The 116,590-nt window shown below is 45.6% G+C and overlaps 1 protein-coding gene across 1 annotated transcript; it reads right to left on the bottom strand.

Annotated features, from left to right (window-relative positions):
* Positions 1-28,339: 28,339 nt before the first annotated feature.
* HCN2 (hyperpolarization activated cyclic nucleotide gated potassium and sodium channel 2) lies at positions 28,340-108,934 on the bottom strand. Its single transcript, XM_087704964.1, has 8 exons — positions 108,360-108,934; positions 54,813-55,236; positions 40,408-40,569; positions 37,616-37,834; positions 35,604-35,750; positions 34,138-34,378; positions 32,678-32,842; positions 28,340-30,235 (listed from the first exon to the last, which is right to left on the bottom strand). The coding sequence occupies exons 1-8, from the start codon at positions 108,932-108,934 to the stop codon at positions 29,199-29,201; spliced, it is 2,970 nt and encodes a 989-aa protein (XP_087561090.1). The 3' UTR covers positions 28,340-29,198.
* Between the last annotated feature and the right edge of the window lie 7,656 nt (positions 108,935-116,590).

Raw genomic sequence — 116,590 nt, 5'->3', positions numbered from 1 at the left:
GTCGACCCATTTCATTTCTAAGCTGCCTCTCTTAACACCATCGGAATCTTTCCTCTCTCCTTGTGGATTTTGACGATATTCTGAATTGACCCAGGTCTCTGCAAAGCCAGGATCCTGCAGGCCAACACCTGTTGTAACCATTGTTTACCCCAGTAGTAACTTTGTCCGTCACTTGCTGCGGATGAACGAGACTGGCGCTGAACCTGTTGGGAGTGTCAGAAAATGAGCGACCGATACATGGAAACACGGCAGTGTCTGAATATAGATTGGGGGGAGTCTTCACCCCCTCTTCTTTAAGGAGAGGCAGGTATTCTGGAACAAGCCATTGTTCTGCTTGAGTCCAGAGAAAAGGCAGCCACTGGGAGCGCTAGGCAATCTATTAAAAGGTAAAGCTTCCCCTCGCACATATGTGCTAGTTGTTCCTGACTCTAGGGGGCCATGCTCATCTCTGTTTCAAAGCCGAAGAGCCAGCGCTGTCCGAGGACGTCTCCGTGGTCATGTGGCCGGCATGATGAAACGTCGAAGGTGCACGGAACGCTGTTACCTTCCCACCAAAGGTGGTTCCTATTTTTCTACTTGCATTTTTTACCTGCTTTCAAACTGCTAGGTTGGCAGAATAGCAATAGCAGTTAGACTTATATACCGCTTCATAGGGCTTTCAGCCCTCTCTAAGCGGTTTACAGAGTCAGCATATCGCCCCCACAGTCTGGGTCCTCATTTTACCCACCTCGGAAGGCTGAGTCAACCTTGAGCCGGTGAGATTAAAACAGCTGAACTGCAGATAACAGTCAGCTGAAGTGGCCTGCAGTGCTGCACCCTAACCATTGCGCCACCTTGAGACAAGTAATGGGAGCTCACTCTGTTATGTGGCGCTAGGGATTCGAACTGCTGACCCTTCTGATCGCCAAGCTCAGCGTCTTAGCCACTGAGCCACCACACAATCTACATTTAATGAATTCCAAACAATACCCACAATTATTACCTTCTTCCCCATCTTAGGAAAAATATCCCTAGAACAAACGCATCCGAGAATACACCTAGTCCTCAAATTTCAACCACCATTGGAACTAGAACTCCCATTGCTATGCAAGGCAGCCGAGTGAGTCATGCCCAGTTTTACGACCTTGTTTTGTCCACAGTTAAGTGAGTCACTCAGTTGTTAAATGAAATCTGGCTTTCCCTACTGACTTTGTCAGGAATTTGCATCGCATGACCATGGGGGCACCACAACCGTCTTAAATGGAAAACGATCGTGTCACTTTTTTCTACTGCCATTGTAACTTGGAACGGTCTCTAACTCAGTGTTTCTCAACCTTGGTGATTTTAAGTCCTGGGGACTTCAACTCCCAGAATTCCCCAGCCAGCTGTGCTGGCTGGGGGATTCTGGGAGTTGAAGTCCCCAGGACTTAAAGTCGCCAAGGTTGAGAAACACTGCTCTAACTGTTGTGAATTGGGGACTACCTTGGCGATTGTATTTACAATCCCACATAAACACACTACATGCCCCACCTTTTCTTTAAAGGGATTTTTGTATTTTATACTGCCTGAGAGATATATTTCTGCACCCCGAGAAATGCTGGTTGCTTGAATGCCTTGAAGCTGTTATTCAGTTTTATCTGATTTATTCAGATTAAATGAGCCACCCGAGAGGCCATTTCTCCCTTCATAAGAGATGGAGAAACAAAACATCCCAGGTTTCTTGTGATCAAAACGAGTTCAGAAGACCGACGGCTTCCCTTTGCATGGTTTATTACCCTCGGGCGAGCCTCCCGGGGTTCAACAGTTGCTTAATGTTTTCTGTAACACAATGACAGCGCCTGGGTGCTTTCGAAGGGAGAGCAAAACAAACCAGGAAAAACCAGGTCAAAGGACAAACTTGGCTTATTCTATGCAGCGCTGCCCCCTGCAGTCAAGTTGTAAAACCTGCCAAAGTTGAACACGGCTCTTGTTGGCCCAAAACACACGGAGAATGCGGAGACAATATTCGTTTTGTTAAATCTCTGTGTCTTGTTTAACTTACTGGTGGACTTTTAGTTTGATACTTCGAAGACATTCCGCTTCTCATCCAAGAAGCTTCTTCAGCTCTGACTGGATGGTGGGGAATGAAAGGATTTATATTCCTTGCAGACAAAACACTAGATGCAAACCCGGGGTGTGTGTGTGTGTGTAACTTTGTCAACCCTGTAGCTGACCTGACCGAAGCCATTTTTAGAAGCTTCGTTGTTATCACACTGGAGCAGAGGGATAGGGAAGGGCGGGGATTTTAGATAGCTGGGATTTTGTAGCCAAAGCAAAATACTTTCTCTTGGGAACCAAGGACATTCTCACATCTGGTCAGAGGAAGGAGGAGTGAGAGCCAAGGTGGCGCAGTGGTTAAATGCAGCACTGCAGGCTACTTCAGCTGACAGCAGTTCTGCAGTTCGGCTGTTCAAATCTCACCGGCTCAAGGTTGACTCAGCCTTCCATCCTTCCAAGGTGGGTAAAATGAGGACCCGGATTGTTGTTGGGGGCAATATGCTGACTCTGTAAACCGCTTAGAGAGGGCTGAAAGCCCTATGAAGCGGTATATAAGTCTAACTGCTATTGCTATTGCTATGTCCCCAGGCAACCAGACCGCTGTGATTGGATAATGCGACTGATTGTTTTGAGAAAGTGGCAAACTTTTTAATTAGGTAAAAACCGTGGGAACCATCAGAGTTGATTTTCACCAGATCAGTGCCAGTATGATATATCCAAAAAGGCAATTCTTTGAAGCATCTACCTGCCAAAAGAGTTTTGCTTGCTCTGGGTATATTATTGGAACCCTGACATTGGCAAAGTGTTGCTGGCTGGGGACTTCAACTCCCAGAATTCCGCTAACTGGGGGATTCTGGGAGTTGAAGTCCACTAGTCTTAAAGTTGACATCTCTGATGCAGACTTTGGGATTTATCTCTATCTCAGCCTAGTGTCAAACAGCTTTGGGTAAATTTTAAGATTTGATGACAGCATAGTCCAAAGCATTTCCTTGGGCATTTTTTCCCCTCTGCATCTAGCAAATATCTGTGAAGATTCTCAGTCATCGAGGCCATGTTTGTCCCAAAGGTGCTTTCTTCAGGAGGCAAACTGGACTTTCTTTTTTTATTCCTTTGAAGACATTTCACTTCTCATCCAAGAAGCTTCTTCGGGCTCTGACTGGATGTTGGGGAATGGAAGGATTATTTATATTCCTTGCAGACAGCTGGTCATTTGCATCCTTTTAGAGGGCCGTTGAGGCTACTTGGAGGTTTATCTAAAATTGCAGACGGCAGGAACCATTTGCGATTCAGTTTGAGAGGCAGATAACACAGACTCGTCCCCAACAGCCTGTGTCCATCTTCAACAGGGAAGAGAGAGGGCAGAAAACATCCTACACACACATTTGCACCATTCAGGTAACCTCCTAGGGACACCGATAAACCTCCAAGTGGCCTCAACAACTCTCTAAAACGGGGGTGGTCCAAACTTGGGAACTTTAAGACTTGTGGACTTCAACTCCCAGAATTCCCCAGCCAGCTATGCTGGCTGGGGAATTCTGGGAGTTGAAGTCCACAAGTCTTAAAGCTCCCAAGTTTGGACACCCCTGCTCTAAAAGAATGCAAATGACCAGCCGTCTGCAAGGAATATAAATCCTTCCATTCCCCTCCATCAGAGCTAAAGAAGCTTCTTGGATGAGAAGTGAAATGTCTTCAAAAGAAAAACACAGTCTAGTGGCCTCATGAAAAAAACGCCTTTGGGTTCTGCCGTGTCTCCCCGAAAATACGGCCTACGCCAAAAGTAAGTCCCAGCTTGATTTTTTACGTGCGCCCAATATAAGCCCTACCCCACCCCCAAAAAATAAGCCCTAATTAAGACCTCCACCCACTCCAAGGTGCACAGGTAAAACTTAAGCTAGGGTGGGGATGGAGAGGTGCAACTTCCCTACAACTTACTTTCAGACAGCTGGACCCAGGTCTCCCACACAGGTGATTGCCATCTGCGGTCTTCCCAGCCACCTTCCAACAAGCAAAAGCCCATAAGGGAAGCCAGATTCACTTAATGACCTGGTACACTTAACAACCGTGCAAAAAATGGTAGCAAAATTGGCAGCGGGTCAATAACCGCCTTCCTTATCACCTGAAATCCTGGTCCCAATTATGGAGATAAGCCGAGGCCTACCTCTAGTTCTATAAACCGTAACATCCAGATGTGGACAGCGTCAGGCCTGCCGCCATCTTTTCTTTTGGATCTTTGGCCTGCCACACTTCCTATTATTCTGCCATGCATTTCTCTATTGTGGGAAAATGGGAGGGGGGATTGGAAGGAGTGAGATGCGATGTAGCCATAACAGCATTCTTTCTAGAAAGCCAAGGTCATCCTTTGTCTCTGCACCTCTGCACCTGACCGGAACTGGATGGGGGGAAGCTGCCAGCACGGCAGTGGGAGATTGGACCATGGGATGGTGTTGTGGGTGTGGGGGCAAGATCTTGAACTTTCAACTGGGTGGGGAAAACCGAGAAGCTTTCAGATTCGGGTTTTCCCAGATGTGCCAACATGGCTCTCTTAATCAATTGGAACTTTGAGCAACACTTTGCCTTGGACTCTGATTTATTTTTGGGTGCTATTTGGAACCCTGACAAACAATTATCAGAATCAAATAATTAATTCACACAAAGTAGCACTTAAATTCCATAAGCATAACTCCCTTTCGTTGGGTCCTAGTTATCCGGGAAGAATTCCTAAGGTTCTCCTTAGCTTTCTAGAGGAAGCTGTTGTGTAGGACCCTGAAACTGGGGTGTTTCCAAATTTCAGGCTGGTGAAAATAAGGTGACTTATTTTTTGAAAGCTGTAAAGACTGCAAACAAGACCAATTGTGGCCTCACTGAACTGGAACAGTTTGCGTAAAATAAAATGGCATTGATCTGCCAACTCTTTGCAACCCAGTGCATCAGTTACTAAGTGTCAATGTTGATACAGCATCGGTTTTTCCATGGCGGGAACAAGCTTTATTGACTGTCCCTGATCAATAGCAGCCACTAAGGAATTAGTATTCCTACTTGGGTCGTTTGGAAGCGTTGGCGATCTATTTCCAAAATTGCACACGCACACAGACACACACACAAACACACACACACACCTCTCCCTTTCCCCCTCTTTTTCACTCTAGTCTTCATTTCCATCAGGCAAATGGTATGCAGGACAAGTATTTTTTCTCGATCCAAAACCCTATGAGTCTGCTATGGAAAATGTGGAGGACCCTGGGCAGGGTTCAGACTCAGAGCAGGGACCAGAGAGGCTGGTTGGCCACCAGGAGGTGTCTGAGGCATGGAGCAGTGGGGAAGATCAAAGGGAGTTTGTCCCTGACGCCAGGCAACGGAGAGCGGAGAAACGGAGGCAGCAGTTACGGAGACAGACTCATAAGAGATAATCAAGCCCAGGTGGTTGTGGCTTGGCCCCTCCCAAGAGAGTATATAAGAAGAGACTTTAGGAGGAGTCTTTTTTGCAGGACACCACCATTCATAATAATCTGGAGAATTCCTTGTCTGGTCTGCCTTGTGTTCCCGTGTCTGTTGGAGTCTGGGTTGCTGCCAACTTCTTGCCAGTGAGTCGTGTCTGGGCTTTCAGCCAACAGGATTATAATTGCTGTGAATAAAGAATGGCAAACAGCTAAGCCTGTGTCTGCATTCATTACCGGACGGAGCGGGGGGCAGAACACTTCCCCAAAGGAGAAATGGAGAAACATGTTCTTAAAGGCAGAAAGCAGCCCCAGTCTTCCTGCCCTAGGAAAACAGCCTCAAGCAGAAGAAACTTTTGGTCTTTTGGAGAATTGGTATCTCTTCGGAAAGACCGGGCCAATCTATTCATAAACAAAAACACCCAGAAGGTTGGATCTGATGGGATTAAAATCTACCTTCACCCACCCAAATCCTAAGGACAGGGCATGATCTTTAGCCCCCCCCCATAGGATTTACCCACTACCATTACAATAGCAAAAGGCACAAGGCTGACTACATTGCACAACCCCCTGGAGCATCTCAAACAGAAAACCCCAGAAGCCTATCAAAATCCATTCACTCACTCAGCCATTTTGTCAGCCACCCCAGAAACATGTTGCTATCACTGAAGATGGACAGTTTGGTCTGGTGATTTAAGGCATCAGGCCAGAAACCAGGAGTCCCAGTTCGAATCCCATCTTAGCCACAAAAACCAGCTCGGTGATCTTGGGTCAGTCGCTCTCAGCTCAACCCATGTCAAAAAGTGTTTTGTTGCGAGGAAAATAGGAAATGGGCCTGTTGGATATGTTTACAACCTTAAAGGTAAAGGTCAAGGTTCCTCTCGCACATATGTGCTAGTCGTTCCCGACTCTAGGGGGCAGTGCTCATCTCTGTTTCAAAGCCAAAGAGCCAGCGCTGTCCAAAGACGTCTCCGTGGTCATGTGGCCGGCATGACTCAACGCCGAAGATGCACAGAATACTGTTCCCTTCCCACCAAAGGTGGTTCCTATTTTTCTACTTGCATTTTTTTACGTGCTTTCGAACTGCTAGGTTGGCAGAAGCTGGGACAAGTAATGGGAGCTCGCTCCGTTACGTGGTGCTAGGGATTTGAACCATCGAACTGCTGACCTTTCTGATCGACAACCTCAGTGTCTTAGCCACTTCGTCCCTCTTGCCATCTTAGGTTATTTGTAATATTTGGGCAAGGAAAAGGCAGGAACCTCGAGATGGCAGCAGAGAGTCAGGATAGGTTTCAGCTTTTGTTACATACTTTGTTTTTCTTCTCTCTTTTTTAATTTATTTTTTGTCCTTTCCCTCATTTGCAAAGCAACATCTGGGATTTTTAACAGCGGCACATGCCAGAAGAGGCTGGTGTTTCGTGGCTTCCTAAATGTATCCCCCTTTCCACATCGTGTTTGTTGCTTGGTAATATAACTCCCCATCAGCTAAGCCCAATCCTCCTCTAGTTCTAGCATCTTGTAACAATTTGAGTTTTATTCTTGCTTTTTTCCCTTGCCAAGTAAACTTCAAAACTATTTTATTTAGATCTTGAAAAAAAAGTCCTTACCCAATCTGATTGGGATTGTCCGGAACAGGTATAAGATTCTGGGTAAAATGTTCATTTTAATTGTAGAGATTCTTCCTATCATTGATAGTTGTAGATTTCCCCATTTCATCAAGTCAGTCTCAATTTGTGGTTTTAGTCTAGTATAAAACAGACTACCCACCCACTCGCATTTGGGATAAGTCTTTTTCCCCAAGCAATCGGGGGGCGCATCTTCCCCAATGCACTACTTTTTCATTCCAGAAGGTCATTTTATTGAAACTGGGTAGCCCCATGCACAGCTGTCCATAGGAGAGGAACAAGCATTGAGTCAAGCAGCAGAACATCAGAGCAATAGTGTAGACTTATAGCAATAGCACTTAGACTTATATACCGCTTCACAGTGCTTTACAGCCCTCTCTAAGCTGTTATACAGAGTCAGCCTCTTGCCTCCAACAATCTGGGTCCTCATTTTACCCACCTCGGAAGGAGGGAAGGCTGAGTCAACCTTGAACCTGGTGAGATTTGAACTGCTGACTGAGGCTATCAGTCAGCTGAAGTAGCCTGCAGTACTGCACTCTAACCACTGCACCACCACAGCTCGTACCCCTCCATAGTGCTTTACAGCCCTCTCTAAGTGGTTTACAGGGTCAGCAGATTGCCCCAGCCCCCAACAATCTGGGTCCTCATTTTAACCACCTCGGAAGGATGGAAGGCTGAGTCAACCTTGAGAAAATTGGGATCGAACTCCTGGCTGTGGGCAGTGAGCCTGTAATGCTGCATTCTAGCCACTGCGCCACCAGGGCTCTTAACATCAACATGCAAACGGCTGGAATTTGGAAGCTGTCAACATTTGTGCGATGGCATCTTGAGGCACATCAGGGATGGTTCAGAAGTCTCAGGACAGCAAGTGCTTCAAAGCACAAAGGAACAACGTGGAGGATTCTCTTGGACCTTTCTAAATGCTCTGATCCTGCAAACCCATCAAGATCCAAGTCCATTTGATGGGACCAAGAGAGAACCAGTTTTGCCTACTAGCGAAGGCTCCAGGCTAGACACCGGGCGACAGTAAATTCTAACCCTCTTTAGACATGGAAGCCAGCTGGGTGACCAGGACGCTGTGAGTTCTAGTTCCATGTTAGATATGAAAACTGGCTGGATGACTTTGAGCCAATCACCAAGTGGTGGTAAGTTCTAGTCCCACTTTAGGCATGAAAGCCAGGTGGGACACTTTGGGCCAATCACCCGGAGACTGGGAGTTCTAGTCCCACTTTAGGCATGAAAGCCAGCTGGATCCCCTCAAGTGGTCTGTTTGTTGTCACCAACAAGGGGGTGGCTGGCTGTGGAACTATTGGGTTTTCTATTTGGGGTATGTTGTGGCCCGCCAGCGGCCAGCAGAGCTGGCAGCAGAGCTGGACAGTGAGGAGGTTGGGGAGGAACATGGGTCAGTCCTGGAGGCTGGAGAAGGCTCGGTCGAGGGCTCTGAGTTGGAGGCAGAAATGGGCCCGAGGCCGTCTGGCAGTGATCAGGTGCCTTACGGAGCTAGACAGCAGTGAGGCGGAGGAACAGCTGGAGCCTGTTCCCAGTGTGCGCATGCGCAGAGCTGCCAGAAGACAAGAACAGCTAAGAAATCAGGGTCGACTTGGGAGTAAAGCCACAGGTGGACGGTGAATGGCCCCTCCCATAGGACATAAAACAGGACCGAGAGGGGAGTGGACTTTTGCAAGAAACAATTCAGTCATTCGTTCGTTAAGATTCCTTTCAGGAGTGTGAAGATCTGTCCGTGAATCTCCGAGACTCTGTGCCCAGTCTCCTTCCTTGCACAGCACCTCATCTGGAAATTATCAGCTTTCCAAGATAGATAAGGTCTGTGGTCATAAATATTCCTTTGAAAGACTGTTTGCCAGGCCTTGGCTGAATGTGAATGAGAGGAATTCACGTTCATTTAATAAAAGGGGTTTTGTCGGGACCAGGACTCTGCCTCGTGCTTTTTGGGGAAGCCTCGATCAGAACAGAGTATCATTCATGTAAGCCACCCAGAGTTGGCCTGCCATATACATTTTTTAAATAAATAACGAATTAACGTAAGGTGTCTCGCTGCCCTTAGCATAACAGTCCTGCCTTGCAAATTCCTGGGCTCTCTCTCTCTCTCTCTCTCAAGCCCCCTTCTCTAATTCTTGGTTCCCACTGGAGCACCGCTGAACAACGTGGGCGAAATGTGGGCATTGCTGAGCTAGGAAGAAGCTGTTGCTTCTCAAAGCACATTCACCAGGTGACTCAAAGAAATGCAGCACACCGGTGCCATCACACAAAAGGAAGGGCTGACTCAGTGTCGAGAGTCCACATGTTGGAGCAGTGTTTCTCAACCTTGGCAACTTGAAGATGTCCGGACTTCAACTCCCAGAATTCCCCAGCCAGCGAATGCTGGCTGGGGAATTCTGGGAGTTGAAGTCCAGACATCTTCAAGTTGCCATGGTTGAGAAACACTGTGTTGGAGTGTCCTTACCCAGCTTAGCTGCCACTTTCCCCCAGGAAATTAGATCCCCAATTGGGAGGGCAACACGATTTTCACCTCCTCCCGGCCTCCCTCTTTTCCGCCCCCAAGAAATGGAAATCATCCATTCACACGTGCTTGATAGTTTTAAGGATATTATGATTCACTGCACAGTCAGCCGGGGGTTTAGACTGGATTTGGCATTTTCACCCACCCGGGTCCTTCCCCGGGATAAGCAGATAAGTTGTCGTTTGATGGAGTTAAAAGGTTTTGTCGCAGGATGTCAGCTGTGGTGATCAAAGCTGCCTTTTGCAATTCCAGGATTTGGTCAATGCCGAGATCCAGACAGTCCACCATTGGGGGTAGTCTTGAGCACTGGCGATTGTTCTGACCGAGGCTTCCTGAGAGCATGAAGCCGACTCCTTGTCCGGACAAAAATCCCTTTTATTAATTGACTGTGAATTCCGCTCATTCACATTCAACAAAGTCTTTCAAGGGAGGATTTACAGTCACAGACCTTATCTGGCTTGGAGAGCTGCCAGGCCGATATCTGCAAAACTTGGCAAGGAGTCTCCGGAGAGTCACGAACCAATTAAGGAAACTAATTATCTCCTGCAAACTCCACTTTCCTGTCGTTCCTCTTTTATTTAATCTGGGAGGGGCCATTCACCCTCTACCTGTGGCCTTACTCCCAGGTCGACCCCTGTTCTTTAGCTTCCTCTGGCAACTCTGCACATGCGCACACTGGGAACAGGCTCCAGCTGTTCTTCTGCCTCACTGATGTCTGACTCTGAAGGTAGCTGATAACTGTCAGACGGCCCTGGCCCCCTCTCTGCCTCCGACACAGAGCCCTCATCAGAGCCTTCCCCAGACTCCAGGACTGGCCCATCTTCCTCCCCAACCTCCTCACTCTCCGAATCTGCTGCCAGCTCTTCTGAACGCTGGCGGGCCACAACATTGATCAGAAATAGGTTTTTCTTTTTTTCTTCCCCCCCCCCCCTCTCCATCTGATACAAACAGAGTGCAGAGAAGAACAACAGATATGATTAGGGGCCTGGAGACTAAAACATATGAAGAATGGTTGCAGGAACTGGGTATGTCTAGTTTAATGAAAAAGAGGACTAGGGGAGACATGATAGCAGTCTTCCAATATTTCTGCCACAAAGAAGAAAGGGTCAACTTATTTTCCAAAGCACCTGAAGGCAGAACAAGGAACAATGAATGGGAACTAATCAAGGAGAGAAGCAACTTAGAACTAAGGAGAAATTACCTAGTGGTGAGAACAATTAATCAGTGGATCAACTTGCCTCCAGAAATTGTGAATTCTTCAACACTGGAGATTTTTAAGAAGAGACTGGACAGCCACTAGTCTGAAATGGTATAAGTTCTCCTTGAGCAGGGGGTTGGACTAGAAGACCTCCAAGGTCCCTTCCATCTCTGTTATTCTATGGTGATTCGTCACTGAGTGACTGTGGGACCTACCTGGGGAGTATTTACAACCCAGATTCAAAGTTACAACAGTTGGAGCCCTATACTAATGGCCGCATTTACCACCATTTGTATTCATATTGTCATATTTTACAATGTCTTCTGGTTACCATCATTATTTTTATTCATCATATGGCACATTCACATCACATTTCGATTTAAAAAAACCACAAGGGACAAAAAATATAAAATATTAAAACTAAAATATTATAAACCTACGTCTAAATTACAAATATATTTTTTGTTTCAGGAAACCAGCAAAATCTCCATTATAGGCTCCAATTTTGGCGCTCTGGTTTTTAGCAAACTGGCCCATAGCGAACCGTGGTTCGCTGAATGACCACAACATTCACTTAATGGCCGTCACAAAAAAGATCTCGAATTGGGTTGGTCACATGATCAAACTGTCTTGACCATCACGGGCAGGTTCCCTTGCGGTCGTTAACTCAAGGACTTCCTCTATCATCATCATCATCATCATCATCATCATCATCATCATCATCATCATCATCATCATCTTTGTCCTGGTTCAAAATGCTTGCTGGAAGCATCATCCAAGCTGGGGGATTCTGGGAATTGAAGTCCACCCATCTTAAAAGCGGCCATGTTTGAGAAAAAATAGAATTAAATCCTTCCCCACCTCTTTCATCAGCTATTCTCTTTGGCTTGGAACAGCTGGAAGGCTTCGGAAGGAATAACAGAACAAGAGAGTTGGAAGGGAACTTTAGAGTGGTGTGGTGGCCTAGAGGTGGAGCTCTCGCCTCACAATCAGGAGGCTGTGAGTTCGATCCCAGGTAGAGGCAGGTATCTCTCTGGACACAATGGGAATATGTCTGCTGAACAAAACTCTGCATTGGTGACAGGAAGGGCATCGGGCCATTAAAACACTCAGCTCCATTCATTTGCTCAAGACAATCCCGGCAAGGGATTATGGCAGTGGTGGAAGTCCAAATTTGTTACTACTGGTTCTGTGGGCGTGGCTTGGTGGTTGTGGCAGGGGAAGGATACTGCAAAATCCCCATTCCCTCCCCACTCCAGGGGAAGGATACTGCAAAATTTCCATTCCCTCCCCACTCCAGGGGAAGGATACTGCAAATTCCCCATTCCCTCCTCACTCCAGGGGAAGGTTATTGCAAAATCTCCATTCCCTCCCCACTTCAGGGGAAGGATACTGCAAAATCCCCATTCCCTCCCTACTCTGGGGCCAGCCAGAGGTGGTATTTTCTAGTTCTCTGAACTACTCAAAATTTCCGCTAACGGTTCTCCAGAACCTGCCAGAACCTGCTGAATTTCACCCCTGGATTATGGGTTTGATAAATGATGATGATGAGAGTTGGAGGGGAACCTTGGAGGTCTTCTAGTCAACCCCCCCTCCTCCCCCCTGAGGCAGGAAATCCTATACATTTCAGACCTGTCCTAAAAACCTAAAACTTCCAGTGTTGAAGGATCCACAAAGGACTAAAACTTGGAGGCCGAGGACATCTTTGGCATGCCAAACGAGGGCCTGGCACAAAGCCCCCCCCCCCCCCCCGTCACAGCTGTTCGGAGACCAGCTGGGACAATCTGCTCCTTGAAGTGATCGCAGCTTTCCGGTCTCCAAGCCAGATGGCCCATTTGGAGAGTCCATAACTCAGCCAAGTCTGGATTGCTTACTTTGCAAATGGAAAGAACAAGGGCCATTCCCCAGAGATGCATTTTCCTTCAGCTATTAGGGTTTGGTCAGGTACATGTTGATAATTAAAGGGCTGCTTGTATTTATAATGAAGCAAGCAAGGTTCTTCCCCGATAGGCCTGGGTTTCTGCCTCCCCCCCCCCAGCCCCCTTTTCTCACTTAATGCATCAAACAGCAGGTATGCAAGATAATGCAGGAGACCAGGGAGGAAATCTGGCTCAGTTAGATTCGTTTCCTTGTAAAAGTAAAGGTTCCCCTTGCACATATGTGCTAGTCGTTCCCAACTCTAGGGGGCGGTGCTCTGCTCCGTTTCAAAGCCGAAGAGCCAGCGCTGTCCGAAGATGTCTCCGTGGTCATGTGGCCAGCATGACTAAACGCCGAAGGCTCACAGAACGCTGTTACCTTCCCACCAAAGGTGGTCTCTATTTTTCTACTTGCATTTTTACATGCTTTCAAACTGCTAGGTTGGCAGAAGCTGGGACAAGGAATGGGAGCTCACTCCATTACGCCGCGCTAGGGATTCGAACCGCCGAACTGCCGACCTTTCTGATCGACAAGCTCAGCCACCGTGTCCCTTATTTCCTTGTATCCCATCTTTATTATTTTACAAATAACTCTGAGCAGAGAATGTGTCCAATGCAACTTCCTCCGTTATTTTCTATGCAGCAAAAACCTTGTGAGACGAGTTGAGTTTTGGCTGTGCAAGTAGCATTCCTCAACTTATGACAATGGAGTCCCACATTTCCCTTGCTTAGGTAGACAGTTGTTAAGTGAGTTTTCTGCTCCATTGCACACCACCTTCCTTGCCACAATTGGTAAATGAATCCCTGCGGTTGAAGTTAGTTCCGCAGTTAGAGTAAATCTGGCTTCCCCGTTGACTTCCGAGCTTGTTCGAAGATTGCAAAGTTGATCACGTGACCCCCCCCCCCCCCCGGGACAGTGCAACCGTCATAAATACACACCAGTCGCCAATTTGGATCACGTGACGATGGGAGGGCTACAACGGTTGCGTGAAAAAACATGTCACAAGTCGCCATTAGTGCTCTGGTAACTTCAGATGTTCAATAAATGAATGGTTGTAAGTTGAGGTACCTGTTCATACCGGTAGCCCTCAACGTGCTGCCACAATTGAGCCCATACGTTGCTAAGTGAGAAATGTGTTAAGTGGGTTTTGCCCTATTTTGCGAGTCTTCTTGCCACGTTTGTTAAGTGAATCGCGGCCGTTTTTAAATTAGTCACCCAGTTGCAAAGTGAATCTTGTTTCCCCCATGGACTTTGCTCATCGGAAGGTCGTGAAAGGGGATTTGCGTGGCCCCGGGACATAGCAATAGCAGTTAGACTTATATACCGCTTCATAGGGCTTTCAGCCCTCTCTAAGCGGTTTACAGAGTCGGCATATCGCCCCCACAATCTGGGTCCTCATTTCACCCACCTCGGAAGGATGGAAGGCTGAGTCAACCCTGAGCTGGTGAGATTTGAACCGCCGAGCTGCAGAACTAGCAGTCAGCTGAAGTGGCTGCAGCACTGCACCCCAACCACTGCGCCACCTCGGCTCTGACATAGCAACCGTCATAAATGTGAGTCCATTATCAAGCACCCGAATGGAAATCAAGTGAGCCCTAGGGATTGCTACTGTGGTCCCGTGTGAAAAATAGCCCTAAGTCCCTTTTTTCATTTCCGTTGTAACTCTGAATGTTCCCGAAGTGAACTGGTGTTAAATCGAGGATTGTCTGTACCTTGTAGACCCGTGATGGCAAACCAATGGCATGTATGCCACAGGTGGCACGCAGAGTCATCTCTGCGGGCAATCAAGTGGTCACCCCTGCCGAGCTCCACCGTGCACGCGTGTGCACCTCCTGCCAGCCAACTAATTTTCGGGCCTCTGCTGCGCAGGTCCAGGGGGTGGGGTGCATGCGCGGGGTGGGACACACGTGCATAGGTGGGGGGACATGCGTGGGGGGACGGGGAGTGCAGGGGGGTTGTGCACGTATGCACAGGGGGCGAGGTGCATGTGGGTGGGGGTGTCGCGCGCGCATTGAATGATGGGTTTTGGCACGCAGCCCTCCCTGTTGTAGATTAGAGAGGGAGCCTTTTTTCTCTCTCTTGGTTAGGAAGAAGGAAAGATCACGCCATCGTGCATCATTCAGCTTGGTCATATTTATTACGTAAGATGGTTCCAGATGAACAAATTGTTCCGGGACAGAAAGCAGCCGGTTTGGGGGGCGGCAGGGGAAGTCGGAGCCCCACTGCTCCACATTTGGTCACTTAAAAGTCCTCATCCCTTATCGGTTGTACATTCAACATCACAATGGACACAATTGCACAGGAGGGGCTGCCGAAGACGAGGGATTTCCATTGGGTTTCCCATAGAAGAGATCGGATCGGCTGGTCTGCAACTCTCCGCCCCGCCCCTTTCCACGGGGCAAGAAAAAAATATATCGAGGAGAGAGAAATACGATCCCTTTCCCCAGCAGGCTGGAAGGCCCAATGGGCAGAGCATATAACACCGGGATGAACACGAGGAGAGGGGTGGATGGGAAGTGGGGGGGCACACGGCCACATTCGAAATCCAATCCCATTAGAAAGAGAAACCACAGAATTGAAACGTTTCCGAAATAAGCCTCCTTTTGTGGTGGGTTTTGAAAGCTGAACCTCTTTGTTTTTGAAATCCGTTATTCCCGCACACAAACTCGGGCTGTTGGCGCGAAAACCACCATTGCTCCCCAAAAGCAAACCCAGCTTCGCGCGAAACCAGCCTGATGCGTGCAGAGAGATTCAACCCGTTCTCCAGATTTGTAAATGGTTTCCAGTCGCTACCCCACTTCTCCCCTCTTTCCCTCCTCCTGCCCATCTCCAGAAGTTGGCCAAGGTCTCAACTCTGATTTTGCGCGCCCCAAAAAGTTGATCGTACAAGAAAGTGTCTCTTCCAGGCTCTGTAAATCTTACCTTCTATGAAAGGATGAGATTCAGGCTGGCCATCCGTTACAATTTATTATGATTTTTTCCCCCCCAGGCGTGATTAGAAGTGGGAAGACCCGAGTTCAAATCCACCCTCGGCCACCAAAGGTTCAGGGAGGTGAGTTTGGCCTGGCGCCTCTCTCTCTCTCTCTCTCTCTGCCCAGCCTACCTCACAGAGTTGTCGTAGGGGGGAGGGGGAAGAGGAGAAAGCCAATGAACGCTGCCTGGAGCCCCGGTAGAAAAGTTAGAATACAAATCTATTCCATAAATATAATTTTAAATACGTTTCTTTAGGCCCTTTTTTCGGGCTCTGCTTTTGTCCTGCCTGGTCCTTGCGTTACAAAAGTCCCGCAGTTGTGCAAAAATCTGCGTTTCCCGCACAAACGCAGTGTCACGTGAGGTTTGTCCAATATACTTAACTCAGGTTATTAACCTAACCCCATTTTGAGGGTGCAGCATTCACAGAACCATAAGCTCCACTCCCAGATTTACACTGGGACATTGTGTGTGTCCTCACATCACAATCACGCACACCCCCCCCCCCAATTTCAAAAGTGGGCTTCCAGCACATCCCCTTCTTTAGCCGCCACCCTGGTTTATTTCACTCTGCAAAATACAGGTGGTCCTCGACTTACAAACACCATTGAGCTCAACGTTTCCGTTGCAAAGCGAGACAGCTGTTAAATTGAGTTTTGCCTCTATTTTTTTTTTTTGCGACAGCCATTAAGCGAATCGCTGCAGTTGTTTTAAGTTAGTAGCATGGTCATTAAGTGGATCTGGATTCCCCCTAGACTCTGCCGGTCAGAAAGTCGCAAAAGAGGATCACGTGACCCCCGGGACACTGAGACCGTCATAAAGATGAGTCAGTTGCTAAACGGTTGAATTTTGATCACGTGATGGGGATCTTGTAGCAGCCGTCATAAATATGAGCTGAGAGTCTGGATTGTGATCACACAACCACGGGGATGCCGCAACGGTTGGGTGAAAACCAGTCGTAAGTTGCTTTTTTCAGTGCTGTCATAACTCTGAATGGTCACTAAATGAATGGTTATAAGCCGAGGACTATCTGTAAGAAGATGAATGAACAAATGGATCCACCTCTTCCTTTTTCCTTGTTCCCATCCATGTACCTTTGCCAACTCTTGTTCCTTCGTTTCAGGTTGTGGCTTTGTTGCACTGTTTCTGGTTTTTAAACCTTTTCAACAATTCCTAAACCACTCAGAGTGGCTGGCAGCCAGGCGACATATGAATTAAATAAATTATTATTATTATTACAATTATTATTATCAGCTGGAAGATGGAAGCACTTGGGCTCTCAAGGATGGGGGGGAGAATTGGAGTCAGGCAGATCAGCTTCATCCGCTGAGATCCAGATTTGAATCATTTTTCCGGTGTTTGCAAAGTGCTAAATGCATGCAAAGTGACGAAATTTTTATGAATAGCAAGAAAATAACGTCCCGCTAAGACAGGAAAACCCAGAATCTGAGGCTTGAGGCCATTGGGCATTTGAGGGCAGCTTTTGAGGGCAGAGTCCTCAGCAAAAAAAAAGTTGTGCCTGAATCCCCACATAAAATAAAAACGTATCAAAGAATAAACACACCGGATGACACCACTCAAAAAAAGCAAAGCAGAAAATCGGACTTCATGGACTAGACTAAGATTTGGGGGGGGGGAATCTTGGTTAGGGGCAATGACAAATCACTTCTGGCTTGTTGCGGAGAAAACTTGGATGGATTCACAGAACGTAGAAGAATCATAGGCTGGAAGGGACCGTGGAGGTCATCCAGTCCAACCCCCGGCTAAAAGTCCATACACCATCCCAGTGAAATGGTTATCCAATTTATTTTTTAAAATCTCCAGTAAGCCTTTGCGTACAGGTAGTCCTCGACTTAACGGCCACAACAGACCCTAAAATTTCTGTGGCTAAGCGAGACGTTGGCTAAGCGAGTTTTGCCCCGTTTTACGAACCTTTCTTGGCACAAGCCGTTAAGCGAATCACCCCAGTGGTTAAGTTAGTCACACGGTTGTTAAGTGAATCTGGCTTCCCCACTGACCTGGCTTGTCAGAAGGTCGCAAAACGGGATCACGGGAATCCTGCCAAGCGTCATAAAGAGGAGTCGGTTGCCAAGGAAGCCGAATTTTGACCATGGGGCCACGGGAATCCCGCAACGTTTGTAAATCCCTTTTTTTCAGTGCCATTGTAACTTTGAACGGTCACTAAGCCAACTGTTGAAAGCCGAGGACTAGCTGCGTTTCCCAGTTTGCCTCAACTCCAAGCCCGTCTACACAAAATGTAATGACATTTAAAATTCAAAGGAAATCTTTTTTTCCCCCTTAGCCCCAGGCATTTCTATGCCCCAACTGGGGGAGGGTTCCGGCAGGCGTGGCACGACAAAACCGCGGTCCACTAAAGCGCGCCCGATTAAAGCGCGTCGCTGACGTCATCAGCAGCACGACAACAGCGACCGTGGAGAAAAAAGGGCGCTTTAAAAAGCGCTTTGAAAGCAAGCCGATTCACGTTAAGGTAAGGGTTAGGGTTAGGGTTAGGTTTAGGGTTAGGTTTAGGGTTAGGTTTAGGGTTAGGTTAAGCGTTAGGGTTAGGGTTAGGGTTAGGTTAAGGGTTAGGTTAAGGGTTAGGTTAAGGGTTAGGTTTAGGTTTAGGGTTAGGTTAAGGGTTAGGGTTAGGTTTAGGGTTAAGCGTTAGGGTTAGGGTTAGGTTTAGGGTTAGGTTTAGGGTTAGGTTAAGCGTTAGGGTTAGGGTTAGGTTTAGGGTTAGGGTTTAGGGTTAGGGTTAAGGGTTAGGTTTAGGGTTAGGTTTAGGGTTAGGTTTAGGGTTAGGTTAAGCGTTAGGGTTAGGGTTAGGTTTAGGGTTAGGTTTAGGGTTAGGTTTAGGGTTAGGGTTTAGGGTTAGAGCCAAGGTGGCGCAGTGGTTAAATGCAGCACTGCAGGCTACTGCTAGATCAGCAGGTCAGCGGTTCAAATCTCACCGGCTCAGGGTTGACTCAGCCTTCCATCCTTCCGAGGTGGGTAAAATGAGGACCCAGATTGTTGGGGGCAATATGCTGACTCTCTGTAAACCGCTTAGAGAGGCCTGAAAGGCCTATGAAGCGGTATATAAGTCTACTGCTATTGCTATTGCTATTGCTATATTAAGGGTTAGGGTTAGGGTTAGGTTTAGGGTTAGGTTAAGGGTTAGCGTTAGGTTTAGCATTAGGTTAAGGATTAGGTTTAGGGTTAGGTTTAGGGTTAGGTTTAGGGTTAGGTTAAGGGTTAGGTTTAGGGTTGGTGTTAGGTTTAGCGTTAGGTTAAGGATTAGGTTTAGGGTTAGGTTTCGGGGGGTTAGGTTTAGGGGTTAATTTTAGCTTTAGCGCTCACAGCGTGCTTTTTTCGTCGCGCTGTGATGACGTCAGGTACGCGGTTTCGTCGAGCGCGCTTTAGTCGACCGCGGTTTTGTGGTGGAACCCCGGCAGGCACCACTGCTGGTTCACTCCCATGCACATGTGCTTGATGTGCGCTGCGGGGACATGCGCAGAGCAATTAAAATTGTTCTGCGCATGCGCAGAACTGAAAAACAAGATGGTGGTGCCCGGAGAACCGGTTCAGGGGGGGGGAGCGTGGCAGGCCTGGGTTGCTGCCAGTACCAGTTCGGCTGAACCAGTCCGAACCAGTAGAAACCCACCAGGGGTCCCAACCCATCATTTTGGGCACTGTGGCCAGCACAGCCCAATGGTCCATCAAAGGCCCAGCCAAAAACATCAGGGAAAAGTCCAGTTCTCTTTGCTCAGCCCTGAACAAGCCGTGTCTCCACTCTTAACTTTTAAGGTTTGGATGGATTGATAATTGTGCTTTTATGACGTTGCAAGCCTCCCAGAGAGTCAGTGGACAGTGAGATGGGGGTGTGTCTGTGTGGAGGCTTATAAATTTAATAAATAAATAAGTTCCATCCATTATAAATCTTCTCTCACATCTTGGATAATATAGGCACAACCCACCCACCCAACTTCCACTTAAAAAAACCACATCCTGCGATTCCAAAGCTGCAGAATAGTAGAACACAGCGAAGATACATTTGCACACCAAATGCACACCCAGAGGAATCATACAGGCACACGGGATTCGGAGAGCAAAGGGCAAGGCCCGAAGGGATGGTCAAAAGCACACGGGGGGGGGGTGTGTGTCTTGCACGAGGCAGCCACGGCACGACTACAACTCCGAGGTGGGGGTGGGGGGGGAATCCGACAGAACCGCCATTTTGCTTCCTCCCTGGCTGGTGTCTGCTTGTGCGTATGTTTGTAATGTGTGCAAGGGATGTGGGTGCTGCCACACAACTGCCCCAATGGCCTGTTTCCTCAAGAAGAATCACGCAAGGGGATACTATGTGGATACTACAGAGTGTTTCTCAACCCTTGTGCACTCTTAAGGTGTAGACCTCAACTCCCAGAATTCCCTAGTCAGCCATGCTGGGAATTGACTTCTGGGAATTGAAGTCTACCCATCTTAAAGTGCTCAAGGTTAAGAAACACTGAATTTATTGCACTATAGAACTCCCAAATTCAGGAAAACCTGGGAAAGGAGCTCTTCCCTCAGCTAAGCCCACCTCTAGACCAGTGTTTCTCAACCTTGGCTACTTAAAGATGTCTGGACTTCAACTCCCAGAATTCCCCAGCCAGCAAATGCTGGCTGGGGAATTCTGGGAGTTGAAGTCCAGACATCTTCAAGTGGCCAAGGTTGAGAAACACTGCTCTAGACTTCTTGGGAGAATAAAGTAGAAACAATTATATCTATATATTTAAAGTCACAACCCCTGGTATGCCCAGATATGGGAGGAAGATCACTACTTCCATTCTCTGTCCTTCGGCTCGATTCCCAGTAAGGGTATGGCTAGCTGATGAGAGCTAAATAGCTTGAAATAGATCTATACTAGTCTCCCTTTATTTATTTATCAGCACAAATATAACAAATTATATCTATCTATCTGTCTATCTGTCTATCTGTCTATCTGTCTATCTATCTATCTATCTATCTATCTATCTATCTATCTATCTATCTATCTATCTATCTATCTATCTATCTATCTATCTATCTATCATCTTTTTTAAAGGGAAAGCCATTGGAAAAATAGAACCCTTTCATAAATAAATAGATCTCTTTTTTCCCCTCCTGAACTTATAGATGCATCCTGAAAAGACGTTTACCAATGAGACTCCGTTTTCTTCAGGGAAGATGGAGGGGTGGGGGGGTGGGGAGATAAAACAAGAGAAGCAGGAAGTTGGTTTAATTGTGGCTTCTTTGCCATTTCTGCTACAATCCTGCCAATGTAAGACTGGTATCAAATGGACTCAGAGTACGGAATGAATAGCGAAGAGGGGATTTGGACCGTCGCAAGGCATGTGGCAAAAGATAGCAAGGGTCTCCAATCTTGGCTACTTTTAAGACTTGCGGACTTCAACTCCCAGAATTCCTCAGCTAAAACCTTGGCTACTTTTAAGACTTGAGGACTTCAACTCCCAGAATTCCTCAGCCAGCTTCAGCTTGAAGTTGAAGTCCGTAAGTCTTAAAGTGGCCAAGGTTGGAGACCCTTGCCCCTGAGGAAACCCTGATTTGCATTCCTCACGAGCCCCCACCCCACCCCCACCCCTGGGGAGGAGAGTGAAAACGAGGAGACCTGGAACAGAAACGGAGAAGAATATGCAAAGTGTAATGGAGAGTCTGGAAACTACCAGTTGTACTGGCAATTTTCCTGCAGGTATGTTCTGTTTGGCTACCTGGAGGTGAATGGACAGCCATTGTAAATCTAAATAAATAAATAAGTGAATAAATGACTCTCCGCTTTGACTACTGTAATGCACTCTATAGGGGGCGGCCCTTGGAGACTGTGCGAGTTGCAATTGTACCAAAATTCAGCGGCACAAGTACTTCTGATGTTCCATGATATCCCGGGGGTAATTCAAGGTGCTGATTACCACCTGGATGGGGCAGGTTATTTGAGGAGCCCACTTGCCCCCGCCCCCAATTGTTTCACCCCTCCGGAACTCAGGGGCTAGGCCCACTCCAGGACCCCTTTGTTAAGTGACATCATCTTATGGGACCCAGGAGATGTGCCTTCTCTGTGGAGCCCTTGAGCTTGGTTGTTTGCTTGGAGACGTTTCATAACCCAACTAGGTAACATCATCAGTGCTAGAAGGGGGTTTGCTCCTTATATACTGTAGCTTGCCCTGCCAGTTTGGTGGAGATGTGGCTTCCTTCTGTTCCTTGACAAGGATATTGTTTTCTACTTGTTGGTTTGTCTGCTGTTAAGGAACTGCCAAGGACCTACTACTTAAGGAATTATCATCTGTCTTTCTATCCAATCTACCCATCCATCTAATCCAGGGGTAGTCAACCTTTTTATACCTACCGCCCACTTTTGTATCTCTGTTAGTAGTAAACATTTCTAAACGCCCACCAGTTCCACAGTAATGATTTATAAAGTAGGGAAGTAACTTTACTTTATAAAATTTATAAAGCAGAGTTACAGCAAACCCCCACCGCCCACCATGAAAGCTGGAACGCCCACTAGTGGGCGGTAGAGACCAGGTTGACTACCACTGATCTAATCTTATCTTCTACCTATATATATCAACCTATCTCTCTACTCCATCCATTCACCAACCCAATCTGTCTATCATCTATCTATACCTATCTATCCATCTATCCCCCTACTCCAGGGATCAACAACCTGCGGCTCTGGAGCCGCAAGTGGCTCTTTCATCCCTCTTCTGCGGCTGGCTCCCTGTCATCAGTCGGCAGCACAATTTTGAGAGGAGCTTCTGGTTGAGGGGAAGGGGCACAGGGCGTGCCAGGAGGAAACTCTATGGCAAGGGACGGGTTTTCCAGTCAGCTCAATTGATAGGGTTTCGGTTAGGACAGGTAGAGGAAAAAGAACGCCATGCTAGGAGGAGACTCTATGGTGCGGAAGCCAGACTTCAGGTCGGTTGTAGAATTGAACGAGGGGTTTCTGGTTAGGATCTTTGTGGCTCTTTGAGTGTTTGAAGTTGCCGACCGCTGCCCTACTCCACCACCCACCAGCCTATCTATCTATCTATCTATCTATCTATCTATCTATCTATCTATCTATCTATCTATCTATCTATCTATCATCCATCCATTAACAGCTTATATGCATATGCTGTTAAACCTATCTATCTATCTATCTATCTATCTATCTATCTATCTATCTATCTATCTATCTATCTATCTATCTATCATCTCTCTCATATATATTCATCCATCTGTCCACCCATCTACCTAATCATCTAACAATCACTTTCTATCATCTATTGATAGTTCATTAATTGTTCCTTTGTTCTGTCTGTCTGTCTGTCTATCTATCTATCAATCATCTATCTATCTATCTATCTATCTATCATCATCATCTATCATCTATCTATCATTTATCTAGGCTAATTTTGGGGTGTTTTTTCACCGTTGAGATAATTTTTTGGGCTCTCTAGCATGTAATATATTCATACATTCTCTGGCTGAGAATGTAATTTCCCTGTAATTCACTGAATTGTTCTGTCTTCTAATTTCTTGTTCACCATCCAGAATTACAATAGTGAGACTGATTGCCATAAACATTGATTCCGTGAATAAACTTCCTCCACACACTTATATAAATCCCCCGGGCCGTCTTACGCAAGAATCCTGATTTTTTCTCCCTTGCCCATCCCTGATGCAAAACTGAAAGCTTCAGCCAGGATTAACTGCTACCCATGATTGCTGCACAATTAATTTGGCTCTCTCCCTTGTCGGTTAGTTGGACTTATTTTTCTCTCTTCCTGGGACTTCCTTCTCTCTCTCTCTCTTTTTTTTTTTGCAGAGGCCGTATTTTTGAGCAAATCAAGGTTATTGCAAACTTTGCCTCAAAGGATTTTCCGAATCCTGTCCCTATTTAACGTGACAGGTTTACTGCACGGAGGCCGAGGGCTGTTAGAATTTCTATTTTGCATCTGAAATATTCCTGTAATGTTTTTTAATTCAAAATCAAGGCTGTGGTTTTCCTAGTTGCAATGTATGGCTGTGAAAGTTGGACCATAAGGAAGACTGAGTGCCAAAGAATGGAGGCCTTTGAACTCTGGTGCTGGAGAAAACTCCTGCGAGTCCCTTGGACTGCTGGCTGGGGGATTCTGGGAGTTGAAGTCCACAGGACTTAAAGTCGCCAAGGTTGAAAAACACTGTTCTAAACACAGAGGCATCTATGATTATTATAACTGCGGGGAAAAAATGAAGGCTTTGATTCCGGAATGGATAATCCTTGACTTACAACCACGATTTGAGCCCCAAATTCCTGTTGCTAAATGAAACAGTTGTTAAGCGAATCGAGGCCCACATTACGACTTTTCTGGCCACAACTCTTCAGTGAATCACTGAAGTTGTTAAAAAGTTAGTAGCACGGTTCTTAAGTGAATCCGGCTTCCCCATTGATGGCTTGTCAAAGGGGGAATCATATGACCCCGGGACACTACAACCGTCACACATAGGAGTCAGTCGCCAAGGGTCTCAATTGATAATGTGACGATGAGGATGGCGCCATGGTCACGCGTGTGGAAAGCGGTCATAAGTTGCTTTTTTTAGTTCCCAGTGTGCGCATGCGCAGTTGCCAGATGAAGGGAGCAGCTAAAGAACAGAGGTCGACTTGGGAGTAAGGCCACAGGTGGACGGTGAATGGCCCCTCCCAGAGGAAATAAAAGAGGAGCGAAAGGGGAGTGGAGTTTGCAGGAGACAATTAGTTTGCTTAATTGGTTCCTGACTCTCCGAGACTCCTTGCCAAGTTCTGCAGATATCGGCCTGGCAGCTTTCCAAGCCAGATAAGGTCTGTGACCGTAAATCCTCCCTTGAAAGACTTTGCTGGATGTGAATGAGCAGAATTCACAGTCAATTAACAAAAGATTTTTTGTTGTTGTTGGGACAAGAATTTTGCTTCATGCTCTTGGGAAGCCTCTGTCAGAACAGTATCTAGGAAACAGTCTGTTCCAGCACCTGATGCTTAAATCCAGACCGCCATTCCTAACAGCCAAGAGAAATGAGTCCTCATTCCGTGACTGCCTCGCTTACCGACCATTTGCAGTTGCAACTGAGATGAAAAAAGTGTCTTACCAACCAATCCTTGATTCTTGTGACTTGCGCAGGTCCGTAAAAGTAGAGGGGGCCTGCATAAGTTCACTAATATCGTCCCTGTCATTGTATTTTTATCCTTTTATTCCCGTTTTTGTTTGACAAATTCTAATAAACAGATAAAAACAAAAGGAAGCAAAGCTGAACTAGATGACAAACAGGCTCGGTTTGGCTTCGGTTTGCTTAATAACCCAAACTGTTTTTTCCTAATGGCGGTCACTAAAAGGGGGCAACCTGTATTATTATTTTAAAATTGCTGGCTCTCCCAAAAAAATAGGCAGACAATGGCTGCAGCAAAGAAATAGATCAGAAATCACTGAAGACTGAGTGGTATATAAAAATTTCTTATTTCTTTACTTCAGCTAGTGGCTGTTTTCCAATACGGGTAGTCCTCGGCTTATACCATTCGTTTAGTGACTATTCAAAGTTATAGTGGCCCTGAAAAAAAGTGACTTATGACCATTTTTCACCCTTATGACCACTGCAGCATTGCACATAATCAAAATACGGATAAATGTTAATGACGGTTGCAGTGCCCAGGGGTCAGGTGATCCCGTTTTGCGACCTTCTTGCAAGCCAAGTCAATGTGGGAAGCCAGATTCACTTAACAACCGTGCTACCAACTTAGCAACTGCTGTGATTCACTTAACAACTGTGGCAAGAAAAGCTGCAATGTGGGGCAAAACTCTCTTAACAACTGTCTTTCTTAGCAATGGAAATAACGGAATAACAGAGCTGGAAAGGACCCTGGAAGTCTTCTAGTCCTGCTCAGGGAAAAAAACTCTAGTCTATTTCAGACAAATCGTTCTCCAACATCATCTTGAAAACTTCCAGTGTTGGAGCATTCACAACGTTTAGAGGTAAGCTGTTCCACTGGTTAATTGTTCTCACTGTCAGGAAATTTCTCCTCAATTCTAAGTTGCTTCTCTCCTTGATTAGTTTCCACCCATTGCTTCTTGTTCTACCCTCAGGCGCCTTGGAGAATAGCTTGACTCCCTGGCAACCCCTGAGATATTGGAAGACTGCTATCGTGTCTCCCCTGATCCTTCTTTTCATTAAACTAGACATACCCAGTTCCTGCAACCGTTCTTCATAGGTTTTAGCCTCCAGCCCCCTAATCAAAATTTGGGCACGACTGTAGTTGTAAGTCAAGAGCTACCTGTGCAAAGTGGTTGGCCCAACATATACACCCAACATAATCAGGGGCCCCGTGTCAACTCTTGGCATCTGGTGGAATCCCTGGAGAATTACAGCCTGAGTGACTGCAGTCCCCCATACAATCTCCCATACTGAATCCACCCAATTCCCCCCATACAACACCCTATAAAATGATAACAGCAATAGCACTTAGACTTATATACCGCTTCATAGTGCTTCACAGCTCTCTCTAAGCAGTTCTGAGAGCCAGCATATTGCCCCCTCCCCTCCCAACAATCTGGGTCCTCATTTTACCCATCTCGGAAGGATGGAAGGCTGAGTCACCCTTGAGCCTGGTGAGATTTGAACTGACAAATTGCAAGCAGTCAGCAGAAGTAGCCTGCAGTACTGCACTGTAACCACTGTGCCACCACGCAGTGGTGCACAACTGGACACAGACTAAACACAACAAATGGGCTGTTGTTTTATAAGGAGAAGCCTGGCCCAGTGCTTCCCCAGACCCTGCAGACAGGACATTCTGCCTAAGACTGGTTTGGTGGCTGTGTGGTGTAGTGGTGCTAGACTAGGGGTGGAGAGAGATTTTGGTTCCTGCGTCAGCCGCCACCGAAACTCACTGGTTGCTCTTGGGCCCATCTCTCCTTCTCAGGCCAAGCCATTTGCTGTGTGGGGAAAGCCTAATGTTTTAATTAAACTCAAATACTTTGGCCACCTGATGAGAAGGAAGGACTTCCTGGAGAAGAGCCTCATGCTGGGAAAGATGGAGGGCAAAAGAAGAAGGGGACGACAGAGAATGAGGTGGCTGGATGGAGTCCCCGAAGCAGCCGGCGCGAGCTTAAATGGACTCCAGAGGATGGTAGAGGACAGGAAGGCTGGGGACAACACGACTTTGCAACAAACAACAACAACGCTTTAAAAACAATGCTAATTCTCAAATGATCACCTGGTCCATGCAAACCTGGTCGCCGGCCACCCAAGAAGCTACAGAAAGCACGTTTCCCCCCTTGTTAGAAACAAAACCTCTAACTAAAGATATTCACAGTTGCTTTTCTGCATCTCACTGGGTGACCTAACAGATTAACAGAGTTGGAAGGGGCCTTGTAGGCATCTAAATCCAGAGGTCTCGAGCCTTGGTAACTTTTAAGCCTGGCGGACTTCAACTCCCAGAATTCCACAGCCATCAAAGCTGTGAGGTGACCACGCTCATTGCTTCCTGCCCCTCAAAAATAATAAGACCTCCCCGAAAACAAGGCCAAGCACTTATTTTGGGGTTCCAAAGAAAATAAGACCCTGTTTTATTTTCGGGGAAACATGGTATATAGCATTTGTGGACTTCAATTCCCAGAATTCGCCTGCTGACTTTCCCTATGGTGGCTAGCATAGGAAAGGGAATTCTGGGAGTTGAAGTCCACAAATGCTGGCTGGGGAACTCTGGGAGTTGAAGTCCGCCAGGCTTAAAGTTACGAAGGTTCGAGACCCCTGATCGAATCCAACCCTCCCCCCAAGCAGGAGACCCTACACCATTTCTGATAGATGGCAGTCCAGTCTCTCCTTGAAAGCCACCAGTGATGAAGCTCCCACAACTTCTGAAGGCAACCTGAAAGGCAGGGGATATGTGATTAATGACCTCTGTAACTCTACCCCAATCCCACCCCCCAAGTGAAAGGCAGGATCCACAGAAGAAGGCACCATAGGGAAAATGGGGGGGGGGAAACCACCTTACAGGCATTCCTCGTCTTACAACCACAAAGTGATGCAGTTGTTAAGTGAGTCATCATGTCACCGGATCAAATTTTTTGGAGTATTTTTAACTGCAGCCGTGCAGTGAATCCAGTTTCCCCAATTGTCTTGGCTTGTCAGAAGCCATCTGGGGGTGGTTGTAAACCGAATCATGTAAATCTCAAGATGTCGCAATCATCATAAATGGGAGCTGACCCGGGGATGATGTAATGCAGGTCATAATGTCGAGGACCGGTCGTAAGTCACTTTTTCTGAGGTCGTTGTACAAATATTTGTAAGTGGAGGACTACCTGTAAGGGACTACTCCGGGGAAGCAAAATGCAAACTGATCGGGCACTTAATAGAAACGAGCGTGAAACTCCACAAAATGGCGGCTTTAATCCTGAGCTCCAACACATTTTTGGTCCTCTATTGTCCGGACTTCCACTCCCAGAATTCCCCCCAACTACCCTATTTCACCGAAAACAAGACCTCCCCGGATAATAAGCCCATTTGGGATTTTGAGCGTATGTGCTAAAATAAACCCTTCCCAGAAAATATTGCAACACAGCAGCCTCCATGAGGTGACCATGCTTCACTGCCTCCTGCACCTCAAAAATAATAAGATCTCCCCAAAAATAAGGCCAAGTGCTTTTTTTTGGGGGGGGGGGTGTCAAAAGAAAATAAGACCCTGTCTTATTTTCAGGGAAACACGGTAGCATTTGTGGACTTCAGTTCCTAGAATTCCGCCTGCTGACTTCCCTATGCTGGCTGGGGAATTCTGGGAGTTGAAGTCCACACGGGTTAAAGCAACCAAGGTTAAGAAACACTCTTCTAGGGATAAGCAAAAGTTGGCCTGAAAAAAGAATTCACACCGTTGTTCCTCAAGGTCTCCTCAACAGTCTCTCTTCCCCTTTGGGTTCAGCACGGAGCGTGGCGTATAAGGCATTGCGTATGCGGTTTAACTCCTAAATATATATATAATTTCTCTCTCGGTATTTTATATATATGTATATATATATATATATATTTATATCTATAAGTATGTATATATTTTACACACACTGGATTAAATTGCATGAGAATCTAGATATGGCTTTCCACGGAATGGACACAGCAGGGCGAGGCGGGATGGAGATGACAGCCAGACAGGAGCCAAACTTTGGTGAGGAAGAGGATGGGACGGGCGGCTCCTTCGTCCCTGGCACACCCTGTCTCCTGGCTAGGAAAAAAAAAACCCACTCCACACGCATCACTCCTCCTGCAGAGGCAGAAGTCCCACCGAGCTTCCCTGACCCCGGATCCCATGTGCCCCAGCCCCACCTGGCTAAGCACACGACTGCGCGGATCTGGGGTGCTCCTTCCCCGCAGAGCAAGTGATGGTCAGCATGACAGAAAGAGAGCCAAGAGGGGTGCCGCAGAACTGCCCCCTTGCCAGTTCATGCTGCCCCACAGCTAGGGGGTGGTGGTTCCCTACCCTCCCAGCTCTACCAGACACCCCCAACTGCAGGTTAAATCGAGGGTCACAAATTGGACGGAAGCCTAGACTTTGCTGAGTCCGTATCGGGGGCGCTAATGATGGAATCCTTGCGGGTACTACCCGGGTCCTGTTGAATGCCCGAGGCAGCTGTCCCAGGGTACGCGGCAGCCATGGTCATCTGGTGGGGTGCCCGGGGCGCCAGCCGCGGCGCAGCTGGTGGTGTGTTACCGGCATTCTGGGTCGAAATGGCGGGCGATGACGGCGAGGCCCCCTGCCCTGCGGCGATCGAAGCGTTGGACTCGTGAGCCGAAGACGACGGGCTCTGGCTCGGCGTTTGAGAGACGCCGTGGGGGAGGGAGGGCTGGGAGGCCGAAAGAGGCCGAGTCTCCTGGCTGAGACTGCTTGTGTGAAGAGCCTGGGTGCTCTTGTGAGCCGCCAGCCGCTGCGGCGAGCCAGGCGGCTTCTGCTGAGTTAGCGAGAGCTGGGACCCCGACTGACCCTTGGCACCCCCGTATGGGAACGTCCGGCTGGCGTGAGGGCTCTGGGAAGAGGGGCTGGACACTACGGAGTGGAAAGGGCCAGCGGAAGCGGCCATTGGAGGCTGGGGAGGTGGGGGCTGCTGCTGGAGTGGGACGTTCGGCTGCGGGGCCCGCGGCATGTTCTGGAACATCGGGCCACCCAGTTGTTGTTGTTGTTGCTGCTGTTGTTGTAGGTTCAGCTGCTGCTGTTGGTGATGCTGCTGGAGCAAGGCTGGCGAGATGGCGAAGGCCCCGGGGAGACCTCCTTGGTACTGGAGCCGGCGGACCATCCGAGGGGACCCGAGGCTGACTGGGCCCGTCAGTGGGTTGCCCATCTGCGGGCAGAAGCTCATCGCCACGGCCTGCTGGAGGGTGGCGATCGCTGAGGTGACCTGTGGCTGAGCTGGGGTATACATGGGGTTTTGCTGTTGGAACTCGGCCTGTTGAACCATCTCCCGGTCGTACTTGACGATCTCCTGGATGATCTCGTTCTCCTGGTTGTTGAAGACGCCCGAATTGAGGTCGTGCTGCACCTTGTGCAGGAGAATGGAGTTCTTCTTCCCTGCAAGAGAAGACAAGAAGACGTGATTTTCTTGCATCCAAGACCACCCTCCCAAAGGTGCCTTTGCAAAAGGCAACTGGACTTGGTTTTTTCCTTGAAGGCCTTTCGCTTCTCGTCCAGGAAGCTTCTTCAGTTCTGAGGGAATGATGGTGAACAGAAGGATTTATTTCTTTGCAGTCCTCTGGTCCTTAGCATTCTCTGAGAGAATCGTTGAGGCCTCAGAGAGAGTGCTAACAACCGAATAGAATATAATAGTTGGAAGGGACCTTGGGGGTCTTCTAGTCCAACCCCCTTCTTAGGCAGGAAACCCTACATCGCTTGTGACAAATGGGTATCCAACATCTTCTTAAAAACTTCCAGTGTTGGGGCATTCACAACTTCTGGAATTGTTCTCACTGTCAGGAAATTTCTCCTTAGTTCTAAGTTGCTTCTCTCCTTGATTAGTTTCCATTCATTGCTTCTTCTCCTGCCCTCAGGTGCTTTGGAGAATAGCTTGATCCCTTCTTCTTTGTGGCAGCCCCTGAGATATCGGAAGGCTGCTATCATGTCTCCCCTAGTCTTTCTTTTCATTAAACTAGACCTACCCAGTTCCTGAAATCGTTCCTCATATATGTTTTGGCCTCCAGTCCCCTAATCATCTTTGTTGCTCTTCTCTGCACTCTTTCTGGAGTCTCAACACCTTTTTTTGATGACTGCAAGGTATATAAACCCTTCCACTCTCCACCATTCAGTGAGAACTGAGGAAGCTTCTTGGATGAGAAGCAAAATGCCTTCAAGGAAAAGCAAAGAAAGTCCAGTTGCCTTTGGAAAAAGCACTTTTGGACAACCATGACCTGGATGACTGAGAATCTTCATGGGCATCCAGGTCTACTGACACCATTGCATAGCACTTCCCATACCCATGAAAAAAACGACAGATAGTCCTCGACTTACGACCAGTCACTTAGTGACTGTTTGAAGTTAGGATGGATCTACTGGGGGGAGGGGGAATCTTACAACTGAGTTTCAAAGTTCCAACGGTTGCTCCCAAGTCACCCCCCCCCAACACTTTGGACACTCGCCAACTAGGGTGAATTTACGGCTGTTTGCAGTATCTTGCTATCACCTGACCATGTTTTACGATGCCTTTTGCTGGAAAAACACCATTTGCTTCCAGTTTTTTGGCACAACCAAAGCATGGGTTCATTTATAACGACCGTGGTACTCATTTAACTGGAAAGAAGGTTGTAAAATTGGGGGTCTGACTTTTGAGATAGGCAAAAGATATTTTGAAGATATCTCAAAGATATTGAGATATTTGATGCCCAGGGTCATCAAACAAACCAACAATTTATGCATACTTTTTTTGTTCTATTTTTATTAAAAAAGGAGAAGGAAGATATATGTTAAAATTAAATATGTATATTGAAAAGGAATTATAAATACCATCAACAAAAAATGGAGCTTGCTCAGAAGCTGAAAGACACCAAGTAAATGAGATGAAGAGTGTGGAATAGAGGAGAGAAGTAAGGGAGGAAGAGAGGGATAAAGAGAGGGTGGGGGGGGGAGAGGAGGAGAGAAAGGAGGAGTGGAAAGGGGAGAGAGAAGGGGAGAGAGGAAGGGGAAGTAGAGAAGGGAAGGAAGACAGAGGCAAGAAAGGAGGTAGGGAAGGGGAGGAGAGAGGGAGAAGAAAGTGATGGATAAGGTACAAATATGGTGTATGGAGAGCAGAAGAGCCAATAATTGTTTTTGGGAGTGGATGGTAAGATGAATTGATGTAAACATTTAACAATACAATAGGATGTTGGCTATGTAATAGTATACCTGTGGTTATATGTTATGAAAATGAAAAAATTAAAAACTTTATAAAAAAACAAACAAACACGTTTTCAAAGCGCTTAAAACAAATGGTTTCACACATGATGAGATGGGACAATTTGTGGATGGCTCAAAAACCCGAAACATCTTGAATGCAGGTAGTCTTCAACTTAAAAACATTTGTTTAGTGACCATTTGAACTTACAATGGCATCGAAAAAACGTGACATGTTCATTTTCGCACACGTTAAGACCATTACAGCATCCCCATGGCCATGTCATCAATTCAGACATTCTGGCAACTGTCTCATATTTATGACAGTTGCCTTGTCCCAGGGTCATGGGATCCACTTTTGCGACTTCCGACAAGCAAGGTCAAGGGGGAAAGCCAGACTTGCTTAACAGCCGTATCACTTAATAACGGTGGCAAGAAAGGTTGTAAAATGGGACAAAGCTTCCTTAACAAAGGTCTCGCTTAGCAGCAGAATTTTAGGGCTCGTCTGTGGTCTTAAGTTGAGGACTACCCATTCCTCTTAATGAGCAGCTCATATCTTCCAAATAAAATCTTGGACGCCTTTTCAACTGGGACACCGTGGCCCCATCAGCCCCTCCCCTTCCCTCCCCCACGCCAATTCTCCCGACGTACCAATGCGATCCAGCCGATCCAGAGCAACGGTTTCGAACGCCCGCCTCATCATGGGGTATTCCTCTAGGACCTCATTAAAATTGTCCACTGAGAGGGAATACAAGCGGCAATAGGTATCCGCGCGGACACTCGCAGTTCGACGCCCTCTGGTCAGGAGGCAAATCTCTGGAGAAAAGATGAAAAAGCGAACTCAAACCCCAACACAGGATTCCTCCCTTAAGGATAGAAGAATATATAAATTCCTTGTAAGGTTAAACTCAAGTTCTTCCTGTCCTTCACAAAGCCTACTTAGATATCTACTGGGTCCAATCTTTTTTCCCCCCTTCAACTATTTCCAGTCAAGCTGGTTGCTATAAATTCCACAATTTTAAATACAGTTCTTTGCTTTTTCTTTCCTTCACCCAAAGATTAAAACATTATTTGGGCCTATTTTGTCTTCTGGACAGTTTGGGACCAACCTATCCCGACAGCCATTTTGGGGAGAGTCAAGTCTTCTGTGGCAGCCATTTTGAAAGCGAACCAAACTTATGTTCTCCAAATGCCAAAGGTACCTCATTTTAGGAAGGTGTTCTGACCTAGGCAGAGTCCTGGTCCCGACAAAATCCCTTTTATTAAATGAATGTGAATTCCTCTCATTCACATTCAGCAAGGCCTGGTAAACAGTCTTTCAAAGGAATATTTATGACCACAGACCTTATCTAGCTTGGAAAGCTGCCATGTAAATATTTTCCCAAATGAGGTGCTGTGCAAGGAAAGACTGGGCAGAGAGTCTCTGAGATTCACGGACAGGTCTTCACACTCCTGAAACAAACAAACTAAACGAATTGTTTCCTGCAAAATAGCAATAGCAGTAGACTTATATACCGCTTCATAGGCCTTTCAGGCCTCTCTAAGCGGTTTACAGAGAGTCAGCATATTGCCCCCAACAATCTGGGTCCTCATTTTACCCACCTCGGAAGGATGGAAGGCTGAGTCAACCCTGAGCCGGTGAGATTTGAACCGCTGACCTGCTGATCTAGCAGTAGCCTGCAGTGCTGCATTTAACCACTGCGCCACCTTGGCTCCTCCCCTTTCATTTCCTATGGGAGGTGCCATTCACCATCCATCCACCTGTGGCTTTACTCCCAAGTCAACCATGATTTCTGAGTTGTTCTTTTCTTCTGGCAGCTCTGCGCATGCACATACTGGGAACAGGCTCCAGCTGTTCCTCTGCCTCACTAGCTCTGTAGGCACCTGATCACTGCCCAATGGCCTCCAACCTGTCTCTGCATCTGACTCAGAGCCCTCGTACAAGCTTTCCCCAGCCTTCAGGACTGGCCCATGCTCCTCCCCAACCTCCTCACTGTCGGACTCTTCTGCCAGCTCCACTGGCCACTGGTGGGCCACAACAGGAAGGAAACCTGTCCCTGTGCCTTAGAATGCCACAGACATGAATGAAGACTGCCCTTCATTTATCTCACCTCCAAAATAGGATCCATCTGAAAGCTTCATCTCTTTGTTGCCTTTGGTGAGGACACTGACCACTCCATGTTGAATGAAGTACATCTTCTTCCCAATGGTGCCTTCCCTGATGATGTAGTCCCCTGGCTGAAAGACTTCGAATCTCAGTTTGGTGAGCATGGCTGTGACAAAATTGGGGTCGGCGTTGGCAAAGAGCGGCATGGAGGCCACCAGTTTGCGACAGTTGAAGTTGACTATCTCCTGGAGAGCGAAAGACACACAATAAAAAATGAGTCTCATTGTTAAGGTAATGATGATTTAATAGCTGACCAGCTGCTGTAAGGCTGTAAACTGAGATGATGCAATGAGAATGAGTCAGCAGGGTTATCACTTTAAGAGGCTGCCTATATAAGGGAGGCCTGTGATGGCGGTTTCTCTGTGTGTGTGTGTTTCCGTGCTGTAGTTGATGATTGCTTGCCTGATTCTGCCTAGTATGTGTATGTATATATGCCTTGTAGATAAACCACTGTTTGAAAGATAAAACCCCTGTGTACTGCAGGTTGCTCCTGGGTTGTCTCAAAATAGTAGTCACACTGTACACACTCTGACAATCATCATGACTTACGCAAAAATAGCTTTTTCATAAATGTTTCTTTGGGTCAAGAGAGGACAACTTGCTCATTAATCAGACACAATACTGTTTTGGGGGAACCAAGTTGTCTTAAGAATGGGTGGGATCCAACTTTTGTGTGTCTCCCCATTTTTTTGACGTATGGGGTACTTTAAGGCAGGAAGTTGGAATCTTACATCAGTGTTTCCCAATCTTGTAATTTGAAGTTGTGTGGACTTCAACTCCCAGAGGTTACTGTCAGCTGGGGAATTCTGGGAATTGAAAGTTCAGAGATCTTATAATTGCCAAGTTTCAAAAACACTGCCAAGGTTGCCTAAGGTAGGCTGCCACAAGATGTGGAGGCTCCATTTTCAAGTTCAGCCTGATAAATGGTTGCGGGGACTGGATAAGCTTAGTCTAAAAAAGAGAAGGACTAGGTGTAAAGTGATAGCAGTGTTCCGATATCTCAGGGGTTGCCACAAAGAAGAGGGAGTCAAACTATTCTCCAAAGCACCTGAGGGCAGGACAAGAAGCAATGGGTGGAGACTAATTAAGGAGAGAAGCAACTTAGAACTGAGGAGAAACTTCCTGACAGTGAGGACAATTAAACAGGGAAACAACTTATCTCCAGAAGTTGTGAATGCTCCAACATTGGAGGTTTTTAAGAAAAGATTGGACAACCATTTATCTGAAATAGTACACGCTTTCCTGCATGAGCTTGGAGGTTGGACTAGAAGACCTCCAAGGTCCCTTCCAACTCTGTTATTCTGTTAAATTCCACTATTGGACAATGAAGACCTTCAGCCAAGATCTACCCCTTGCTTCTCCACCTTCTCATGGCCCATCCCCTTTTCTGTGGGTGTGGATGAGACTTACCTCTCGCAGAGGCTCGTTCAGCTCCCCAAGGATGCTGTCCTCATCAAACATTTTGCCCTGGTAGCGATGTTCGTAGTAGTCATGGATCTTTTGCCGGAAGTCAGCTGGGAGTTTGTGGAAGGACATGTACTGTTCCACTTGTTTGTACTGTAGGAGGCAGAAGGGGAAGGAGAAATTAACTGGGAGGGTTTGAGCAGGATGTCTCACTTGTTGAATGCAAAGGGAAGGGAAATCAAACTAAGTCAGAAATGAATCTATTGCAGGGGTGTCAAACACAAGGCCCATGGGCTGGATCCGGCCCGCAATGTGGTCAGATCCAGCACGCAAGGCTGTCCTGGAAAATGTAAGCGCCAGCCAGCGTTGCTTCTGCCCGGTTACACCCAATGCAAAGAGGAAACATGCCAGCAGTTTGGGGTGCGGCTTCAAGCTGGCCACAAACCTCCCAACTGGCCACCCCCACCCAGTTGGCCATGCCCAGTGAGTGGCGTCAGGCTGGCCACCCCCACCTAGGTTCGAATCCCAGTAAGGGTATAGCTAGCTGATGAGAGCTAAATAGCTTGAAATAGATCTATACTAGTCTCCCTTTATTTATTTATCAGCACAAATACAACATATGTATGTATGTATGTATGTATGTATGTATGTATGTATGTATGTATGTATGGCTAATGAGAGCTAAATAGCTTGAAATAGATCTATACTAGTCTCTCTTTATTTATTTATCAGCACAAATGCAACACAAAAATATGTATGTGTGTGTGTATATATGTTTGTGTGTAATGTATTTGCATGCGGTGTGCGTGTGTGTGTGTGAAAAATGGTCATCAATTACTTTATTCAGTGCCGTTGTAAATACTAAAGGAACTGTCATACATCGAGAACTACCTGAACTGTAATTAATACATGATATTATTTGGGTACAGCAGTAATTCTTTAGAAATGTGAAATATAAGTAAATAAACAAATTACACCATACATTATTAACTTGACTGTCAACACCATGATGATCTAGATAACTTAAACTTTTGAAGGTATATGTATTATGACCATGAAGTTGCTTAAATTGCACATTTGAAATTTCACATTAACAGACAAGTATAAAATGATTATAATTATACTCAGATACAATAAAGGCTTCTATTTTAATCTCAACACCAAAGCCTCCATTGAACTTTGGGCCAAGAATCTGGGAACAGTGAGTTCTAGTGCCACCTAAGGCAGTGATAGTCAACCTTTTTGTTGTCATGTTCAGAAAGCTTTGGGCCTAGGAGGCCTCCCTGCAGCCTCCTGGGGCCAAAGATGGGCTGTGGGGGGAGGCGCTCCCCCCCCAACCCCCTGCGCATGTGCGCATCTCCTGCATGCGGTGGTGAGCTGGAGTGACAGTTCACATGCCTGCAGAGGGCTCTACATGCCACCTGTGGCACGCATGCCGTGGGTTTGCCACCACGGGCCTAAGGCATGAAAATGGACTGAGTGAGTTTGGGACAATCACCAGGAGATGAGTGAGTTCTAGACCCTACTTAGGCATGAAATCCAGCAGGGTGTCCTTGGACCAGTCACTCCTTTTCAGTCTCAGGAAGCAATAGCAATAGCAGTTAGACTTATATACCGCTTCAGAGGGCTTTCAGCCCTCTCTAAGCGGTTTACAGAGTCAGCAAATCGCCCCCACAGTCTGGGTCCTCATTTCACCCACCTCGGAAGGATGGAAGGCTGAGTCAACCTTGAGCCGGTGAGATTTGAACAGCCGAACTGCAGATAGCAGTCAGCTGAAGTGGCCTGCAGTGCTGCACCCTAACCACTGCGCCACCTCGGAGGCAATGGCAAACCATTTCTCAAAATCCTTGCCAAGAATACTGCAGGGACATGTCCAGGCAGTATCCGAGAATAGGACACAACTAAATCGAAGGGGGAAAAGATAAAGAAAGGGAAAGAAAAAGGAACGAAAGAGAAGGAAAAAAAGGGGGGAAATGAAACTACTTGAAAAAGCAGACCACTCCCCAAATCTCTCGTACCTTTTCTTGATACTGGCGCCGAGAGGAATCCAGAGACTGGATGAGGGCTGTGGCGTGGCCGATGAACATGGCGTAGCACGTCGCTCCCACGATCATACTCAGCATCGTCAGCCAGATGTCAGTCATGCTTTCTGGCGCCTGGCGCCCGTATCCGATGCAAAGCATGTGGCTCATGGACTTGAAGAGCGCAAAGGAGTACAGCTCGCTCCAGGAATCGTTCTGCAGTGGAGAAATGACACAACTCCAGTTATAAACAGACTATCCTGCAAAGGGAATTAGACCCATGCCCGTTTCTCTAAAAATTCATCCTGAGCCAATGTTATCTCAAGGTCCAATCTTTCTTTTTTTTTAAAGATCCAGATTTCTGAAAGTAGGTTAGGAAGGGTGACATCCGAGATGGGAGGTCAAAGGAACTGAAGAAGACGCAGGAAGCTGGCTTTCATGTCTAAGGCGGGGCTAGAACTCAGTCTCCTGGTGATTGAGAGGGATGTTGGAGTCCTAGTGGATGACCATTTAAATAGGAACCAGCCGTGTGCAGCAGCTGCCAAAAAAGCCAACACAGTTCTAGGCTGCATCAACAGAGGGAGAGAATCAAGATCACGTGAAGGGTTAATACCACTTTATAAGGCCTTGGTAAGGCCACACTTGGAATACGGCATCCAGTTTTGGTCTCCACGATATAGAAAAGATGTGGAGACTCTGGAAACAGTGCAGAGAAGAGCAACAAAGTTGATGAGGGGACTGGAGACCAAAACATATGAAGAACGGTTGCAGGAACTGGGTATGTCTAGTTTAATGAAAAGAAGGACTAGGGGAGACATGATAGCACTGTTCCAATATCTCAGGGGTTGCCACAAAGAAGAGGGAGTCAAGCTATTCTCCAAGGCACCTGAGGGCAGAACAAGAAGCAATGGGTGGAAACTAATCAAGGAGAGAAGCAACTCAGAACTGAGGAGAAATTCCCTGACAGTGAGAACAATTAACCAGTGGAATAATTTGCCTCCAGAAGTTGTGAATGCTCCAACACTGGAAGACTTTAAGAAGATGTTGGATAGCCATCTGTCTGAAATGGTATAGGGTTTCCTGCCTAGGCAGGGGGTTAGACTAGAAGACCTCCAAGGTCCCTTCCAACTCTGCTATTGTATATATTGATCCAAAATCATCCTGCTGGCTTTCCTTTCTAAGGTGGAACTAGAACTCACCGTCTCCTGGTGATTGGCCCAAAGTCATCTGCTGGCTGTCATTTCTAAGGCAGGACTAGAACTCATAGTCTCCTGGTGATTGGTCCAAAATCATCCTGCTGACTTTAATTTCTAAGGCAGGACTAGAACTCACAGTCCCCTGGTGATTGGCCCAATGTAACCCGGCTTTCGTGTGTAAAGAAAGATTGCAATAGTGGCAAATGTCTGTCGCTTGGGTGTAGGATGAGGTTGAAGGTTCGTCCTCCGAGGTTGTGGGTTGGTTTCTGAACGTTTCATTACCAGGCTAGGTAGCATCTTCAGGGGAGTTTAGGGAACGTCAGTGTCTGTCTTCCGTTTATGAGGGCTTCAGGCATTGGTGTGTCAAGTGAGGGTCTTGGGATAGGGAGGTTACATCAGGTCAGGGTCGTTTGGAGGTGAACTGCTGGTGAGGGGGGGGGGTTACGTGGGTTGGTTGAGGGTCGGCGCCATCTTTGGTTGGCTGTGTGGTTGGTTTGGATTCTGAGGGGTCTGTAGGCTGGTTTTAGGTCAATGTGTCTGTTGACGGAATTGCTTGTGCAGTGCCTGGCTGTGTGAAGTTACAAATGCTGCAAGGAGGAGAAGGAGAAGGTGGAGGAGGAAGAGAAAGAGGAGGAAATGGAGGAGGAGGAGAAGGAGAAGGAGGAGGAAGAGAAGGAGAAGAAGGATGAGAAGAAGAATGAGGAGGAGGAGGTGAAGGAGAAGGAGGGGGAGAAGGAGAAAGAAAAGGAGGAGGAGGAAGAGGAGGAGGAGGAGGAAGAGGAGGAGGAGGAGGAAAAGGAGGAGGATGAGAAGGAGGAGAAAAAGAATGAGGAGGAGGAGGTGAAAGAGAAGGAGGGGAGAAGGAGAAGGAAAAGGAGGAAAAGGAGGAGGAGGAGAAGGAAAAGGAGGAGGAGGAAAGGGAGAAGGAGGAAGAGGAGGAGAAAAAGAATGAGGAGGAGGAGGTGAAAGAGAAGGAGGGGGAGAAGGTGGAGAAGGAAAAGGAGAAGGAGGAGGAGAAGGAAATGGAGGAAGGGGAGAAGGAGAAAAAGGAGAAGGAAGAGGAGAAAAAGGAGAAGAGGAGAAAAAGGAGAAAAGAGAGGAGGAAAAGGAGGAGGAGGAGGAGAAGAAAAGGAAGGAGGAGGAGGAAGAAAGGGAGGAGGAGGAGAAGGAAAGGAAGGAGGAGGAGGAAGAAAGGGAGAAGGAGGAGAAGGAGGAGGAGAAGAAAAAGAAAATGAAGAAGGAGGGGGAGAAGGGGAAGGCGGAGAAGGAAAAGGAGGAGGAAGAGGAGAAGGAGAAGGAAGAAGAGGAGGAAAAGGAGAAGGAGGAGGAGGAAGAGGAGAAGGAGGAAGAGGAGGAAGAGGAGGGGGAGGAGGAAGAAGAGAAGGAGAAGAAGGAAGAGGAGGAAAAGGAAGAAGAGGAGAAGGAGGAAGAGGAGGAAAAGGAGAAGGAGGAGGAGGAGGAGAAAAAGAAGGTGAAGAAGGAGGGGGAGAAGGAGAAGGAGGAGGAAGAGAAGAAAAGGGAGAAGGAGGAGAAGGAGAAGGGGAATGAGGAAGAGGAGGAGGAGAGTCCTCTGCCTGTTTCCTTCTGACTTACCACCATGCCGTTGATGGAGACCCAGCAGTCAATGGGGAAATCCTGCAGCATTGGAACCAGGAACTGGAGGCAGCCATCCCAGTGGCAAAGAAGGAGCATCATCCCGATGAGGTTGATGATTCGCATCACAGCGCTGGCCAGGTCGTACGTCATGTGGAATATCTGTCCAGGAGGGCGGGGGGAATGGAAAAAGGGGTTAAGTTGCAGAGTCCCCATTTTGGAGAAAGGGAGATGCTGCAGATCCGTCTGACGGTCGAATGCTATTCAGGAGATGGCTATTAAGGAGTCAGAAAAATAAGTCAGTATTAATGTACAGTTGTCCTCGATTTACGACTACAACGGAGCCCAAAATGTCTGTCGTTAAGGGAGGCATTTGTTGAGTGAGCTTTGTCCCGTTTTACGACCTTTCTTGTCTCAGTTGCTAAGTGAATCAATGCAGTCGATAAGTTAGCAGCATGGTTGTTAAGTGAACCAGAATTTCCCTGTTGACTTTGCTGGTCGGAAGGTCGCAAAAGGGGATCACATGAGCCCGGAATATTGCCCTCGTCATAAATATGAGTCAGTTGCCAAGCGTCTAAATTCCCACCACCTGATTGTGCGGAATGCTGCAATGATCATAATCCTGAAAAGCACTTTTTTCCAGTGCTGCTGTAACTCTGAATGGTCACTAAATGAACTGTTGTAAGTCAAGGACTACCTGTATTGTTTCCCAGAGCCCTAGTAAGATCACACCTAGAACACCGCATGCAATTTTGGTCACCCCAATACAAAAACGATGTAGAGGCTCTGGAAAGAGTGCAGAGAAGAGCAACCAGGAGGACTAGTGGCAGCAGGGGGGTTCACATTTTGTTACCACTGGTTCGTCGCCTGCACGCCCGCTCGCTTCCGTGTATGTGCCCGGCCTTCCATACATGTGCTTTGCTCTCACACGCGCCTTCCGTGCAGGCACCTAGATACCAAGGACTGAATCTGGAATTTGGCACATATGAGAATGGTGGCGTTTTGCCAATTATTCACCCATCTTTGGCAGGGGAGAGAGTGAGACCCTTCCCTTCACTGTGCTTGTCATTTTTATCTTTATTTTTTAAATAGATTTTACTGTAATTTCATGGATTGGTTACTGAGCCAACCAGATTTGTTGAGAGTCAGGGGTCATACAGGTTTAATGAATTATTATCCAAAGCACCTGAAGGCAGGACAAGAAGCAATGGGTGGAAACTAATCAAGGAGAGAAGCAACTTAGAACTGAGGAGAAATTTCCTGACAGTGAGAACAATTAAATCAGTGGAACAAATTGCCTCCAGAAGTTGTGAATGCCCCAACAATGGAAGTTTTTAAGAAGATGTTGGAGAACCATTTGTCTGAAATGGTATAGGGTTTCCTGCCTCAGCAGGGGGTTGGACTAGAAGACCTCCAAGGTCCCTTCCAACTGTTATTCTATTCTATTTATTATAATTTCTGTGAACGCTCGCTAGCACTGATGATATTACCTAATCAGGCAATGAAACATCTGCAAGCAAACAACCAAGCAGAGAGAATACCCAGGACCCCACATTATTATTATAAGCTAATATTATGGCACACAAATCGGATGTTACAAAGCACTTATTTCTTTATTTAAATCGCAATGGCCACAGTGTGGAAGCCAGGAATGAGATGGTATTAACAGAAAGGAAGGGGCAGGATTTTCAAACACTTCTTCCATTTGTTGTTTTTAACCCCCAAATTTGGGTTGAAGAAAAGTCAATGCTCCTCCTTTAGTTTAATGAAAAGAAGGACTAGGGGTGACATGATAGCAGTCTTCCAAAATCTCAGGGGCTGTCACAAAGAAGAGGAAGTCAAACTATTCTCCAAATTACCGGAGGGTAGGACAAGAAGTGGAAACTAATCAAGGAGAGATGCAACTGAGAACTAAGGAGAAATTTCTTAGAAGGATTAACCAATGGCACAACTTGCCTTCAGAGGTTGTGAAGTTTTTAAGAAGAGATTAAATAACCATTTGTCTGAAGTGGTGCAGGGTTTCCTGCCCGAGCAGAGGGTTGAATTTAGAAGTTCTCCAAGGTCCCTTCCAACTCTTGTTATTCTGTTATTCCTCTGAGCCAAACCTTCCCTTTGAGGATTTCGTGCCATTTGTTTAATATCAGTATGGGGGAGATTTGGGATTGGCTTGTGCTCGGATTTCTTTTTTCTTTATTTTCCAGTCTAGGTGAGAAACTAAACTGGAATTTTAATTATGAATTTTTATTTTAAAGAACTATAGAATGAAGAGTTCAAATTTAAAGAAAAAAGGAAAGTAAAAATAAAGAGAAGAATGTTGATAATATGTGTGTGTATTTATTTATTTATATAAATATAAATATAAATAATATAAATATAAATATAAATAATATAAATATAAATATAAATATAAATATAAATATAAATATAAATATAAATATAAATATAAATATAAATATAAATATAAATATAAATATAAATATAAATATAAATATAAATATAAATATAAATATAAATATAAATATAAATATAAATATAAATATAAATATAAATAAATATAAAAAATATAAATATAAAAATATAAATATAAATATCAATATCAATATAAATAATATAAATAATATAAATACAAATATAAACACAAACATAAATAATGTAAATGTAAATGATTGGCTTTTGATTTCCTTTCCAACAATTATAAATCCACTTATATTTTATTCTCTCCACTTCTGGTGGATTTTCACCCAGGTTTTGACTAGCCCAAGTGGGCAGGGGTATTACCTACTTGTAGGATTAGCAAAGCACTGTTGCTACAAACAATATTTGTATAAAAAATAAATTACTACTTATTTATTGCTTCTATATTGCGTCTATATATTATTTATTATGCATTTTATAATAAAATAATAAACTCAAGATAGGGAACATACCTAATATTCCTTCCACCACCACCTATTTTCCCCACAACAACAACCCTGTGGGGTAGATTGAGCTGAGAGAAAAGGACTAGCCCAAAGTCACTCAACTGGCTTTCATGCCTGAGGCGGGACTAGAACTCACCGTCTCCTGGTGATTGGCCCAAAGTCACCCAACCACTGAGGTGCGATTAGAACTCACCGTCTCCTGGTGATTGGCTCAAAGTCACCCAACCATCTTTCATGCCTGAGGCGGGACTAGAACTCACTTTCTCCTGGTGATTGGCCCAAGTCACCTAAGCATCTTTCATGCTTGAGGCGAGACTAGAACTCAGAGTTTCCTGGTTTCTAGCTGGGTGCCTTAACCACTAGACCCATGATGTGCCACCTATCGTTCCAGCTCAGCTCCACCACACTTGCGCGCTCACCTCCTGCCAGCCAGCTGATTTTTTGGTGTCTCTTGTGCATGTGCAGAGGGTGGGGCACATGTGGGAGATGTGTGCGCATGCGCAGGGGGTCGCACAAACATGCGTGGTGGGTGGGTCTACGGGGGAGTGGGGGAACATTGGGGGGCAGGGGGAGCACGGTGCGGGCGTGGGGAGGGCCTGCTAGGTCCAAAACGGGGCGTGGGGAGGGTCTCAGGCATGCATGCGCGGAGGGAGCACGGTGTGTGTGTGTTGCGTGCGTATTGCACTATGGGTGTGACAATGTGCACGCATGCTGTCGCATGCGCACTTTTGCCATCCAACAATAAAAAGGTTAGCCATCACTTCACTAGACCAAACAGATGCTCAAATTTAAAATCCCTTTTAAATCCAAAATAAGCAGTATTGTGATTTAATACAACCCCTTTATTTATTCCTGTAATGAGGTAAGACAACAGGCACTTAAGAGTGACAATGACTCGCCACACTGATGCACAATGATAATGCATTTTGCATTCCTTCTGTGACCATCTTTGGCCCATCCAGGACCCGGAAAGCTCTCTCCGCACCATGCACAGGAGCCTCATCCAAGGAACAACCTGTAAATCTAATTTAAATTTTTTTTTTTAAATGTCCCCTAAAGTGGAAACAATGAGAGGATTTTATTTTGCTTTTTTCTAAATTTGGAGGACACCCATAAGGAACCGAAGCGTTTCCAAAGCCAGGAATCCACCTCACCTCGGAGGCTGAGCTAACAGTTCCTGGTTTCAGCAACGGAGATGCTTCCATCAATTTAGTGGCGTAATTTGTAAGCTCTGTGACGAATGAAAAACGAGGAAAAATCGGAGAGTTGCAATCCTCCGCCTGCCGCTTGCTCACCAATCCCCATCGGGAAAGAGCCGGTTTACCTTCCTACGCAGAAGCTGAGAACAAATTTGAACTGGTCGCCTCAGTGATTCAAAAGGGGAAAAAAAAATTATCTCCAAAAGCTGCCTAAGAGAAATGCAAAGCACGTCTCCATGCCGCTTCACTGCAGCAGGCCATCCATGCAAGATGAGGGGAGAAATTCCAAAACCAGGATCTTTGGATGACAATCGATTCAGCCGTCGGCCCACCTGGATACAGACAGTCCTCAACTTATGAGGCCTCAAAAACGTGGCTAAATGGGACGGCACAACACAGGGGCAGGCCCACCTGCGATCTCCGCTACCTGTTTGCCCGAACCGGTCAGAATTGGCTGAATACCACCTCTGCTTACGACCATCGGTTTAAAAACCGTTCAAATTTATGACTCTGCTGAAAAAAGGGACTTCAGACCGGTCCTCATACTTACAACAATGTTCCCATGGTCACGTGATCAAAATGTGGGTGCTTCGCATGTATCTATGATGGCTGCAGAATCCTGGGGTCACGTTATCTCCAGGGCTGTGATAGCGAACCTATGGCATGCGTGCCACAGGTGGCGGCACACGGAGCCATTTGTTAGGGCACCTGCGCGCGCTGGCCAGCTGACTTCAGTCTTCTTTTAAGGCCATTTTTCGCCTTCCGGAGGCTTCAGGGAAGCCTCCTGAAGGCTCCGGAGGGTGAAAAACGGCTCTATAGCCAAATCGGAAGTTAACTTCTGGTTTGGGCGTAGAGCCGTTTTTTACCCTCAGGAGCCTTCAGGGAAGCCTCTAAAAAGCCTCCGGGGGAGGGGGAGGCTGTTTTTGCCCTCCCCAGGCTCTTAGAAAGCCTCTGGAGCCTGGGGAAGGTGAAAAACAGTCCATCGTGCGCCAAAAGCGGGGGGTGGGGTTGCACGCGCATGCATGCTGGTGTCGCACGCATAGTATTATGGGTGTGGGCATGCCCGCGCACGACACCCCCCCCTATGCTCCCCCGACTTTTGGCACGCAATGGGAAAAAGGTTAGCCATCACTGTTGTAGGGTTAGGGAACAAAATTAATGGCGGAAGCTGGACTCACTTAATGACCTTGGCAAAATAGGTCATTAAATCAGGTGCAACTCACTCAATGGCAACCTGACTTAGTGACAGTTCCAACTGTGGTCATAAATCAAGGACTATCTGTAGAGAAACTCAAGAGCCTGAAGATATATATACATACATACATACATACATACATACATACATACATACATACATACACACACATAAGTATAAGTATAAGTATATGTACGTATGTATGTATGTATGCATGCATGCATGCATGTATGTATGTATGTATGTATGTATGTATGTATTGTGTCATAACCCCTGGTATGCCCAAATATGGGAGGGAGCGTAGTACCTCCCTTTTCTGTCAATCAGTTCACCCTAGGAGCCATCCAGGCAGAAAGCCATATTTTTTATGTTGCAACACAAATGTTATGTATGTATGTATGTATGTATGTGTATATATGTATATGTATAACACAACACAATACATATGTATATATGTGTATATATGTATATGTGTATATATGTGTGTGTGTGTATATATATATATATATATATACACACAAACACACACACACACACATACACACACACACACACACACACACACACACAGCCAATTCCCAGAAGGAAGATCTATGGCCAATTAAACTCTACTGCCAATGGTTGAAAACGTTGCTAAAGGCTGGGAATAACCATTGAACGATGCAATTTTACTATCTTTCAACCCAGCGGTTAAATTCATGCAAGATGATAAATGGAGAAGGCTCAGTTCTTCTAACCTTCTGATTTATTGACTCTGTGGATGGAGAAGAAGTATCAGCTAACAGTAAAAATGTCAACAATTGATCTCAAGCATATGATGTTAAAAGTACAAAGGTCTCCAAAAGTAAAAATAGACAACATTTCCTTTCCTTATTTTGCTTCCTATTTTTGATTTGCATTTTCATCCCACCCCCGCTCTCCTGGGAGGGGGGGAGGATGAAAGAAAAAAAATTATTTGCAGATTTACATCTGATGTTGTATATTGACGCTAGACACATTAGCTTCCTATAATTATAATTTATCACCTTTATAAGGCAGCTGCAAGCACAAAATGTTTCTTTGGATTGAATGGATCCTTTCAGGGGCGTCAATGAAGAAGCAACTGTGCTGCTTTGGTGTAATATGTATGCTTCATTACTCTTGATAGCGATTTGATTACCGTATTTTTTGGAGTATATGACACACCTTCCCCCCCCTCCAAAAAGAGTGAAAATCTGGGTGCGTCTTATACACTGAATAAAGCGTTTTTGGCCTACCGAAACCCCACCCCCCTCGCAAAAATGGACATGCCGAGGGTTTGGGAGGCCTGCAAAATGCTGGGGAGGGCAAAAGTGAGCAAAAAAATGGGTTGGTTTTTGCCCCCTCCCCAACCCGCAGGAGCACTCTACAAGTCTCCTAAAGGTTATACATGCCCTTTTTTGGGCAAAAAAACGGGCCCATTTTCACGAAAAACGGGCTGTTTTTTGCTCATTTTTGCCTCCCCCCAGCCCCCAGGAGCATTTTGCAATCCCCCGATTTTCACAAAAAACAAGGAGTGCTGAGGGTTTGGGAGGCCCGCAGAGTGCAAAAACTTCTTTTGAATTTACCTCTCCAAAATCTTGGGGTGTCTTATACTCCGGTGCGTCTTAAAATCCGAAAAAAAAACGGTATTTGTTCTTTCTTGCAGAGCTTGCCCTGGGTTTCCCAGGCACCCCAGACCTTGCACAACGATGCATGTGTTCGTCGTCTTACAACCATTCAGTTAGTGACCGAAGTTACAAAGGCACTGGAAAAAAGTAGCCTATGACCATTTTTCACACTTATGTCCGTTGCAGCATCCCTGGGGGGTCAGGTGATTCCCTCTGACAAGCAAAATCAATGGGGAAGCTAGTGTCAGCCTCTATATCGCTTGCTTGATATCGGCTGCCATAGTAACGGGGAGGGAGGGGATTTCGGTATTTGGGAGGGGAATCGTGCTGGAGGAGATAACTCGGGGGGAGGAGGGAGTTTTGTTCTCACCATCTTCTGGCCTGCTGAATGGTCTTGTTTAGGTCTGGTCAAGGCCAACCGTCTCTGCATACCAGATGGATGAGGCCACCTGAAGTTGTACCCCACATGATACCCTTGGGGGCTGGAGATTGGATGTTTAGCTTGGGGTTGTTGGGGGGAGGGATTTGGGCAGTGGTGGGTTTCAAATTTTTTTAGAACCTCTTCTGTAGGTGTGGCCTGCTTTGTGGGAGTGGCTTGCCTGCCATGTGACTGGGTGGGAGTGGCTTGCCGGCCATGTGACTAGGTGGGCGTGACCAACTTGTAAAATGTAGTGAAACTCACTTAACAACATTCTTGCTTAGCAACCAAAACGTTGGCTCAGAAACTCTGGCATTTGAGGTACGCAAGTCTTAAAGCTGTCAAGTTACAAGACCCTTGCACCCCTAACCCTTTAGGAAAAAAAAATCCAGGGGTGTTCAAACTTGATAGCTTTAAGACTTGTGGACTTCAACTCCCAGAATTCCTCCTCCAGTCATGTTGGCTCAGGAACTCTGGCATTGAAGTGTGCAAGTCTTAAAGCTGTCGAGTTACAAGACCCTCGCACCCCTAACCCTTTAGGAAAAAAAACCCCAGGGGTGTTCAAACTTGACAGCTTTAAGACTTGTGGACTTCAACTCCCAGAATTCCTCCTCTTGCTCTTCATCTTGATGATGTGCAGAGAGGTGGGGGGGAGCTGGAACCGGTTCTAAATGGCACTATAGATTTGTGGAACCTCTTCTATAGAAGAGGCTAGAACTGGCAGGAACCCAACTCTGGATTTGGGTAAACTTTTGATATGCACAATTTCGCACCTTTTAGCCTCAGATCTTGCTTCACTTTTTGCTGTTTTCACTTCACATTCAGTAAAAGTACCTTTTCTCTAAAACAACGGAGTCGGGGATTTCCTTTCTTGAATTTTGAAGGAAGCACTACCGTGCTATTAATTTAATAACTGCAGTGATTCACTTAGCAACTGTGGTGGCGAGAAAAGCTTAAAATGGGACAAAACTCCCTTAATATTTCACTTAGCAACAGAAATTTGAGGCTCAGTTGTGGTTGTCGAGGTCTACCTGTCCAATCGTATTCTGGAAAACATATGAAGAACAGTTGCAGGAACTGGGCATGGCTAGTCTAGTGAAGAGAAGGACCAGGGGAGACAGGATAGCAGTCTTCCAATATCTGAGGGCCTGCCACAGAGAGGAGGGGGTCAAGCTATTTTCCAAAGCACCTGAAGGCCAGACAAGGAATCATGGATGGACACTGACCAAGGAGAGATATTCAACCTAGAAATAAGGAGAAATCTAGGCAAGGGGTTGGACTAGATGACCTACAAGGTCCCTTCCAATTCGGTTAATCTGTAAATTAACTAAACACCTGCAATGATTCACTTAGCAACCGTGGCAAGAAACATCAAAAAATGGAGCAAAATTCACTTAACTGTCTCACTTACCAATGGAAAGTTTGGGCTCAATTGTGGCCATAAGTAGAGCAATAGCAATAGCAATAGCAGTAGACTTATATACCGCTTCATAGGCCTTTCAGGCCTCTCTAAGCGGTTTACAGAGAGTCAGCATATTGCCCCCAACAATCTGGGTCCTCATTTTACCCACCTCGGAAGGATGGAAGGCTGAGTCAACCCTGAGCCGGTGAGATTTGAACCGCTGACCTGCTGATCTAGCAGTAGCCTGCAGTGCTGCATTTAACCACTGCGCCACCTTGACTCCCTGTCAATGACCAGAAGGTGGCAAAACAGCTGAAGGTCGCACCTAGCTGAAAAACTCAATCCTGCCACTAGATGGCAGCAACGTTGAGAATTTCTGTCTGTCTCCATTGCCTTGGATTTGAAAAAAATCCGATTTTATAGCAGCCTTTTTCTGAGTAAGCAAACCTCCCTCCCGGCCGGCAGCTGTTTTGAACCCCGTTATTAAAATTCCACAGCTGTCACAAGTGTGCCAATTCCCTTAAATTCACATGCACCTGCCAGGCTCTTCAAAGCAGCCTCTCCATCAGGATCAGCATCACAGTTTTTTAAGCTCCCGGAAGGAGCCTCGTGATGTCAATCAGGAAATCACAAGCCGTAGATGCTCAGAATGTGTGTAGGTTATTTCTCAACTTACTACCTCAGTTGGGCCCCAAATTCCTCTCGCTAAGCAAAACAGTTGCTAAGTGAGTTTTTGCCCTGTCTTACAACCTTTCTTGCCGCCGTCATGAAGTGAATCACACAGTTGTTAAGTGAATCCAGCTGGCTTCCCCGTTGACTTGGCTCAGGGATATCAAACTTGTGTCAGGCCTGCAATTATATTCCTTTTAGAATTTTGGCCTGCCACACTTTCTCTTATTTCAATACGCTGTTTCATTAGTATAGTTGATGGGAGGGGGGAATAAACAGGAGTAAGATTGTGGAATGTATTGTTAGCATTCTTTTCTAGAAGCCAAGGTCGTCTTTTGTCTCCGCACTAGTACACCTGACCGGAAGCAGCTGGGTGTGGATGCCAGCATGGAAGAAGAAGATTGGACCATATGATGGATTGTGGTTGTGGGGACAAGATCATGAACTTTTAACTGGGTGGAATTCTGATGTCATTTCCAGTATTGGGATTTCATAGCATAATGCCAAGATGTCTGATTTATTAATTTGGAATTTTAAGGATCGTTTTGCCTTGGACTTTGATTTAATTCTACATGATACTTGGAACCCTGACAACTTGATTTCATCGAGGGTTGCGTCAGGGTTGTGTTTGGAGGGGTGGGGGCTGGCCAGCTCGATGTTACTCATTGAGGCTCTGTTTTCAGCCACAACGGCCTCCTACAGCCTTCTGCTAGTGAAAACGGAGCTTGGGGACACCACACATGGCATCCCTGAACTCGGTTTTCATTGTCAGAGACTGCAGGAGGCCATCGCGGCTGAAAACTGAGCCCAGGTGGGTGCCACACAGGCTCCCCGACCTCCGTTTTTGCTGATAGAGGGTTGCAGGAGACTGTCACAGCTGAAAACGGAGCCCAGGCGGGCCATGCAGAGCCTCCTCGAGCTTCATTTTCACTGGCAGAGAGCTGCAGGAGGCCATTGCGGCCGAAAACAGAGCCCAGGTGGGCCACAGACAGCCTCCTCGAGCTTCATTTTCACTGGCAGAGGGCTGCAGGAAGCCATTGCGGCCAAAAACTGAGCCCATGTGGGCCACTCGCGGCCTCCCCAAGCTCCGTTTTGGGTGGCAGAGGAACCGTGGGCTGGTCCTTTACTGTTTCCAAGGTGGGCCCGTGGGCTAGATCTAAATATCCGGCAGGCCGAATCTGGCTTGTAGGCCTTGTGTTTGACACCCCTGATTTGGCTTGTCGGAAGGTGACACTGCAGTGGACATAAATATGAAGCACTTGCCAAACGTTGCAATTTTGATCACCTGACCCTGGAGATGCTGCAACGGTTAGGGTAAGTATGAAAAATGGCCATAGGTCACTTTTCTCAGTGCTGTTGTAACTTTGGTCACTAAATGAACCTTCGTAAGTCAAGGACTGCCTGTATACATGCAGGAAGACTCTCTGCCCACCCCCAACCCCCAGCAAATCTCATCCTGCTAGGATTAAAATTGGCTGATTCCTCTCTACTTTTCTTTCATTTTACTGGTGTTAAGGTACAGGTTCCCCTCGCACTATGTGCTAGTCGTTTCAGACACTAGAGGGCAGTGCTCATCTCCGTTTCAAAGCCGAAGAGCCAGCGCTGTCCGAAGACGTCTCCGTGGTCATGTGGCCGGCATGACTAAACACCGAAGGCGCACGAAACGCTGTTGCCTTCCCACCAAAGGTGGTCCCTATTTTTCTACTTGCATTTTTTATGTGCTTTTGAACTGCTAGGTTGGCAGAAGCTGGGACAAGTAACGGGAGCTCACTCAGTTACACAGCTCTAGGGATTCGAACCGCCAAACTGCCGACTTTTCTGATCGACGAGCTCAGCATCTTAGCCCCTGAGCCACCACATCCCTATACCTGTACCGGTGTTAAAGCTGCTTTTTCTTGTTGTTGTATTTTAAACTCAGCAGGCAGCAAGCTCTTTCCGTGTAGAAATTCTGCACAGAAAACACACTTGGTTTTTGTGGGTTTTTTTTAGCTTTAACTCAGAGGAGGTCATTGCACCTTGCAGGAAAAAAAAAAGACAAATTTTCTAAAACCCTCATTTCCTGGGAAATCTGGTGATGACAGAACTGGTTCACCGAGAGGTTTTCTGGCTTCTGCACCGAGCAGCCTCTGCAATTATGGAAACCTTTTAAAAAACAAGAGACCCCAGGAGTTTCAAGGAAAATGGTGCTTACGGCTGCTGCTCCGTTTTCATTTCATAGGATGCATTTTGTTCTCCTCTACAGGAAGTCCTCGAGTTGCAACGGTGCGTTTAGTGACCGTTGGAAATTACAACGGCACTGGGGGGAAAGAAGGCCGTTGGCTATTTTTCACATTTACGACCGTTGCAGCATCCCCATTGGTGACGTGATTCGCATTTGGATGCCTGACGACTGGTTCATATTTACGACGGTTGCAGTGTCTGGCGGGGGGGGGGGGACGGGGAACCTTCTGACAAGCAAAGTTAATGGGGAATACAGACAATACAGATTCACTTAACAACAACTGCTGTGATTCACTTAACAATTGTGGCAAGGAAAGTCGTAAAATGGGACAAACCTCACTTAACAAAATTGTCCCTTAGCAACATAAATTCTGGGCACCGTTGTGGGTGTAAGTCAAGGACTACTGTGTTTCTCCAAAAATAAGATAGGGCCTTATTTTCTTTTGACCCCCGAAATAAGCGCTTGGCCTTATTTTCAAGGAGGTCTTTATTATTTTTGAGATGCAGGAGGAGGCAGTGAGCATGGTCACCTCATGGCTGCTGCTGTGTTGCAATATTTTTTTTGGGGGGGGAGGGCTTATATTAGGGCATGCGCTCAAAAGCCCGATTGGGCTTATTATGCAGAAAGATCTTATTTTCGTGGAAACAGGGAACCTGTATTTTATTGTAGGCTGCCACTCATGTGAGATGGACCGGGAAAGGGGGGGGCAGGGAGGCTATGTAAATTAAATAAATAGTAAAATCTGTTGAGAGTCAGTGGGGTGGTGGGAAAAGTGGCAGGTTACCCATATGCCAGGGATCAATTGGTGCAAGAGGGGCATTTTTTTCAGTCTTTGGAACTTGCTCCTCAAATCTACCCTTCTGCTTCTCTTTTCTCCCTTTTAAAACAATCCTTGCTTTCTTCCTTCCTCTTCCCTTTAATTAAAATTTATTTTAACTGAAAAGCAATCTGCTGAACTTGGTTTTATCTTAAACCAGTAATTTGAGCTATCGTTTGAGCAGCGATGTTTGAATTGTTAAAATTGGGAGTTTGCTGACAGGTTAACAGTATTACCATCTTTTAAAAAAAAAACTTTTAAAAATCTCTTTCAACTTTGGTTGAAAAATGAAGTGGAATGGGGGCAGATGAGCTTTCATGGAGTTGAAATGCAAGAGTACATTTTGGGAAGTAAGGGAGTGGAAGGGAAGAGTGGAGGAGAGGGGAGGGAAAAGAGAGGAGGGGAGGGAGAAGGGGAAGGGAGAGGAAGAAAGAGAAGGGGAGGGGGAGAGAGGAGAGGATGGAGAGGAGAAGTGGGAGGGGAGAGAAAGGGGAGGAGAGAGAATAAAAAAGAGGAGAGAGGAGGGGAGAGGGAGTAGGGGAGGGGAAAGAGGAGGAGAGAAGAGGGAGGGGAAGAAAGTAGGGGAGAGGGGAGGGAAGAGTATGGAAGAGAGATGAAGCCTGAAGAGACAGAAGAGGGAAGGAAAAAGGAGGGAAGGGAAGAAGAGAGGGAGGGAGAGAGGGGAGGGGAAGGGAAGCAAAGTCACTGGGAATTCTGGGAAGGTGGCCAGCTGTCCTGTGATGTCTCTGACCATTACCATAAAAAAATGTAACATTAGATGTAATCCCCTGATGCCTCACTTAATGACTACACCGCTTAATGATGAGTTTTCCAGTCCCTATTGTGGTAAGTTGAGGATTACCTAAATAGCGAGTAACCCACTAAATCCAATCACTTAGTAACATTTCCCCAATCTGAGCCTGTAAGGGAGGCCTTAAATCCTCCTCTACATTATATACAGCTGGCTAAACCCCCTCAAACTGCCTCAAAGAAATAAACTATATATGCATACTTTTTGTTTATCCCTCGTTTAAAGAAAGGAGGAGGAAGAGGTATGTTAAAATTAAATATGTATATTGAAAAGGAATTATAAATACCATCAACAAAGAAATGGAGCTTGCTCAGAAGCTGAAAGACACCAAGTAAATGAGATGAAGAGTGTGAGGTAGAGGATAGAGGTAAGAGAAGAAGAGAGGATAGGAGAGAAGGTGGGGTGGGGGGAAGAGGAGGAGAGAAAGGAGGAGTGGAAAGGGGAGAGAAGAGAAGGAGAGAGGAAGGGGAAGTAGAGAAGAGAAGGACGACAGAGGGAAGAAAGGAAGTAGTGTGGGGGAGGAGAGAGGGAGAAGAAAGTGATGGATAAGATACAAATAGGGTGTACGGAGAGCAGAAGAGCCAATAATTGTTTTTGGGAGTGGATGGTAAGACGAATTGATGTAAACATTTAATAATATAATATTATGTTGGCTATGTAATGGTATGCATGTGGTTATATGTTATGAAAAAATAAATAAACCCCACCTATTCCTCAAGACAACAAGCCATAATAACGGCCGAGAAACCCCAAGACAAGGGGTCTCCAACCTTGGCCACTTTAAGACTTGTGGACTTCAGCTCCCAGAATTCCTCAGCCAGCTTCGCAAGCGGGCGGGCCAACCTGATTGTTGGCGCGAACCAGTTTGCTCTCAGCTGATCGTCGGAGCTACCGGTTCGCCCGAATCGGTCCAAACCAGGCTGAATCCCACCCCTACCTCTGTAACAAAACCAGCAAGCTCAGAGAGCACCAAGGACTCAACAGTTACAAATATCGTCTTCTATAAATAATGGGACGCTTCTCTCTTTTTTAAATGCCCCCAAACGGCAAGAGATGCTCCTTGGAAGGCCCTGTGAAAATTTCATCTGTGGTGTATCTCCCGCAGCTTCAAGCCTGGCTCTTACCTCTTCCCACTGGTGAATGTACCGGATTAGACGGGAGAGACGCAGTAGCCGCAGGAGACTCAAGATTTTGGTGAAGCGGACGATGCGCAAGGCGCGCGCAGTCTTGTACATCTCGGAATCCATGCCCTTCTCCACAATGAGGAAGATATAATCCACAGGAATGGAGGAGACAAAGTCCACCACAAACCAGCTCTTCAAGTACTTCTTCTTGATCCGCTCGGGATCCAGGATGATATCCGTGTTGTCCTCGATGACGATGCCCGTCCGGAAGTTCATAACAAGGTCCATGAGGAAGAAGGTGTCCGACACCACGTTGAAGACGATCCAGGGAGCTGTGGTCTCCTCTTTGAAGAAGGTGATGCCGACGGGGATGATGATCAGGTTGCCCACCATGAAAAGCAACATGGTGAAGTCCCAGTAGAACCTGGAATGGAAAGGAAGAACATGGGAATCAAGGCAAGGGAGAACATCGGAGCAAGGCCTGGGTCAGCGCTAGGCTATTGCTGTGTTTGCACGCCACACCTGTAGTGGGTTCCAGATCCTATCGCAGTCGGTAGGCTGTGCATGGGGCCGGGCGTCCTCGTTGGGCACAGCCGCTGTGCACACATGCACACGCCACCGCCCTGCGACACCCAGCTGCTCAGCGGAGGTTGCACAGTCACCACACACTGTTCGTGCGTGCGCAATTGGTCCGTTTGCGTCAAAAACCGGTAAGGAACGTGGGCGGGCCAAACAAGCCACTGTTCCGGTACAGTGGCCGCTGCTCCCAGCTACCACTGGTACGACCCTACCGGGCCCTATTGCCCGCCACCCACCACTGCACCACACCCTTAAGACATTGAGTGGATGCATTCAGACAGTACACTAAATTTGGTCTGCATTTGCCTTAAGTTTGCTTTTTTTCAAGAGGATCTACCGAAGTGTTGGCGAACCTTACGGCACCGAGAAGCGCACATATGGGGGAGTGCCAGAAACTGGAAGAGCAGCTCCCCAGCGCGCATGCATATGCCGGGAAGCTGAGCTTCCGGTTTCTGACACGTGCATGCACTCCGACCACATAGTCTTTTGGTTTCTGGCACACAAGTGCACGTGAAGACCAGCTGGCCAGCACACATGCGCACACCAGAAAGCAGAAGCTCAGCTTTCCAGCGTGCATCATGCGTGCCAGGGAGCTGCTCTTCCAGGTTTCCGGCGCTCCTGCGCGCAAGAAGGCAAGCTAGCGTGCCGGAACCAGGAATAGCAACGGGCAACGGCTGGCGTGCCTAGAGAGATGGCTCTGCGTGCCACTTCTGGCACATGTGCCATAGGTTCTCCATCACGGATCTAGGGTTTTCTGGGCAACCCAAAAATTCTGGTTTATGTTTTGTGTTAGAACATAGAATATTCTATAGCAGGGGTTCCCAACCTTTTCCATACCCTGCACCCCTAGAACGCTTCTGATATATTCTTGCACCCCTTACAAAAATAAATTATTACCATATGCATATAATTATGCCTATGCACGATAATTTTGAAACTTCTAAACCCAGGTTTTTGCACCCCCTGGAATATTGTATCATACCCCTGGTTGGGAAACCATTCTATAGGGACCTTGGAGGTCTTCTAGTCCAACCCCTGCTCAAGCAGGAAACATTATACTATTGTGGACATATGGCTGTCCAATGTCTTCTTAAAAGCCTCCAGTCATGGATCGCCCATGGATCAAAATGGCCAATGTGTTAAAGTTTGCAGCCATCTTGTTTATTTTCCTCCTCCTCCTCCTCCTCCTCCTCCTCCTCCTCCTCCTCCTCCTCCTCCTCCTCCTCCTCCTCCTCCTCCTCCTCCTCCAAGGTCCTTGGTGCTCTCCGTCCTTGGTAAGTCAGAGCAAGCCACTTGTACATAAACTGAGAGCAAACCCCACTCCCTTCCAGCACTGATGATGTTACCCAGTCGGATAATGAAACGTCTGAAAGGAATCAAACAAACAAGCTCAGAGAGCACCAAGGAGCCCACTGTCCTCCACCTCGTCTACTCTGCAAATCCCAATCCCTTCTAGCATGGATGTTGTTACCTAGTTTGGTATTGAAACATCTGCAAGGAAACCAAGGGAGTACCAAGGACCTCACTTGTTCAACCCCCAGATATTCTCTTCTGTTGGTATCTTTAAGGTTCTTAAAACCCAGCCAGATCTTTCCTTTTTTTACTATAAAGGAAAAGAAGACTTGGGACACTCCTATCTAAAAGTTCAGAGATATACATTACGGCTAAGCTTCTTATCAAAATGTTAAACTGCTGAAACTTAAAATAAAATCAACGCAGGTATATCAGTCATCCCAGAGATGACAGCAGCTCAGAAACACAGAAAAATCTTATGGGGTCAAAACTACCATGGATGGTTTATTTTCACAGAAGGAATGCAAAAATCTGAATCCCTTCTGTGTGCGTGTGTGTGTGTCTGTCTCTATCTCTCTGTCGGTCTTCTCTGTCTGTCTCTCTCTACCTGTCTATCTCTGTGTGTATGTCTTTCTCTCTCTTCTTTCCCTCCCTCCCTCTCTCTGTCTGTCTCTCTCTCTCACTCACACACACACACACACACACACACCAGGAAATATATTTTCAGAATCCTGTTCTCCCTCCCTCTGGAAGTCTGGGTGACCTTCTCCAGAACCCTGCAAGGTCAAAACGGATAGCCAAGGTTTTTGAGTTCCAGTTTAGCCACGGCTTCCCTGTCTCGCTCTATAATTTTGTCAGCCAGAATTTTTTTTATTTAAAAAAAACAAAAATAAAAATGACAAGAGAGTTTCTCCCTTGTCCTCAATCCACCCCGAGAGGCGCATAATACAAATAAGGACGAATCGGAGGAAGCGAGACAGATGATAATTTATTTATTCTCTGACTTTTCACTTTTTTGGGGGTGGGGGTGGGGGGAGGTACTGCCCTCCCACTGCCATTATAATAAGATCATCTTTTATTGCTGCAGGAAAGGAAAATTTATTTCCCCGCCAGTTTTTAATTTTATTTTTTCCTCTGTGTGTGTGTTGTGGTGGTGATGGGAGGGGGGTACATTGGCTTGTTCTTTTTGCAATGAACTGGCACCGCTGCTGTTGTTGAAAGAAATATGCACAATTGAAATAACTGTGGGTTGCGGATTTTCTATTTACCCCCCACAGTCGCTGTTCTTGTTTGCTTCTCCATTGGGCATAAAATATTTGCCTGGAGCCATAAAGAGAAGCGGCCATCTTTTATTTCCTGTTGCGATCGTCCGGGGAATGAAAAAATTCTTGCAACTGCCAATCATCTCAGAGAGAGGAAAATTAGAATTTGGGGAATGCTGCATTGGGTCCTGGATACCTTTCAGATCACCCCAAAAGCTACAGGTAGAGAAGAGGGTTCCACCACAAAACCACGGTCGACTAAAGCGCGGTGACAAAACCGCGCCGTCAAAACCGTGCGACAACAGCGCGCCGACAACAGCGCGCCGACAGACGCGCGCTGTAACATAACCCTAAAAATAACCCTAAACCTAACCCTAAACCTAACTAAACCTAACCCTAAACCTAACCCTAAACCTAACCCTAACCCTAACCCTAAACCTAACCCTAAACCTAAACCTTACCTTAAGTTAAATCGCGCTTCTGTCGGCGCGCTGTTGTCGGCGCGCTTTTGACACCGCGGTTTTAGCGCCGCGGTGTTGTCGGCGCGCTTTTGACGTTCGTGGTTATGTCGTGCCACGAGAGAAGAGGTCCCTGACCTATAATAGTTCATTTAGTGACTGTTTGAAGGTATAATAGCATTGAGTTATAGCAATAGTACTTGGACTTATATACTGCTTCACGGTGCTTTACAGCCCTCTCTCTAAGGGGTTGTTCTGACCGAGGCTTCCCCCAAAAGCACGAGCCAGAGTCCTGGTCCCGACAAAACCCCTTTTATTAAACGAATGTGAATTCCTCTCATTCACATTCAGCCAAGCCCTGGCAAACAGGCTTTCAAAGGAATATTTATGACCACAGACCTTATCTGATCTTGGAAAGCTGCCACGTAAATGTTTCCCAAATGAGGTGCTCTCCAGTTTTACTACTGGTCTGCAACCCACATGCAATGTGCACGTCAATGTTCAATGTAAGTTGTTTTTCACGCTTGCGCAGAACAGTTTACAGTGAACTTCGCATGCGCAGTCACTAAAATCCAAAATGACAGTGGACCAGCAGTGGCAGCGAGGGAAACAGTTCGGGGGTATGGCAGGCCTGGGATGCTGCTGGTTCTGAGACCCAGGCCTGAATTCCACTACCGGTTCAGCTGACCTGGGCCGAACCAGGAGCAACCCACCTCTGGTGCTGTGCAAGGAAAGACTAGGCACAGAGTCTCTGAGATTCACGGACATATCTTCACATTCCTGAAACGAACCTAATGCCCGGACGAACGAATTGTTTCCTGCAAAAGCCCCCTCCCCTTTCGCTCCTCTTTTGTTTCCTATGGGAGGGAGCCAATCACCTTCCACCTGTGACTTTACTCCCAAGTCGACCCTGATTTCTGAGTTGTTCTTTTCTTCTGGCAGCTCTGCGCATGCACACACTGGGAACAGGCTCCAGCTGTTCCTCTGCCTCACTGCTGTCTAGCTCCATAGGTACCTGATCCTGATCACTGCCAGGCGGCTTTGGCCTGTCTCTGCCTCCAACACAGAGCCCTTGTCTCAGCCTTCCCAAGCCTCCAGGACTGGCCCACGCTCCTCCCCAACCTCCTCACTGTCCAACTCTGCTGCCAGCTCCGCAACAGGGGTTTTACAGAGTCAGCAGAGCCAAACAATTTCCATCCTCATTTTACTGACCTTGGAAGAATGGAAGGCTGAGTCAACCCTGAGTCAGGATCGAACTCCTGGCTGTGGGCAGCATCAGCCTGCAATACTGCCTTCTCACCACTGCACCACCAAGGCTCTTACGACTGTTGACGTCTGACTGTTTTTCACACTTACGACCATTGCAGCGAGACCCCCATGGTCTCGTGATAAAAATTCAGACGCTTGGCAACTGGCTCATATTAAGGATGGTTGCAATGTCCTGGGGTCGTGTGATCCCCTTTCTGCGACCTTCCGCTAAGCAAAGTCAATGGGGAAGCCAGATTTACTTAACAACCATGTTACTAACTTAACAACTGCACGCTTCATTCAACAACGGTGGCAAGAAATGTCGTAAACTGGGGCAAATCTCACTTAACCACCATCTTGCCTAGTAACAGAAATTTTGGGCTCGATTTTGGTTGTAAATCGAGGGCTACTTGTAATAGAGGTTGTGGGTACTCCAACACTGGAAGTTTTTAAGAAGAGATTGGACAACCATTTGTCTGAAGTGGTGCCTGAACAGGGGGTTGGACTAGAAGGCCTCCAAGGTCCCTTCCAACTCTGTTATCCTCTCCTCTCCTCTTCTTTTCTATTCCCATTCTATTCTATTCTATTCTATTTTCTACTCTACTCTACTCTACAAGTTCTGCCCAATGAGGGAAATAGAGGTATGTTGCAACTTTAATTTTTTAAAAATATGATTATGGCGAGTTGCACATTTAGCCAGATGTTTAGAGTGGGTTTGGCATTTATATCCACCTAGGGAGTCCTTCCCAAGGACCTGAGATAGACAGGTGTTGTTTGTTTGATGATGTTGAAGGTCTCGTTGTAGGACATAAACTGCTCCGAGTCTCAGCTTTTGCAACTGACTGATGAGGATTATGACAATGCCAATGTTGTACAACTGGTGCTGCAATTGTTTTGGGATTGTACCGAAGGGGCCTATCCCCCTTTGGTATCACCTTTGCTTTCTTTTGCCAAAATCATTCTACTTCTATTTGCGGGTCTTTGTATTTTGTGATTTCCCTCCCCCTCCAGTTCTTTCTTTTTTCTTCTTCTGTCTTCAGGCCCTGCCTGGACGTCCACTGTCCAGGCTTTTTTTGTCTTATTCACAACTGTTATTTAATTTATTTAATTTAATTTATAAAATTTATATGCCGCCCAATCCCGAAGGAATCCGTTATTCCTGGGTTGTTTTGGGGCCAGTGCCTTCTTTGAATTCTAAGCACTTTTGTTTCTTCATTGTCTGTTACTTTGTCTATTTGCTTGCAGGCAAATGGAATTTCTCGCAGATCTTCCAAGGCACCGTTGTTGCTACTTTGCCGTGCCATCGTTTGCAGTCAGTCTGCACGAACTGAGCCGCGGTGGCGCAGTGATTAGAGTGCAGTACTGCAGGCTGCTTCTGCTGATCACCGGCTGCCAGCAGTTTGGCAGATCGAATCTCACCAGGCTCAAGGCTGACTCAACCTTCCATCCTTCCAAGAAGATGCAGCTGAGCATTTACTGGCCCGATGCCCTTCCTGATGCCACGCTGTGTTCACAGCAGATATTTTTTTCTTTGCGCCCTGAGAGAGAAATATCTGCCTCTACCGAAGATTGAACTCAACCTTTTGAGTAAGAAGCGAGTTTCTTCACCGCTAAACCACCACACCGCTCCAGGATTAAGATGCAGTATTCTGCGTTCCCACTGCCAGCAGTTCGATCCTGACAGGCTCAAGGCTGACTCAGCTTTCCATCCTTCCGAGATCAGTAAAATGAGGACCCAGATTGTTGGGGCTGTAAAGAGCTTACAGAGGGTTGTAAAGCACTATGAAGTGGTATATAAGTCTGAGTGCTATTGCTATCTTCTTACAGTAGCTAATCAGGTGGTTCATTCTTTCTTCAACTTCTTGGCAGAGGAAGCATTGGCCTCTGATGTGGGCCATAGGAGCCACCCTGGCACACAGGCTACAATGCAGTAACTCCCTTTTTACGACCTTGTAATATCTTAATTCAGGGTAGAGTTGGTCCAAGTAGATGCAGCTGAGCATTTACTGGCCCGATGCCCTTCCTGATGCCACGCTGAGTTCACAGCAGATATTTTTTTCTTTGCGCCCCGAGAGAGAAATATCTGCCTCTACTGAAGATTGAACTCAACCTTTTGAGTAAGAAGCGAGTTTCTTCACCGCTAAACCACCACACCGCTCCAGGATTAAGATGCAGTATTCTGCGTTCCCACTGCCAGCAGTTCGATCCTGACAGGCTCAAGGCTGACTCAGCTTTCCATCCTTCCGAGATCAGTAAAATGAGGACTCAAGATTGTTGGGGGCAATAGGCTGACTCTGTAAACCACTTAGAGATTGGTGTAAAGCACTATGAAGCGGTATATAAGTAAGTGCTATTTGCTGCCTATTGCTATCTTCTCAAGTCTGTTTTTTTTTGTCCTGACCATGTAATATTTAGCCTCGGACCATGTTTCTTTTCTATTCTTCATTTGGTCATTCATGTAGGTCAGTTTGGTCTCTCCAGTACTCGGTCAGCCTCCATAGATATATAGTAACATCAGTGCACCTCCTTCACTGTCCTTCAGCTATTCTTCCAAATTCCCTTTTTAATTCTTCAACTATCTGGTGCACTTGCAACATTCCACGCCCACCTATTTTCTGCGTAAGTAGAATCTGTCAGCGTCGCTGCCTGGATGAAGAGTATGATTCATTGTCACTATTTTTCCTGGCCTTCTTATCCAGGGCTTTTAGTTCTGCTTGAGTTGAGTCCATTATTCCAGCTGTGTGTATCTAATGAGTGGAATTACTCAGGTGCTAATTGCCTTAAAGGCATTTCCTCCCCTGAGTTTTGGCATTAAGATCGTCGTGATGTGACCCTTTTCTTGACTTCGGTGTGCTTGACGTGGTCAGTTAGAAGAATTTGCAGTGATCACCTTCATCCAGAGTCTTGTTATTTTCATATTGCATCTTGATTCCTTCAGTTTTCATTATTTTTCCTCTGTTGATAAGTGAGTTCAAGTCCAGGTTCCAGTGCAATGTCTCGGCTTTCCCCTCTTCTGGTGGATTCTGTGCTGATTTTTTGTATGCAAAATCAATCCGTTTCGGGAGACTGAGATGGAAAAGAATCCTCAAAGTATCTTTTCCAAAACAAAACAAAAATAAAAGAAGTTTCAAGTACCAAGATTTGTCATGCCCTCTCTTGCATTCCCCCCACCCTCCTAAACTGGGAAGGGGACATATTGCAAAAAGCCTCTGTGAGATTATACCCGCTCAGAATCAGAATAGAGCTGGAAGGGACCTTAGAGGTCTTCTAGTCTAGCCCCTGCTCATACAGCCCTGTACCATTTCAATAATACAATAGCAGAGTTGGAAGGGACCTTGGAGGTCTTCTAGTCCAACCCCATGCCTAGGCAGGAAACCCTATACAGTTCCAGACAAAATGGCTATCCAACATTTTCTTAAAGACTTCCAGTGATGGGGCATTCCCAACTTCTGGTGGCAGGTCGTTCCACTGATTGATTGTTCTAACTGTCGGGAAATTTCTCCTCAGTTCTAAGTTGCTTCTCTCCTTGATTAGTTTCCACCCATTGCTTCTTGTTCTAACTCAGGTGCCTTGGAAAACAGTTTGACTCCCTCTTCTTTGTGGCAACCCCTGTGATATTGGATCACTGCTATCATGTCTCCCCTAGTCCTTCTTTCTATTAAACTAGACATACCCAGTTCCTGCAACTGTTCTTCATATATTTTAGTCTCCAGTCCTCTAATCAACTTTGTTGCTCTTCTCTGCACTCTTTCTAGAGTCTCCACATCTTTTCTACATCGTGGCGACCAGAACTGAATGCCGTATTCCAAATGTGGCCTTACCAAGGCTTTATAAAGTGGTATTAACACTTCACATGATCTTGATTCTATCCCTCTGTTGATACAGCCTGGAACTGTGTTGGCTTTTTTGGCAGCTGCTGCACACTGCTTTCAGACAAGTCGCTGTCCTGTTTCTTCATAAAAACTTCCAGTGATGAAGCATCAACAACATCTGGTGGCAAGCTGTTCCACTGGTTGAATGTCCTCACTATTAGGACATTTCTCCTTAATTCCAGGTTGCTTCTTTTCTTGATTTCCCTCCATTGTTTCTTCGGTCCCTCAATCCTCAATGACAAAATGTAACCTGATCTTGTACAACAGAAATGGCAGAATTAAGAAGTTGAAACGTTGCAAAGTTTTGAGCTGGCACACTAAGCCCCTCAAATATTGCCTATCCCTGTTCTAAGTTAGGAGCTTTTGCACTGAGTCTCTGCATGCTTGCCTCGGATGCCATTTCACAGATGTGGAAAACTGAGGCGCTGCAGACAATTCCAGCAAGCAATGCCAGCATAGTCAGAATCTGACTATCACCAATCTACAGGTTTCGCACTCTCCTTTCTGTCCTCCTTTTCTGCTTTCCCTGCCTCCTTCCGAAAAGGAACATGAGCCAGTCCCAAGGAGTCACTCAATATTTCCCATTGCAGCAGACCAAAACAAAAAGTCAGAATCTCTTTGAAGAGTCACCTGTCATGGCTGCAAATTGTCCTTGGGTTGCTGCAAACTACAGCTCACTCGCTCCCTTCTTTAAACTAAGCCTGATTTGTCCAGCTCAGCTCCTTTTTAGATATATTGCTGCAGATAACAGAATGAATGAAAAAGACAGGCTGGTGTCTTGACAGACCACTGGGGGGGGGGGAATGCACCAGAGAGGCAGAGGGAGGGAGAGAGGGAGGGAGGGAGGAGGAAAAAAGAAAGGGAGGAAGGGGGGAGGACATGGAAGGAAAGAAGGAGATGGTAGGGAGGGTGAGAGGGAGAGAGTAAGGAAGGAAATGGAAGGGAGGGTGGGAGGAGATTGAAGGGAAGAGAGGATATGGGAAGGAGGAAGAAAAGAAAGAGATGGAGGGAGAGAGAAAATGGAGGGCAGGAGGAAGGAAGGAGATGGGAGGAAAAGAGGGAGGGAGGAAGAAAGAAAGGAAGTGGGGGAGAGGAGATAGAAGGAAAGAAGGAGATGGGAGGAAGGGAGAGAGAAAGGAAATGATGGAAGAGATGGGGGGAAGAGGAGAGAGGAGGGAGGGAGGAAAGAGATGGGGGAAAGAGGGAGGAGGAGGAAAGAAAGGAAGTGGGGGAGGACATAGAAAGAAAGGAGATGGTAGGGAGGGTGAGAGAAAGGAAGGAAATGGGAGGGAGGAGATTGAAGGAAAGAGAGGAGATGGGAAAGAGGAAGAGAGGAAGGAAATGGAATAGATAGAGGGAGGGAGGGAATGGAGGGAAGGAAGAAGAAGATGGGAGGAAGGAAAGAGATGGGAGGAAGAGAAGAAATGGACGAGTGGGAGGGAGGGAGGAGATGGATGGGAGAAGGGAGAGAGGAAGGAACACAGCCAGTCCTGTGACAAGATAATAAAGAATGTGCAAATCTACCAGTGTTTGGGCTCTAAAGGTCTGCCAGGCAAAAACTTGCACCCATCCTAAAGACGTAGCGTGATTCATCAGAGATTTTAGATCTGCCCATTTTTGAATCTATTATCCGCAAACGAAGAGAGTCCAGAAGACCATGCAGGAATCATAACTGTTCTGATGACCCCCACAAGCACTTGGCTCCAGAAGAAGACAGGAAAGGACGGAAGCCCAGATTCAAAAGAGCAGAAAAAGTGTGGCAACAGGAGCCTAGACGACCGATTTGTTTCCTATTAAAAATACATCTCCCTTAAAGTTAGGGACAAACATCTCAAACCCGCTGAGAAACCTTTCTTGCTCTCACTGTGCTATTCTCTGGGTTCTTCCCAGCCCGCCTTCGTTTCTCCAGGAGAAAAGAGAGAATCGCATCGCAGTCGTGAAGCAGAATATAGATTTCAGGGAAATAAAAATAGGACACTTAAAGCAGAGGGTGTGGGGGAAGGAGGAAAAGATTCTTGGCTCTCCTATACAGCCAGGCTGCCAGTCAAAACCTCAAGGAAATCCAGAGGATTCAACTCCCAAGGCCAAAAGGGGGCAGGAGAAGACATACCAAATGGCCAATGCTGCTTTCAGACACTTAAGAGTACCTATCTGAGTTACACGCTACAGAATAATGGGGTTGGAAGGGACCATGGAGGTCTTCCAGTCCAACCCCTTGCTCAAGCAGGAAAACTACACCTTTCCAGACAAACGGTTGTCCAATCTTTCTCTAAAAACTTCCAGCGTTGGAGCATTTACAAGTTGTTCGACTGATTAATTGTTCTCACTGTCAGGAAATTTCTCCTTAGTTCTAAGTTGCTTCTCTCCTTAATAAGCTTCCATCCATTCCTTCCTGTCCTGCCTTCAGGTGCTTGGAAGAATAGGTTGACCCCCTCTTCTCTCTGTGATACCCCCTCGAATATTGGAAGGCCGCTATTGTGTCTCCCCTAGTCCTTCTTCTCATTAAACTAGACCTACCCAGTTCCTGCAACCGTTCCTCATATGTTTTAGCCTCCAGTCCCCTAATCATCTTTGTTGCTCTTCTCTGCACTCTTTCTAAAGTCCCAAAACATCTTTTTTTATATCATAGTAACAAAAACTGGATGCAATATTCTAGGTGGTAAGCAAAGATTTAAGATAAACCTTGAAAACTCCAAGTCAAGCTTGATTCAAGGAAATTATAGGGGGCAATCTATGCAGTTATCCTGGCAGTGTGTGATGAGAGTGATCTGCCACAGCTTCTTAGCAGGGTGTCTACATTGTACGTATTTGTTGATCTCCCATCAAAGAACAATTTTAGTGTTAGTATTTGTTGTTTTAATATTTTATGTTGTTTTTATGATTGCAAGTCACCTAGAGACACCTTTAGGCAATACAAGGGGCAGATACGTTTAATAAAATAAATAGCAATAGCACTTAGACATACGCACCACTTCACAGTGCTTTACAGCCGTTTCTGAGCAGTTTGCAGAGTCAGCCTATTGCCCCCAACAATCTGGGTCCTCATTTTATCGACCTTGGAAGGCTGGAAGGCTGAGCTGGCCAGGATCGAACTCCTGCCAGTGGGCAGAGTCAGCCTGCAATACCGTATGCTAACTACTGCACCACCACAGCTCTTTATCTGGGTACTTGAGAGACCGCCTGCTGCCAATTACCTCCCAAAGACCCATTAGATCACACAGGGTTGGCCTCCTCCGGGTTCCGTCTACCAGCCAATGTCACCTGGCTACTACCCGGGGGAGGGCCTTCTCTGTGGCAGCTCCGGCCCTTTGGAACGAACTCCCCGCAGGGATTCGGACCCTCACCTCTCTCCAGGCCTTCCGAAAAGCCGTCAAAACCTGGCTTTGCCGGCAGGCCTGGGGTTGATGAGTTCCCCTCCCCTCTCGACTTGTGTGGTTGTGTGATTCTTGGCTATTTTAATTACTTGTATTCTGTTCTATGTTCCCCTTTTCCCCTTTGAGTTGTCCGCCGCCCTGAGCCCCTCCCGGAGAAGGGCGGCATACAAATAATAAAATTCAATTCAATTCTTTATTAATAAAATAAATAAAACTTGCTATCTAGATCCTGCCTGGCTTCTGGCTCAGATAAGATGAGTCAGGTGCACTTGCCTTCTGAGCATGCACAAAGAACCCTGTGCAAATGTGGTATCCTAGTTGTGAGTTTGAGGATGTAGGGAGGAAAAGGAGAATAGAAATAAGTTGCTTGTTCGGGCAAAGCAAGAATACCAAAGCAGGATCACAGCCCTTCTGCCTGACCCTAAGACAGTGTTTCTCAATCTTAGCTACTTTAAGTTGGGTGGACTTCAACTCCCAGAATTCCCCAGCCAGCATGGTCTACTCTAGGATGTCTATGAAGATTCTCAGTTATCCAGGTCCTGGTTTTCCCAAAGGTGATTTTTCAACAGGCAACTGGACTTTTTTGTTTTTCCTTGACGTTTCGCTTCCCATCAAGATGAGAGGCGAAAAGTCTTCAAAGAAAAAACAAGAAAGTCCAGGTGCCTCTTGCAAAAACACTTTTGTACACCAGCTTAGGATGTGACGAATATCAAAATTTCATGCTACCGTTATACCCTCTTCACTGATTCTTGGTTGCTTTCCGATCTTCTCTAATTCCCCAAATTCTACACTGGGTGTAATTTCAGATTGGTTGGCAATTCTGGATATTATCGTCTTCGCATATCTGGAGGCTACCCAAGCTAGGGAAGGCTACTGCACCAGGTGATGCCAAACTCCAGATCTGCAAGGCTAAACGATGAGCCTTCCTGCCAGCACTACCACCATTTCTGTTTTGGCAACGGCTAGTAATGTCATTGATTTTGGATTCTGTCACCATTCCACAGGGAAGACATTTTCCACATTTTGGAGAGCTAGTGTACAATAAGGTGCCAAAGGATACAAATTGCAACCTTGGGCAGCAGAGCTCTGAAGACTGGTGGGGATGGAAGAGATCTTAGAGGTCTTCTAGTCCAACCTCCTGCTCAAGGCAGGAGTCCTTATACCACCCTGGACAAAAGTCCACTTTTCTTGAAAGGCTCCAGCAATGGAGCACCCACAGCTCCAGAAGGCAAGTTGTTCCATTGCTTAATAGTTCTTACAGTCAACTTGTAAAGCATCCCTGGCCTGCTCTAGGTAGGAAGGGAGGAAACTGAAAAGAGTAGCACGGGAGCCACAACCAGAAGCACATTCCATGCATACCATTATCAAGGCTGTATCCCAGGTTACCTGCAACAGCCGGAGGGGTGTGATCTCTACAGCCCACAAAAGTGCTCCATCACAGAATATGATTTATGTCACACCCTGGGAGGAGGGGGGAAACAAGTTCATAACTGGGCTTTAAATTACTTGGGGATAGAGCTGGCTTCACTTGGGTACATGCCGACATGTTGCTCCTAATAAATAACTGGATTTCTTTTAAAACTTGGCTCGAGGCTCATGATTTAATTAGGGCTTCCGTTGGAACCCTGACACTTACCCTCAGGAAATTATTCTTTATTTCTAGGTTGGATCTGATGTGCTTCCACTCACTGCTTCTTGTACTGCTTTCTGGTGCTATGGAGAATAAATTGACCCCCTCTTCACTGGGGCAGCCCTTCAAGAATGGGAAGACTGTCACCCTGGCACCTTCTGTTTGTTAGGCTGAATATACCTAGTTCCTTTAAGTCATTCATCATATGATTTAGCCTCCAAACTCCTTATCAACTTTGCTGCATGTGGAAGAGGTAGTCTCTTGTTGTGTGAACGCAATTCTCAAGTCAAAGAAGTTAAGTGCTTGCTACAACCTTTGGTGGAAAATGAACAGATAAAAGTGGAGGTTCTCCCTAATTCTACTAAACCATCATTCATTCTCCAGCTAGGTTCGCACAATGTAGAGCCGAGGTGGCGCAGTGGTTAGGGTGCAGTACTGCAGCCACTTCAGCTGACTGCTAGTTCTGCAGCTCGGCGGTTCAAATCTCACCGGCTCAGGGTTGACTCAGCCTTCCATCCTTCCGAGGTGGGTGAAATGAGGACCCAGACTGTGGGGGCGATATGCTGACTCTGTAAACCGCTTAGAGAGGGCTGAAAGCCCTATGAAGCGGTATATAAGTCTAACTGCTATTGCTATTGCTACAATGCACTAGATTTGATTAAAGCTGGGTAATTTGGTTCTCCTGTGGCAGGAATCCAATCATTAGTCCAAAAGTTGTGCACAGCAGACCTTCACAGTAAGCCACTATCAAGCCTGTTTGGGTACTAAACACTGAATAGGCATTCTCCATTAACCTGGTTTAAAGCTTAGCATGCTGGGCTTTGTTGTCTTCTCGTCTGTTTTCCTTCTCTTGCATGCACATACACACAAAGAAGGGAGGAAGAAGAAAAACTACGGGATCTTTGGTGTTCTCTGAGCTTGGTTGAAGTTTTTTCTTTTTTTCTGCAGACATTTCATTACCCAACTGAGCAACAATCACCCACCTTGAGTTGCAAATAATCTGTAACTATATTCCGTGGTGGTGCAGTGGTTAGAATGCAGAACTGCAGGCTAACTCATTGCTCACTCTCAAGAGTTCGATTCTGATTGGCTCAAGGTTGACTCAGCCTTCCATCCTTCTGAGGTCGGTAAAATGAGGACCCTGATTGTTCTAGGGCAATCGGCTGACTCTATAAATCACTTAGAAAGGGCCGTAAAAGCTCCGTGATGCGGTATTTAAGTCTAAGTGCTATTGCTATTCTATTGGAAGAAAAAAAAGGTTATGCAGTCTTCATCCAGATCCTGAAGATAAAACTCAAATATTTTGGCCACCTGATGAGAAGGAAGGACTTCCTGGAGAAGAGCCTCATGCTGGGAAAGATGGAGGGCAAAAGAAGAAGAAGGAGACGTCAGAGAATGAGGTGGCTGGATGGAGTCACTGAAGGAAGGCCTGGAGGAATGTTGCTCATGGGGTCGTGATGGGTCCGACACGACTTTGCAACTAACAACAACAAGAGTCTTCACGTTTGGTGACATTCTGCCACATGATCCTCTAGACAGCAATAGCGAAGGACACCTATTGCTTTCATGACCAACTTGCTGGAATTCTGACCGACGTCATTTGATGTATTTGGAGGTCACCAAACTGAAGATAGTGCATTGGAGACGGGCGTTGCCAGGAAAAAGAGGTTCTCCCGTTTTCAGCACCACAGACAGCTCCATCTGCAATAGGCCCTCTCTTCAGGTTGATTTAACAAACAGGAGAAAAACCACTTTGCATAGAAGAGATTTCAACGGCACACAAAAAAACAGTCTCTTTTCCAATCATTTATGGAGGGCTTTTTGTTTTGCAGAAATATGTGTGTGCTCCAGTTTTTTGCCCCAAAAACGATCTTGCAGCTTGCAGCCAAACGGAAACCATTAAAACCCGACTGTTCGTCAGTATATTTGTTGACAGAACCCTAGTTTTTCATGAATGATAAATTACCAATTTTTTAAAATGCACATTTACCTTCACTGGAATTTACCCACTGGAGGTGTTTTAAGATTGCAGTGCACACTCATGCTACTCTGCTAGCTAAAATAACTAATCCAGAGTCTATCCTGGGAGCCAAAGTCCTGCTACTTGTATCTCATTAGTCCTCATTCAGTAATTGGGGCAGGCAATTTGGTCACTAAACAAAGCAGTTGCTAAGCAAAACATGACTGCGTTCACGATCTTACTTCAGCTTTCCTTTGTTTTACAGACCTGTGAAGGTCATACATGTGAGGATTGGTTGTAAAATTATTTTTTTTCATCAGGCATAAAGTTGCATGTCTCCTGCGAGTCCCTTGGACTGCAAGGCCATCCAACCGGTCAGTCCTAGAGGAGATCAACTCTGACTGCTCTTTAGAAGGCCAGATCCTGAAGAGGAAACTCAAGTACTTTGGCCACCTGATGAGAAGGAAGGACTCCCTGGAGAAGAGCCTCATGCTGGGAAAGATGGAGGGCAAAAGAAGAAGAAGGGGATGACAGAGAATTAGGAGGCTGGATGGAGTCACTGAAGCAGTTGGCATGAGCTTAAATGGACTCCAGAGGATGGTGGAGGACAGTGGGGGGGGGCTGGAGGAACATTGTCCATGGGGTTGCGATGGGTCGGACATGACGTCGCAACTAACAACAACATAAGGTTGCTAAGTGAAATGGTCACTAAATGAAGTGGATGCTAAATGAGGCAGTCACCAAATGTGGACAATTCTAATTTGGAGGTATATACAGTTTTCACACACACACACACACACACACACACACACAGAGGATGCTATGAAGATATAGAAATAATCGTTTATCCTTTGGCAATTTACAAATAATATTTAATACAGCGAAGAGGCCTGAATGAAATTGGAATGTTTTGTGTAAATATAGAATTGAACTTCAGTTACTGAATGCAGTAAGAACAGGATAAAATCAAAGTAAATCATGAATGGGAATAAATGGAATGCTTAGAAAGCACTGAGCTGGGAATTAAGCCAAGGATGTGATATTTTTTCTTGAATGCTTAATTTATTGACAGATAAACATGTAAAGATTGCCTAGAAGTGGGTTGACTGATGAAATAAAACATACTGGCGGTGGCATATTGTTGGCGACAAACCCATATAATTTGCAGCGAACATTAGAAAGATTGTGTGATGCAACAAGGAGAATGGAGTTAGACAGTAATATATCAAAGACCAAAGACTGCTGTGTCTGACAGGGAAAATGAAGTACCCAATTCAAAACTAGCAAGAAAAAACAGTGTACCTTGGTTGAATGCCTTTTTAATGCAAAATTCTAAGACGTATATATCTACTGATAGAAGAGTAGTTAGGACTATGCAATATGTTGCGAAGAATATAGAACGAAACAAAAATTGCTGTAAGTGCATGTTTCCACTCAGTTGTCTGGAAGTGAGAATGGAGTAACTTAGGCGAAACATAAAAGCAACTGGAATTGCAGTGAAAATGGGACATTTATGAAATGGTTGAGAAAAAAACATTCAGTGAATATGGGTTGAGAGATGGTTTGATTATAAAGAGCGCATGTAGAGCACATATTGTGCTTATTTATTTGAAGGAAGAGACAACAGTCAAGAGAAAGGAGCCGATTACGAATTGACAAGAACTAATCAAGGAGAGAAGCAACCTAAAACCCAGGAGAAATTTAAGCACTAGTGTTGCCTGTGAGAGCAATTAAACCAGCGGAACAACTTGCCTCCTGAAATTGTGGGTGCTCCAACACTGGAGGGTTTTAAGCCACGGAAAGATACCTGCTCGGCATGACAAGACAAGATAGAAAGAACTGCACATGGATTAGAGAACATTTTGGGATAACCACAACCTGGATGACTGAAAATCTCTGCAGACTTTTAGCTGAGGGGTGGGTTCCTGCCAGTTCCAACCTCTTCTATAGAAGAGGTTCCACAAATCTACAGTGCCGTTTACAACCGGTTCCAGCTCCCTCCACCCACCTGTCCGCAAGATGAAGAACGAGAGGAGGAATTGTGGGAGTTGAAGTCCACAAGTCTTAAAGCTGTCAAGTTTGAACGCCCCTGGGTTTTTTTTTTCTAAAGGGTTAGGGGTGCGAGGGTCTTGTAACTTGACAGCTTTAAGACTTGCACACTTCAATGCCAGAGTTTCTGAGCCAACATTTTGGTTGCTAAGCAAGAGCGTTGTTAAGTGAGCTTCACCACATTTTACAAGTTGGTCACGCCCACCCAGTCACAGAGCCAGAAGGCCACTCCCACAAAGCAGACCACACCTACAGAAGAGGTTCTAAAAAATGTTGAAACCCACCACTGTTTTAGCTGTACCCTTTGGGATAAACACTCTTTGAATGGTGTGGGAGTAGGAATAGATTTCCCAAGAAAAAAACTGCAGACTACAGGAACCATTTGCACCACTCAGGTGACCCTGAGGACACAGAGAAACCTCCAGGTGGCCTCAAGGACCCTCCCAAAGGATGCAAATGACCAGCTGTCTGCAAGGAATATAAATCCTTCCATTCCCCACCATCCAGTCAGAGCTGAAGAAGCTTCTTGGACGAGAAGCGAAACGTCTTCAAAGAAAAAAAACCAAGAAAGTCCAGTCGCCTCCTGGAAAAAAGCAGCTTTGGGGCAACCATGACCTGGATGACTGGACCAAGGCAGCCGTAGAATGGATCCCACTGGATCAAAAACACTCACGGAACAGACTTAAAACAAGATGGATCATTGACACCGGCAAGAATGGCAGGCCCAATTGGCAAAAGAAAGTTTAGGACTGTATTGGTTGGAAAGATATATACGTATGTATATATATGTATTCTGCCTTTATTATTTCTATAAATAACTCAAGGTGATGAAAATACACAATACTCCTTCCTCCTCCTATTTTCTCCACAACAACAACCCTGTGAGGTGGAATCTAGTGAGAGAGGTACTAGGCCAAAGACACCCAGCCAGCTTTCATGCCTAAGGCAGGACTAGAACTCACCACCTCCTGGTGATTGTCCCAAAGTCACCCAGCTGCCTCTCATACCTAAGGCAGGACTAGAACTCACCACCTCCTGGTGATTGGCCTAAAGTCACCCAGCCAACTTTCGTGCCTAAGGTGGAACTAGAACTCGCAAAGGGGTGCCTAGACCAAACCGGCCCTATGTTCCAACCTTTTCGTCACCCTATGTAAAGCTAAACATGTCAGCACTTGAGCGAGTCCAGCTTGGTTAGTAGTTTGATGGGTCACCACCAAGAAAGCCTAGGGTAGACTGGATGTTGAAAATCAACCACAGAAGAAAACATGATCAAAGTACTTCCATATTATGGCCCATAAAACCACATGAAGCCACCAGGAGCAGAGCTGAATTCAAGAGAATCCCAACTACATGACACCATTGATGGTGCATTTATTTTATTTAGGTAATTTATCTCACAGCAGTGACTCTGTGTGGCATACAAGAGTTTAAAAGGTTAACCATGAAGGACCGCTGTCCAATTCCTGAACGTGCAAACGGATCATTCCACATCCTATAAATAATGCATCAACCAAGGCGAAAGAAACCCTTTTGAGTATGTAAAAAGAAAAATAAAGGAGAACATAAAAGTTAATGCCACTTTATAATCCCGTGGTAAGACCACACACTTGGAATGTTGCATCCAGTTTCGGTCGCCATGATATAAAAAAGATGTTGAGCTCTAGAAAGAGTGCAGAGAAGAGCAACAGAAATGATTAGGGGACTTCGTACGTTGCAAGAATTGGATATGTCTAGTTTGATGAAAAGAAAGACTAGGGGAGACATGATAGAAGTCTTCCAATATCTCAGGGGCTGCCACAAAGAAAAGGGAGTCAAACTATTCTCCAAGGCACCTGAGGGTAGAACAAGAAGCAATGGGTGGTAACTAATCCAGGAGAGAAGCAACTTAGAACTAAGGAAAAACTTCCTGACAGTGAGAACAATTAATCAGTGGAACAACTTGCCTCCAGAGGTTTTGAATGCTCCAACATTGGAAGTTTTCAAGATGAGACTGGACAACCGTTTTGTCTGAAATGCTATAGGCTTTCCTGCCTGAGCAGGAGGCTGGACTAGAAGACCTCTATGGTCCCCTCCAACTCTGTTATTCTGTTAAATGTGAAATTTGGGTGAATCCAAAGCTCGTACTGTTGGCTCTCTGCATGGTATACCTTTTTAAATTTTTATTTCCTTCCCTTAACAAGGAGGTCAAGAAACCAACATATTTTAGATTTTGTGCATTGGGTGCATGTTTTTCAAAAGGAGCCATTATTAGGGGGAAACAAGGTGGAAAGTGACTGATGCAAAAATCACAGTGGCTCTGAAACAGGCTGTTCTGACTTTAACAAAAAGGTCCAAGCTTAACACGGCCAGAACAAGCTCAGAACATCACCACTTGATTGGAAGAGCTCATTACGGAGCTCAAGACAGTTCAAACCGAAAATGTTTTCCCCGCAGTAAAAATGAAATGTGCCTCAGCTAATGAAGTCATCACTCAATGATATCGTCCTTGTTCCAATGCAGATGCTCCCAGCTTCAATTTGCGGGCATTTTTGAGCATGTCTAGGGCTGTGTGAAATGAGACCCTTTTTCATATTCTGAAGAGCCTCGATGATTATTCCTGACAATGTCGAGCCAAACAGAACAGTGCTTTGGCTCAATTAAAGCAGTTGCCTTTGTTTGAAACCATGGGGACCAGAGCCTTGGTTTATTTATTTTTTTAATGGGAGTTGAGTATGCTTCATTGGCATGCAGGTGAGGAACACTGGGAGTTAAGGGACTGGAGGCTAAAACATATGAAGAGCGGTTGGGTATGTCTAGTTGAATGAAAAGAAGGTCAAGGGGAGACATGATAGCAATCTTCCAATATCTCAGGGGTTGCCACAAAGAAGAGGGAGTCAAGCAATTCTCCAAAGCACCTGAGGGTAGAACAAGAAGCAATGGGTGGAAACTAATCAAGGAGAGAAGCAACTTAGAACTAAGGAGGAATTTCCTGACAGTTAGAACAATTAATCAGTGGAACAGCTTGCCTACAGAAGTTGTGGATGCCCCAACACTGGAAGTTCCTAAGAAGAGATTGGACAACCATTTGTCTGAAATGGTGTACGATTTCCTGCCTAAGCAGGGGGTTGGACTAGAAGACCTCCAAGGTCCCTTCCAACTCTGTTGTTCTGTTCTGTTCTGTTCTGTTCTATTCTATTCTATTCTATTCTATTCTATTCTATTCTATTCTATTCTATTCTATTCTATTCTATTCTATTCTATTCTACTCTACTCTACCTCCATGTGCCTTAAAATTGCCAGGACTGAGAAACACTGACAAAGAACAGCAAAGGAAAAAGAGAAAGAAATAGAAAAGGTGTGTGATTATACTAAGAAAAAACAATGGTATTGATCAGTGCTCTCATTTCCCACAGGGGTATCCAACCTTGGCCACTTTAAGACCTATGGACTTCAACTCCCAGAATTCCCCAGCCAGCACAACTGTCGTAGAGAGTCCTTGACTTACAAACATTTATTTAGTGAATGTTCAAAATTATAACGGCACTGAAAAAAGTGACTTATGACCATTTTTCACAGTTATAACTACTGCAGCATTCCCCTGGTCATCTGATCAAAAATTTGGGCATTTGGCAACTGGCAGTATTTATGAAAGATTTTCCCCAGGGGGAAAATTCACTTAACAACTGCTTTGCTTAGGAAAAGAAATGTGGGTTCAATTGTGGTCGTAAGTTGAGGACCTGCATAGCCTAGTTCCCAAAGTTCCAAACTATCTATGATCCCCTTTTGCGACCTTCTGATAAGCAAAATCAATCAGTTGAGCCAGATTCAATTGAGAACCGTGTGACAAACTTAAGAACTGCAGTGATTCACTTAACAATTGTGGCAAGAAAGATTGTAAAATGGGTGCAAAACTCACTTAACAACTGTCTCGCTCAGCAAAAGAAATTTTGGGCTCAATTGTGCTCATAAATCAAGGACTCCTGTACACCAAGCACTGTGTTGTATGCATAAATGCTCCCTTTACCATTGGTAAATTTCTGTCACAAAGAAGCTGATTACCCTTTTTAAACATTCTCCCAGAGTATTCAATAAGCATTAAAAGCAATTCTCCAAGTCCCATTCAGCCCCCTGGAGTTTCTTGAAACCACACTGGGGCTCTGGAGATTAGAAATGACACACAAGTTTGCATCTTAAGTACAATCTTCCCTTGCATACCCTCACAAGAGAATGGTGCTGCATTGTGGAGCATGCAACATAATTTAGGTTCATTCCCCAGATTCCCCCCCCCCCTCTTCTGGGCAGCTAAAATGGATTTAGGAGATGGATTTGTTTAACAAGTCTTGTTAAGCCAAGATGGTTTATATAAGGGGGGCGGGAAACAGCAGGTTCTGGAGAACCAGTAGCAGAAATTTTGAGTAGTTTGGAAAACCAGCAAATGCCACCTCTGGCTGGCCCCAGAGTGGGAGATGGGGCCAATTGAGATTTTGCATTATCCTTCCCTTGTAGTGGGATGGGAATGGAGATTTTGCAGTATCCTTCCCCTGGAGTGGGGTGGGAATGGAGATTTTGCAGTATCCTTCCCCTGGAGTGGGGTGGGAATGGAGATTTTGCAGTATCCTTCCCCTGGAGTGGGGTGGGAATGGAGATTTTGCAGTATCCTTCCCCTGGAGTGGGGTGGGAATGGAGATTTTGCAGTATCCTTCCCCTGGAGTGGGGAGGGAATAGGGATTTTACAGTATCCTTTCCCTGGAGTGGGGAGGGAATAGGGATTTTGCAGTATCCTTCCCCTGGAGTGGGGTGGGGATGGAGCTTTTGCATTATCCTTCCCCTGGAGTGGGGTGGGAATGGAGATTTTGCAGTATCCTTCCCCTGGAGTGGGGTGGGAATGGAGATTTTGCAGTATCCTTCCCCTGGAGTGGGGAGGGAATAGGGATTTTGCAGTATCCTTCCCCTGGATGGGGTGGGAATGGAGATTTTGCAGTATCCTTCCCCTGGAGTGGGGAGGGAATAGGGATTTTACAGTATCCTTTCCCTGGAGTGGGGAGGGAATAGGGATTTTGCAGTATCCTTCCCCTGGAGTGGGGTGGGGATGGAGCTTTTGCATTATCCTTCCCCTGGAGTGGGGTGGGAATGGAGATTTTGCAGTATCCTTCCCCTGGAGTGGGGTGGGAATGGAGATTTTGCAGTATCCTTCCCCTGGATTGGGGAGGGAATGGGGATTTTGCAGTATCCTTCCCCTGGAGTGGGGAGGGAATTGAGATTTTGTAGTATCCTTTCCTGGAGTGGGGAGGGAATGGGGATTTTGCAGTATCCTTTCCTGGAGTGGGGAGGGAATGGGGATTTTACAGTATCCTTCCCCTGCCACACCCACCAAGCCACACCATGCCCCCCCTCAAGCCCACAGAACAGGTAGTAAAAAAAATTAATTTCACCACTGGTTTATATTTAGTGCATATCCTATCATAGCAGCCAACACAACACACTTGGTTCCTTAGTGATATATCAATCATGTCATTTAGCAGACAATGTGAGTCAAACAACCAGCAATCTTGAATTTAAAGCAGGAGCAGCAAGACACACAACTTAGAAACTTCATTCAGACATGGAATTGAAGATGGTGACTGGATTCATACTTACAGCATGGCAGTATTTCTCAACCGCGTATTTGCTCCTTTAAGAAAGGTGACTTCAACTCCCAGAATTCCCCAGCACCAAGAGGAGGCCACTTCAGAAGGCATTGCAACCATTTTAGAAGAGGCCTGCTCTTTTTTTTTGTCCAAAAAATACATCAATGAATGCCAACTCATACAAACACAGAGTCTCTCAATCTTGGCAACTTTAAGATGGATGGACTTCAAGTCCCAGAATTCCCTAGCCAGCGTGACTATCTGGGGAATTCTGGGAGTTGAAGTTCACTCATATTAAAGTAGCCGAGGTTAAACTCATCAAAATGTCCCATAGGACAAAGATGATGTGAAGATGCTTTTGTGACTCTTTGTGAGCTACAAGTTGCCAAATTTGCTGGGCAAATGGGCTCTGGGTCCAGCATAAAATGTCTCTGTAGGCCCTATTTGTAGCAGCCCAGCTTAATGGAAGACAAATCTATGCGTTAAAAGCTTGCCAAGGAAGATCAGAAGACATCTGAGCAGAGAAACTCTCCCCGTCTCCTGTTTGCCAATCGACAAAGGTGCACTTTCTAAAATTAACTTGGGAAGGATAAGAGCTATCACGCTGAGGCTGCAGTCAAATGAAACATTTAAAGCACTGAAGGAGGGACCGAAAACGTGTTTCTTCCACTGGCAGGGAGGTATGTGTGTATTTAGAATAGAATAACAGAGTTGGTCCTTGGAGGTCTTCTAGTCCAACCCCCTGCTTATGCAGGAAACCCTACACCACTTCAGACAAGGGGTTATCCAATCTCTTCTTAAAAACTTCCAGTGTTGGAGCATTCACAACTTCTGGAGGCAAGTTGTTCCACTGATTAATTGTTCTAACTGTCAGGAAATTTCTCCTTAGTTCTAAGTTGCTTCTTTCCTTGATTAATTTCCACCCATTGCTTCTTGTTCTACCTACAGATGCTTTGGAGAATAGCTTGACTCCCTCTTCTTTGTGGCAACCCCTAAGACATTGGAACACTGGTATTATTTCACACCTAGTCCTTCTTTTCATTAAACTAGCTATGCCCAGTTCCTACAACCGTTCTTCACATGTTTTAGCCTCTAGTCCCCTAATCATCCTTGTTGCTCTTCCCTCATTTCTTCCTAGAGTCTCAACATATATTTTTTTACGTTGTGGTGACCAAAACTGAATGCAGTATTTCAAGTGTGGCCTTACCAAGGCCTTATAAAGTAGTATTAACACTTCACATGATCTTGATTCTATCCCTCTGTTGATGCAGCCTAGAACTGTGTTGGCTTTTTTGGCAGCTGCTGCACACGGCTGGCTCCTATTTAAATGGTTGTCCACTAGGACTCCAAGATCCCTCTCACAGTTACTACTATTGAGCAAGGTACCATATATACTGTACCTGTGCATTATGACACTTCCTCCTGCCTTAACTGCTCCACAGATGCACACAAGAGCAAATTAAACAGCTGGTCTTTCAATAATTTATAATTACTGCATGGCTGTTTATTCTTCTGAAAGCTTGTCTTTCCCTTTAAGGACCATGAGGATGGGACAATGTCACAAAAATGATTAATGGTGGCCAAGGCTTCATTTCACCACTATAACAGATCTATTTTGTTTTAGACTTTAATGCTTGCAGTGCTGGCCTTCAATCAATCAGAATAGAGATGGAAGGGACCTTGGAGATCCTCTAGTGTAGTCCAACTGGTTGCCCAAGCAGGAGACCCTATATCATTTTAGACAAGTGGCTAAAGCAATGTTTTTCAAACTTTTTAAAAGTGGGGTGGACTTCAACTCTGAATTCCCCAGCCAGCATAGCATAGCTGGGGAATTCTGGGAATTGAAGTCCATCCCTCTTAAAGTGACTAAGTTTGGGGGGGGGAAACCCACAGCCGTAAAAAGTCATCATAAAAGGGGACAGATCTTTGATCTCTGGTGCTGAAGATGGGCTGTAGGAAAGATTATATATGGTTGTTAGGGGAAATATTTTAACCAGCGGAAGAGTTTGCTGACCGAATCAATTAGCTGGGAATGTTTGCATTCTGCAGAACCTGAAAGTGGATACGAAGCAGCAGCATAGCCGTCTTGATGGAAATGCTCCCATTTTTACAATTCCTGCATTGAATAGGATTGTTTTCTTTATTGACATGCTCTTTAAAATCCTACAGTCGCATCCTTTTGAGGAAGCCTTGATAACCGATTTCCCTCCCTCCTTTCTCATTTCAAATTGGATTTAGAGCTTGCTGCATGATAATACTTGCTTAATCTATTCAGCTTGCTCATAATGCCTTGGCGTTTTTTTCCCCCCCCCCATGTTTAAATTTGCTGCATTTGGCAGGCAAGGTTAAGTCCTGGAGAGAGACAGAACGACAGCTCCTGAATCCATGCTGGGAATGAGCAAGGCCACTCGCTGTAAAGATCCTGAACAACTGCAGCAACACGGATACTATTTTTTTTTAAGAAAAGGAAAGAAAAACATCCCAGATGCCGTTATGCTGCTCAGATTCCAAAATGAATGAGCTGCAAAGGGGCAGCTACTGATACTTGAGGCCTGCTTAATAGTATTACTCTGCTTCCCGAGAGTCTGTTTTCTTCTTCTTCTCCATTGTATTTATGTCACTTATGTTGGGAGGCTAGATATGACAACTGCAAGCCAAAATACCTGGTTTGTTGGCCAGAAATAGATAATTTGATTGTGCAATGGAATCAACCTAACCCTGTTTTGGTTCATTTTATTTTATTTATTTTATATTTTATTTTATTTATATTTTATTATTTTATTTTATTTATATTTTATTATTTTATTTTATTTATATTTTATATTTTATTTTATTTATATTTTATTATTTTATTTTATTTATATTTTATTATTTTATTTTATTTATATTTTATTATTTTATTTTATTTATATTTTATTATTTTATTTTATTTATTTTATATTTTATTTTATTTATTTATTTATTATTTTATTTATATTTTATTTATATTTTATTTTATCTTATTATTTTATTTTTTATTTTATATATATTTTATATATTTTTATTTTATATATATATTATTTTATTTTATTTTTTATATATTTTTATTTTATTTTTTATTTTATATATTTTTTATTTTATTTTTTATTTTATATATTTTTTATTTTATTTTTTATTTTATATATTTTATTTTATTTTATTTTGACAAATAGGAGTGAACAAATACACCTTCCTCCTATTTTCTCCACAACAACCCTGTGAGGTGGGTCAGGCTGAGAGAGAGGGGGGGGAGGGAGGGAGGGAGGAACTGGCCCAAAGTCACCCAACCGGCTTTCCTGCTTAAGGCGGGACTAGAACTCACTGTCTCCTGATGATTGGCCCAAAATCACCCATCCCACTTTTCATGACTAAGGCAGAACTTGAACTCACCGTCCCTTGCTTTTTATCCTAGTGCCTTAACCACCAGACCAAACTGTGTTCTCCTTTTGTGAAACTTCCAAGCTCGCTATTCTTCGTTTGTTGGCCAAGCCACAACTAGGATCTGGGTTCTGATGGAATGGAAGTTTTTATGTTTTTTGTTTATTCTTGATTAATTCATCAAGTTGGTAGATAACGGAGATGCCACATTAAAAATTCATCAGCAATAAGCCAGAATTTTCCGCAAATTCTGAACAAAAATAGATTGTTGGTTCCAACTCAACACAGAATGCTTGGAACAGTCTTTTCCAACCTTGGCCCATTAATAAGGGTGAACTTCAGTTCCCAGAATTACCCCATCGGCCAAGCTGGGTGGGGAATTCTGGGAATTGAAGTCCACCCCTCTTCAAGGTGTCAAGTTTAAACACTGATTGCTTCATTCAGCAACATCAACAGGCTTCAGGCTATAACAAATCACAAGAACTCTATGTTTTTTTTGTTTTTTTTTAAACCCTTTCTAATTATTCGCTGAAAAAGTACTTGTCATTTATCTTCCATGCAAGGTAATAACTTCTGCATAGCCAACCTGTCTCTACTCTCCCAATTTAAATCCAACTTCTGTTCAGCCAGATGTGCTCGATGACGTGAGTTGCTGCCGATGAAAGATTATGTTTTTTAATCTAATGAGTTAGGTAGAAAAGTAATACCTTTCTGATGTTTACAGACTTAACAGTTCACTAAAAAAAAAATTCAGATAAGAGGAAGATCTCTTTCTGTCACAAAAAGTGGGTGTGGAGAAAGTAACATCTTTGGGATACAAGCAAACTAGAACATAGAACACATACTAGATGGGCTGGAAGGGACCTTGGAGGTCTTCTAGCCCAACCCCCTGCTCAAGCAGGAGACCCTATACGATTCCAGGCAAAATGGCTGTCCAAGCTCTTCTTGAAATCAATCCTCCACGGATGGAGCAGTGGAGGCAAGCCGTTCCCCTGATTAATTGTTCTCACTGCCAGGAAATTTCCCCTTAGTTCTAGGTTGGTTCTCTCTTTAATAAGCTTCCATCTGTTACTGCTTAGGGCAGGAGTCTGCAAACTTGTCAGCTTTAAGACTTGTGGACTTCAACTCCCAGAATTCCCCAGGCAGCGAAGCCCAGAGAAAAATATCTACCTAGAATCGAATTCACAGCCTCCTGATTGTGAGGAAAGAGCTCCATGAGGGTGCTGCAAAGTTGTGTGAAAAACGGTCACCTTTTCCGTGCCGTTGTAACTTTGAACGGTCACTAAGTGAACTGTTGTAAGTTGAGGACTACCTGTACAGGCTTGTCTTTTTCTACATGGCCTTGGCCAATCTCCCCAGGCATCTTTCAAGAAGCCACACAAAAGTAGTTTTTTTTAACTGATAGGAGAATTATTAATAAATACATGGGAAAGGATTCAGTTAGGGTTAGGGTTAGGGTGTTTAATTACTTGTGCGTTGCAGTGAATTCAGACAATTAGCTGAGCCACAATGTCATCATAATGTGTTGAATGAGCCACTGTTATCTGGGTGCACATAGCATATTAATCATAAGCTGTGGTTGTAAATCACAGGAAATAGTTTTTGGGCAGCCCAGGGTTATACTAACCATATTACAGCAATATGAGAACTCGGGCAATTCAGTTTGATTTAAAGCAGTTTCTTATCTTGGAACCTAACTATGGTTAATTCAAATGTATTTTAAGCCACCTTCATGATGGTACAGTTAGTCATTGACTTTTGGTGACTCTTCAAAGCTTTAACAGTACTGGGGGAAAAAAGGACTTCCAATCAATCTAGTCCTTAAGGAAATCACCGGTTGTTAAGTGAATCTACATTTCCCCTAATTATTTTGCTGGTTGGAAGCTGCCTGGAAAGGTCACAAGGTTGCGCTGCCACTTTTCAAGAAAGATTTAATTCGGCATTTCCCAGCCTGAGCCATTGTAAGATGTGGGGACTTCAACTCCCAGAATGCCCCAGCCAGCAATGCTGGCTGGGGCATTCTGGGAGTTGAAGTCCACACATCTTACAATGGCTCAGGTTGGGAAACGCTGATTTAACTGACTTTGCAGAGGGTTGGATTAGATGCTCTTTGGGACTCCTTCCGAGTATTGAGAGGCGGAGCTGTATGACTTCAAGGTTTCTTCAAGCCAATGTTTCTCAACCTTACAAGTTTAAGATAAGTGGACTTCATCTCCCAGAATTCCCCAGCCAGCTATGTTGGCTGGGGCATTCTGGGAGTTGAAGTCCACACGGCTTAAGGTTGGGGAAACGCCAATTTAACTGATTTTGCAGAGGGTTGGATTAGATGCTCTCTGGGACCCCTTCCGAGTCTAGGGTTCTGTGATTCACCATTCCAGGTAAAAAAATATTCAGTTCTCACCCAGGCCCTCCTTTGCTTCCCTCAAGGGCCTGTGTTCGTTTCTTTTCTCCAAACATTCATCAGTTAATTGCAGTTCCTGGGATAATATCAGGGAGGCTCCTCTGACCTTAGCTGCTGAAAATTAACAATACCTGTCAGGCTGAGGAGGGAAAACATGAACCATGTAAAGCGAGCCCTAAAATAAGTGCCTCAAGGGAAACGATGAGAAAAGTCAGAGAAAGTGGGAAGAGAGAGAGAAAAAAGGCACCCCCACTCTTCCAACAGCCCTGACCCACTGGTGCAATGGGATCTCAGATGGTTTTGTCCCCCAGTTGGCTACCAGACAAGGCTCCCATCCCTGTCCTCTAATTGGTCAACCCCTATATTCTCACTCCTGATTGGTGACCTCCACTACCGTGTTCTTTCTGTGCCAACTCAGGAAGCTCAAACTGTCCAAGGAGCTGCTGATTCTATTCTACAAGGAATTATTGAGTCTGTCATCTGCACCTCTATAACTGTCTGGTTTGGCTCTGCAACCCGAAAAGACAGACACCGACTTCAGAGGATAATTAGAACTGCAGAAAAGAACAATTGCTACCAACCTGCCTTCCATTGAGGACCTGTACACTGCACGAGTCAAAAAAAGGGCTGTGAAAATATCTACAGACCCCCTCGCATCCTGGACATAAATTGTTCCAACTCCTACCCTCAAAATGACGCTTTAGGGCAACTAGACACAAGGACAGTTTCCCCCCCAAATGTCATCACTCTACTAAACAAATAATTCCTTCAACACTGTCAAACTATTCATTAAGGCTGCATTACTATTACTATTAGTCTTCTCATCATTTCCATCACCCATCTCCTCCCACTTATGACTGCATGACTGTAACTTGTTGCTTGTATCCTTACGATTTATATTGATATTGATTGTTTCCTGATTGCTTATTTGTACCTTATGACTATCATTAAGTGTTGTCTTATGATTCGTGACTAATGTATCTTGTCTTTTTATATACACGGAGAGCGTATGCACCAAAGACAAATTCCTTGTGTGTCCAGTCACACTTGGCCAATAAAGAATTCTATTCTGTTCTGTTCTCTACCAGAAGATTTCTGCCATCTTCTGTTGGTTGCCCAATTGGTCAACTACCAGTTCTCAACCACTCCTGACTTCCAATTTGTGACCAGGGCCACCAGAAGGTTGCTTTCTTGTCCTGCAATTGGTCAACCAGCAATTCTCAACCACTCTTCTCCCCCAATTGATCACCATGGCCACCAGAAGATGCTCCCACTCCTGTCCCTGAATTGGTCAACCATGAATTCTCAATCATTAATGTACTCAACTGGTGACCTTCACCGCCAAAGGATTCCTCCATCCCTGTCACCGAGTTGGTCAACCAGCAATTCTCAACAACTCCTTGTCCTCCAATTGATCACCACTGCCACCAGAAGATCCTCCTACTTCTGTCCCCCAAATGGCCAACCATGAATTCTCAACCACCCTGCCCCCAACTGGTAACCTTGGACATCAGACGATTCCATCCCTGTGTACAAAGTTGGTGACCTTGGTCATCAGAAGGTTCCCACCACTCCTGTCCTCCAATTGGTCAACCACCAATTCTCCACCACTCCTGTCCCTCAGTTGGTCACCATCGCCACCAGAAGGTCCTCCCACTGTTGTCCCCAACTGCTCCACTATCAATTCTCATCTACTTCTGTCCATCAGACAATGATTCCCAGAAGATTCTCTTAGCCCTGCAAAACATGAAGAAATCCAGCCTAGGATGAACCACCATTGTAGAAAAGCCCAGCCAATCAGAAGGAACAAGCTATGACAAAAAGGGCTAATGTGATCTATGGAGAGTGTGTGTGTCTTCCTAGCAACAGTGTCAGAATCACCACCAATGGTTCCTTCCTTAGTATTGCACCCTTTGAAGTTTTAGGGCAGGGGGTGGGGGACTATGGCCCTTTTATGACTTGTGGACTTCAACTCCCAGAATTCCTGGCTGGCTCAGGAATTCTGGGAGTTGAAGTCCACAAGTCATAAAAGGGCCATAGCCCCCCACCTCTGCTTTAGGGCAAGGGCAGAGATGGAGGGCTGAAGCATCCTTCACCACTGACCAACTCTCTGCAGAGAGTTTCATTTTAGCCACATTTGTGAGGCTCTGGATTTCCAACGCGTGCCAACAATTTCCGTTGTCATTCGTCATTCGGTAGGGTTTTGTGTACTTTTTTCCCCAAAGATTACTTCGGCTTCCCAGAGCCAACAAATACCACCGAAAATGACTCGTTATGCTTCCCACGAATGTGTCACTTTTCAAATCTGTCCGTTTCGAATGGTACAATATCTCCCCGGCCTAAATCCTCAATCTGTTCATCTTTACATCGTTTCTTAAAAAGAGCTTCCCTTGTCCTATTCGTTACTTACTTGAAGATAATCTTTTCAACCCCTTAGGATAATAGCAAAGGAGGCTGGAGAGAGAGAGAGAGAGGCTGATTGACAGCAAGTTCGGTTAGGATAAAAGCAAAAATATAGAAATAAAGAAGAAGAAGAAAAATCAGTCTATTGTAGGGCACATTTGTCAGCCTTGTTGGGTACAGAAGATCGGAACAGGCCCCTGATGAGCTAATTTTGTTTTATAATTTCTCATGCTAAGTGAGATAGTTGTTCAGTGAATTTTGTCCCATTTTCCAACCTTCCTTGCCACCCTTGCTAAGTGAATCACTGCGGTTGTTAAATTAGTAACACAGTTGTTAAGTGAATCTGGTTTCCCCCTTGACTTTGCTTGTCAGAAAGTCCCAAAAGGGGATCACGTTCCCAGGGACATAAATGTGAAGCACTTGTGAAGCATTTGAATGTAAATCACGTGACCATGGGGATGCTGCATTGGTCATAAGTATGAAAAATGGTCAGAAGTCACTTTTTTCAGTGCTGTCGTAACTTCGAATGGTCAGTAAGTGAACTGTTGTAAATCGAGGATTACCTATAGTCCTCAACATACGACCACAATGGAGCCCAAAATTTCTGCTGCTAACTGAGGCAGTTGTTAAGTGAATTTTGCCCCATTTCCCAACCTTTCTTGCCAAGGCTTCTAAGTGAAACGCAGCAGCTGTTGAATTACTACTGGTAAGTCCTCAACTTACATCAAGTGTTTAGTGAACATTCAAAGTTACAACGGCACAAAAAAAAGGAGACTTATGACCATTTTTCACACTTGTGACCACTGAAGCATCCACATGGGTCAATTGATTTACATTTGGATGCTGTTCATATTTATGACGGTTGCAGTGTCCCGGGGTCATGTGATCATCTTTTGCGACCTTCTGACAAGCAAAGAAGCCAGAATCACTTAACAACCATATTACTAATTTAACAACTTCAGCGATTCACTTAACAAACGTGGCAAGAAAAGTTGTTAAAATGGGGCAAAACTCGCTTAACAAATTTCTCACTTAACAACATACATTTTGAGCTCAACTGAGGTTGTAAGTTGAGGACTACCTGAAACAGGGTTGTTAAATGAACAATGGCTTCTCCATTGACTTTGCTTGCCAAAAAAAAAAAAAATCACAAAAAGTGATCACATGACCCCCCCAGAACATTGCCACCGTCATAAATATGAACCAGCTGCCCAGCATCCAAACTTTGACCAAGTAACCATGGAGGCACTGCAATGATCTTAACTGTGAAAAAGAGTCATAAGTCACTTTTTTTCAATGAAGTTGTAACCATCACTGAAATTGGTACACTTAGTGAACAATCAATACAATACAATAGCAGAGATGGAAGGGACCTTGGAGGTCTTCTAGTTCAACCCCCTGCCTAGGTAGGAAACCCTATACTGTTTCAGACAAATGGCTCTCCAACATCTTCTTAAAGACTTCCAGTGTTGGGGCATTCACAACTTCCGGAGGCAACTTCTATTCCATGGATTAATTGTTCTCACTGTCAGGAAATTTCTTCCCAGTTCTAAGTTGCTTCTCTCCTTGATTAGTTTCCATCACTAAGTGAACTGTTGTAAGTAGAGGTAAACGTAAAGGTTCTCCTTGCACATATGTGCTAGCCATTCCCGACTCTAGGGGGCAGTGCTCATCTCTGTTTCAAAGCCGAAGAGCCAGCGCTGTCTGAAGACGTCTCTGTAGTCATGTGGCCGGCAAGACTAAATGCCAAAGGCGCACGGAACGCTGTTACCTTCCCACCAAAGGTGGTTCCTATTTTTCTACTTGCATTTTTTTACGTTCTTTCGAACTGATAGGTTGGCAGAAGCCGGGACAAGTAACGGGAGCTCACTCCGTTACGCCACGCTAGGGATTCGAACCGCCGAACTGCTGACCTTTCTGATCGACAATCTCAGCATCTTAGCCACTGCATCCTACATTAATAGAACCCTGCAAGTCTGAAAATACAATTTCCCACCCTCCCCTTTACAGCGGAGGAAACTATGGAGGGTGCCTTCTGAGACTGTTGCCCTGCCCATTATCCAACTGTGAGCTAAGCTGCCAGTTTTAAGTTTCTGGGTGTTATCATAAAAGAGGACCTCACCTGGGGCAACTCACATTGCAGCAATGGTCAAAAGAGCCCAGCAGAGAATATACTACCTGGGACTTCTCAGGAAACAACCACCGAATGCAAAACTGCTGGTGAAGAACGTCTACCGCTGCACCATAGAGTGTATTTTAATTTACTGCAAATTGGTCAGTCCTAGAGGAGATCAACCCTGACTGCTCTTTAGAAGGCCAGATCCTGAAGCAGAAACTCAGACCTGATGAGAAGGAAGGACTCCCTGGAGAAGAGCCTCATGCTGGGAATGATGGAGGGCAAAAGAAGAAGGGGACGGCAGAGAATGAGGTGGCTGGATGGAGTCACTGAAGCAGTCGGCGTGAGCTTAAATGGACTCCAGAGGATGGTAACGGACAGGTAGGTCTGGAGGAACGTTGTCCACGGGGTCGTGATGAGTTGGACATGACTTCGCAACTAACAACAACCTGTGTATGGTTTGCCAATTGCACAGAGGCAGATACGACAGCGCTCCAGAGGGTCCACATCATTGCCCAGAGGATCATTAGTTGCCCTCTCCCGTCCTTGGAAGAGCTTTATAGCTCCCGTTGCCTTAAGAAAGTTCAAGATCCATCTCATCTTGGACACCCTTTTTTTTTTAACTATTACCATCTGGCAGACGGTACAGGATAATAAAAACAAGGACAAACAGGCTGAAAAACAGCTTCTATCCCAGGGCAGTAACTATATTGAATTCTATGGTATAGTGCAATATTAATGCAATATCGGGGGTTTTCAGTTTCAGTTATATAGCACGTGAAGGATGTGTGTTTGTGTTTTTATTTTTATAGCTATAATGTACACTGAAGATGGCATTTAATTTTGTTGCACAATGTGCAATGACGAAGTAAACTAAACTCTTATCTGACTTTCCCCTTGGCGGTCTCTGTTTCTGCATTCTCCCAAGGTCATTGCTACGTAGCATCACACATTGGTGGAAGCCACTGATACAAGGATGACAGCTGGTAGCATTTAAAAAAAAACATAAAAGGCATTGTGTTCGTTGCATATGAGATCTCTACGAGAAAAGCCGTTTCCATGAAAAGCTGCGTCCATCAAAAACAGGCATCTCACATCTTTCCAGAAATGTCAATAAAACACCAATAGATGCTTTCAAGGCGGCCAACAGGCATCTGCAAGCACAAACACTGGCGTTTGTTTTTCAATCAATCAATCAGAATAGAGCTAGAAGGGAGCTTGGAGGTCTTCTAGTCCAGCCCCTGCTCAAGCAGGAGATCCTATACCAGTGATAGCTAATCTTTTTGTCCTTGTGTGTCAAAAGTATGCGTGTGTGTGAGTGCCAATACCCATAATACAATGCACCCCATGAGCACTGGTCCTCTGCACATGTCTGCACTCCCCCCTGCTCCCCCCGCACATGCACATGCGACCCCACCCCCCACCTTCTGTTTTGGGCCTAGAAGGCCTCCCTGAAGCCTCCTGGGACCAAAAATGGGACGTGGGAGACGATGCACCCCCATGCTCCCCCTCGCATGTGTGCACAACCCCCACACGCATACGTGTGCATCTACAACATGTGCAGCAAAGAACCAAAAATAAGCTGGCTGGCGGGAAGTGCGCATGCGCAGTGGTGCTGAGCTGGGGTGATGGTTTGTGTGCCGGCAGAGAGGCCTCCATGTGCCACCTGTGGAATGCGTGCCATAGTCTCGCCATCACGGTCCTATACCATTTCATACCAGTGACTGGCTTTTAAAACCTCCAGTTTCATAATCCGAAAGAGCAAACAAACCAAACGCACCCCAACATTTCTCAAATGTGACCAACTGCAAGGGTTCCCCCTTCACCATCCCGGTGCTTTGCCCATTTTACAGATGTGGCTCTCGAAGACAGCCACAGAAACAAGGTTTTAAAATTAAACAATGATATCTTCCCCGGAGATACCACACAATAAAAAAAAGATGTTGAGACTCTAGAAAAAGTGCAGAGAAGAGCAACCAGGATGATGAGAGGACTGGAGGCTAAAGCATATGAAGAACGGTTGCAGGAATTGGATATGTCTAGTCTAGTGAAGAGAAGGAGCAGGGAAGACAGGAGGGCCGTCTTCCAATATTCGAGGGGTTGCCACAGAGAGGAGGTGGGTCAAGCTATTTTCCAAAGCACCCAAAGGTCAGACAAGGAATAATGGATGGAAGCTGAACAAGGAGAGATTCAACCTAGAAATAAGGAGAAATTTCCTGACCGTGAGGACAATCAATCAATGGAAACAGAAGTTGCCTTTGGAAGTTGTGCTTCATCACTTGAGACTTTCAAGAAGAGATTGGACTGCCCTCTGTCAGAAATGGTGTAGAGTCTGCTGCTTGAGCAGGGAGATTGGACTATATGATTTACAAGGTCCCTTCCAACTCCGTTAATCTTTTTAAATCTTTTTTAAAGTTACATGTTGATGTATCTTACATACCATTCTATGTAAGTACATTATTATTATTATATACTTTATTCATTAAGCATGAAACTCAGCCAACTGAACGTTCAAAAATGCATTACAAATACCAGTGATTGGTGCTAATAGTTGATAAGGTTTGCTGCCAGCATCCTAGGTATAAACCAAGTACCTTCTTAAAATATAGGATGTTCCGAGTAGCTCAGTTTTTTGCAGTTCCGCTGGTGTTATTACAGGAAGCTGCAATTTGTTGATGTATCTTGTAAAATTCCTGGACATGGTGCCAAGTGCCCCAATGATAATGGGTATCACTGTTACATGCTTCATCCATAGCCGTGTAGTTTCGATGGCCAGGTCGCAATATTTCATTATTTTTTCTAGTTCTTTTTCTTCGACTCTGGCATCTCCAGGAACAGCTATATCAATAAACTGTACACTTCGGCCCTCTACAACCACGATATCTGGCGTGTTGTGCTCCAAATGACGATCCGTTTGTATTCGAAAGTCCCACAAGATCTTCACCTTCTCATTTTCGATAACTTTTTATGTTCCCATGACTTTCTGGATACAGGTAAAGCATATTTTTTACATAATGACCAGTGGATTAATTTAGCAACTCTGTCATGTCTAGCTTTGTAATCAGTTTGTGCGATTTTGCTGCATTCACATATTAAATGTGAAACAGTTTCGACTTTGTTATTGCAAAATCGACAGTTTGGGTTGTTGGTGGATTTTTGTATCTTCGCTTTCATGGCATTAGTTTGCAGTGCTTGTTCTTGAGCAGCCAGTATTAAACCTTCCGTTTCTTTCTTGATAGTTCCCATCTTAAACCGTGTCCATGCCAAGTTGCCATCACATTTTCCTTCAATGTTTTTCAAGTGCTGTCCATGCAAAGCTTTGGTTTTCCATCCGTTTAATCTGTCATCTAGCTGTTTTTCCTTATATTCTGCCTTTGTTTCTGTTGTTTTTATGCTGTTCTCCGTATTCACATCCTGCAGCAATTTTTCTGTACTTTGGTTCACATAATCATTCAAACTTCCATTTTTCTTCTTCTACAGTTTGATGGATTTGCAATAGCCCCCTGCCACCTATTTTTCTTGGCAGGTACAACCTGTTGATGTCACTTCGTGGATGTAAAGTGTGGTACATATTCAAAGGTTTGTGTGTTTTCCGGTCCAGGTTTTCCAGTTCAGCCAGAGTCCAGTTGATGATTCCAGCTGAGTAGCGTATCACTGGAACTGTCCATGTATTAATGGCTTTAATTATGTTTCCAGCATTCAGCTTTGATTTTAATATTTTGCGGACCTTCCTGATGTATTCCTTTTGCGTTGACTCTTTGACTTTTCCATTCAAGATGCTACCTGCTTCCAATATGCCTAGGTACTTGTAACCATCATCCTTTGCTAATGCCTTCACTATATTTCCATTTCCCAGTTCTATTCCTTCTGCTTTTTCCATTTTTCCTCGCCGCATGGATAATATAGCACATTTTTCAAGCCCAAAGTTCATTTTGATGTCACTGCTGAACAGTTGAACTGTGTTGAGTATTGATTTAAGTTCAGTGGGGCTTTTTGCATACATTTTTAAGTCATCCATGTATAGTAGATGGTTTATCTTGCCATATTGGCTTGAGATTTGGTATCCCAGTTTTGTGTTTCGTAGGATTATTGTCAGTGGAATTAATGCAATGTTGAACAGTAGTGGTGAAAGTGAATCCTCTTGGAAGATTCCTCGTCTGATGTTGACTTCACCAATGTTCTCCCAATTTGTTGTTAGAACTGTTTTCCATTTTTGCATATTTGCTTTCAAAAATGTACAGATATTTTTGCTGATTCCAAAGTTTTCCAGACAGGTGTTAATCCAGCTGTGGGGTAATGAGTCAAATGCTTTCTTGTAATCAATCCACACCATATTTACATTTGTTTTTCTTCGTTTTGCATTTTTAGTATCATTTTGTCTATGAGCAGCTGATCTTTCCATTTTAGTAGAGATGTCATATTGGCACATCTGGGAAAACCTGAATCCGAACGCTTCCAGGATTTTCCCACCCAAAAAGAAAGTTGAAAGCCCCTGCCCAGCACCCACATGACCATCACATAGTCCAATCAGACCCTGTCCCAACTGGAGATGCCTCCCAGCCACGCCACTCCAAGGGCAGGATGTCCTTGACTCTCTGAGAAAGGAATGTTATTTAGACTATATATCTCCCACACTCCATACAACCCCCCCTCCCATTTTCCCACAGCATAAGTGTGGCAGGCCTGAAGGCCCAAGGCAAAAGATGGCTTCCGGGCCTGAGAGACTGATGACATCATATAGCTGGGTGGTGAGACATCTACAAGGAAACAACCCAGCTCAGAGAACACCCGAGACCCCACAGTTCAACCCTAAGCTACAAAGATTATCTCCTATTGATCTCTTGTTTGCAGTACAGTGAACAGAATCAAGTCAAAGACAGAACTGGATGAGATCTTAGAGATCATTTAGTCCAGCCCTATCTAGTGTGGGATCAACTAGAGCCATGCTCCTTGTCCCTGTATGTCCCCCAACACCTTCACAGAGGTCTACAAAATCAAAATAACCTGCCAGCCTATATGGAAAAATAACATTAAAATCCCATCCGACCATAGTGGGAAGCAGCAGCAGTGTTAAATGCATCCATTTTAATTTTTATTACCTTTACGCTTGATGGATTATTCATAAATGTAACCCATTCGAACCAAAACCCTGTTGGAGTCCTTCATGATTTTTAAAAGTGGGAAAGTATTGTGAGAGAGAGAGAAAAAAAAGTTTAAGAAACCCTGCCCTATAGCTTCTCCAGTGAAGGAAAGCTTGCTATTTCATGTGGCAGACAGTTGCTATGGCTCTTACAGTCAGAAAGTTCCTTCTGATACCTAGTCTGAGTGTCCTTCTTTTTTCCTTCGAAATGACCAGTCTTCATAGTTGAATCTTGGACCTGTCTGAATGCAGGGTTAAGATGAATAGCTGTGCCCATTGTTCTCAATCTTTGCTGTTGTCAGTTGCGAAGTCGTGTCCGACCCATCGCAACCCCATGGACAACGTTCCTCCAGGCCTTCCTGTCCTCTACCATCCTCTGGGGTCCATTTAAGCTCATGCTGACTGCTTCGTTGACTCCATCCAGCCACCTCATTCTCTGTCGTCCCCTCCTTCTTCTTTTGCCCTCCATCGTTCCCAGCATGAGGCTCTTCTCCAGGGAGTCCTTCCTTCTCATCAGGTGGCCAAAGTACTTGAGTTTCCTCTTCAGGATCTGGCCTTCTAAAGAGCAGTCAGGGTTGATCTCCTCTAGGACTGACCGGTTGGATGGCCTTGCAGTCCAAGGGACTCGCAGGAGTCTTCTCCAGCACCAGAGTTCAAAGGCCTCCATTCTTTGGCGCTCAGCCTTCCTTATGTTCCAACTTCCACAGCCGTCCATTGCAACTGGGAAAACCACAGCCTTGACTAGACACACTTTTGTTGGCAGGGTGATGTCTCTGCTTTTTAGTAGGCTACCTAGCTTTCCTCCCCAGGAGCAAGTGTCTTTTAATTCTTGGCTGAAGTCCCCATCTATGGTGATCCTGGAGCCCAGGAAAATAAAATCTGTCTCTCCCTTCATTTCTCCCCCATCTATTTGCCAGAAACTGAGAGGGCCAGATGCCATGATCTTAGTTTTCTTAATGTTGAGTTTCAAGCCAACTTTTGCCTTCTCCTTCTTCACCCGCATCAAGAGGCTCTTTAGTTCTTCTTCACTTTCTGCCATCAGAGTGGTATCATCTGCATGTCTGAGACTGTTGATATTTCTCCCGGCAATCTTAATTCCAACTTTTGATTCATCTAGCCCAGCCTTTCTCATGATGTGAATATAGATTAAATAGGCAGAGTGACAGTATAGAGCCTTGCCGGACTCCTTTCCCAATTTTGAATCAATCAGTGGTTCTGTGTCCAGTTCTCACTGTTGCTTCTTGACCCACACATAGGTTTCTTAAGAGACAAATAAGATGATCTAGTACTCCCATCTCTTTAAGAACTTGCCACAATTTGTTCTCAATCTTAGCAAGTTTAAGATGTGTGGACTTCACCTCCCAGAATTCCCTAGCCAACATGGCTGTCTGGAGAATTCTGGGAGTGGAAGTCCACATATCTTAAACTTGTACGGTTGAAAACACTGATTATATGGCTATCTTGAAGTCATACAGCTCGGCCTCCCAATGCTAAATTAATATTAAGGTAGAGCATTCTTGATGCCGTGCAGAATGGCTTTGACATCCGTTCCAAAGAAATAAAAATATTTTTCCCCTCAGGTCTAAAAGGAAGAAGGTTGAATGCAATTCAGTCTTCTCTATTCATCTTCTCTATTCCTATCAGTGTGACTATTGTCAATTCTTTTCTGAAGGGAGGCACACAACGATCCTATCAGGTAGGCACACCAAACCCATCATTTTTGACCTAAATAAGAATCCATACAGATTTTCTTTCTAAATTATCTGTGGTTTTTTTAAAAAAAAAAACAACTCACAATTTTAAAAGACTTGTCTGGAGTCAAGGTTGATTTTATAGACAAGTCCACTCCGTTCTCTTTGGCACCAATTTAGAAGTGGTTTGTCGTGGCCTCTTTCCAAAACTGGTAATCTTTAAATCTGGATGTTTCTTGAGGAGCCAAATAACCTTGGCAGATAATATCAGCCCCAGATGCAAAATATCCTGCTTAAAAGGGTAAAGGTTCCCCTTGCACATGTGTGCTGGTCGTTCCTGACTCCAGGAGGCAGTGCTCATCTCCATTTCAAAGCTGAAGAGCCATCACTGTGCAAAGACGTCTCCGTGGTCATGTGGCCGGCATGACTGAACACCAAAGGCACACGGAACGCTATTACCTTCCCACCAAAGGTGGTCCCTATTTTTCTGCTTGCATTTTTACATGCTTTCGAGGTTGGCAGAAGCTGGGACAAGTAACGGGAGCTCACTCCGTTACCCGGCGCTAGGGATTCGAACCGCCGAACTGCTGACCTTTCTGATCGACAAGCTCAGCGTCTTAGCCACTGAGCCACCATGTCCCTATCCTGCTTAGGATCCCAAAATTCAAGGCACAGAGGATGCACAGCGGGGGATGATGAAGACACAAAGGGGAGGAGGACCCAAAGATTCAGGGAATTGGGGGGGCAGTTCCCATGGTCCCAAAGGGGTTGTAAAATGGGGCAAAACTCACTTAACAAATGTCTCACTTACTGACAGAAATTTGGGGCTCAATTGGAGTCGTATGTTGAGGGCTACCAGTGGTTGCAGTGATTCGCTTAACACCGTGGCAAAACAAGGTCTATAAAATCGAACTCAATTCTCTTAACAACTGCCTTGCTTAGCAACAGAAACTCTGATCCCAGTTGTGACTGTCAGGGGAGGGCTCCTTGCACAGGCCTGGGAGAATCCGCTCTCCCCATCCCTGCCACCACGGAAACACAGCGGCTGCGGCTGAAAGTGCAGCAAACTTACAGCATCTCATTTTGGCATCTGTACCTTTGCTACAGAAATAGCAACCAAGGCAATCAAAACTGTCAATCCAGCTGCACCCAACCTGACTTACAGCTCGTTGAGGGAGGAAGGAGGGAGAGGAGAGGAAGAGAAAGAGAGAGAGGAAAGGAAAGGAAGAGAAAGACAGGGAGGGGAGGGGGAGAGGGGAAGAGAGGAGAAGGGAAGAGAGAGAAAGAGGGCAGAGAGGAAGAGAGAGACACACAAGGAGACAGAGAAAAAGAAAGGAGAGAGGGAGACGAAGAGAGAGAGAGAGAGAAGAGAGGAAGAGAAAGAGGGGAGAGGGGAAGAGAGGAGAAGGGAAGAGAGAGAGAGAAGGCGGAGAGGAAGAGAGACACACACAAGGAGACAGAGAAAAAGAAAGGAGAGAGGGAGACGAAGAGAGAGAGAGAAGAGAGGAAGAGAAAGAGGGGAGAGGGGAAGAGAGGAGAAGGGAAGAGAGAGAAATAAAGCGGAGAGAAAAAGAGACACACACACAAGGAGACAGAGAAAAAGAAAGGAGAGAGGGAGACGAAGAGAGAGAGAGAGGAGAGAGAGAGAGGAAGAGGGGAAGGGAGGGGGGAAGTGAGGAGAAGGGAAGAGAGAGAGAGAAGGCGGAGAGGAAGAGAGAGACACACAAGGAGACAGAGAAAAAGAAAGGAGAGAGGGAGATGAAGAGAGAGAGAGAAGAGAGACAGAGAAGAGAGGAAGAGTGAGACAGAGAGGGAAGGAAGAGGGGAGGGCAGAAGAGGAGAGGAGAAGGGAGGAGAGAGAGAAGAAAGGAAGAGAAAGACAGGGGAGGGGAGGAGAAGGGAAGAAAGGAGGAAGAGAGGAAGAGAGACATACAAGGAGACAGAAAAAGAAAGGAGAGAAGGAAACCAAGAGAGAGGGAGAGAAAGAGAGAGGAAGAAAGAGAAAGAGAGAGGGAGGGAGAGATTTTGAAACAAACCACCCTTTGCTCACGGCTCTTCTCCCAAAACTGACAGCAAGGCCAAGCTCTCCCCCCCCCCCCACAATTCTGATTTGCAGAATTGCAGCAAAAGACTTACTCATTATTCCTCCCGCCTCTCAGCTCTGTCACCTTCTAAGGATGGAAGGGGGGGGGGAGAGAGGAGGAGGAATGTCCTTGCTTTCAAGGCCACGTCAAAATGGATTCCTCTTTTTTCTCCCCTAAAAGGGGCTCCTCACCCATCCCTGTCAAAGGCTGCCCTGCAACCCACCAGGGACGCTTTGGGAGACCCTGGAAGCAGCTGAAAATTTTGCAAAAGAAAAGAGGGAGGGAGAGGATAATCTCCCTCCCCCCCCAGGGTGGTTGCAATGATGATTCCCGGCCCACCCCATAGCCGGATGACAGTGGGGAGCAGGTTTGCAATTGGGAGGGGAGGAAGCACAAGACCTCTTGACCCTATTGTGCTTTCTGTCATTAAAAAAAAAAAAGAATTGTAACTTTATTCGGCAGCTAGTCAAGGCCGTGCCTTTCCCCCTTCCCACCCCTCTCCATTTCTGAAGGATTCCTAAAAAGAACAGCCTGCATTTCTTCCCTTATTATCCAAGGTCAGTTGGGGCCGGTCCTGTCTCAACAATTGTTCCAAACTCTTCCCAACTTCTCCAAGTTGGCACACTTGGGATATTTTGGGCTCTTGCACTCTGCACGAGCAGCCAGCCTGAGTTATGTCACTAACGGGCCCCTGAAGTTTACGCAAGTATAGCCAATGTTCGGGATAAAATATTCTCCATGGCACAAACCAGCTATAAGGAAAGTAGAATGCAAAGATAAAGCACTGGGAAATTAGGATTATCATTATTATTATTATTTTTTTATTGCTAGTAAGAGTTTGTTGTTGCTGCTGCTGCTGCCAATGGAAAAACCTGGCACCCTGTTGAACTCTGCATTCTTTTCACAGACACCCTGGGTTAGACGCTTGAAACAATTGACAGAATAAACTATATCAAGATATCAGTCCACATTTCCGTTTTTTTTCCCCAATGCAGATACTTGACTGCCCCAAGTGATAATCCACGTCTCAACAGAGGGCATTATCAGAATGTTTTGCCAGGAAGTATTCACAAATTCTGCAGACGTAGCATTCCCCCAATTCTTTAAATTACCTTGATTTTTAATTTTTACTGTGCTCTTAACCGTTTTAAACATTATTTTATTATGTTGTTTGTAAACACACACAATTGCTTACGTGAAAAGGGTGATGCACAAATTAGATAGATAGATAGATAGATAGATAGATAGATAGATAGATAGATAGATAGATAGATATAGACAGACAGACAGATTGATAGACAGATAAAATAGATGATATATGTATGTATGTATGTATGTAGGTAGGTAGGTAGGTAGGTAGGTAGGTAGGTAGGTAGGTAGGTAGGTAGGTAGGTAGATAGATAGATAGATAGATAGATAGATAGATAGATAGATAGATAGATAGATAGATAGGGATGGATATAGAAATAGAGACAGATACAGTATGGATGGACTAGATAGAAAAAGAAGAAGAAGAAGAAGAAGAAGAAGAAGAAGAAGAAGAAGAAGAAGAAGAAGAAGAATAGATGGAGAGAGAGAGCGATATAGATGAGGTATAGATTGATAAAGAAAGAAAAGAAAAAAGAAGAAACAAAAGAAAGGAAGGAAGGAAGGAAGGAAGGAAGGAAGGAAGGAAGGAAGGAAGAATATGGAAAGTGTTCAGCATCTAACCAATCCATCCATCCATCTGGACTAATGTACTCTTAAGTATAGCAATATCTACATATCCACATTTCCCAGAACTTATTGGATATTTTATAACTACTATCAAAGTGCTTAATCAGATTTTTAAAATTAATTTATTTAGTTCATGCTTTTAAAAAGTAAGACAAAAAATAGAAAAGGACCAATATAAAGATAATTATAATAGACGTACATTCATGGTCACATAGAAAAAACAACAACAAAAAAGTGGTTTAACAACCAAGCAATAAAATGTAACAAAGAAAAAAACGGAAAAAAATTGTATTAGTAATATATAGCACGTAGTGTATTGTACATCACAACAGCAATCATGTTTTTTTTAACCTGTAGTATTTTGTTTATTGGAAATCCATGGAAATAAATGCTATCAGGTCTCCAATCCATTGCGTGAATTGAGTGCTTAACCAGATTTAAGCATGCCTGAAATTATTCTGAGTGCAATTATTGGATGGATCTTTGCATGAATTAAGATGGGATGCATCCAATAATGCTAACCTAGACTAACAGTTGAGTTTTTTAGCCTGGGAATGGGAATAACTGTGTTTGGTTAATTCAGGTATATTTATTAGATTTATTTTTGCTCAAGGCAGTGAAAACACCTAATATTTCTTCCTCCTCTCATTTGCCCCACAAAAACAACCCTGTGAGGTGGGTTGGGCTAAAAAGACACTTTAGAGAGAATATGTCATGTTAAGATAGGTAGAGAATCCTTAACCTATGACCACAATCAAACCTAAAATTTCCATTGCTAAGCGAGATAGTTGTTAAGTCAGTTGTGCCTCCTTGTTCTGACTTAGGCTTCCTTAAAAAGCACGGAGCAGACTCTGGGTCCCAGCAAAACGTATTTTATTTACACGACTGTGAATTCCTTTCATTCACAGTCAGCAAGGCTTATCCAACAGTCTTTCAGAGGAATATTTATCGACACACACCTTATCTCGTTTGGAGAGCTGCCAGATAACTAGTTTCCAAACACAGGGCAAGGCAGAACTTGGCACAGAGTCTCTTATAATCATAAACAGAACTTTCCACTCTTGAAACGATTGAATGCCCCCTCCCCATTCGCTCCTCTTTTATTTCCTATGGGAGGGGCCAATCACCTCCAAGGTGTGGCTTTACTCCTAAGTCGACCCTGCTTTCTTAGTTCTTCTCGTCTTCTGGCAGCTCTGCGTATGCGCACACTGGGAACAGGCTCCATCTGTTCCTCTGCCTCACTGCTGCCTGGCTCCCTCTCTGCCTCCGACGCAGAGCCCTCGTCTGAGCTTTCCTCAGCCCCCAGGACTGGCTCGTGTTCCTCCCAAACCTCCTCACTGTCCGACTTTGCAACCAGCTCCACTGGCTGCCAGTGGGCCACAACACTCCTTTTACAACCTTTCCTTGCCTTTAAGAAAATCACTGCAACTCTTAAGCGAATCATGCCGTTGTTAAGCAATTCTGGCTCCCCCATTAATTTTGCTTGTCAGAAGCCACCTGGGAAGGTGACACCTGGGGATCACGTGACCCCAGGATACTGCAATCACCATAGATGTCAGTTGCCAAGCACCTGAATTTTGATCACATGCTCATGGGGATGCTGCAATATTCGTAAGTGTGGCCACTGGCCATAAGTCATTCTTTTCAGTGCCCTTGTAACTTCAGAAGATCAGTAAGTGAACTGTTGTAAGCCAAGGACTGGAGGCTAAAACATATGAAGAACGGTTGCAGGAACTGGGTATGTCTAGTTTAATAGAAAGAAGGACTAGGGGAGACATGACAGCAGTCTTCCAATATCTCAGGGGTTGCCACAAAGAAGAGGGAGTCAAGCTATTCTCCAAGGCACCTGAGGGTAGAACAAGAAGCAATGGGTGGAAACTAATCAAGGAGAGAATCAACTTAGAACTGAGGAGAAGTTTCCTGACAGTAAGAACAATTAATCAGTGGAACAACTTGCCTCCAGAAGTTGTAAATGCTCCAACACTGGAAGTCTTTAAGAAGATGTTGGAAAACCATTTGTCTGAAATGGTGTAGAGTTTCCTGCCTAAGCAGGGGGTTGGACTAGAAGACCTCCAAGGTCCCTTCCAACTGTTTTTTTTCTATTACCTTCAAGGGTAATAGAAAGGCTGTTCAAAGGCTGTGAACTTCAGTTTCAATCTTGCAGACTTCTAATGGTCTCCAGCTCCATTTAATGCAAATTGTGCTAGTTAGGATCCGATACAGATAGTCCTTGACTTACAACACTTCACTTAGTGACCGTTCAATGATATAACAGCATTGAAGTGACTTATGACCGTTTTTCAGTGTTACAACCATTGCAGCATCCCCATAGTCACTTGATCAAAATCCAGACGCTTGGCCACTGACTCATATTTATGACCATGGCAGTGTCCTGGGGTCATGTGATCCCCTTTTATCACCTCCTGACAAGCAAAGTCAACGGGGAAATTCTGATTCACTTAACAATTGTGCTGCTAACTTATCAACGGCAGTGATTCACTTAACAACTGAGGCAAGAGCAGTCGTAAAATGGGAGAAAACCCATGTAACAAATATCTCGCTTAACAACAAAAATTTTGGGGTCAATTGTGGTCGTACATCGAGGAATACCTGTACTTTACCTCTCGAAGGACACTTTGAGAAAGTCACCTTATGTGATCCATTGCCCAAAATAAGCCCTGATGGTTACAGGCAGTCCTCGACTTATGACAATTTGTTTAATGACTGTTCAAAATTACAGCGGTGCTGGAAAAAGTAACTGGTGACCGATCCGTAGCACTAATGACCATCACGGCATCCCACAGTTATGTGATAATAATTTGGGTGCTTGCCAACCAATAGGCATCTACAATGATTGCAGCATCACAGGATTGCCATACGCAACCTTCGCCGGGGGGTGGGGGGGTGGGGGGGTGGGGGCGGCTTCCAACAAGGAAAATCAAATGAGGAAGCCAAATTCAGTGTGATTCACTTAACGACTCTGGCAGAAAGAGGCATAACATTGGGTGTGACATATTTAACAAGCACATTGCTTAGTGATGGAAGTTCTACTCTCAACAGTGGTCATAAGATGAGGGCTACCTCTTCGGATGTTGCCTCCTAAGTATTTCAGTGCGTCATAATGATAAAACTACCAATAATAACTTCAATAATACCTTGTTTTCCCGAAAATAAGCCCTCCATGGATAATAAGCCAAATCGGGCTTTTGGGTGCATGCGCTAAAATAAGCCCTCCCCCTGAAGATATTTAAATGCATGCACAGCTGGTCCCCACCATTTCCTCTGGTTGTTTGCCACGTAAAACACAAGATGAGGAGGTGAGGCCGGAGGAGGGAAAGGGCCCCCTCCCTTCCTCCCTGAACATGCCCCATGCATCCCACATGCCCTTACCTAATAGCCGCTCCCACAACTCCAGCCACTGCGCCGCTTCTGTCATGCTAATGGCCGTTGCAAAAAGAACAGCAAGCCCAGTGACTCGCAACACAGCAGCAGCCATGAAAGTTGCATCAAACCAGCTTTTTCCAGTATCTGCTCAGAGTGTCATTTAAAACTATCCGCTTAATTAAGATAACTTCCCCCGCCCTCCACCCAAGCAACCAAACCCCGTTGAAGGGGGCTAAGTTTCATGTTTATTCCCGCCCAACCCCATAAGGTCACCTTGTACCAACCTTAACATTTCCAGCTTCAAACAGAAAACAGACTTCAACTCTTCCCACCTACCTGGCCTCCAAAGGATTGGACTACTTCTCCCGTAGTCCTGCGCAAGCCAATTGGGAACGTGGCCTTTGAGGGGTGGGCACCATTGCCAACACATCCAAGAGGCAGCTCAATGAAAGGAAGAATTGAACTGCAATTCTAACCAACATTCTAAGCAACACACATCTATTTGCACTGGAGCTGTTGTGGCCCACCAGAGCTGGCAGCAAATTCGGAGAGTGAGGAGATTGGGGAGGAACATGGGCCAGTCCTGGAGTCTGGGGAAGGCTCTGATGAGGGCTCTGTGTCGGAGGCAGAGAGGGGGCCACGGCCGTCTGACAGTTATTAGCTACCTTCAGAGTTGGAGATCAGTGAGGCAGACGAACAGCTGGAGCCTGTTCCCAGTGTGCGCATGCGCAGAGTTGCCAGACGAAGGGAGCAGCTCAAGAACAGGGGTCGACTTGGGAGTAAGGCCACAGGTGGATGATGAATGGCCCCTTCCAGAGGAAATAAAAGAGGAGCAAAAGGGGAGTGGAGTTTGGGGGAGACAATTAGTTTGCTTAATTGGCTCATCAAGTTTTGTAGCTATCGGCCTGTCAGCTCTCCAAGCCAGATAAGGTCTGTGACTGTAAATCCTCCCTTGAAAGACTTTGCTGGATGTGAATGAGCAGAATTCACAGTCAATTACTAAAAGGGTTTTTTGTCAGGACAAGGAGTTTGCTTCATGCTCTTGGGAAGCCTCGGTCAGAACAGGAACTTCAATTTGTAAAAATCCCAGCCAACAGAATCAGTTGGACAAAAGGGGCATTTAGGTTTAGCACCTGGAGAAAAAAAGGCAGGTTAACTTTCTGCAGGGAGACAGTTTGGTGAAGGCTCCAGGTTAAATACTAGGAGACCGTGAGTTCTAACCCTGCCTTAGGGACAAAGGCTGGCTGGATAACTTTGTGCCAATCACTCGGAGATGGCGACTTCTAGTCCCGCCTTAGCCATGAAAGACAGTGTTGGTTATTGGTTATTACCTTTAAAGCCCTACATGACTTAGGGCCAGCGTATCTGCGAGACCGCCTACTGCCACATACCTCCCAGCGGCCGGTGAGATCACACAGATTGGGCCTCCTTCAGATGCCGTCAGCCAGACAATGTCGGCTGGCGGCTCCCCGGAGGAGAGCCTTCTCTGGCTGCTCCGACCCTTTGGAATGAGCTACCCCCAGAGATCCGGACCCTACCCACTCTCATGGCCATCAGGAAAGCTGTAAGACCTGGCTATTCCGGCAGGCCTGGGGCTGTTGACCTCACTGTTGAAGTCCAGCCCCGATCAGAACGAATGCATGTGTTGTGCTTTTAAATCTGTCTTTTCTTTTTACAATTTCTTTCTTCCCCTTCTTTTTGTAAGCCGCCCGGAGCCCTTCGGGATTGGGCAGCATATAAATCCTATTAATAAATAAATAAATAATAAATAAATGGGGGGAATCTGGATCAATCACCAGGAGATTGCGAGTTCTAGTCCTGCCTGAGGCATGAAAGCCAACTGGGTGACTTTGGACCAGTCCTTTGCTCCCAGCCCTGAAAAGAATTAATAGGCAAGTACAAACCCCAAAACCTTGCCAGAAAAAAATGCAGGACTCATCCAGGAAGCCAACGCTTAACATTTCCCAGACTAAAATTGAACTGTAGGACAATAGTCATAAACTCGTTTTGTCAGTATTCACTTCCCCATAAATGGCTTGAAAGAAATCCTCAGGTTTCCTTTCTGACCAACTTCAAAAACTGTTAATATCAGCCGCTAAAAATGCTTCTAAAGGAAGAATTTCCAAACTTGGCAACTTTAAGACTTGTGGACTTCGACTCCCAGAATTCTCCAGACAGACTAACAGCTTAACTACAATATCCCAAAGCCTTTTTCCAATCCAGTTATGTGCTGGACCCCCATAATTCCCCGATTTTGCAAAAGCAAAGGACTCTTGGAGGTTCAGCAACACCTGGAAGTAAAAAGGCACTTTGGTGATATATGTGTTGATTTTTAAGACGCCACAAGGTTATTTTTTACTTCGGTTGAATGCTTGTGGCGTGAACCTTACCAACTGAGGTTTGATTCACGGTGAGTAAGTCCACCACTCAGCAACAAGCTTAATGCCCATGATTTATGGCATAAGGTAGCACTGCTCAAAAGATTGACTGCAATCTAGCGATCAAGGATAACCGGCAAGCACTCAAGAATTTTCTGTCTCCCATAAATTCACAACCGTGAGTTCAAAATGGAATTTTAAAAAAAATCTTTTTTTAATCCTATCGGTATCTAGATTTATGCTCTCCTTTTAAGTTCCGTACTGTGTTCACATGCCATTCTGGGCCACATGACCGTAGCTTGGCTCTAGTCTAACATGCCTGCCAACTATGATTGATGGCTTAGTTGTTTTGGGAAGCCAGCTCAGCGGGGGTCGCTGAATAAAATAAACCGTGGTTTAAAGCAATACAGGAAAACAAACCCAAACTATATAACAAGTTTGAAATGGTACAATGCATCCCAAGTTAGTAAATAGCTCTGGGAGTAAAACTTGCATCTGCACGTGCCTCCATTCTAAGAATATAACGTGGCCAAAAACAGTAACTGTGAAAGGGGACGTTGGAGTCCTAGTGAACGATCACTTAAACATGAGCCAGAAGTGTGCGGCGGCAGCCAAAAGAGCGAATGCAATCCTTGGTTGCATAAAACAGGCATCGAATCAAAATCACGGGAAATATTAATACGGCTTTATAAAGCCTTAGTAAGACTACACCTGGAATCCTGTATCCAGTTTTGGTCACCACATTACAAAAAAAAAAAAGTTGAGACTTTGGAAAACGTGCAAAGAAGAGCAACTAAGATGATTAAAGGCCTGGAGACTAAAACATGAAAAGCGGTTGCAGGAATTGGGTATGTCCAGTCTAGAGAAAAGAAGGACTGGGGGGTGGGTGGGGACATGACAGCAGTATTCCAGTATTTGAGGGGCTGCCACAAAGAAGTGGGACAACATAGTTTCCAAAGCACCAGAAGACAAGAAACAATGGATGGAAACTAATCAAGGAGAGAAGCAACATGGCATTAAGAAGAAACAGTGAGGACATTTAACCAGTGGAACAGCTTGCCTTCAGCAGATGTGGTGCTTCATCACTGGAGTTCTTAAGAAGAGACTGGACAGACATTTGTCTGAAATGGTACAAGGGTCTCCTGCTTGAGCAGGGGGCTGGACTAGACGACCTCCAAGGTCCCTTCCAGCTCTATTCCGATTCTGATTCATCCCTTGAGTTACTATTGTGAATCTGATCCTGACCTTTTGCAATCCCAGTTAAGAATTCTCAAGTTCCTTCAGAGATAAAAGCTTAAAAGCAATCAAGGCTGATCTATTACTTTGTACACACACCAGTTAGATGTCCTGACAGCTATTTCCTTTCATTCTTGGCTTGTATTAAAACAACCACAGGAATCGCTCAGGAAACCTGTACCTATAATTTATTTAGAAACCCAATAAGCTACCCGCTCCTTGAAGATATAACTAAGCTCTCTTTAGGTGCAACATTAACAATGTACAATAGCCCTGAAATGCAAATTACGAATTTAAAAAAATCACTTCAAAAAGATTTGGGCAAAGCAACAGGATTTAAAACCCTTGCCTAAACATCCATCCAAAGGAAAACAGCCGGCCTGATGAACCAGTGCAACCGTCTTTCTAATACAGTGTTTCTCAACCTTGGCAACTTGAAGATGTCCGGACTTCAATTCCCAGAATTCCCCAGCCAGCATTCGCTGGCTGGGGAATTCTAGGAGTTGAAGTCCGGACATCTTCAAGTTGCCAAGGTTGAGAAACACTGTTCTAATAAACACATTTTTTTCCTTCTGCCAAAGGTGATTTTTCAGGTGGCAACGGGACTTTCTTGTTTTTTTCCCCCTTTGAAGCGTTTCACTCTTCATCCAAGAAGCTTCTTCAGCTCTGACAGGATAGGGGGGAATCAATTCCCCACTATCCTGCCAGAGCTGAAGAAGCTTCTTGGATGAAGAGTGAAACATCTTCATGGAAAAACAAGAAAGTCTAGTTGTCTCCTGAAAAAGCACCTTTGGGACAACCATGATCTGGATGACTGAGAATATCTACAGATTTCCACCTCCTTCCTTTTGTCCAAAATTTCTCTGCCTGGCCCTTCTGGAACCCATCGCAGCCCCAAGTGTTTTTTTTCCCCCCTTTTCTTTCCTACTTCTCCCACCTACTGTCACTGTTTTGCCTCAATTGTCCTTCTCCTCCTTTGCAATTTTTCACCCTGCCATTTGTGACTGGCCAGAAATCTAGAGTTTTTCCTACGCATCCTTCCCAACAACAGAGTGACCCCTGTTTTTCTCCCCCACTTTCTCAGCAATTTTGCTTCGCCCCATCCGGACGGCACAGATTCACTTGAATTTTTTTCCTCCCTGTCACGCTCCTCCGTGCCCAGAGGGAGACGGTGCATTGATTCGATAGATGCCTGCTGCAACTGAGGTCCTTCCGCGGGCTCTCGCCCTTAGCTGGAAACCAAGGGGAGATGCAATATCATCAGGCTGTCAATCTGGATATTCTTCTTTGTGGAGCTGGGTAGCTTACATCTGATCCTGCCTCAAGGTTTCAGCTCTGGCCTGCGAACCCCAGGCATCCCACAGGAGGGAGGGAAGAGGTCATTCCCTTAAGGGCAGGATCGGAAAAATTCCGAAGCTGCTGCCACTACAGGTAGTCCTCGAGTTTGTTTGGTGACCATTCGAAGTTATAAGGGCACTTTTTTCACACCTAAAACTGTTGCATCATCCCGTGATTTACCTTTAGATGCTTGACAACTGACTCACATTTGTGACGGTTGCAGAGTCCCGGAGTCATGTGAACATCGCCTTTGATGACCCAACGGACAAGCGAAGTCAATCGGGAGACTAGATTCACTTAACAACCGTGTCGCTAGTTTAACAACTGCAGTGATTCGCTTAACAACCGAGGCACAAAAAAAGAGGGGGGGGGGCAAAACTGACTTAACACATTTCTCACAGCAGCAACATAAACGTCGGGCTCAATGGCGGTCGTAATTTAAGGACTACCTGTCTTTGACCGGGATGCATTCAGGTCCTGTCTTGACCAGGGGTTTAGACTAGAGGACCTCCGAGATCCCTTCTACCAAGCTATTGGATTCCAGTTCATCTATTTCTTTCTTTTTTTAATTTAAATTTTATTTTTATATAAACAATCCATTTTCCAACAACCAGTGTGTCGTCTGGCTATACCTATGTTGTGCCGACATTTAAAATATACAATCTTATTCCTAATTTAATCTCATTTTAGCTTAATTTCCAATACCTTAAGGATCTCATACTATAACAAATCCCGTTGTCGTTTATTTAAATCTAGGACTTATAGTGACGATTCGTACGTTTTCTATACTTTAGAGAACTTCTTTTACTATTCATTCTGAGGTCTATTCCGAAAGGCCAAAAGGTCGATCAGGAGAAGTTCTCTTTCTGGTCCTCCCCCCCTCCCTCCAGCATCATCCCCCACCCCTCCCGCGGTCGCTGCCCCGAGGCTCGCCTGAAGTCGCTGTACGGGTGGATGATCCAGGCGCCGGCGGACTTGACCCTCTCCTGCTCGCGCTCCACCGCCTTCTGCGAGCCGAACATCCGCAGCGAGAACTTGTTGACGCCCGGCTGGAGCATCGCACTGAACTGCCGCTGCATGAAAGTCGCCTGGGCGCCGCGGGAGTCGCCGACGCCGGGCCCCACCTCGGCCCCATCGGTGGCGCCTTCCTCGGCCTCTTTCGGGGACCCTCCGCCGCCGCCCCCGCCCGCCTCGGGGCTGCAGGAGAAGGAGACCTTGGGCTGCGAGGAGGGCGGCGGCGGCGGCTGCTCGGGACCCCCTTCGTCCCCGCGGCGGCACTCCCCGTTGGGGGAGCTCCCTTTGCCGGCGCGGCCGGCCATGGTACACCCGCGCTGCAGCGAGAGCAGCGTCCCCTTGGCGCCCTCCTCTTGCGGCGGAGAAGCGCCTGAAGACGCCGGGCCGGGGGCGGCCGAGACCCCCGGCGGTGCTGCAGGGGCCGCGGCCGTGCCGCCGCCTCCTCCTCCGCCTCCTCCGCCGCCGCCGCCGGAGACGCTGCCTCCCGTCCGCATGCTGGACCTGAAGGCGCCCCGACACCAGCAGCCGGTTGCGCGTCGGGATGCGGCAGCGGCGGCGGCGGCGGCGGCGGCAGAGGTGGAGCTCAAGCAGCCCGGAGGGGAGGGGCTGAGGAGCAGGGGGAGGGGGAGAAGAAGCGGGGGGAGGGTAGTCAAAGGTCGAGGGGAGAAGCGCTTGCTGAAGGGGAGAGGAGGGGGCAACTGAGGGGGGGAGGAGGAAAATGGAAAGGAGGGGGAGGACAGAGAGGGAGGAGTAGGAAGGAAAGGGAGGGGAGGGAGAGAAGCACTTGAGGGAGGGGGAGGAGGGGGGAAAGGGGAGATGGGGGGAGGGAGGGGGAGGAGAAGGGGGTAGTCAAAGGTGGAGGGGAGAAGCGCTTGAGGGAGGGGAAGGGGCAACAGAGGGGTGAGGGGGAAAGGGAGAGGAGAGTGAGGGCAGAGAGGGAGGAGTAGGAAGGAAAGAGGGGAGGGAGAGAAGCACTTGAGGGAGGGGGAGGGGGGAAAGGGGAGGGAGGGGGAGGAGAAGGGGGTAGTCAAAGGTCGAGGGGAGAAGCGCTTGAGGGAGGGGAAGGGGCAACTGAAGGGGGTGAGGGGGGAAAGGGAGAGGAGAGTGAGGGCAGAGAGGGAGGAGTAGGAACGAAAGGGAGGGGAGGGAGAGAAGCACTTGAGGGAGGGGGGAGGAGGGGGAAAAGGAGATGGGGAGGGAGGGGGAGGAGAAGGGTAGTCAAAGGTGGAGGGGATAAGCGCTTGAGGGAGGGGAAGGGGCAACTGAGGGGGGTCAGAGGGGAAAGGGAGAGGAGAGTGAGGGCAGAGAGGGAGGAGTAGAAAGGAAAGAATGGAGGAAGAGAAGCAGATGAGGGAGTGGAAATGTGGGGTCAACTGAGGGGGATGAGGGGAAAAGGTGGGAGGGAAGGGGAGCAGGAGGGAGGGACGTGGAGGAGAAGCAGGGGTGGAGTCAAAGGTCAAGAGGAGAAGCTTGAGGGAGGGGAGATGAGGGGTCAACTGAGGGGGGAAAGAGGAGGAGGAGGGGGAGGGAGGGGAAGGAGAGAAGCACTTGAGGAAGGGGAGATGAGGGGAATAAGAGGGAAAAGGTGGGATAGGAGGGAAAAGGAGAGAAGCACTTGAGGGAGGGGAGATGAGGGGGCAAAGGAGGTGAGATGAGGGGGGAAAGGTGAGAGTGGAGGTGAGAAGAGGGGGAGGGAGGGGGCAGAGAGGGAGAAGCAAGAAGGAAATGGGGAGGGAGAGAAGCAGTTGAGGGAGGGGAGATGAGGGGGCAACTGAGGGGGGATGAGGGGAAAAGATGGGAGGGGCAGGGTGGGGAGGGAGGAGGGGGCAGAGAGGGGGGAGTTGGAAGGAGGGGAGGGGGCAAAAGTAAAAGTGAAAGGAGGACACAGAGAGAAGGGGGAAGAGGTGGGGAAAGCATGAGAAGGTCAAAGATGGCAGCCTGGGGGGAGGCCAGCTCAGTGTCGTCGTCCCCCCCCCGCCTCCTCATGGTTCGCCCCAGCAGGAGCTTTAATCCATGGGAGGCCAGTTTTGGCCCCAGCCTGAATGGGGGGGGTGGGAGTGCAGGGGAACTGAGGCCTGCATCTCTTGGAAGACACCCCCCTCCCCTGGGAGTGTGGAGTGGGGGGGGGGAATGGTGAGAAAGACAGAAGGGGTGATGGCTGCGAGGGAAAGAAGAAGGCATGGAGGATAGGCGGGGAAAGAAGCTTTAGAAAGTGAGGAAAGGATTGAGAGTAGGGAAAGGCAGATGCGAAGGACAGCGAGAGAACCGAAAGAGGAAGAAGGGGGGGGGCAGGGGAGGTTGAGGGAAAAAGAAATGGCAGGGAGGAAGTGCCAGAAGGAGAAAAGGGCATCCCTGAGCAAAGAGAAGGGGGAAAAAAAGGATGAGAGGAAAAATACAGGGAGGCTCCTCCTTCGTTTGTTTATTGAAACTACTTATAAAGCCACCTGTTCGGCCCACACACTCAATGTGTGATCAATAACAGCAACAAATCAATAAAAAGATCGTGAAATAGAAGAACAATGCAAAAAAACCAAAACACGCAAACATATAAATGCCGGGTTGGAGCATCTGCCTTGAATGGTATTCCCAGTCACATTAAAGGCAGTTGCGCAATGACCTCACAAAGGCAGGCCGCCCTTTGAGGTAGTCCAGACAAGAAGCAGAAAGCTGGAGTACTCTCTCTAGCTTTATTGTGAGGTTTACAATTACAATTTACAGCATCTTTGCCGGGTCTGAAAACACCTCTCCCCTCTTTGAGTATTGCTTTTCAGAAAACCCGGGATGAGATGCTTCCCACCTCCCTTTTCCTTCTGTGGGGCTGATGCATGACGGTTGCTAGGCTCTCATTCACACATACCTTTGTATCAGACAAGGTTTTCAGAGGCTCTTCTGAAGGAGAACAGGAAAACATCAGAAAGGACTGGAAGCAGGAAGAAATTGCTGGGGGGAAAAAGGCAGGAAGTGAAAAGCAGATGGCAACACAATTATGTTTTAATGGATTGTGTTTTACAGTTGTTAAAATGGTTTGATTGGGAGTGGTCTGAAGGATGGATGGCTATAGAAATGTGTTAAAGGAATCAATAAATAAATGATATAAAACTGCGGGGATAAAAGGAGCGAGTCAGAAGAAGAAAAAGTGAAGGTTAAAAAGTGATAATATTTGTGGAAATATGTCAACAAAGAATGGAAAGAAGAAAAATAAAAACAGACAATTTCCTCAAATGAAACTAGCCTTTGACTTATGACCACAATTGAGCTCAAAAATTCTGTTGCTAAGCAAGGTAGTTGTTTAAGGACTTGCCCCATATTATGACTTTTTTTTGCCACAGTTAAGTGAATCACTGCAGTCGTTAATAACACAGCTGTTAAGTGAATCTGGTTTCCCCCATTGACTTTGTCAGAAGGTCACAAAACATGATTACATGACCCCAAGGCACGGCAACCATCATAAGCATATGGATTTGGGTCATGTGACTATGGGAATGCTGCAACTACCCCTCACTCATCACAAAATCTCCAGAACCATAAAGCCCACAAACTTGAAATTTGGCATGTATGTTCCTCTTGGCTTCTAGGTGATCGTTAAGAAAGGATTTTTAGAAATGACATCAGATCATTAGTATTTCTTATACAGTAAAACACACACTGATGCTAAGGAGTTCTACTTCCCCTCCCCATCTGAAAAGAATTCTGTTCCAACTGCTGGTTGCCTCACATTCCGTTACCTCAGTTCAAACTGGCAGATGTTCCACTCTTTCACTCAGGAGTGATCTGGAGTTTCTTATAGTACTAAACATTGGTACCTCACCAAAATGTGTACGCCTTCCACCTATGGAACTGCTTTCGGACTCAAGGGGGCAGGAGCAATAGTCCCTTACATGTTTCAATCACCGACCACCACTGAGCCAACAGATTGTGAACTGAATTTCTCCTGCATAGCCCAATCACATAGTTTTGTTGTGAAGCACGGGTGTCCAGCTAGTTAGGAATAAACACTTTTCTTCAGGTACTAAAGGATCGTCTTGGTTCAATTAACCTAAAGCATTACCCATGTTTGGACCGCCACAGCCAAACTAAGGAAAGATTCGGGACAGAGAATACATTCCTTCTTTCTTCCTTTTCCAAAGTGAAACTCCAATGGACAGTCAGTGCCCAAAATAGCAAGGTGGTAAATTAGATTAAGTTCACAGAGAGCAAATGAACATCAGATCAAATTTAGTGAATATACCATCCTTGCACTCAGAAAGTGTGGCGGACTTTTTAGGCCTTGGCTAATTCCTCCCCAGGAGGGGGAAAAATGATTCCCTCCTCTTCATTTAGACAGCCCCAGGGAGGACAAATGAGAATTGTGTTAATGTCACAGCCCATAATACTCCGAAAACCAAGATCGAATTCAGCTAAATTTAAAACGCAAATGGGAAGTCATTTTTGCATTTTAAAGTAAAAAGAACGAAAAGGGAAGTCAGCCTTAAGGCACTAATACGGTATATTTTGGGAAAGTGTCGGTTTTCATTATTGTTTCTACTCTTGTTTACATATTTCCCAAAATATTACCATGTTTAGAATCACACAGAATTGTCTTCTCTTATCTCCGCTTTAATTCCTATTTTACAGATAGGACAATTGAGGTTATTCCCCAAGATTGGTTGCAGGTTTTGTATATTGTATTCACAATATGTGTTGTTGTAAGTGTGAAAACTGGTTATACCGTAAGTCACTTTTTTTTCAGTGTAACTTTGAATGGTCACTAAATGAATGGTTGTAAGTTGAGGACTTATAGTTGGCTTTTGGCTGCCAGGAAAAATACATTAGCTGCGTTAATCAATTTTGGGTGCATGGCAACTGGCCTGTATTTATTGACATTGTCCCAGGATCTTGTGTCACTCATTTAACAACAATGTAGCTTAGCAATGAAAGTTTGGGGCTTAAATGTGGTCATAAGTAGAGGACTACCTGTATAGAAGACTTGCAAACCATAGGCAGCTCTGAAGATCAGGCTCCTCACTTTTATTTAGCTAATTCCAGGCAGGTGGGCGTAAAGTTCCCATTCCAGAGAGCAACCTCTTATGTTCAAATTCAGGCCTGATCAGATCAGACAGGATATAAGATTTTAATTAATACATTGGAATAAAGCTGGAAGGGACCTTGGAGGTCTTCTAGTCCAACCCCCTGCTCCTTCGGGAGACCCTACAATTCCAGACAGGTAGCTGTCCAGAGCAGTGTTGGTGAACCTTTTTGGCCCTGAATGCTGAAATGGGAGTGTGTGTTTGTGTACCGGGCAAATACTCTTCTGATTTCTGGCACGTACATGTGCCACCTGGTCTTCCGGTTCCTGGTGCGCGTGCGCGAGCGAAGACCAGCTGGAAACCAGAAGAGCAGATGCCCTCATGCGCACCAGGCGGCTGCTGTTCCAGTTCCCGGCTCTCCCATACGCATGAAGACCAGCTGACCGGCGCACCAGAACCCAGAGGAGCAATGGCTGACGACTCGTGTGCCCGGAGAGATGGCTCAGCATGCCACTTCCAGCATAGGCTCGCCATCACAGCTCCAGGGTCTTCTTAAAAACCTGTAGTGTTATAGCTGACAAAAATAGGAGATAGAAACGGGGAAATATATGAAAGGATCAGTGATACAAGGAAGGCGTGTTAAATTGGTTAAACAAAGTGTGATTATTACTGTTATTAATATTAGTGTAATTGATATGAATGCAAGGAATATTGTTGTAAGCACTTTATTACTTCCTAGAACGATTTGTGCCAAGAGACACTGTTCAATTGAAGTTGGACTTTTTGGTTCTACCACAAAACCGCGGATGACAAAATCGCGGTCGACGAAAGCACGTATGTGACGTCATCACAGCGCGATGAAAAAGATAGAAAAATGTAAAAATAAAGCTAAAACCTTCCCCTAACCCCCCCAAACCTAACCCTAACCCTAACCCTTAACCTAACCCTAAACCTAACCCTTAACGTAACGAAAAACCTAACGCTAACCCTTAACCTAACGCTAAACGTAATGCTAACGCTCTAACCCTAACCCTTAACCTAACCCTAACCCTAACCCTTAACCTAACCCTTACCTTTATGTAAATCGGCTTGCTGTAATTTAATTATTTCAATTTTTCGATCTTTTTCGTCGCGTTGTGATGACGTCACATACGCGATTTCGTCGACCGCGCTTTTGTGGAACGCGCTTTTGACAGGTCACGGGACTTTTTATATGCTATAAAATAAAATAAAAACTTATTACAAAAAAAACAAAACACCTTTCCAGTGTTGGGAGCACCCACAAATTCTGGAGGCAAGAAGGCAAATCATTCCACTGGTTTATAATTGTCACTGTCAGGAAATGTCTCTTTCGGCTTAGGTTGCTTCTCTCCTTGATTAGTTTCCATCCATTGTTTCTTGCCTTGCCTTCTGGTGCTGTGGAACATAAGTTGACCCCTTCCTCTCTGTAGTAGCCTCTCAAATATTGGAACACTGCTGTCATGTCCCCCCCTCCCCTAGTCCTTCTTTGTATTGATATTTTTTCCAGACCCGCAGTAGAGCATTCCTTAAAATATGACTTTTTAAAGTTCTTATCTACCTTTTTGTCATATAGCAAGTAAGCATGCCAACCATATACCAAATCATGCCCTTTGATATTAAGTATTCTATCATCTGTTAAGTTAATCCAGTCACTACTTGAGAGACCGCCTCCTGCCAATTACCTCCCTGTGACCAATTAGATTACATAGATTAGGCCTCCTCCGAGTTCCATCTGCCAGTCAGTGCCGACTGGCAACTACAAGGAGGAGAGCCTTCTCAGTAGTAGCTCCGACCCTTTGGAACGATCTCCCCGTGGAGATTCGTACCCTCACCACCGTCCAGGCCTTCCGCACAGCCCTCAAGACCTGGCTAGCCCGTCAGGCCTGGGGACAAAGATAATTGCCCCCACCCGAATGATGAATGAATGTTGCTTATTATTTTACTTTTATGTATTGTGTGTGTTTATTGTTTGTATACCCCCTCCCCTCATTTTATGTAAGCCGCCCTGAGTCCCCTCAGGGAAAAGGGCGGCCTATAAGTATTAATAAATACTCTAAATACTAATTACCAATAAAACTACTGCTTCATAATATAGTTTTAAATTTGGAAATTTCCAACCTCCCCTCTCATGCACATCTTGCATTATTTTTAGTTTTATTCTCGGCTTCTTCCCTGCCCATACAAATTTATTAATGCCCTTCTGCCATTCTAGCAAATTCACATCTTTTTTTAAGTATTGGTATCATTTGAAAAAGAAATAAAAATTTAGGTAGAACATTCATTTTCACTGCTGCTATTCTTCCCAACAAAGATAATTGTAATTTTCCCCAATTTTTCATCACTGTCTGTATACTGCGCCATAGTGGCTCATAATTATACTTCTATAGTTTCCCATTTGAGATTGAAATGTAGACTCCTAAATATTTAACCTTTTTAACTATTTCACATCCTGTCATTCCTTCTAATTCTTCCCTTTGTTTAGTGTTCGTATTTTTAACTAGCATCTTTGTTTTCCCTAAATTTATTTTAAATCCGGACACTTGGCCATATTGATTAATCATATTCATTAAAACCTTAAAACCCTAGTCCTTCTTTTCTCTAGAGACTGACCATGCCCAGTTCCTGCAACCGTTCTTCATACGTTTTTGTCTCCAGGCCTTTAATTGTCTTCGTTTTTCTTTAGATTATCTCCCTTCCGAACTTGCATTTTGTGACAGTGAATTCTACCAGGCTGTACTAAGAGTTTGATTTCCCCCTGGCTTAATTTCACTTCCAAACAGCCATTGCTAACCAGGCTCTGGTTCCCATAACGCCTCCTTCTGGGTGGGAAAAGACACATTAAATTGCGAGCAGCATATGCAGTGCAGTGGATCTGTTTTCCTTTCCTTGGCACGTCCACTGTCTGCCTTTCCTTGGGCAGTGTCTCCCTCCCCCCCCCCCCCCCCGTGCATGCTTCCTTCGGGCTTCTAGTGGATAATGAGGCGAATGACAAGGGAGGTAGCGTGGCTGGGGCTGTGTGAGTGAGTGAGAAACGGATTGTTTTTGTCGGCGATGCGGAGAGGGCCAGTATCTGAGCGAGGTGGGGAGAGGACATCGCTGAGGTGAATCTGCAAGGATTTCATT

Source organism: Thamnophis sirtalis, unplaced genomic scaffold (genome assembly GCF_051295495.1).
Source record: "Thamnophis sirtalis isolate CommonGarterSnake01/CBP01778 unplaced genomic scaffold, rThaSir2_p1.2 scaffold_1, whole genome shotgun sequence".
NCBI classification, from domain to species: domain Eukaryota; kingdom Metazoa; phylum Chordata; class Lepidosauria; order Squamata; family Natricidae; genus Thamnophis; species Thamnophis sirtalis.
The sequence above is the reverse complement of the archived record's forward strand: the minus strand, read 5'-3'. Positions and strand labels throughout refer to the sequence as shown.

Excerpts from the sequence above, each read along its gene's own strand:
- HCN2 (XM_087704964.1), bottom strand. The coding sequence starts at position 108,934 with ATGCGGACGGGAGGCAGCGTCTCCGGCGGCGGCGGCGGAGGAGGCGGA. Across the intron at positions 55,237-108,359 it reads CACCCGTACAGCGACTTCAG|GTTCTACTGGGACTTCACCA; the intron begins GCGAGCCTCGGG and ends TTTCCATTCCAG. Across the intron at positions 34,379-35,603 it reads TGAACGAGCCTCTGCGAGAG|GAGATAGTCAACTTCAACTG; the intron begins GTAAGTCTCATC and ends TTCGCTCTCCAG.